Source organism: Cebidichthys violaceus, unplaced genomic scaffold (genome assembly GCF_023349555.1).
Source record: "Cebidichthys violaceus isolate CVI_PGR_0920_01 unplaced genomic scaffold, fCebVio1.0.p SCAF_20, whole genome shotgun sequence".
NCBI classification, from domain to species: domain Eukaryota; kingdom Metazoa; phylum Chordata; class Actinopteri; order Perciformes; family Stichaeidae; genus Cebidichthys; species Cebidichthys violaceus.
The window spans coordinates 3401389-3545567 of record NW_027176373.1 but is presented as its reverse complement, the minus strand read 5'-3'; positions in this window follow the sequence as shown (position 1 = coordinate 3545567).

Sequence of the window (144179 nt, the reverse complement as noted above, 5' to 3'; positions counted from 1 at the left end):
CTCACGGATATTTCCCTGATTAGTAAGGTCAAAAACGTTAAACTGCTGTGCTTGTATCAGTCTCTGTGTACTTTGTCAGTTCATTAAGTCCATTACAAAGTGTGTGTGTGTGTGTGTGTGTGTGTGTGTGTGTGTGTGTGTCATAGTGTTTAGAATCTCTCAAGTAGTACTCTGAACATTCTGCTGTTTATATCGCTTCTTTTTTGCTCTCAAATATACGCAAAACAAAAAGCAACTGAAAAAATTCACTGTCATTGTACTGTACCTCCTTTCTTAGGTCTCTTTGCTTTGACTTTGCTTCATACTTGCTTTACTGTGATGTGACAAAAGGAATATTATACCAAAAACCTTTTGTTTGTATCAAACGCTCTCACCCCCTACTGGCTTAAAAAAAAGCTGCTCTGAAAAGTTGGCAGCTCACGTCTTAATGGTTGTCGACAGCTGGAGTCAACCCAGAATCAAGGTGTAAATGTCCACCGAAACTTTTCAAACCCCTTCTGCAGCACATCCTGCCGCTCCTCCATCCATCTGTACGCTTAATAACTTTTACACGGGTTTAACAAAAAACACAGCGGTTAGCGGTTTGCGTCCTGCGTTCTATATTCCCCTCTTGTCTACAGTCTCAGTTTTTGAACAGCACCTGCTGGTGAGAAGTGGAGTCGGTGGAAATGGACGGCATGCTGTTTGTGAGTGGCCAGTAAAAAAAACCCATCAGTGCCAAACTGATGGGTAACTTCTTGTGGTGGCCATTCAAAACGTTGTCTGTTCGGCTGCTATATATCTTATTCCTGATGTACTTTACCCGACTTTATCCTGCTTTTCTCCGCTGCTACTTCTTTTTCCGTTGAATCTGAGCCTGTGGAGTGAGCTGTGGTCACTCTCTGCCTCATCTTTCTCTCCGCTGCATCAGTGTGCCGTGCCTGTGGAGAGTCTCGTCACTCACCCAGACACTAGGACACCTCCTGACAAGGTCACAGAGGTCTGCCACTCCGAGATTAAAACAGCTCCATCCATCCAGAGAGTTCCCCCCCTCCGGGCAGCCATTATCATAGCAGATCGCCATGCCAAAAAAGCTCAAATGGATATGTAGTGCACAAGCTGTGACCTTCCAACAGACTGCTGTCATTTTCAGGTCTCTCTGTCTTGTGAGACGGCGATGGTCGGTGGTTATGGTGTGTCCCCCCCCCCTTTTCTTTTAGGGGAAATGATGCTGTCACACGCTGTTTTCAGTTTCACACAAGCACAGCTGTCAAAACTGGCACACAAACCTCATTAGTGCCTACTAGTGCGCACATGTTTGCTTGTTTGAGTTTTGCTCGACTCATGGTATGCCGTGGGAGAAAGAGGGCAGTCTGGCTTGGGGACCCCAGAGCTCTCTTATCCATCCATCCATTATTTCTGTCTGGAAGTTAAAAATGCAGTCTGTTTGGCATCAAATATTTTTCTTCTGTGTAGACAAGAACGAGAAAAATATTTCAGACGCTGCAGTGCGACTTCACTGTAATTCATGATCTCCTCATAAACAATGATGGACATTAAACGCTGCTATATGCCCTTTAAGAAACATATTTAGCGGTCCTTGACGATAGCGAGTATGCAGCCGATCAGTAAGGTGGGAAAACACGAAGTTGAGGCTTTCTTGTAAGAATAGTGGAAGTGTAATAAAGTTGCATATTAAAAATGATGTCTTTTTAATGAAACCTTTTCCCTCGCAGCCATAAAGTAATCCAACAGAGAATTCCTGTAAAATCGTACCTGGTGTCATCAACTGTATGCAATGCAGCGTGAAGGCCTTCTGAGGTACACAAACAAACAGAACCCATCCGATTTTTTCTAGAAAGCGCACTAATTACCGCGATTAAACTAATGTCTCTTAATGAGGTTATGATTTATTGATATTTAAATGCGACACAAAGCACCTTTTGAAGGGATACACCATTTATTTGGATAAATTAATTATTTGATTAGCTTATGATTGTGTGGTGAGAAGGCGTTTGCACATTAGACTTTTAACATACCTGACATTTTGCTTGTCATGTAGCGGAAAAATAGATTTCACATAAGACTCGGAAATCTGATCTTTTACGATATTCACGTATCAGTAGTGGACCTGGAAATATGCATTCATTTGCAGATAATTTGGTTAAAATTTGTGTTACATGGGGATGTAAACTTGATTATAGACCAGCTTCTGTTTCTACAGAAGAACCAAGACATTTAACCATGGCGGTGGTCAGTAAAGCACTTTCATTAGTTATTCTTATACAGGCTAGAGACTGTAATATGTTTTCAAATGATGAGTAAATAATTAAAAAGTCCTGTTCTCCACCATTCTTTACTCTACTGGAGAGGGACCTTCATCCAGACCGGTCCGTTTAACTGCCAGTTGTGTTTCATTCTACAACAAAGTGGACTAAAAGTGGACAGGGCATGGGACAAGAGCCTGCAGAGTGCTCTCAGCACTTTACTGACCACACATTTTAAACTCATTTTCTCACCACTCAAAGTTGAGTGATACAAAGTTCTTGCTTTACAATAGCAGGTAAAACACCACTACTGCCTTCTCCTACAATTCTAGGAAACGCTCTTGGACATTCTTGAGTGTTTTGAGCACTGTGGAAAAGGAAGACCAGACACCATTACATGTTGTTCCAACCCTTAACAAGCACCTTTTATGAGCGAAAGCAAAACATCAATTTGAACCCATCAAGTGATGTACAGACATGAAATATCCCACTATATACAACATAAGACAATATTACACTGTAGCTTCTCAGCGTACTTCTCCCTGTCTTTTTCACCACTGCTTGTACCATATTTTGACAGCATTAGATCTGAATTGATGAGAGAGCTTGTGTGTGTTTGTCTACCCTACAGCAACTCCTAGTGGAGGTAGAAACATGGGTGTTGGGAGATTTTTTTGGGGGGGAAGGGGGGGGGGTGTCTAATATGAGTGTGAGGAGAGTGTGTGTTTGTGTATGAACACTGTCAGGAGGGTTGCCAGGACTCAGGCAGCATGAGCCCGGGGGGTAAGGAGGACTGGGATGTATTTGTTTAGTGATGAATGCGCGTACACACACACACACACACACACACACACACACACACACACACACACACACACACACACACACACACGATGCATCTAATTGGCAGAAGACAGCTGCTGCCAACCAGAAAACCCATGTGAAAGTACTCATCGTGCTTTGGCCCACAGGCAGCCACGCCGCACTTAACAATTTTCCCTCATCGTAATGAGAGCAAATGTGCAGCGAATTCATTTCCCATCTAAAGCGTTTTATTTACAAGCCATGTAGCAGCACAAGACCTAACAACCTTTGATTGTCATCATCTTCCCGTCATAGTTACAGTGATCTTTGTTGTAACTTAAAGATTCATTAGATTGGTATCAGGTTGAGAGACTTGATTTAGCAGCAGAGAGATTACTGTTCCTGTGCAACCCAGTATCATGGCAGGGTGTTATTTGAAGCCCAGACATGATGTTTTTGCTTAAACCTAATGTTCATTTTGCTACGTGATGTTGCAACCAATAGATCGCATTGAACTATTTGATGAACTGCCGTGAGACTATGTTGTCCTGCGTACTCTAAGAGGACCTCGATAGCCGGTCAAATTGTCTTGATGTCATCGCTACAATTATGATTGCAAGAACACTTAACAGGGACACAGCATGTGTGTGTGGGGGTGTGTGTGTGGGTGTGTGCACATTGATGGTGTAAGGATTCGTTCCAACAGGAAATATGTTTGAATATTTTATCTTTTTTCAAGATCAAAATTTAGACTGAAAGGACAATAGCGCTCTGTATTACCGGTACAGGAGGGACGAGACTATGTGATTTCTGACATTTTTTTAAATTTTCTCTATTTGATCAAGCGGCCACAAGTTTTATATGCATTTTTGTAGTTTCTTGCCATATTACCATTTGTCTGAAAGTCAAATTCTTCACATTGTTGCAGAAGACTTCCCGTTATGTGACGATAACTACTTACATTTCAAACACAAAAACCAAATGCTCCAACACACTTTGATTCAGTCAGTGACCTTGACTAAGCTTAGTCAGTTTGACTGCCAGTTTTAAATGATTTCATATATATTAGTCTCCAACCAAACCTAACCCGTTATGCAGTAACAGCTTATAAACAGCCACATTTTGTACCCTCCTTTTTTCCCAGGAGAGTATTTAATTCCCAAATGCGTCTGGTCATAATTAACAGCTATGGTATCTGCACTGTGTGCTGGGGTTGTAATATGTGCTCTTAAAAAAGTAGCAACCATAGCAGTGGAAGATAAAAATACAAAACAAGTAAATTACCAAATCCATTTTTGTAATATGTGAATCGATTCAAATTTGAATGAGATGAGAAATCCTGTAATGTCTGTATTGTTGGATTTTAACCATCTCAAATTTCCAACATTTAGTCAACACTATTTAATGCATTCTTTGCACCCTCAGCATGCACAGAAAATGCATGAAATATCTTTGAGACAACTTTCAGTTACCCATTGGGAGGCTGTGTTGGGTTTGTGTGGAAGGATCCCTGAGCAGAGAGAGATGAAGAGTGAAAGACGAGTCAGGGTTGTTTACAGGACTCAGTAATAATTGTCAGAAGTTAGCAGCTCAGTACAAAGATCCTCTGACTGATTCGAAATAGATTCTCTCTGATGCCGAGACACACCGTGTTCCCACCCACACCCTATACGTCTCCCGGCAGTTGCCACGCCGCCCAGTAGATGGAAGCAAAGCCACACTGACATAAGAAAACCAGTTTGGTGTGACTTTCTCCAGATGGTGAGTGGCACACAGGAGCTCCTCTGGTCTTCTTTCCCCAAGCAGGCAGACAGGTCCTTTCAACTCTCTTCAATCAAGTTTCCATAAAGGCAGAACGAGACCTAGTGCTCCTTACAGCCAGAGCTTTGCGAGAGCTTCATTCCAAAGTGACAGATACTGCGGTTTCAGATCTAAGCGACCTGCACCCCGACAGGGAGAGCAGGAGGGGCGAGGAAAAAAATAGCAATGGAGAGCGAAAATTGGGAAGGAGGTGGATGGCTTGAGAAAGAACAGATTTTTATTATCAAATGGGGTTTACAGGAGACCATGAGGTCGGGAAAACAAAAATGAAACAAAAGCTTGTGGTTTCTGTGCATCTCTTTCTTTCAACTGGCCCTTGATCCAACTTTGAACCTGCAGCTTTTAAGCCTTGAGTGTATGTAACACTGACTCTCTCTCCTGCTGCATCTCCCTCTCTAATTAATGCTCAGCTATGTGAACCCAGGATTAGATCAGGCCAGGGAAATCAATGGCTGACAGCAGAGAAAAAAAGAGGAGGAGACCAATAAGCAAGCTGTCACATTTTAATCAGGGTGGTTGAGGAACGTGAGCATTAGCAACGGTTCCCCTTTTAAGGTTGTGTCTTTGTCAGTCGCATGCATGCATGTGCGATACACGCAGTGTGTGTGCATCCACATGTGTAAGCCAGTGTCAAGGGTAGCTCTTGTGATGTCTGTGGGAGAGGTTGGACCCTGAAGTTCCCACAGAAAAGGACCAACTGATCCCTGGAAGTCTTGGCGGCATGCACGGCTATGCAAGACTGCAACCTCAGCGGCAGCAGTCGCGGGAATGGGAGCCACCCTGCAGCGTGTTTTCTCAAACCGGCCTCAAATTGAATACATCACACTTGACTCCCCTTACATGATTTCGCCAGGGTTTTGAATACCGCAAATGAGAATGTGTGAAAAGAATATTCAGGAAGGCAGTTTGATTGAAAGATACTTTAAAAAGAAAAATCTTGCCTTACTCTTGATTGGGAGAAGAACTGAGCTTGAACTTTAATGAGAAAAGCATTGAGGCAACTTGATATTCATACTCGTGTTCATCTTGGGGGCACGAGCCAGCGATCCAGTGATCTCGCATTGATGGCTCTGGTATACAGCCTCAACAATAGCTGTAATAGACTGAACAGTGGGTAAGTGAATCAAGTTAAACTAGATTGTTTAATGATTTTGCAGTTTAATTGTGATGCACTGGTTTTTGATTGGTAATTTTTCAGTCAGCACACCATCTCCCTGGTGTTTATGCATAAATGCTCTTTGTTAAAGCACTAAATGCCCAGGCAACACGTTTTCAGCCCTCTAGACCAGGTGTCGGACCTGTTGCCAAGGAGCGTGACAAGTAGAAAAAACCTTCGGATATACTGAACAACTGTTCCAGCCATGTCTCATCAGCAGTCAGAGCTATTAAAACGTATCTTTTCGTCTTTGACATTCAACAGGCTAAACAGGCTAACGGGTGTGTTTTGCGGTTCCCTTTTCACATTGCCATCAGAAGATTTGTTTAAAGTCTGTAGAAGCAGCAACAAGCTGCGTTGTTTAAATTGTGTCTTCTGATCCCAAGTGCTTTAATCCACAGTTGTGGTTCCACTGATAAACAGAGCAATTCTTTTCCAATAGGTCATGTTCGCTAAGCCCCAGCTCCTTATCAGTATACTGAACCTGTGTATGTCACCACCAGAACGTCTACCAGATGATGCCTGGTAGTACTCTCAGATTCTGACTGCTGGAAACTTAAAAGATATAGCTATTCAGGCTGCACGTCTCACTGAGATCTAATTCCATTCCAAGAAGTTATTCAATTTCAATTTAGTTTGAGCCACAACTTGAATTGTTTTGTATTTCTTAGTGAAACCAAAACCAATTGACTCTATTTTTCTCAGCTCTTTTTAAGTTTTCTCCCGCTATCCTAATTCCCCCAGCTCTTCTGACAGACTGGAGACCTGGCTGTTGTTCTTAATCATTTTAATTGTAGACTGTTGCTTACAGATGACATTGACATAAATGCGGATAGACAAAATAAAACACCTTTACCTCTGTTAGATGTTGTGGCCAGGTGTACCTCGTAAACTGCCAACTCATTGTAATTTACATTTCCCTATTCATGAACCACTGCAGTTGCTACTTGAATTTCAGCCAACAAATGCTCCAAAGTGCAATGCAGAAATAAATAAAAAAAAGTAAAAAGGTTTTTTTTCAGTAGTATTTGTACCTGTGTGTGGCTGAATGTCCTCTGTGTAAAAGCAGAGGCTCCTGAGAGGAGACCCTGCTTTTACAATTAGCTTGCAAAGTGGCGTCCTTCCATTTACCGTGTGGTTTAATGTAAACCAATACACGTAGCAAGGGCCCTCAGGATATAATTCCCCAAGGCAGAACATTCTGCTAGAAAGACAACGGTGCACTTTTACATCCAAGATTTCCATTGATTTTATAAGGGTTTGCAAAGCAAATGATCGTGTTTTTAAATTGAAGTTGCTTAGAGAGATGGAAAGTTGAGGTCAGGGAGCTGGAAGTGAAAGAAAATGCCCTCGGTCATGGTGTTTGCTGGAATAGCACAAGCCCTGGGAACTTTTCCAAAGTGTAGGAGAGTTGAATGTGCAGATTAGAACACAAAAATACCTTACATCTCTCACATCAGCAGCTGGCAGACTGTTGCTTATGCCTTCTGATTTTTGGACAGGCATCAACGTTTGTCTCAGGTCAATATATTTCTACTAAATGGTTAAAGCGGTGTGATGAGTCATTTAGCTTGAGTCATGTCTGAGATTACGACAATGGCGATGTTAATGGCCGCAGTGACTAATTTCAGCAAGCATACCGTTACAGTAAAGTACGATGCAACTGCAAGCTTGCATTTACGGCTTCCTCTGGCTGTGAGCTCCAGCACCACTGCAGATCATTTGTGTGTACTCGTGTGTTTCATACAAACTGCCCCAGTCGTCTTACACTGTTTGCAAGACAGGCAAAGAGAAATAGGATGTAGTGTGTAAATGATGCACATGGAACAATTTTTGAGGAGTTTATGAGTTACGGTGTGAACCGTCAGTCCACTGCAGGTGGTGCAGATAGAGAGTGAAGATCCACAAAATGTGAAAGGAAGATATTGAAAGAAGTAGTATAGGATGATCAGTCCACATGACTATTATTTTTCTGCTGTACAGGTGTAAGACACGCACAACAGAATGCAAATTTGCGATAAAAGGAGTGGACCAGAATACAGTAATCTTCTTCTACTTGGCTGCACATTTTGTGTTTGATCAACATTTGGCCGACAGTGAGATCAACATCTCTCCATGTTCTAGATATAACCCAGGAAAAGAAAATGGAGCACATAAGGTGAATTACTGTAGGAGGAAAAGCAAAATAAATTGAATTAAATAAATCTGATTTGAGTAAATACAGCCACAGGAGGTGTTTAACAGACATGTTCATGCCAAATTTTCATAAACACCAGTGGAATTATATCATTTTTGTATGATCCACTCTTAATATAATGACACTAAAATGGAAAATAAAATTAGAAATACAAGAACAAATTAAATCACTACACGGTTAACGCAGAAGTGTTTGATTATAGAAGTCAGAAAAAGTGTAGGAAGAAGTATTGGGGGAGTTAAAAGGCACGGAGGAAAAGGAGCAGTGAGGAAATGAAAAAGTAAGAGAAGAGATGTACAGCAGGCTATTAAAGAGTGGGAAGCCAAATATTGGAAAGGAGTACCAGAGGAACATGAGATGAAGAGTGAGAAAACTTGATTGAGGGTCTCAAAGTAGAAAATGAAGTTGGGTGAGAGAATAATAGCTTGAAGCAGGACACCTCTTTAAAACTGGCATGCTCAGCAGACTGACAAATTAAAGTAAAACAAACATAAAAAAAAAATGTACTGCTAAGTTATTTTGGAGTGGCAGATATATTCTTTAGGAAGTTGTCTGTATTAAATTAAGCATCGCAGTAGTGCCATGGAGGAGGCTAATAGCGTGTCTCAATATTTTTCCCTGAGACATTTATTCAAGGTGTGTTGTGATGGGTGAAGCTCCTTTTGAGCAAGCGAACAAAGGTGCATTCAAATGAAATCAATGATCCATATAAACACTACGTCTATGTTCCATCCTGTATTGTATCTCTGCCAATTCTGCCTCCTGCTTAAAGCTTAGTTTTCTCTCTCCACACTCCGCCTAGCACCCCTTGGCTCTCTCTTTTCCCTTGGCTTCACACTCTGGAGCCTCAATCTCAGAGTCTGTTCAGCCGCTGCCTGTTCTTACTCCTAACTTACTTCACACTCACTTTAATTGTACACTCATCAGATGGATTGTCAGAGAAGGAATGGGCAGACGAAAAGGCTTAAGCTTCACTGTCTGTGGAAAACAGTCGCTGGCAGCTTTCAATCTCTTTCTCAGGCCGGATCAATAAACTTCACACCCAGGACTCAAGTTTGACCCAGCCAAGCAAGAGAAACAATTTAAGATAGGAGGGCTGAGGGATGTCAACATTTTTACTTTGTGATTTTAACAATACACACGTCCTTTCTTTTGTTAATGAAGGCTTCAGTTGTCAGTATGGACCCCAGCTCCAAGCAGCATCTCAAGCAAATGCATCAATTGCAACATTAATGCAAAAGTCCTATGTGTATTATACTTGTACTCACTTGAATTAACCATTTTAAACCTTGTAGCAAAGTTTGAAGGTTTCCAGTGCTCTGCTTATGTAAATGAGCTGACATGGTAAAAGCTTTATTACATCCAGGGGGTGAGGTTACTAATTTCACAGTAGTATTATGGACCATATACTGTACCCTCCCAAGACAGGTCCCTTTGGGCTGCGCAAAGTTGGTGCAATGATTAGAAATTCAACCAGCCACAGCAGTCCTATATTCTAAAGGGAAAATGGACATTTTAACAGGACAAGTTGCTGTGGCTACATGCATATATGAAGTTGCTGTTTGGGGCTTGCCGTGCTACTGAGCAAAACCGTCCAAAATCCATATACTTTAGTGGAATTCAAGCGTCCATTAATTTTATGGTCTATGAAACTAAACCAATAAAACACTCATTTGCAGTATTAGAAATGAGTCACCTTACCCCTCTGAATTTCTGCTGAATCAGCACTCCTATCATCAACTGAAGACACACCTCTTTTTACATCTTCTGCCAACCTGCAATCAATCTTCTGGTCAACTGGGCCTGGATTCACTGTCCTGTTGTCTTTGTAGTGAGGAAGTATGATGTTCACAATGAAAATTCATCATTTCCCCTTCATGCACAGGCATTTAAAAAAAAACCAACTAAATAAATGTTAGAATAATTGTGTATGAATTCCAATAAAACAAATATATAAAAATGAAAGAAAATTAATAAATAACAATATACCAAGTTGAACAACTAACCAAAATATATAACTAAATTATACATAACCAACAAAAACAGGCGCAGGATAACCAATTATGATAATAACCAAAACAATGAACTAACCAAACTGAAAATCAAATAAAGGAATAGCCAGCCCAGCAACCAAATGAACAAATAACAAGCAACTGACCAGTCAAGTATGAAATACTCAACCGCCAAATCAGTCATCCAACTAACTAACCAACCAACTAATCAATCAACGATGAAACAACCAATGTTTTTACAGTTTTTGTTTTTTTAAGAAAAGGCTTTTTTTTTAGGATTCTTTAAATTATTTACTTTTTTTTATCATGCTTGAGGTTGCGAACGGACCTGATACATGTTGTGATGTATCTGAGGATGTGAGTCTTCATCGATTTCTGTGGAGAAATTCAACTTTTGCCCCCCTTACTGTGAGGTCATGTCAGGACCTACTGAGGGTCGTCAGGGTCTTGCCCATGGGCACCTCAGCAGGGGGATTTTGGCTACCACAGGAGCGATTCTCCCCTCATTGCTCCACTCTGCTAGCTGAAAAAATGTTGAGCCCTTTACATTTGTTCAAGACTGATTTGGAGTTGAGTGAGGTCCAAAGAAAAGCTGGCGGATGAAATGTTTATGGTGTAAATAAGTTGCAAACATGAGGTGATTAGTTACATTTGCCAGAGACTGCTTGGTGCCAAATTGCTTGGAGAAAACGAACGTCCGGGAGATAACGGCCAAGAAAAAGTCACCTCACGCTCCTGCTGAGTCAGCATTGCTGCCACAGCCTGAAATGTCCTCACACCTTTGGCCAACCATCAATCAATACATACTTCCTTCATCATTCATCATTGTTTGAACAGCGCTACAGTTTAATCACCAAGCTCTGATTTCAATAAAGATCCTCCTTTTTAATGGTGCATCGATCAGCTCTTTTGGACTCCGACTTGTTTGATTCAGTTAAAGAGCCAATTTCAACCTCCACCCCCCCGCCCGCACCATGGGCCTGGTGTTATGAGGCTAGGACAAAGATGCAAAAATTAAGAATTTCAGACGTTTACTGTCTCCTGACAAATGCTCTTATAAAATGTGCACTGCGGTGAAAGTGGGACACAATACACACGTCTTTTTTAGCTTGTGTAAAAAGTTCAGTAAATTGTTTTGACGATGCTATTTCCTGTCCTATCAAAATTAATATGATAAAATACTCAATGGGGAATGGTTACAAACTATTTCAGAAAGAGATTTCTTCAAGTGAAATTGGAATGACATTTTTCTACCCACATTCATTAAAATGGCTCCAAATAACAAACCCATTGGGGAACACTACATAAGGTCTCCTCTCCTTCTCATTTACTTCTTCTCTAACATTTCCTCATACAGCACTTCTTAAGTTCTGCCCCAAAGAAACAACATTTCTAACTTTTTTAATGTGTCTTGCTTCTCTTTTAGGTCTTTTAATTTGGTTCATATTTGAATATGCATTCATTCTATTTTAGTTCTCAAATGGGTCTTGAAAAAAGCTAAATCTTAAAAATATATAATTCCTGAAGTGCCATGTGCAAATCGGATACTGTGCTATTCCTCTCCGCTAATGCAGATCGGTATTCTCAAGTTCATCTCTTAATAAAGTAAATGGGACCTACTCCTCATATCTGTAATCCTGATTGCATTTCATTTAAACATATGCTGTGTTGCTTTGTCTTTTGAATGGCTTTTTAAGGTGCTAACAAACAACCTTACCTTAATTAATTTTCCATGCATTAAGCATATGTTGTATGGTGTCAAAGTCCAAAATGTTCTCAGACGGTTTGGTGTCATGATTATCTGTGCACCACGGCTTGCTAATTTTTATTTTTGCATTATCGAAGAGAACAGCAATAGTCTAGTTTGCTGAAAGGGCAACGGGGCATGCAGTAGATAAGAGTAACAATGCATTCCATGACCGCCCCCCACTGGAGCACAAGGCACGGCCTGCTGTGCTTACAGAATTCTCCCAACATATTTAGATTATTTCAAACGGCAGTATAATAGTCGATTAAACAGTGACAGCCCTTGTGTGGATTACATGTTGTTGACCTTTTTAAGCACACACATGTATATGGATGTAAGCCCAGAAATGTTGTGTTAGTTGATGGTAAATAAACACTCTTCTGCCAGAAAATTACAATTTTCTGTGGCGGCATCTTCCTCCGCGCAGTCTAAATGTGCCTCGCACCCAGAGTCACATAGTCGTCTTAATTAATTGGACTCATAAACATTGTACTTGGCGAGATGTCACTGTCATGTGAGGCTGGCAGAGCCTAACAATGTTCCCAGTAGTCACAACGAAATGTCCATTAAGGGTCCATCAGTATTGCTCACTCTACAACCCTCAGTTACTGCTGAGTCTAATAGCCATTAGGCTCCAGTGCAGGACCAACTCGGACAACTGTCGCTGCCGATGACAGTTATAATATAATAACTTCATGGAGGGAAAATAAAACCTCTTACGTCTTAAACCTCTTCAGTCCAAATGTTCAAAAACACCTCTAGAGAGTTACACTCCTCCAGTTAAGGTTAAAGAGTAGCATGATAACCACATGACCGAATTACCTGCAGTCGCATGGAATCCATCCAAGTTTTCCTTTTTGTGTAGGTTAAGGAGGACGTGTGTGTGTGTGTGTGTGTGTGTGTGTGTGTGTGTGTGCATGCGTGCCTCCTATGTGTGTATTTGCGTGCATTGCATTACAAATTATCATTCACCAGGCGCGTCGACATGTTGTGATATGGTTGATTTATCGGCTGTAACTTTGATGAATGCTTAAAGGCACAAAGTCGTTAAGATGGTGCAAGTGTGATAGGAAGAAAAGATGGAAAACAGTGACAATGCTATTAGAAACAGTTTCCAACCTTCCTGCGACTTCCGATGACTCGCATGTTGTTCTCACAACTTGGGTTTTCTGGCGACATGAATCTGAAGCAAAATGAAGCAAAAAGCCTCGCATTAGTGCATACTGCATGGGCCTAAAATGTATTCTCCGATTTCAAAAATATATGGCTCCATATTGAATAAAGTGTCTCTTGTTGAGGATTTTTATACCCAGATGATGTACTTGTGTTTATAACTGCCCATGGTACTGCATTTTATACATACAGCGTATATTCAGCTTAGGAAACAGGAAACATTTATTGGGAAACTGTTGATTGACACTGTGGACACATTGCACCTTTCAGTCATGACACTAACCAAACCAACTTCCTGACTTCAGTCTCTATTGTATTTTCTGTAATAGAAGGGTTCGTAATATACTTGCGCTCTTAGGGTATTTTTCGGAAACTCTGCTTGGCAAAGCATCAAGGCCAGTGATCAGAGCTCAAGCTTTTATCTGCGTCTGTCGCTCTGGTGCATTTGACGTGGACATGTTTGCTGAAGGAGAGAAAATTGAAGAAAACTTTGGAAATAATTGCTTGCCTGAATATCTACTTTCTCAGTGAAATGAAGTGTGGGTTTATGCATTTTGTATTTGTCTGACTGCAGGTGCTTTGACCTAGATCTTGCCAGTCATACTGGTGCTTGCGTGTAATGTTAATGATGCAGACATTTTGCTGTTTGCTCTCCTCTGTGCAAGCTTGTCAGCTTCTGTAATTGCCTAAAACGCAAATGTTGAATAAGTTAATACAAACAAGGCAGGTGTCTCGCCAGTGTGTCCTATTAAAGGGATATATTCTACCATTTATATTTTTTTCTTAAAGCTGAAATATCCCCTTCTTATCTTGCAAGTGTAAAACAAACTTGTTTTTGGTACATGGATAACAAACAACTTCCCTTTCCCCTCATCATGGACTTTTTTTAATTTCCACGCATAGTTGATTTTACTGACAATATTTACAAAACCATCATAATCCACCCATCCATTTCTGTGAAAATGGTAGACTTTTTCTGATATGCAATATATTTATCCAGAACATAGTGATAGAGGCTGTTCAGAGTGTCATAGAATTAGAATCGACCCTTCTCTATGTCCCTCCCATAGAAATAGAATAGGAGTAGAAGGGACAGTCAGGATGTTCAGAGCAGCAGCCCTTTTTTCTGTGTACCGTTGCCATTGCGACCGTTGTACTTCTGTATAAACCAAACCAAATATGTATAAAGCAATTTGAGCCGTATGAGGTTTTTCATTCTATGATCCGGCCCCTACGAAAGCAGACCGGCCAATCATAGCAATGGCTTTTGCCCGCTCTCACCAGGGCTCGACAACTGTCCGGCTCTGTTCCATAGACGCTCATGCAATAGTTTCAGATTTTCTTCATTTTCAGGCTGGTTTTATGGATTTAGTGCTAGTTAAATGTTAAATGTTGTGCCTGGGGCACGCATGCTAGTGATACTCTTTTCACGTAGAAGTTGGAAGGAGATGTACGTTTGAATAATGTTAAGTTACTTAAAAAAAAAACTGTGGAGTTAACATTAGCAGACTACATTAGCACATCATTAACTAGTGTAAGCTTTTCTCTGTTATGCAAAGTATAGTGAATATGTTGCTTTTTTTTTAATGACTGTTGCAGTGAATTAAGAACAACCCGGCTTTATAAGAACCGTGTTATTCCTTAATTACATTTTCTTTTTCATCTCGATCCCCAGATGATGTTGTGGGTCACTTTTACAACGTGATCTGTGGGCTTTAGCTTCTATCTCGATCCTTCAACTTATTTGGATATCTTCAAAGGAATACTAGACCCTTCTGTCTGCCTCTCTTTGAAATCCCTTTTTTGTTTTTTCTAAAATTAGATGACATTGTTTGGAGGCTGTGCAGTTAGTGACATTGTGGGCTCCATGTTAGCTCTGACAGTTTGACGGAGTAGCCGAGGGGGGCGGTGGTAAGCGAAGGGTCAATTGGGGTGATGCTGTCTTTGATCTCACCCTTCCATTTCTGGTCTCAGCCTCCCCGTGCCCCTTCTCTCTCCTGCTCCTACACTCTCACCTCTGCTCCTGCTTACCCTTGCTCTCTCCCCGAGGATAATGAGTTTAATTAAAACTCTTCAACTCCACAGGTCAGAACAGAAGGGAGAATAAGAAGTGGGCGAGATTAAAAAAATTCTATGGCAAATTCCACACCTCTCTTTCACACACCTCCTTATTTTTCTGTTGGGTTAAACTACTCGGCCTCTTTTGTGACTTATAACGACGGGGTTAATCACAGCCGCAGCCAGCATGTCCATGTTCGTCAGTCTGTCGTTGAGTCACTGAAACACCAGGAGCTCTGCAATCGGCTGACTATGGACACATTTGGTCCCCAACTTGTAGTCTAAAGTATTCAAGTTAAAAGTACTGCATAATTGTACCGCAGTCCTTTAAGCACGCTTTGTCATTTTAGAATTCTCTCATAGTTTGTCAAGGGAAAGTTGATTTTTTTAATTTTTTTTATTTCATTTGATTATATTCATTTCAATCGTCCTGCTTTTGCTCGTTCCTATAATTTTCTGCCCATTTTGTGTTTGGATTTAAGTGTTTTGTTCATATTATAGGCAAGCTGAAATGTAAATGTGCCGGTGATTGACGACACAATAATAGAGCGAAGGATGCTAAACTCTATGCAATCATGGTAGCTCTTTGAATCGAAGATTTTATGTTTTTAAGATTAGGAGTCCAAGCTGTAATTTCAGCTCACTGAACGACTACATCCATGCAGTGTTATCTCATATGGGGGTTTAAGAATTGCAAAGATGTTGTTTTGTCCATTGCTTTTATATTGTGAAAATAATTTTGCAGTGTCTAGAGTTCATTTCAAGGTTTTGAGCTAGTTTAATTCGGAATAACAGTGAAACACAGATTTTATCTTTATGGGATAAGTTACGTTCTCTTTTATCAAACTTTTTTTTTAAAGAAAATAGATAAATTATCATGTTTTGGAAAGTTTGGTCAGATCTTCATGTTCACCTAACTAACAAGGGCGAGGATGACCCGTCTTCATCAGGCCATATATTGTACTGTGCACCAAACTATACTCTTGCTAGATGCTCACTATCTGGGTGTCCCAAATAAAGGGAGATTTTGGAGCGAAATAACTTTACCGCACCCATCATTAAAGCACTAAGTAAAGGAATATCTTTTGGAAGAATGTCGTTCATACAAAGTTCCAGAGAGTTGGATAATTTATGTCACGGTGCATCGAAGTTGTTCTGGAGGCTCCGACTCAGCCATCTTTATGTGTGTAGGATGCATTCATTATTGTTACACCTGGACTGTTTTATTCAACTTTGAGAACTTGATAATCTGCTCCAAATAATAAACTAAAGGATAATAGAACATAGCAGTTTGTACTGAAAGTATCTCACTCACTTAACCACTTTAGATCTTATCAGCCCGTCCACAGGGATTCATAGGGGCAACTGCAAACCTCAAACCTCTTGCTTACTGTCACTCAAGATACTTATGTCAAATTGCACATGGTGGAAAGATGTGCCAAACATGCTTCATCTCTGCCTTGAGGCTCTCCGCTAGAATACACCCTTTTGACAAGATCCCTGCTCTGTTTCTCTCTGCTGTAAGCTCCATGTCTTACTGAGCGTCCCTTCTTGACGATACACAATATGTGTCAAAATACAAAAACGCGCACACATGCTCCCTGCATTTTCACAAGAAGTGATGAAAGCCCAAACAGGCACGTGCTAATGTGCGAACATGACTTGCTTGTATGCAGGTACGTATACTGTATCTGCATGCATATTCACACTTGCATACACACTGGCACACAGACAGACGCACTCACTATCACGTGAATCGGCATGTGAGTTCGGAGACACAGGGGAAGAGAAATGCAAATGCTCTTCTCTTCAAGTCAGCGACATGGCATCCGTGGGGAAACGAATGTGTGGTGAGAGAAGGAGGGAGATGGCGAAAGGGAGAGACTTAGAGGGAGAGATGGCGCTGATTCACTCTGCATTCTCTGTGTTTCCCCTGCACTGACGCACATTGCTGTGAAAGAACATGCTCGTCAGGCAGCGAAAATAGATTTTCTCAGGAGGATGATGCTTCGCCAACAAGCCTCTCTCTGTTTACTTATGTTTCTCATTTATTTTTCCCTCCATCTTTCTTTTCCAGTGTTTCTTTCCTGTGCCTCGGTCGTCCTCGAAGACGGCAAGCAATGCCGCACATTTTCCTTTTTTTCTGAATTCCCCCTTTAGCCTCCTCGTCTCTCTGAGTCCCATGCTGCTTTTCTTGCGTTGTCAGGTTGCAAGTCGTGTGAGAGCAGGATTTGTGGGAGCACATGCGCGCTGGCGAGACACCGTGACTGACCTGATTGCTGAGAGGGAGAGACGGGCAGAAAGAGAAAGAGATGGAGATGAAGTCTGACACGATGCAAGAATATTCTTTCAGAAATGTTTGTGTTGCGTTTGGTTTCCTAATATTGTACTGTTCCAAATAACTTACTCTTATATAAAAAGTTAGTGAACACTATTTGTACATCATGGTTTAGTTTATTTGACATTATGAGAAGGAGAACATTAAATCACAAATATGTCCAGGAAGGTTCTCCAGCAGCAAAATGGCAACCGTCATTACATGCGACTGTTACACACACACTGTTCTGCCCATACTAATAATTCATCACATGTAAACCATCATTGTGGGGACATCTCAATCATCATTATTTAATGTCAGTATGATCAACGGAAAAACTGTCTTCTTTCAAGTTACCACTTTATGTGTGGGAAATGGCATATGCATATAGTTTGTGTGCATATATTACCAATTGTTCATTGTTTATACATCTAGGCCCCAGGTGTCAAAAGTGTAAAAGTATCTGAAGCAGTTAAAAGTATAATGTATTGTAGGGAAACCAAGATCTAATCAAAGCAATGAATCACTGAGCAAGACACACAAGACTTACATTATAAAAAAAGGTGACAAATGTCTTTTTGCCCACAACCTTAAACAGTTAAACACCGTGTTTATCTATATGAGGAATGATCTTACTTCTATTGAATGAATAAGTATTTGATTGTTTTTTAGAATACTCTTGACTTGCACACAACAGGTACTGAGGTTGCAGTTGTTTCTTCAAAATACTGGCCAATTCGAACTCTTGGAGTGTTTACCTTGTTGTTGAATATTCATGCATCTGTAAAAGATATTGCAGCCAAAACATTTAGCCATTAAGTTTAAGTTTTAATACCGAAGCTATATCAGCTGTACTTTAATTTTTTTCATTCCTCGCAATAACGCCACAGCTTGTTCTGCCACCACTGCTCATCACTTCTTTCATCTTTTCGATGCTCCTCTATTAGACCAATTTCCAGTCTCTCATGCAGTCCCACATCCATAATTTACTGCTAATAACTCAGCAACTAACATAACTAACCCTGAGCAAGCCTTCATCTTTTCTTATTGCAAAGAAGAGAGACAAGTTCAATCCTTGATATTTCTTTTTCTTTTTTCTTTTTTTTTTGTACTGAGCCTGTGGCAAAAAAATCAGATGAAGATGGTGGGATTCAGGCCAAACTCATCAGGGATATATGTGAGTCCAGAGGCAGGGACATTAAATATTATACTGTCTCAAGGCACTTACCTTCTCTTACCCTGCTATCTTCTCTCCAAATCTGTCACTTTCTCTATCCACAGTGGCTCCTCTCTCTCCTTAAACCTCCATTTTTCTCTCTCTTTGTTTAGTTTTTCTTGCTTTTTCTCTCTCCCCGTTATTGACTTAATACAATATCTGTCAGGCTTTGCTCTCAGTCTGACTCATTGACGCTACATGGGAGACTATCCTTTCAAAGACGCATGCACTATTTGTTTGCGTGTATAAAGCTACAAATGCGATACGTTTGTTGAGTTGTTTCCATTGCTGGAGTGTTTCTTTCTGTTTGCAGTCATCTCCAGTCACTACACACTGTACTGAAATACAGAGCGATAGAATAAGGAACTCTAGTCGTTTCTTTTATTTTCCTTTTAGACTATCTTCTTCCTCCGTTTGTCTCTGTCAGTTGTGGAGTCATACAGCACACAGGAAAATATTACTATTAACTTTCATGCACTGAAAACACACAGTGAAATGGGTAAAGTTATAAAACAAAAACACATACGACACCCAGACTGGACAACGCCGTGGTAGTGACCTGTCAATCACAAGCTAGCCACGCCCTCAAGCACAACCTGCTTTATCATCTATTTTACTCTAAGTGGGACCATAATAAACTGAATGAACATCATGCTGTATTGAAGAAGACTTGAAACTAGCAATTGAGCGCATAAACTCATGTTTACAATGTTTGCTGAGATAATAAATCAAGTGAGAAGTAGGCTCATTTTCTCAGACTGACTGAGGTTTAAACACCGGAGCTAGCTGCCTCGTCGGTTCAATCGACTTAGTTTGCAATTTTGCTGGGGATGAACCAATCCAACCTTTTCTCTCTCGACACTGAGTACAGATCTAAAATCAGTCCCCTCTTTTATACCAAGTTAGAAATGTGTATATTTTGCCGCGTGGCATTGTTCATTGGGATCATTTTTATTCAAGGAAACGGGGGTTGCCATGGAGCCAAAAACTGAGTCAGATGTGCCAGATTTGTGCGCCATAAAATCTTCATGTATTTTTAAATGCACACTCACACATCACAATCTGCTTTCTAGTGCGTGATGAAGTGGTACACAGAGCATTGGATGGTATTTGCAAGTAATGCGTTAATGCATGTTCTCTATGTGTACTAGGGCTGCCACTTAAGAATCATGGAGAGACAAATGAGCTCTAAGGCATAGTTTGTTATGTCAAACACAACCCACTTAGCCTAATTAACACTGTTGTTGTGGCAACAACACTGTAAGGCAGTTTAATGTTTTCAAAGACAGAAAATAGCCTCATTAATCAATCTGTGATTGTCTCAAAATTCAAATTTGGACAGATCATTACAGATCAAATATGTTTCACTCTTTCGAATGGTAGTTTGTGTTTTAAATATAAAGGGGTTTCCCTAATATGTCCAAACACACACATTCATTCGATGTACATTCTTCAGCACATCAGACATTGTTTGTGCTCTATGTGCTGTGTTTGTGTTTGTATGCACACACAGCTGTAGTCATGCTTTTCCACTCTGTGATGCAGGTATGTGAGTGTTTGTGTGTGTTGCTCCCCAGAGCAGGGGTTTGTTAGTTCAGTCAGTATACCCGCTCACCTGTGGTACCATATATCTCAGCTCCTTAATCTGATTTGACTGCGTTCCTCCAACCTCTGTCTCTGCCAAAAGACCTCAGTGTGATTCTGTTGTCTGGCACAAAGTAATGAAAACACATAAAGCTCTCATTACCTGCCAGTGGCTGTGGGGCTGAGCGGTAGTAGACCTGTACGCTCACAGACACACACACACACACACACACACACACACACGCACACGCAGGAGAGTAGACACACAGATGAGGAGCATGCTCTCACATGCTGTGCACTCATACACACGTGTACATACACACAACCACAGATGCACACGCGTGAGCCTGAGGCGTGCTGCAGTTTAAATTACTCAGCTGTCATCAGGATCTGATTGATGGTTCTTTCTCTCATGGCTGCTATATGATAAAGCTGGTATTTTCCGTGTAATTTCTCCATGGCGACGTTCGGATGGGAGGGCAAGCTGATTTGGTCTGAGGTGCAGTTTCACATCTATATAGATTCGAGCCGGAACAATAAGGGATTTTCAGGGCCCGATATCTATCCATCCATCCATCCATCCATCCGTATTATTTATCATACAGGAATGTTTATTTCAATGTATTTACTTGATGTATTTTGTGAATGCACTATACTGTACTGCTCTATTTCGATGTTGCTAATTCTATATTGCCCTTATTTTCCTTCACACCAACATTTTACACAGACACCTGGGACTTGGCCAGCAGAGCTGCACTCATTTACTTCTGGCCATTGTGTAGAACCATTGGAACAGTTTGAGGTTAATTAACCTCAGTAATGGTACTTTCACAGCAGTCATTGTGCGAAGTGGAACTTTTGCAGAGTTCTTTTCTCATGAATTTGAACCATCCACCTTCCTTTTACATGCCTTTTTGGCAAGATGCCTGCCTTTTAATCTTGAATTTTTACTTGGTTTACTGGAAACCTCAATTGTGACAATGTTGGTGCAGGTTATTAGTCTTCACATGGAAATTATAAAACACAGAGGCAGCCATACAACGCACGCACACACACACACACACACACACACACACACACACACACACACACACACACACACACACACACACACACACACACGTTATTTATTCACTCCAAGCCCATTCCACTAACATCATCCCTATGTGGCCTTGCTCAGTAATGTCACTAATATGATTCTGTAAAGGGCCCACAGGGAACAGAGAGGGTGGGTTTGAACTTAAATCACTCAGAAAAGAAGGCAGAGCTCAGGAGTAGAAATTGGATTTATTGGAAAGAGAAAAAAAGTAACCAGAGTGGTAGAGTAGAAAGGAAAGAGAGGGAGACAAAGGGAAAGGGAGAGACAATAATATAAGGACAGTAGAGACTATAGATGTTAGACCAAATGATCTTGAAATGCATTACTCTTAGCCTGGTTGTGAGTAAGGGTGGAATACGGGGATATGTGTAAACAAGTGGAGAACCCTATAAAGTGCTTGTGGTAGTTCATGCAAGCGGCATGGCTGTAGTGAAGATCAGCAATATCAATATCAAGAGCAACATCAGCCTCTATGAAATATACAAGCAACAATCAAAGGAATTGCAATTAAATTGCATTCATGGATAAAATTCCATGAAAATGTTATGACATTTCGTGAATATATTCATGATGCCCAGAGGATACATCTTAAAAAGACAGTCCACCCCAAAATGGAAAATACATATTTTTCGTCTTACCTGTAGAACTATTTATCAATCTAGTGTGTTTTGGTGTTGGCTTGAGATGTAGCCTTTCCTCACATGTTACAATAGAGAAGCAACTCTGTGTTTTGCGACCCTGAATTTGATAGTACATAGCACTATAATGCTCACAGCCAACATTTCTTGCATGAATCATTTTTTGCGAGACAGCTCTGACATTAAATAGGAAGATAGTCTCCTTGTTAATAACCTTGATGTGACACCTGCTGTACATATCTACAACTCCCCACAACGATGTTCATTTCATTTTATTTCTGCCCTTTAGTCTTTTCATCTCAGACTTTCCTGACCATTAGTTCTCATCAGCATTCCCCCTTGGTGCCTACCATCATCAAATGCTCCTTTACCTTACATCTGGCTGTATACCAGCTGCCTTCAATCAGCTACAATCACTCCATCAGTGCCCCATGTGGCGTGTAAAACTAAAGCATAGTAAATGTATTTTTTTCCTCTCCAAAGCACTCTCTTGGTAGGTCTTTACACATCACCTTTTTTCCTCTCCATCCTTCATGCCTTTGAAATGTCGACGGCCAGATGCTCTTTTTCACCTGTGCTGGCCTCGGGATGTGGAGATCTGCCAATGGTTTGCACTTTGAGTTAGCACTTTGTTTCACAGTGCACCCTCTGAACTAGGCTCTACCATCAATGATCACATCGCACAACACCTGCTGCTGGCATGGCTGTGACTCTCTTCTTTTTCTCTGCGCTCCTTTATATCTGTAGCTGGAAATCTGCCCACCATCGCAACCTCAAGCTAGACAAGACTGGAAGATGTTTTTTTCCCCAGCAAAATCCTGCTTCCTACAAGACCTTTCCATCGAAAGTGACAAGGCTCTTGCCCAGTCTGCCAAAACACTCAACACGCCTGTAAAGTGGAGGTCAGACTACAGTTACCTGATCCTGCAAGTTTAAACTTTAAAAGATGTTCTTACCATCAACAAAGTCCAGCCAATACTATTAGGCCCTGAGCTCCCCTAAGTTACCTCCTGAAACAACACTTACTTTTCCGAATTGTGGGCTTGCATGTTAAGTGGAGGGGTTGTTTGGTAAGGAGAAAATGACAATGACAATGGGAAATTGTTGGAGAATGCTTTTATCCAACTTTAAATTGCATCTCAGTTCCCAGGGTCTAAGGTGATATCTTCAAATTGTTTGTTTTACCTCACCATCATTTTAAAGGAAAGATAACACCAATCAATTGGCAAAATCAATTTGTTCCCAATGAAATGCAATGATCAGAACATCTGCTCACGAAGGAAAAACAAATCTGTGCACACGTTCCGTGTAGAGCTCAGCTTTGGTGAACTTTTACATATCAGCACCATTGACCAACAGCAAGCTGTCTTGACAGCGCTGACCTTTTGAGGAGACTGAGAGTCGCAGAGTCCAAAATAGAGGAGGCTATCGTGGCTTATTAGCAGCGTTGCATCATTAACATTCATTTAGCCTCTTCTGGCAGGGTAAAAACAGTTCCACGACGGGGTAATGGTTTGCAAACAGTTACGTATGAGACATGGGTTGATGATACAAAAGGGGCTTTTGAATAACCTGGAACTAGTGAGTGTTTTACATTAGTTTGCTTCATAAATGACTTAAATGATTCATAGATAATTTTCTCTAAATTAACAAATTGATTTGTTAACTAATTTCAACATCAATTTCAACATCAATCTCAGTGGTAGCGAAGGTAATTCACGTGCATCTAAAGGAGGCAGTGGCGTATGAGTTTCTGCATGATGCAGTTTTTAACAGGTTAAGTGCAGCTGAGCGTCTGTCTGTAGTGTCATTATATTTAACAGTATATGTGTGTTTGTGTGTGCATCGTGTGCATGAGTAATCTTAGCCTTCTGAATATGTACTGTATTTATTGTTATACATGAATGAGCAACATCTAACAGCTCCTATATGGAACTGTCATGGCAGAGACACACTCTCCCCTCTCTTTCTGCTCTGTCTCTCTCCCTCCCTTATTCCCATATGGATGACACACATGGTCCAACAGCTGATGTACTGTACAGCATTTTGTAGTTTGCTGCTCACTGTGCGCTTCAAGTCGTAGACTGAGGCAATGGATGTGCAAAAGGGAAATGTACCATTAAAGAAAAGAGAAAAAAAAAAAAACAGCACGGAGAAAATGCATGTTCACTGTTGAGCAGGGACTTGAATATGTGAGAGGAAAACACTACAAGGCTATAACCGTATTGCTGTATTTGTGTGTGTGTGTGTGTGTGTGTGTGTGTATATAGAGAGGTAATTGATTCATCCCTACTGCAACAACATCTTTAGCTAAGCCCTTATTAACTCTTAATTGTCTAAACTCCCACCTCCTACAGAAAGTTCATTTTTCAGTGCACAAATGAAGTACTTATGTTAGAATCACTTTAGAGTGAGATTCGCTAATTTTAAAAAGGCCCTTTCTGCAGACGTGGGATGGATTTTTGATTTATTAAATGATTCCCCTTCTGGCCACACATACATTCCAATACAGCATCATTTTTGTATCCATATAGTTTCTATAAGTGAAAAATGATTGGCTTTTATATCCGCGCAGCATTCTGTTTTCAATGCCGTTCTAAGAAACAATGTGCACTTCCAGTTTGTTATGTTATTTCAGTGGTAAGAAACAGTATTTATCCAGTGACTAACTATGATATATATGCAACTGGTTTAGGAAGATATTTTACCACACATCAAGTATTTTACAAGCTGACATGCAAGTTTGGAGAATGCCCTTTCTTGTTTCAGGACAACAATTCCCATGTGCACAAAGAGAGATCCAGTAAGAAATAGTTTTTGGGGTTTAGTGTGGAAGAACTCGACTGGGCTGCATAGAGTCCTGATCTCAACCCCATCCTGAACCTTGACTGTGTGAGCCAGGTCTTGTCGCTCAATACCTCTCTAATGATCTTGTTGTTAAATGAGATTCCTGCATCCAGGCTTCCAAAATCTTGCAGTATACCTTCCCAGAAGAGTGGAGGCTGTTGTATCGGCATCTTAATGCCCAAGGTTTGCTGAATTGACTGATGCTGTATTCTTTCTTAGGAGGAAAGTCTCTGTAATTCACTTGCTGGTGAGAAACCGGCAAAGATGCAAGCCGGGGCTACAACGCAAATAAAGCCTGTTGTGGCTGCTGGTGGTTCACACATTTTTCTTTAGCGGGCACAAACTTCTAAGTGAACTCATTGTTACTTTAAAAACCCCTGGAAATTCATGTAAAACTTATGAGAATTTAAATCTCCACCACCTGTCAGTGCTTCTCTCTGATCATCTTTACTTCCTTTGGGATGGCCCTCAGGGTTCGTCTTAATCCTCCAGTGAAACTCTCTATCGTTGCTCCTTCCTTCCTTCCTTCCCCCTGTCTGTCTATTTTGTTCTGTCCTTCTCTTGTTTTTCTCTCTTTTTCGTTCAACATGCCTCTGTGTCGCTGGATCCTCAAGCTAAATTATCTAACCTTTGAATACTTTGATATCATTTTTTCTTTTCTCTGCCTCTTCAACGTTCCTTCCTCTTGCTCAGTCCCTAAGGGTGTCATTTAAATCAATTATTTGTCCTTTCTTTACCTCCACCTCTTTCTCTTCCTTTCAGTACTTAATCTCACTCCTATTTCTATTCTTTCTTTGGTCAATTTGCTTCTCTTTCACACTGTCTTTCACTCTTTCAACTTTCATTTCATTTCCCTTTGGGTCTCTTTTTATCCTCCAGCTAAAAATGCATTCCTCAGTCCAATTCATTTTTTTTTTTTTATCTCTGGCTGGTATCCCTCTCTCTTAATTTTTTCTTCAAAATAATTTCTATCCTTTTCCTCTGTCAACATTTTAGTTGTCCTGCTCTGTACATAAATCCTGTGCACTACACTATAGTGTGTGTGTGTGTGTGTGTGTGTGTGTGTGTGTGTGTGTGTGTGTGTGTATGCACAGCTGGCATCTCACACCACCAAGCCCCTGTTCCCCTGACAAGAAATCCATTATCTTCATGATGCTCTTGGACTCTGAGGAAATTGAGTTACGCAACCCTATCGACTTTCCAGGACTTGGAGTGCTTTTACCCTGAACTAACTTAAGTTTCTTTTTGTCTCTGTCTCCGTTTCGATCTCTCTCTTTCATTTGGCGGGAATATCTGACTAAGTCAGCGAAGGTCATGGAAAAAAAAATAAGTCTCAATTGAGATTAAAAATCCTCTTGGCCAAGGGAGCCACATAAGTGATAACAGCAAAAAATCCAATTGGACTCAACTCAAAGCAAAGTGTAAAGTCAAAACTCTAATGTGCATTTGAGGCTTGAGAAGAACGCTTATTCACGACACGTTCTACATGCACACCATTCTGGATATTGCCCACATTCTTTTCTGTTTAGATACTTTGTTTAGGTGATTATTTCTTTATCCAATTATTTTAGCAGGACTCTAAACATTTTTGTTAAAAAAGTGTTCAATTAAACAAAGCTGGTAAAACAACTCTTTGTTCCCCTTCATCCAAAACACATTAACACAGGAATACGCCCTTGTCCTTTTACTGACACAATGAAAAATAGTCAAAATACTTGACAAGTTATTAAATTACATGAGGGAGTTATGCATGTCAACTTGAGCAATCATATCATGTAATCCCTTTCAAAAATAAAGTGCGTTTGACTTTCTCAAAATGACAAAAAAAACATCAACACCTCTAACCATATGTGGATATAAAGGAGTTGAAAGTTGTAGGTGGAAAGCTGGGAAACATGTCTCTCTGTCGTTCAGTAAAATCCTCAGACACACCAAGATATGCAAGGAAGCGGCCGGGCTTCTTGTGACATATGGACGTATGACTCTGAGATTCATTAAGACCCGGGAAGCAAACATCACTGACTCTTCCCCTCTGTGTCGCCTAACCAGAGAGATTCATGATGTTAACAACCAGAAGGTTAATGTTGTAAAATGATTAAAATCAGCCAATGTTTTCGTCACATAGTCAGGGCTAATTTACTGACAAATTAATCAGAAAAACAGTAATTATAGTCACAATCAAACCTCACAGGGTGAATCTCAGCACCGGTGCTGTCAACTCACAGGAACAATATTTGCATGATGCAGATCCTGACAAATCATTCACATAGCATGACTTGTGAGTGAACCATGATGACATGAACAGTGATGATTCAAATTATGGACTATTGTTCAGCTTGGTTAGATGTGGTAATTAATTTCTCCTGCCACAAGTTGCACCCGGCCCCCTGCTGATGTCGTCTAATTGGTGATGTGCTGAGTCTGCTCTCACATCTGTTAACAAAGACGGATTTGACATCTTGCAAACCTGAAACTAACAAATTGTTTGCAACAAGCTAACAAGCTTCTTGTCCGTGTTTCTCGCCTTCTCCATGAGTAATGAGTGTTCAGACAGAAGTTGGTTTTAAATGGGGGTGGTAGAAAAGATGAGAGGATAGACATCCACAAATGTAGTTTAAAAAGATGGAAATTCCGCCAGTCTGTTTCATCCCTGGATTTTTATCTCTATGATTCAGTGGCTCAGTGAAAATAGAATATCCTCAAAGTCTCAGGTGATTTCGCCTACGCTGCTCCATCACAGATAATATTTCCAGCTGTCAAACTGATGATGGTTTTTTTTTATCAGTGGATGGTTTCCATCATTATGTCTGTTTCGCTGTGGAAATGGACGAAGGAATTTTTTTTAAATAAGAAAAATGCACATGGGGTCCTTCATTTAGACTGTTCTCCTTCCTGGATTTCATTTTTTTTTCACTGTCACCAGTTTGACACGTCAACATGTTGAGGGACATAAAGCTTAAACTTAAATAAGCACGTTTTGCATGGTAGAAGACATCTTTGGAGATTGTGAATGAGCCTTTTTGTTGTATGTATTTTCATTCTAAACCAGCATGTTACCTCACTGGGCAAATTACTCAAATGCAATCATGATATATATTGTTGTTGTTTTTTTTCTAACAGGAGACATTTAATTTAGTAATAGAGTTGTTCTTTTATCATAAAAACTCAATCTGTACCATCTGGACACAAGCCCTCTGAAAAAAATGAAGCCAAGCCTTCACAAGTTGGCGAGAAGTTCTGTGTACAGATGTTATTGCTTATAGCTGTGAGGAGTTTTCTCCTCATATTAACCCCCATACCATCTCATCAATAGCCCAATCATCACTGCCAAACAGATCTGTCAATATTAGCTGCACATAGCACTTGAACCGTGATGGCTTTGAGACAGGGTTAGAGGTCAGGAGAAAAATAGTCCTCCATTTACACAGAAACTGAACGTCCTGCCATACCCATTACAGTAATTGCGTTTTTTAATGGAGTCCTTTGCTACCCTGTCATGTTTTATCACAGCACTTCAAAATATGGCACGTCTGAGGTTAGTTTGAGGTTAAAGGCCACGGTAGGAAAGGCAGGCCTGCAAGTCGGTGCTCAGGAGAGAGCTTGCTCTAGTTGTCAGTGCTCAATACAAGTCGTCACAACTTGACAGCATCAAAAGTCAGATATGTTATTGCTTGGTGGGTTGATCATGATTCTTATGATATCTACGTCACTCTTACTGTAAATTCCAGAGGCTAAAATTACAAATATAGAAGGAACACAGGCATGTTCCTGTTGTGTGTCTTGAAATTGCAAGGTTAATAAGAAATCTGTCAAGACAATAATTATTTTGTGTGAAGTATTTTCACACACCATTTGCAAAAGCTGAGGTCACTTAGTGGCGTCATCTCGAGGGCTCTCATTTAGCTTTTTTTTTCTCCCATTGGGAAACGTTTGAATCCTCAGTGTTACTCATCTGCTTCCCTTCACTTTTAAACAGTAGCTTACTTTGGCAACTCTGATGAAAGAGTAATAAATGTGCTAATTTATGGGCTCTCCTCTGCTCTCTTTGGATATTATGAAGGCACCCATTTCATGATGAAACCACTTTGAAACTGAAGAAATGTTTTAGCAGGACTGTTCACAATGAGAGTTTGTCAAAACAGATGAGGCAGCTATTTTTTTTCCCCCCACAAAGTTTAGTTTAGATGTTCAGCCCTGTATCCTCGATCAAAGAGCAAGGAAACTTTCCCGAGATGTGGATAGTTTTATGGATGGATGGATAGATATACAGGGAGATAAAGACGGAGCTGTAGAGAGAGGGAGTGAAACTCTGCGTTCCAAAAGTTATGTGACAGCAAGCAGCGTCTGACCTTAACAGTGTGAAAGGAAATCTACCGTTTCAGGTTCAAAGAGCTAATGAATATAAATGAAAGGCATCGACAAAAATGAATCGGCTGTAGATTAAAGATCAGACCCATCTGTAATTGTGATTATGCATGCATTCGCCCCATCGAACAGATGAAAGATATCAATCGATGGCAAGCATCAGCACTTTCTGCGTTTTAAAGGCCAATAACCTGTCCTCTTCTCCTCTCTCTCCTTGCAGGCTTAGAGGTTCTTCTTAGCGTGTGTGTGTGTGTGTGTGTGTGTGTGTGTGTGTGTGTGTGTGGGGGGGGGGGGGGGGTTCACTATTTAGTGTGTAGAAGACAGAGATGTGTATTCATGCATGCGCATACATATGCAAAATATGAATGCAATGAAGTTTGTGACTTATCTTTGCAGTACTTTTTGACTAGCTTGCATAATGCCGTCCATGTTGCGTGTGTGTGTGTGTTTGTGCACATGTGTGTGTGTGTGTGTGTGTGTGTGTGTGCGTGTGTGTCTATGAGCATCCTTGTGGAACAATTCCAGTACATTTATATACATTTAAAGTAAAATAAATGTCTCTCCCATTTATTTGCATCTTCCATCATGTAACATATTTATTATAATGAATGGAAAATCTTGTATGGTTGCCTCCTGTATACCAGGAGGCATTCATAAAAGTTTAAATATTTACCATTACATGTTTTTGTATAATACCATCCCTCTGTTGTTACATTTAAGAAGGAAAACCTTCACTATATTCGATTTCTCTGTTTCGTTTTAAAGTACTTTTTAAGTATGGCTTTAATTGTAATAGGTTCAGCATTTAGCAGTAATGATAGCTACTGCTTTTTAATTGCCGTGAATTTCTCACAAAACAGATGGTGAAACGAGCGAAAGATGGCGCAAGATAGACACAAATATTTATCCTGTTTTTTTAATGTAAGAGGAAAAAATAAATAAATGAGTTATTAATTAACATATATCAAATTATATTCAACAACGATATATGTTATACATGCTACACATCTGTCTCGCTGAGCATGAGTCATGACTGAGTCATGACATGTAAATGTGTGTGTGTGTGTGTGTGTGTGTGTATAGACAGCATCTGTTAGTCTGTCAGCGCGCCTCTTGAAGGTGCTTATCAGCAGGACCAGTGATGGGTTAAATACCCCATGTCTTGGTACTTTGATCTAACTGCTGATGGTGGGATGGGGTGGAGGATGACAGCATGGGAGATGAAGGGAGAAGGGGCAGCGGGGGAGGTAGACATGGATGCTGATGTGCTTGAGGTAGCGGGAGGGAGAAAGTGTTGCAATGCAGATAAAGAGATGAGAGGGCGAGACTGAGTGATCGACACATAGGATAGACATTAATACAGTACCAATGGATTGTATCACAGTCTGTTTAATCTGTTGAAGTTACACAAGGCAAGGTTTTCGTGTAAAATGATTAAATGTCTGTAAAGCTGTAACCCTTATTATACACTAGACAACGCAAGTGTTTGAGGGTTGCTATTCTTAGAGGCATGCCACTTATAAGGCAAAAAATAGCAAAATATTACTTAATGAAAAGGGCTGACAGGCTCAGCTGTGTAGTTTCAAAGCGGCTGTCATTGGCCTAAAATGTTAGCATGTAAAAAATGTTCAACTATTTTGACATTGACATTCCATTCAGCACCAACGTAATTGCCATTTTGAGAGCCAAGCCACTAGCTTACACTAGTCTTATCAGCTTAAATCATGAAGTGGAGCAGCAGTAGGGAAGAGCGCCTGAGAAGCTGTATTAAACGTTTTTTTTCCCCCAAATTAAATTCTGTCGGCAGGTTCGGCCTCTGACAGGAAATCATCTCTGTTCGGAGGAAGTGATCAATCAAAACCTGACAGTGAAATAAAAACTGTGTTCTATAAATGGTAACAAACGAGCACTCTGTCTAGAGAAAGCTGGCTTCACTAACATTGGCTACTCGACCTCTGCCACTATGATATCCTTTGGCCGGGTTGGTAAACAGTTGAGTTTGCAAGTGTATGTTACATAATTCATGGGAACAGCAATTCAGTTATCAATAAGTTACCTCTGGCTGCCATTTTTTAAAAACTCCAACACCCAAATATTCTTATTTCTTTTGACAAACCAGCGTCTTGGGCTTATTAACCCCTTTCATCCCCGCATGGCATCATGTGTGGTTTGCTTTTCTTAGTGCCTGAAAAGTTTTGGAAAAACATTTTTGGTTTTCATTTGACAGCTCAGATAACTTTGTATAATCCCAATTCCTTGTACAGTGTTTTCATGTTTATATTCCCCCCCATGCTTTATTCTATGACGTTTGCTTGTGGAAAAGTTTCCACAGAGGATCATTAAAGATTCATCTTATCTTCATAGCAAGAAAAGTCAGTCAGACAGAGAACAATACGGAAAAAAGACACAGAAGAAAATAGGACAAGACAGAAAGGGGAAAGAAATGTACAGACTGAGGCAGACAGACGGATAAACCAAGCCAAAAAAACAGATGCTTGCCCCTGGTTCTCCATGTCTTACTCTATAGTATCTGGCTCTGTGCACTCCAACCCCAGTCTTCAAAGCCGCAGCAGGAGGTGACACTTTCAGCTCTGCTGCATGGCTTCTATATAAAACCTCCCCAGTCTATTTGCCTTCTGCAGGGATTACACTCAACACTCATTTTTCACATTCAGCTCATTTGGGCTAGTCCCTTCTGTGTCTCCCTGGCTCAATCACTGTGTTTGTGTGTGTATGGGACTGGGGGAGAGTGTGTCGTCAGGAGAACAATTGTGTTTGTCTGTTTATATCCGTCATGTTTCATTTCTACCTGTGAGGCTACTTTCATCCTCAAGAGTGTCTTATTTGGCATGGAACGCATTTTATTCCTCTTAGTGACTGCATGCTTTGTGATTGTCTTGGCAGCCACATCAAAAAAGAGCAGGCAAAGTAGACGGGGTTTGTTTTGGAGATCTGGGTCCAGGGTGCAGCACAGGAAGGACTAGTTTTCTTTCATAAACCACTTGTTTCGTCATGAATTTATTTAGTAGGGCAAATCAAGAGTGAGATTAGACAAAACATTTTACGTTGTCTTAATAGTCGGTCTGCATTTCAGGTCAGAGAGGAAGAACCGATTCCTCTTAGGTATAAATATTAATTAAGCAGAGCTGGTGAATAAATTAAGTTAACAACAATGTAGCCATCCCAGAACTCTGACTTTCTACACCGCATGCTTTCTGTAAAGTAACTTGACAGATGCTGGGAGATTTCTCTAATGTACACCCTTGTGTAATGTACATTGCTACTTAACAACTTCTGTTAGATTCCCTTATCTACTTTAACATGACAGATACATCGACCTATTTGTAGTTTCCCCATACTAATCAATGTTTCTGTTGAGTAAACAGTTCTAGCAGAGAAAGTGAACCTTTTTGTGGGAGCCAAAATGCCTGGCTTTGAAATACTGCTGTAAAAGCATCTTTGCCTCCGGCAACTTACAACATTCACGTCAAGCATTTTGATTGAAAATACTTGATGCACCTCATTTGTATCATACTTGCTACAGTGTGGAAAGTTTTGCAATGGCAATCTCTGTTTATGCTTAAAAGTCACCATTGCTACCTGATTTGCACCGGCACCACTGGGATCGAAGAACAGCTGTAGTTTTCAAAATGGCGGCGTTGCTTGGAGTGGAGTCGGCTGTTTTCACAGTTAGCTGAAGTATAGGGTTGCCTGCACCCCTGATCCTGCCCTACATGCACCACTGCTACTTGCTTTCATAGACAAAACACATAACTTAATGCGGCTTTGTGCGAAATTGACAACAAAATCTTGGTCCCTCCTTTTGTTAGTAAAGCAAAGCTTCTTCAATATGATGAAAATCCACTGTTGAGACTGTCAGCGTTTGTCCTCATTTTCCTGTCCCTCCTTATACCGACCATCAGCTGGGGGGTACCTAAAGTGTGGTCATGGCAGCAAAGCCAGTTTTCACCACTCCTTTGGTCAACAGAATCTGGGGCTCTTTGGCTGAAGCTTTTCAAAACCGGATTATTTGCCAGAAGGGCTTTTTGGAGCCTTAGTATCCCAGTAGTGATTAGCTAATGCATTCACTTCCTCTGATGTTTCTGTCTTCTTCCTGTCCTCAAGGCGGTTTTCTGTAGACATTTCCTGAGTGCAAGGGAGCGTTCTTGCAGGTTGTACACTTAAGTGTGCGATAGGCATGATGGCCAGTCTGGGATTGCCTTTTAATGATCTTCCGATCCTGAGAGGGACACTCAGAAGTGGTGATATGAAATAAAGGATTGCTTCGTTGAGTTGAATTCTAATTTTATTGCGTGTGTGTCAGCTATAGTGAGAGAGAGAGAGATTGGTTTCCTGCAGAATATAAGCAGGAGACGTACAGTAAGTCCAGTGGTTCCTTTTTTCTTGAGGATCTTTCCAAAGAGCCTTTCAATCTCTACTGGCTGATCCCTCAGATCTCTTTGATATGAACTCCGACTTGACTTTGACTATGACACTGAGTGATCTGCATGCCCACCCAGTTCCTCCCAATGGTATAATGATAAGAGGGTATCTGTGACAAGTGCCACACTCAAAATCCATCCTTCATGCCTGAGAGCATTAGAAGGTCATTGTCTTGGGTGATTGAGTATGAACCATTCTACCCTCATCCCAGTGGGGATGTTGCATTGTATTTGCCCCACTTGTGGGTTGGCGTCTGATGATGAACGCAAGGCCATGTTGAGACACAGCAAGCAGCTCCATCCCATGGGGACAGTGTTGTTGGTTAACCGTCGTTTAAGGAGGTACTTGCCAATTGGCTGTAGCATCCAAGGCCCTTTCACTGCATGTATTAGGGATCAAAAGGCAACTTCTGTATGAAATGGTACAAACGTGTGAAAAAGTATCTAATAAGGAGCTCCCAGTATTTTCAAAGGATTTTGTGATGACGAGGGAGTATTTAAACTTAAATAGAAAAGTCCTTTTCAACTTTGGGGTTGGGAACAAGCAACCACATTTGGAACCCAAAATGTGGTTGCTTGTTTAAAATATTTAGAATAAAAAGTGAGTTTGAAATGCTTGATCTTTTTTTCAGCAATGCAGAGCTTCTTTCTATATAAGTCTCTTGAAAAAAATGATATCAAATTATGCAATTTCACAGTTAATTGCTGTAATTAGGAGAATTATGGGTACTAAAACTGGGGTCATGGTCCAGTAAAGCTTGATAAACCCTGCTTTAGAGCCCTGTTAGAGGGCTCCTTCAGAGAATACAGATGCGTAGCTATCGACCTTAACTTTGCTCTGTTCAGCCCCATTGATTCCACTATTCCAAAGATTTCTGTTTTCACTGCAGCCCTGATCTCTCTTTGCCTTGTCTCACTCTGGTGGCTACCTTAAATAACATTCAAAGTTTTGTTTGACATTGTATATGTGTGGCTGCTTTGGGGCAGTTTTCTCTGTTGCATGTTTTGTTCAATGTCAACCAGTTGATCCAAACCTGACAGTTAGGCTGCTAGTTTCACTCAAGCACACTTTTGTTTTTGTTGCACTCAGTGAGATCTTGTTGTGTGTTTACATCTGCTTATAAAACCTACAATCTACCACTGAGCTCTGCCTTTGTGAAGAGAAACAGCAACCCGAAAGAGCATGAGTGACAGGAACAAAAAAAAGGCTGTTATGTTGTGTTTGTTGTTGCAGCCGAGTTTTCTACAATGAGCCCCCACAACTACCACCCACTCACTTGACTGAAGTATTTGCAGCAGAACCCTTGCATCGAGAAATGTCTAAATCATTTTGATTTTTTTATTTTGTATGTTTTGGAGTGGCAATATATCTTTTATGAGTTTGATTTGTTAGGTCAGGCACACTGCCACCCGCTACACCTTGTACTACAGAGTGGCGACAAATAAAAAGAGAGCGTTAACAGAATGGTGGTAAGAGATGACGTTGCAAGTCGATCGCTGTTCTTTTTTTTGTCAGTGTAGCTGACACCGCCAGCAGTTTGTGTGCCCTTTGTATGTGCATGTATTTGTGTGTATGTCTATTTGTGGGCAAAGTGGAAGGTGGCCAAGGATAAAGTGTTTCACTGTGGCCAAATGCACATGTTCCTCTCACATTATTGTCTCTTAGTCAGGTGTGACAGGGGGAGAAACGGATAGAGAAGGAGACAAAGCAAGAAGGCCTGAGTGCACAAAAAGACATGTCCAACCTCATAATCTAATTTGATATCCAATTTGTTGAGTTACCCCCAGCCCTGTCCTCTCGCCCCTCTTTCTCCTTCGCCCTCCTTGATCCTTGTCCATGCATCTCTCTCTCTGTTCTCTCCTTTTCCTTTCTTGAACACCATGCTCTTGCCAACTTTTTGGAAGTGTATAGCTGAGGCAATTTTAGCTTAAAGTACACTGCTTACCTTGCAGCTTGCATAAGCAGCTGTGTGTGTGTGTGTGTGTGTGTGTGTGTGTGTGTGTGTGCGTGCGTGTGCGTGTGTGTGTGTGTGTATACCCTGGCTTGCTGTCTTCTTAGCTTTGCCTGACAGTGTATGTGCAAACAGGATTACAAACACACTGTTGACTGTGAGAGGGAAAGAAAACTGGATCCAGGGCTTCAGGATAATGTCTGCTCCACTCTTTTAAAAGGGTGCATCATTAATTATTATAAATGTTGTGTAAATAGGTGTTGATATTTAAATGCAGAAGTAACTTTGTGGATTTTGAACAATACATTCCACTGACTTTATAAGGTTTCTGCATATATACTGTATATAAGCCTGTTACAGTGCTGTTAAGGACATTTTCCTGCTTGAACATACATTTGCACTTGACTTGCTTCAATAATGCCATTCATAAAATATTCACTTTTCAACTCTTTCATGACTGTCATTGTAAGGAACCTAATTACCAAGACTATGCTTTCGGTTGCAATTGCTCAATTTATTTCATCAGTTAAGACCTGGTCACACCAGAAAGTGGTGACGTAGACTTTGGTTTCGAAGCCTCATGTTCGGCATTTTAGATGGATATACTGTACCTTATTAACTTGGACTCTACAAAGCTAGACCCGTCAAGACATATAGACTCATACAACAAACACACGGCTGACGGCAGCAGCTCAGACTGAGAGAACAGAAAATGGGACGGATCACATAGGATTTCTTTACCTGTTTAAGTACACACTGGTCAAAGAAACTGAAGATAATGATGATCTGTTTTACCGATGATTTTCATCGCTTTCACTAGTCAGTCACAATAGCCCTTTGAGCTTCTTTCTTAAAGATACAGTAAACGGTATCATCAAGCTGAAACTGCCACACTAGGTTTTACAATCCTTATTCAGCCAAGTGACAAAGCTCTGTTAGGTTTATTGAAATAAACTGGGTTATACCTGCAGGGAATGGGAGGGTCACGTACACATTCATTTATTCAGGCCTTTACTAGTAGTCCCAGAGCAAGTGCACTGCATCAGCTGAGGGTGTAATCGGTCTTGACATTTAAACAGCTTGTCACTGGCCGCCTTATTTAATTGAAGGTGGAATCCTACCCTTTTAAGACTCCTATGTTCTTTGCTTCCAGAAGGGTACACAGTTTTTTTTCACCAGATGTAGCCTTAGTTACCCTTCCGTCGGAGCTTTACAAGTGTAGAGTGAAAATCCTGCATCAAAGTGTTTCTCACCAGCTTTGTTGGCAAACCCTGAGTTTTGAAATTTGGCTGAATCAGCTTTGCTTGATACTTAATTTGTTTAAGATAGTTGTACTCCCAGCTTAGGCTCAGCAGCCTTCAGTTTGGTTTGGCTGTGTACGTCCTAGATTTCTTGTCTGGCCTGCCTAGACAGCTCTGACTTCTGCAGAGGAAGATGAGGAGTGCCATACGGCCAAACATCCACGTGGTGACCTGGCATACAACACAGATTTGTAGGGGTATTTTAAGGGCAGTGCCATTATTTTTAGTAACTAGATTCTGTGTCATGCTTATACCTTGTCATGAGTTTATAATTCATATCTCAGCTCACATCTCTTTTGTCATTACTGAGGAAATGTGTAAGCATTTACTATGTAATCCATCACTGCCACAGCAGGATTTGATCTGCTGCTGCCTGGGGAATAACTGTGTGAGAGATATGAACTTGGGGTGATAATGTGCAGGGGAATACAGATGGGGAAACTTTACCAGCAACAGTGCAGAGGTTACTTTTTGTACTCATTAACGTTGCCCTCATCTCTCAATGCCTTAGGTGACTTGCCTGGTTGTAATATCACGTATATGCTAATGCATTGGAAGACTGTGGCGCAGGACATGATTCACTATTCACAGGGGGTAAAGTCAAATCTATAAAGCAAAGTTCATAGCCATACATTAGAAGGGTGCCGGTATTTACTGTCTTGCACAAATATGCCTGTGTGTGGGTCAGACCTTTTTAATATGACCGTACACATAATGAAGTCACCTACTACGCGCACATACTTAAGCATAACCTTTACCACCATGAAATTCAGCAGTTTCTCTTTTATGGCACTTGCTTTGAGGTTAGAAGAAAGATGGTAAAAACATTCATTTGAAAGCTGATTTCAATATTAAACGTGTTTTTGCGATGCTGGCTCGCAAGATTTGCATTCATTAGTTCAGAATCAAATGTCTTTGATGTAGTTTCCACTATCAAAGGATAGCACCAGTAGTTATTAAGTGTATTGCACCTCTTCACTGCAAGGCTGGTGCTGACCCACTGACCTGTCATAAACTGTGAGTTGAAATTGACGGACCTCCTGTGTAGCTGCATCTATGTGCAGTTAAAATGAACTGTCAAAAACTTCTAGAGGCCTGAGTACAGAGTTACAGAAGTCGGTTAAAGTCACTCTCGCAGTCATGCTGTTTAACGAAATCTAGATTTAATATTCAGCTCCAAAGCTGTAAAGGGAAAATAAATAATTTCTTGCCTGCTCCTTTATCTAGAGTGCCATGGCAATGATGTAACATGTCACTATAGCTCCTTCTCATTACATCTGGCTATCACGTATGGCCCAGTCAAAAATAAATTAGCTCAGCCTGGCTGCTATTTTCAGAAAAGACAGAGAACTGAAAAAGTAGGATGATCAGTGCCAACGCCAGGCTTACTGTTGAGGTAAATCAGAATTATTAAGCGAGTCATGTAGGCATCCCTTACCATGGCAGTCATCGCTAACTAAATAATTTGCACCGTTCATGCTATGCCTCAAGATTAACAAATTAAAAAGCCTTTTCCTGTTTCTGTGATTCAATTAAAGTTGGCCTACTTTCTCGAGAGCATATCATGAATTTTTTTTCTTTTAACCAGCAACCAAGGATGAAATTACTCGAGAGACAGCTTTCAATAGAAGTTTAGGCCACTTTTATTCTAAAAAATTTAAACTTTTTAAAAGCTGTGATTGGCCTCCAGGCCAAGAGTATCTGTAGCCTAGTTAATAACGGCCAAGTGTCGCCGCCTCCCTCTGAAGTACAGTCGATAACGCTGGTGAAGCAACAAGAGAACCACAATGTTGGTCACTGAGCAGATTGAACTTCAACAATGCACATTCATTCTCATCTAGCTGATGCTGCTAAGAGACAATATCAGTGATAGATTTTGGCATTGAATGTGACCAGACTGATGCATAATAAGTCAGAGCTCCTCTTCACTGTGATTCGTTGACACAGTGTGTCTCCATTTCCCCTAATGCATGTTCCATTTAGGCTTTTGTTTAATAATGAACAGCTCCATTACAGAGACTCTGGATTGCTTTGTTTGAAACAACGGAGCGTCCCTGCAGCTCACACTTAAGAATAATTTATAACATGACAAAACCATGAAAGAGGTGTCTATTAGGTAGTCATTGTCTTTAACAGGACGTATTTTGGGATTTTGAGGACAACAGAATAAGAAAATATATTAGTCTTGGCATGTTTGATAATAAAAATGACATTGATATGGGGAAAATGTACGTTAGAAAAGGTCTGCTGCAGTAAATACAGTGAATAGACACACACTGCAGAGGAAATGCAGTGAATTTACACAGTCAAAGTTTACCAGTGTGTCTCATTGGGATATGTCACTGTCCAATTTTGACGTGCGTCAACTCTCCCTCGCTGTTATTACATTTGCCTCCTAGATCGGCACACCCCTGCTCCTGTGCCTAGACTACCTATTCTGTCTGTGCATCTATACTTGCATCAAATGATGTGTGTCAAATGGTAACTCCTTTAAATGACTTGCATTTTCCGACAAAATTAGATCCTAACATGTAAGTAGGAACCAGAGAATGTGTGGCTATTATGCTTGATATAATTTTAAGTAATTTATGATAACTAACAAGCAAATTATTTTCCTTACGATTGACTAATTGATTAATCAACTAATCGTTGCAGCTCTAATTAAATTTTTCGCTTTCTACGATATTTGCATGTAGAAAGCAAATATCGATGACATGATCATCAATGTGATTGTGGTTATGGAAAATAATCAAGGTATGGGTAAGATTAGGGCAACTAAAACCCTTGGTTAAGGTTACGTTAGGGAAAGATTGTGGTTATGATAAACAAAAAATGAACGTTAATAGCAGGTTTGTAACCCCAACTCGGCTGCTACATCCTTACTTTCTGACTTACTACATAAAGGAACACTGTGGCTAAAAATACGGCTAACGTGGAAGACATGGAAGCAGATATAGTTATATATAGATATATATTGTGCAATAGCACATGCCAACTGATACATTACATAGAGATGGCCAATAAAACAGGCTTAAAATGACCAACGGTTGGCTAGTTTTTCTTATTCTGAAACAGTTCAAATGTTAACCAGATATTTTGCATATGCTTAATTGTTTTTTTTCCGCATAGCTGCTTACACCTTGCTGTTAAAAAGGACCTCTGCATCTACATTCTAAAGCTGTTTTGTTGGAGAAAGAAATGTTACTTTTACCAATGGGAATAGCAGATCTATCCCATCATCGCAAGGTCACCTCTCCTCTCTGTGATGGACTGATGCCCTTTGTTGATTTCTTTTCTCGCAGCTACCAGAATACAGAAAGGCTGATGAAAAGCGGAAAGGTGAATTTGTAAAATAAAACAACACAAAACATTTAAAGAGTTTCCTGAATGACCTGTCAGAGGTTATTTTTTGAAACATGTATTACTTGTTTGTTTTGGCTTTTCTCTGAAAAGGCATCATCTTTTAGCCACTTCATTTTCAAATGCTCTCGCTGATCTAAAACTGATGGCTGGCAGGTAAATACGGTTAAGCATAGTTTTACTAAACACCTTTCTCGCAGGTTTTATGGAGTGATAAAAAAATGACCTGTTTTCAACAAAAGCCTGACATTTTATTGAAATTGCATCTGGGAAGAAAATGAAAATCTGTCTCACAATGCTGCAGGTCTGGTTGGTTAAATATTCTCACCTCGTCTTGACTGCAGACGGGCTGTAGCAATGGGCTGCTACCTCTGCCTCTTCATTTTTCAACTATGACATATGCTTGGCATATTACTGACTTCATCTTGAAATGATAATCAACGGAATGATGATGGCAGTCCAATTGAAAGACAGGAAGTTTTCAGTAAGCCACGGGTGCAGAGAGATTGTCATTTTTACTTTTTAAAGTGCCTCAACATAGAAACACTGGGGTGTCCTCAATGATTCAACAATTTAATAATCATTCGGAATCTTAAGATTTTCAAAAAAGTTTGGTATATGGCATATAGTTGTAAATACCACGGTAAACATGAGCCATGAAGAAGTCAACTTGCTAAAGATGACCAAATGAAAGGAAACTGAACTGATTTAAACTGATTTCTTCAAAGCGTAATCTTAAACTTTACTTTGCCCTTAATGGTATGGTCCAAACAATTTTAAGATTGGTGAATTAATGCTTTACCCCACTGCTCTTTGAGAGTTGTATGAAAGTTATTTTTCTCATGCAGCTGCTCTTTTCTTGTTTCTACTGATGTTTCAACTAGGAAACTTTCATACCCATCCAAGCCTCAGAAGTGCTCCAACTGCTTGTCACCAAGCTGTTTCATTGTCTATGTGGAAATGAATAAGAATATTTCTCTGGAATCTGTCCACTGAATTAAGTCCTTCCACTTGGTTGTAGTTTCTTCCTCTTTCTAACTCCCTCCTTCATTACCACTCACTCCACTACTATATGACTTCTTCTCCCCTGATATCTGCTATTGCTCTGCTTCTTTTCATCCACCTCTCTCACTGCATGACTACTATAAAGGCAATTCATTATCAGCTCATTTCATTGTTCCATCAAAGTGCTAGCTCTTTCTGGCTGTCTCTCTTTATCTGTGCTCTATGGAGTGAGGAGTTATTAGCCTGCAAAGCTTCTTCTTGCCTTCATCATTTCTATCTAAACTTATGGTATGTAGCATATTGAAACATTAAGTTTTATAGTGCCAACTAACACTTGAGTGGATGCTTCATATGAAGGATTTGTCCTATTGAGTTCTGACCAAATATTTGGGAAATGATCAGTTCCTGTCGAAACACAGTAACAGAATTACGTAAGTTTTTGTTAATTAATGTTTTTTTCACATTACAGATGACTGAAAAGTACAGAAACCTATACGCATTCCATTTTGTTTTTAATACTTGGGATAGAAATCAAACGGATAAAGACCCACTGCTTTATAGCAGAAATCCCTCAACGGATGGTTACTTTTGCCCTGGTTATGATGAAAACCATCCATTACAAATTTATGTAGCCCATTTACTGGTCAGTCTTTCACTATTTTGGGAATACATGAGCAGCTCATAGTGTCTGCATTTCTAAAGTGTCAAGAACCCAGGCAAACTTTGCCAGTGGCACTTTTCATAGTCCCCAACTCCATCAAGCTGAAAGCTTTAAAGTTATTTTAGCCTTTTGCAGATTTGATTTATTCCAAACAAGTAATGCATCAGAGATGCCCTTCTAGCAGATTGTCATTGGATTGAAAGGGAAAACATGAATATGAAAACAAGGACACACTCCAAAGGAGTCCAAAATAAATGGAGGAAAATCTGTTTAAGTTTAAAGAGTGAAAATAGAAGAGAGTGGACTTCTTGTGACTTCTGCATGTCCTTTAGAACAAATGTCTCTCTTGGCTGTAACAGCAGTTCTTGGACATGATGGGCTCTGGTTCAACAGAGCGTAGTATATTTATTAAGGCTCGTAACTTTACTTTAGGATCATTGACCAAAATCATAAATCTCATAGATAATGCCATTGTGGTGGGTTTTGTTGGAACTATTGGACTGCAATCCTGTGAAGGGTGTACATCAGTTTTGAATGAGCGTCATTAAAAAAAAACAACAACACTAACACAAGTTGTTTGATGGCTTCAGAGACATACAGATGCAGATTTGGGGTCCGTGTTGCTACGTCCTTCATTTTTGAATTGTCAAGACATCTGAAACAGATACATTTTGCAAAAGGCAGCCTCACTGTGAAGTGAAAGTATCCCTTAGTTCTTCAGCGGTACTGCACAATGCGGTGATAATGCCGAGCAGCTCCCAGGTGTGAGTGTGTGAATTAGTGTGACTATTCCTTCACATGCAGCTACTCCCTCAGGTTTCCTCTGCAAATAGGAACGTGACCTGAGCAGCCCTTCCCTGTTAAAAGGGTAAAAAGAATTCCCAGTGCTCGGATCCCTGAGAAGGAAATGAACAGATTTTAAGAGACAGAGTGAAAATAAGGACATGTTTGCTGCATTCTTAAATTTGATGTGAGTAGTTTACAAGCATTTGCACAAGCACCTTTTTCTGCTTTCACTGACTGCTGAACGTACTCTTACTAATCTTTCTCTTTTCTATTCTCTGTTTCGTTTGTTTCTAGCTTTCAAAGGGGAGTTTGGTTTGGGTTAAACATGTGTGCTATTACGTAACAGAAAATCTATATTGAAGCTCAGGTTCATGCTACATTAAGTCTATTGTATCACATAAAGTTGTGAGTTAACTTATGATCTCAGGGTGTAAGTCTATACACATATGTTCATACTTTCATTTCATGTCTCTGGCTTTAAAGAGGGTCTTCCCTTGTTGACAGAGACGTTGAACTGAAGTGAACTGAATTATGTGATTAACCAGCAGTACACACTTTGGTTTCCACTCCTAACCAATTAATTGGGTTTTAACGAGGCTGTAATTATTCAGTTTGTTATGCTATCTTTCTAATGCTGTGATTACTGGTCTTAATTTGAAATTTTCTATTTCTGTTCTTATCCTTATTCCAGTATGTTCTGCTTCCCCAAAACGCATCTACAGCCCAAATCCCAAATCTTTGCCATGCACCTCTTCCTTCTGCCTATCATCTCTGGCACAAACCCTCACCATCAAACAAAACAGAAATGCCTTTTTGGTGATATAAAAGAGTTTAATTTATGTTCAGCAGACCGCCTCTTCACCTCTCCCCTCGTCCTTGAGATGATTGTTTCATCGGTTCTGTCGTGTTTGGCACCAAATCAAGGACTGAAAATCTGGCTTTGTGCCACGCTGTACATGCTTAGTTACTTTTTAGCTGCCAGAGGTCATGGCAGCCTGGCTCACTTCAGATTGAGGTCTTAGCATGCAATTCATATGGATGCAGAGCTGTTATTGTAAGCCATTCACTGCTACTACTTACATACTTATTACATAAAATGTTACATAAATGTCCCTCACTTTCTGACCGTAACAAATTAAATATATAACACGGTGCTGTTTCTGACATTTAAACATTCAACATTTTGTTTTCCTGATACAAACCGAGCATAGTTTGCAGTAGGGATGTTTATGATCAACCGTTTAATCGTGCTATCGGTTAAACAGTAAAATAAAGCAAGCGAGACACGGGAATTTAGCTTGGGGTCTCCTCACGGGTCTTGAGGAGTTCTAGCATTTATTGTACACACACTGCAATGCTGCGTTCACAGCTATAAAGTTACTGCAGACTTCATACTTACCATCACACACACACACACGCTCTCTTTCTCGAATGGACTCTCACTAACGTTACGCCGGGCTTGCAGTACGCTGGCAGAAACCATGACGGATCAAGCCAGGCAGACACAACAGCTGATAACCTCGCAGCCGATCTAATTGATGCTGTGAAGGCTTACTGATGACTGCCTGTCTTAAGCATACGCTGGGTTATTGCACAACTGCTTTGCATGGAGGCTCCATACACATTATGAGGGCCTTTTTTTGCTGAAAATATCTGTGCATGTGATTAACTCCTGATAATAATCTAAACAACTGTTTAAGACCCCATGAAATGGCACTCGTTCTACAGTGCGCAACAGACTTTAAATTATGTTTTGGATATTTATCAGATTGTTTGAGTTTTTTTTTTTTTTTTTTTACAAAGTTATGCTCCACTCCAAAACTTTCAACATTTTGCCGATGGGGTTAGAATATGTGGGCTTAAACTTAAACTTTCCCAGGAACAGTTGACGAATGGTATTCATGTCATATCTGCTTTCAGTTTATTTTTTTCCACAAAAGTTATTTCTCGAGTATGAAACGTAACAGTACCGGCCTTGATAAGTATTCCCTGATTAATTGGCTACTCCTGCTGCATAGTTATTATATCGGCCTTTGAAAAAATATTTATGCCGTCACCTCTCGTTAAAAAAATTGATTTACATATTATATTGCAAAATGAATTACCCATAATGACTGTAATAGGGCAATACCACTTTAGATGAGTAGTCCAAAACAACAAATTGTGGAAATAAGCATTAATTAATTGCTTTTATTGTTACTACCTAGTCTTGTTTAACTAATGTCTAAAGCCGCTGAGAGATTTCTCATCCCTTACCAGAGCTGCATTGTTTACAACATGCAGCTTTACCACACTGACAGTAATTGGATAGTTGAGTCTACAGAGCTGCTACTTCCCACTTCTTTTTTTCTGTGTGAGAGCACAGTGCATGTGTGTGTGTCTCATTAGGCACGGTTGAGGCAGGGATCACTTCCTAATCCTCTAGGGGTCATGCAGATGTACAAAGGGAACAGATGACACAGCACACAGGTCCATGTTGTCTAGAGAGAGAAGGTAATTAAGGTTACTATCAGTGTTTAACAGCCAAACACTGTAACACTATTGGAAGTGTCCAATGTCTCACAGGGAAAGAAAGGAAAGTAAGGTCGGTGTCCTCAGCTCTGACAGGAAAGATGATCGTGAATTCGGATTAACTGAAAACATTTCGAGCAGCCTTTCAGAAACAAAGCTGACCTTTGCATTGATGGCTTCAGCTCTCAGGCTACTTATTCAGGTTGTGAAAAGACACGCAGGCGACACTGTAAACAAACAGTGTACATTTTCACTCAAAATAAGAAATAACACAGTTTTCCTCTAACAATGAATTCATGTGCAGTAAAAAATAAGGATGGGTATTTATTAATACTACTTCTAACAATACTCTTATTGGTTCTTTTTCATTGCTAAGTAACCACATTAAAAAATATATACCGTTTTTAAGAAAAGAATAACTTCAGAAAAGGATTAGAATATATCTATTATCTCCGTTTGATGTAAGCCTGAGGAGAGGTTATATGTTCGGTCTTGTGTGTGACTGTCTAACGTAAGAGTGCACCTCTCTGTCTCTCCACGGCCAAAATTGCATTGTGCTGCAGAAAACTACATCATATTTTGGGTGCCCATTTATGGTTGCAGTATCTTGTGTGGTTGCCGTGACTCACACTGTCTCACTTTGCTCACTTTTAGTGTTTTGGACGCTGTGTTTGGCTAACTTCTAACAGCTAACGGAGTGCCTATGCAGACGCTGCTGTACCTCGTCGCCCCTCAGCAGCTGCTACGCGGGCAGACAGCTTGGTGAGTTTACCTTTGTGTTTTGGCACGATTGTATGAAGTGTATTATACGATTACTTTATACAAACCCATTGCTTGTATAATGTTACATCGTTGCATGTTTTGTAGTTTGAATAATGTCTTTTAAAAGATGCCTAATGACACTGGTTGCATTCTTTCAATCACACAATACAGCAGTGGTCAATGCACACACACCTGACGGAGATCTGCACTCTACTGAGTGCACCTTCCTAGTATCTAAAATACAACTAAATGTTTGTTTCTACAGCAGCAACAGTAATGTTTTCAACAGCAAAGAGACTATATAAACTCAATATCTTCCTGGAAACAAATCTGAAATGTCTTTAAAATAAATTATATTCCTGAGTGCAGTTTATAAAGGAAGATGAAAACAGACATCATTCAGTATCAGCCATGCCTCCTGTCCTCTGTCCTCCTCCCTCTGCTGATGTGATTCACTGCCTGCAGCTATCGCTGGTAGAGGGAGGTGGAGCTGCTTTGTCTCAGCCAGAAGTTTACATGAATTTTTAAGATATATGGCAAAGTAATAGTAAGATCTGCGATTTGATCTCCCTTTAGTCCACATGTTTACTGGCTGTGTCATTGCTGTGTCAGTGTGTGTGAATGAGTATTAAGATTAGATCCTGATTGGCAGGTTGGCTTTGCATGGCAGCCCCTGACATCATTATATGAATGTGTGTGTGTGTGTGAGTAGGTGAATGATGAAATGTGGTGTGCAGCGTTGTGAGTGGTCAGAAGACTAGAAAGGTGCTATCTTCTAAATGCAGGTACATTTATTTGGTCTGTATGACCAGTAGCATATCGCGGCTAGTGTTAGCTAAGATGAGCGTCTTCTTGATGTAGATATGCTGTGTAGCTAACAAAAATGTACGACCCGTAGCCATTAAAAAAACAAGGACAAGTACTGAGTGAAACATTGAACAGTTTATATGCAAACTTGTCAGTGCTCTTTGGTGGACAAACTTAGTCATAGCAACACTGTCTCTAAATTACCTCGAATGTACAGTTAATTATCGGTCACCGTTTGCATGCATGTGATAGGCTCAAAGCTGCGGATCTATCAGGCAGTACTTACGGAACTATGTAACAAGTAGTGAAAGCTAACTGGAGCTGGTTGATTGTTGTGGTGAAGCGTCGTGGTGATAAAGGCATGAGGCGACATAGCCTCGCTCATCTAGGTCTCTCACTGTTCATGGATATGTATGAGTGTCTGCTCACTGGTGTCCTTTGATGGTGTTTTTGATGGACTGATGATCTGTCAAACATGTATTATGTATCCAACGACCACATGTCTATTTTATAGTTTTTCATTTGTTCACATTTGTTTTACACATAACAGAGACTAATGTCTTCCAGCCGTTACATTTTACAAGTCCAATCATGAATCTGAGCGCTTGCTTGCTTGAACTGTCTCCCCAGAAAACAAAATGCTGCCAAACCCATTGAATTGTAAAATTCAAATGTTCTTGTGATTTACAAGCAACACAGTAGAAATGTAAATTAGTAATTCATGGCACTTGATCTGGGATACTCAATACTCACTGCCAGTAGCAAGATTCATTTGGATTGACTAATTGGTCGTCTTACTCACTGTTTCATGATGCACAAAGCATTGCATCTTTATGGTCATGAGTCATTTGGCATGCTCATCTATCCTCACACCATCAGTCACAGCTATTAGGATTACAGCAGACAAATAAACATTCTGTGAAAACTTATGTCAGTAAAGTGAAGTACAACAATAATCAGGAGACTGTATATAACAGCATCTGCCTTTTTAAACAAAACCAAACTTTCACTGCACCCTTTGAAAGCCTCTTGTTGCTGTAAACATTGATTTTTCTTAACTTAAACTAAAGCATTATGTCGCAATGGTCTTCATGGTTACAACGGAATTGTCAGTAAAAATTGCTGAGGAAATATATTTTGAAGGAAGCAGCTGTTACTGAGGCAAACATAGACACAAGGCCACTGCTATAACTCCAGGAGTGCTGAAATTGTGTAAAAAATATCAACAGCTCTAACACAGAGACATGTCCTGTCTCACTCGGGGACCTCTTATTTAATCAGGGTCTCCCTCCAAATGGCTCCCCTCCATTATTGCAAATGTTTTTGTGAGTATTTCATCTTGCTGTTTGATATGTTAGTATTGATTGTAATTTCTATTTTAGTTTTTTATTTGACAAAATGCAAGGAATCAAATGATCAGGGGCATCTTTGCCTCTTGATAACTGTACACTGCTGCAGTAAATCATAACAGACTCCAGTAAAATCACATGGCCGAGAGTGTGTGGCGATGCTGATGGCTACTGTAGGGAGTAAAGGGAGTGTGCTAACTCTGTATGCAGCTCAGAAACCACCCTGAATACTGAATATCAATGACTTGTAGGTGACCGAGGTTCCGTGTAAAGTATACAGCAATGCCTTGCGCAGGGGGGCAAATGGTAATTTTTATGCAGTAGTAATGGAAATGCTGATGTTCGTGATTGCACTGCAGCATGGCAAAACACTGCTTTGCAAAAAAACAAAATCTAACCACCTCAGAGCTTCCATGAAACATCTGTCTGGCACTTCCAAAACATGTTTTTATTCATATCCAACTACATACATAACTAAAGATTTCAGTTCTGAAAATAGTGCCCATCATAAGGTAGGACACCACTTTGCAGATTATGATATTCAAAGTTATTGCATTGCCTTATTGTCTCTGACACCATTGTTTCTTCTCTTGTCAACACCCATCCTGTTCTAGTGTGTATGATGTGAACAGTGTGGCTCCCCGCTAGGATGTAGCCAACATTTAGTAAAAAGTGACGCACGCTTTTACAAAGTGATTGGTACGCAGCAAAATCATCACTGTTGATTAAACGCTGAAAAAAACTGAAAAAAAGCAAACGCTGTGCCAGTTGTTATGAAAGTCCACATCCATCAGACTTGATTTAACTCTTTTGAGGTAGATAAGAAAAGCCGCCACGCAGCAGTATCTGCTGGCTGACTAAATAAACAACAAAACAAATGACTGTCACTGCAAAATCAACACTTACAGTATTAATGCCAGAAAATTGGATGCACTTTGTAGTGCAAATTTTATGAGAAAATAGAGAGAATAAACTGAATTTAAAGAATGATAGAAAGACTAGAGTCCTTTTTAAACGGCTTTTTCCTAAAAATACGTCAGTTGTTTATTGCACAAGTATTAATGCATTCAAGAGACCAATCCTTTTCAAATCACAGCGTTTCCACAGCAATTTTGCTCTACCAATGATAATGTTAACGTACACCTGCAATTGTATTCAGACCTTGGACTGGTCTTTTGAAGGCTACAAAAAAATTGTTAAAAATTAAGCATCATCTAACAGGTATTGCCTTCACTTTACATTGATTCATGTTAATTAATTATACACTTGGTTTGTAAAATAAATCTTGTACCTTATGTATCCTCGCTGAATTACAAATCCACATTCTGTTATTAGTGAAGACAGAGCGAGAATTATAGCAAGAGTGTGCGTGAGAAATATAACGGATCAGCCACTGCAGCTGATACGAGACAGAGGCAGAAATAACAAGGCCAAGGCATTACAAAAAGATTCATGAAGTCAGGATACAACGCTTTGTCTAGATTATGTTGTGATTAGTTGAACCATTTTGGGCCGACTCCATTTTATATGTTTTAAAATAAATACAAATGTGATAAATGAGATTTCGGTGGAACTTCTTCTCCAGCTTCCTGAACGTCTTCACCAGTTTTCTCAAATTCCTTCAGCCTTTGGGGGGCAGTGTTGGTTCATACCTCATGTTGGAGACTTTTTTTGAAAGTGCTTACAACTACTTTATGGAGGAGGCAATGACTGAGCTGAAGAGAAGAGGCAGAGAACTGTAGGAGTTTGAAGACATGTTGGGAAGAAGAAAGAAAGTGAGAGAAGCAGGAACGAGTGCAGACGCAAACAAAACGGTGGGCTGGGAACAGAGGAGGAGTGCTAAGTTTGAAAGGCTGCACGATTATCACCATTAGTGTAAGGTGGTGATGCACATAAGTGTGATGCAGCAATGAGAAAGTTACCAATATTTGGTTCGCATGTCTTCCCTCAAGCATAAATTAAGCATCATTAAAACAAGCTTAAATTTCATCCTTGTTTTATGTGTGGAAAGCAGAAATGAGCAGTGACCATGAAGTGGAAAACGTCAATTTTGAGCAAAGGATCGCTTTTGGTTTGGAACATAAAAATAGCTCTCTCTGTTTATGGAGGCTATATATACAGTAAAGTGTGGCAGTCACACTTAACCGAGCTGAATGCATTTCCTTCGCACCCTTTAACACCTCTTCCCCAATCCCTCTCTTCCTCGTCCCTCATTTAGTTCCTCCCCCCTCCTCCTCCTAGTCTCTCTGCTGTTGAAAGTGTCTTTCTCTTTTTCTCTCCGCTGTCTCACCAGGTGGATGAGGCCCTTGATCAAGAGGAGGCATTTATGTCAGTGTCATGCTGTGGAGTTGATGTGGAATCAAGATACTCAGAAAAGTAATTCACTCCAAACAAACTAAATGTCACAGGCATCCAATGCTTTGTCTTCAGAAGTAGGTCAAGGGGGATACATTGAAAATAATTCAGAGGCCTGCACTCATTTCACTTTATTTATTCAGTACTTTAAGTTAACAGAACTTAAAAGGTATTATGGAACACAACAAGTATATGAGTCTATTAAGAAGCAAGTCACTATGCAGTGAGTGAGTACAGTAAGTAAGTACGTCTTGATTTCAAAACAGCCCACCGAGCTGCAGCTAATCTTCAGTTTTGTTGCCTGGGGCAGATTGATGTTCAAATACTTCCTCTGGACAAGATGTTAGACTGTCTCAGGGCCTCACACCCAAACCCCTCTTTTTTGATGTTGAGCCCCAAGGAGGGAGGGGCTGGCTCAGATTTTCACTTTGTCATAATGTGACCTACTTTTCAGGGTAGTCACATGATAATCATGACAGAGAATCGTGGGAGAAAAATTGCAGTAGTGTCATGCATCAGTATCACAACGTTAGCAATCATATTCTCCTGTATTGACATGTATACTATGTTATCGCAGATATAGGCTCAATCTAATTGAATAACTAGAAAGGTGCATTCAGTAGACTGTAGATGTCCACCACGTTTGCAACAAGCACTGCTATAATGTTTGACTGAATCACACTATTGCCCACCCATCTAGACCACAAGCATATCAGATGTGTTTTTCCACTCGCACTAGCTGCTAACCACTAACGGCTAACTAGCTGTTCTCCAGCTCACATGAGACGACGTGTTCCATCGTGGTCAACTCTCGGTTGAGTACATGCTGTACAGATTGTAAATAATGATATTAAAGGCCTCAAAAACACATTTTCTCACTCAACTTCTTACATGAGTGATGGGGTTCCTATAAGAAGTGGACGCAGTCGTCGTGACATCACCCAGTGGTTTGTGGACTGCGGTTATGAAGCCTCGAGTTTTGGCCATCGCCATCTTGTAATTCTGCGGTCGCCATCTTGTTTTTGTTCAACCAGTGAATGGAAGTGACCATATTTGGACTGCGGGGGAGTGCTGAGAGATGCCATACACAGTACAACTCTGGTAGTGGTAGCATCCTGTCAATCCCAAGGTAGTCCTGCCCAAAAGCATACCTGCCTATTTTATTCTAAGCGGGACAATAATTCACTAAATGAACGTTATGAGGTATTGATGAAGAGTTGCTGGTTCGTGTGCCTATGTTGCCAGACCACTATCAATGAAGTCTGATTATATGGCACCCACACAGTCTTGTGTTTTAAGTGCAGCTAGTATTGTGGCTCTAAGGATGGCAATGTAGGCAATCTGTTTTTATCATTTCGTTAAAAGCACCCAGTGCCTAAGCACAGCTTCACAGAGCTGCTATCATGGCTGTCGACTCTAGTCTCGTCGAGTGTTGAACTCATAATAAATAATATCGTCCTCACCTGAACTTTAACTTTAATTGTTATTCTTTTCAGTCATGAATATTAATAGTTAGTAGCTTTAATGTTCAGTAAAATGAGCTGGGTTATATCAGACAAAAATCTTATCACAGTTTTAGACTGTGCCAGCATCTATTACAGTCACTTTTGCAGATTTTCAGTGTTACAAATGTATGAATGGGTCATACATATTGTATGAGCCAACATGGTTTTACATGAATCAAAGGAGGGCGTGCCCAACTGAGTCTTAATGTAGAATGGATCACAGGTTACATATAAATTACGTGTGGCGATGGAGAACTTTATGCAGATCATGAACTTTCTGGTTTGAAAGCTCCCAGGTTGTTCTAATGCAGGAGAATGACGACCTTTTGGCTTTGTCATGCTGCGGTAATGACTTTTCTTGACAAACAACTATACAAACAAGCAAAGCAACATGACTGGAAGCAAATGAGGCATGTGGATCACACGGTGGTTTTAAACATCAGTCTGTATGCAACCATATGGAAATGAATATAAATCTAATTAGCGCTAGATATATGCAACACCTATGCTGCAACAATTTTGAAAAAATCCAATATGATGACAACCCACAGAGTGTTTCTCACCACAGAAGTAACTTTAAATAGGCCTCCTGAAAGCACCCTGTGCAGCTTTCAGGCGACTGTAATGAAGCCAATCACTTTTAATTTAGCTTCCCTGCATCAGCTCTGTGATGGTATAATTGGGTTACATAATTAACACTTGCAGGAAAACAAACCACAGAACTTCTATCAGTGTCTTGCAGGAGGACGAGGAGCTAAGAGCTGTTGCTGGGGGTCTGATTAGGTTGGTTCTGCGACCACAGGGGGAGAGAGTGTATCAGCTCGCTGACAGCTCTCAGGCGACGCTGTGCCAGAACTAACAGGTGAAATGGTGAAAGATGGAGTGGAAAAAAGAGAGGAGCGGAAATGCAGAGAGCAAAAAAGGAGACTGAGGGAAAGGAAAAAAGAAGCAGATGAGATGAATGGAGAGATGGAGAGCAATTAAGGAAACAAAGATCCAATAGAATTAGAAGAAAGGAGATTAGAGGAGAGGGCAAAGGAGAGGAGAGGAAATGACTCCGTCCTAGGTGTAATTGGTATGAAATGTTATTTGCAAAAATAAATGTTTGAGCTTGAAAGGTTACCATCAGGTTCTGCACTGCAAGTGAAATTAATAAGGCCATTCGTTGGAATCACTCGCTCTTTCATGATTGTCCTTTTCCTTCTTTCATTCCTTCTTACTATTATTAGTTGAATCTGAACAAAGGACGGCATAAAGTTTAGTTTTAAAGTTAAATTTTGTTATTTTTGTCACAAGAGAGTGACACTCCAAACGAAACAGCGCTGAAATCAGTGTACTCATTAGTAACGAGATGAACACTTATTAATAATGAATTTGCTTTATGCAATGCATAGCAGAGAAGCGGTTGAGGAAGAAGAAAGGGTTGATGAAATAGAATGCAAGGTCTTCATTAAGCGCTGTGACAGCAAACCTGCTTTCGATCTGCAGGGAGCGGGTGCTCAGGGACGGCCTGTGCTCCGAGGCTACGACATGTAGGAGAAGACTGTGGAATTTACTTTGAAGCTCGTCGAGTCGCGGACTTGCAGCAGCGTTGGACAAACTTTCAACAGATTATCTAGGGGAAGAGAAAGAGAGCAGTCGTCACTCTGACACTGCAGCAGGAAGCAGCCAATCAGAGCGCAATCAAAACCTCCGCTCTCGGGATAACAAAAATATCTTACAGTAATTCACAAGTACAGACTGTAGAGATTCATTTCATCATCACTTCATCAGCAGTAGCTTTGCAGGGAAGGCAAAAAAAAAGTTTGTTCAAGATCAGGACTCCCCAGGTGTTTGAACTTTTCAGTTATAGCAGTCCTATCACTTCCAAACCAAAAGATCTGTCCCTCAGGTAAATATCCTAAAGGAACTTATAAAGAAACCATTTCTGCTGTTATTCATCCATTGAAGTACTGTTCCAGATCTGTAGCTGATATTTAGGACCTATAGTTAAGGTTTGGGCGGACATCAAAACTTTCAAACCGGTTTGGTATTAGGCCACCGGATCGGACACCACATTTTACCATTATGTGTCGCACTTGACTCGGCAGCCGAACCAAATCTCAGAGGAGCTGCTTGTCTCCAAATAGATGGAGATAGAATAGATGGTCCAACTTAAAGGTCAACCCTGTGCCGAAGTTGTTGTTAACTTCGGGGATAACTCTCAAAAAACTTTAAGACATGGAAACTTAGCCTGGGTCTAGAGGACTGGAGGAAACAGTTGAAACTCTCTCTCTCTCATTCTCAATCGCACACACTGGAGGCGCTGGAGGCTTGTGATAAACTGTCTGGCACAAACCCGTCTTGTTTCGTCACCCCAAAAAACACATTCTGGCAATCTAATGTGGCCTACATTTTGTTTGTTTAAAAGAAAAATAATGTGTTATGATAAATGCTGGTTTAGCCAGTGTTACGCTGGACTGGACTGGCAAAACTGGAAATCGACCCAACTATACGTACCGCATTAAGATGACAAACACCAAACTATATGTGCTTAGCCTCAAAAGTCCTAAAAACCTGACAGGAATGGTCTCTGAATCAAACCCTTTCAGTACATCAAAATACCTTCTCCAGGCAGACATAATGTAGTAATGTATTGCTGCATGTGTTCCCACACTGTGTACATTTTTGGCTTTCGTTTGTTGTTTCTTTAATATTACTAACACCCTAATAGTACAGCTAAAGTGACCAAAATACCATGGCTCTCCATGGCATTACAGTAAAATAATAGTTAATGAAGGGCATAATGATGAATATTTTTTTATATGGATACAGCTTCTCCATAGCACATGCATTAGTGGGACTTGCACTGTAGCTAGATATATTATCCAATCATAGTAAAAGTAAATAAATGATAAAAAGCTATTAGCTTAGCTCAGCCAGGGTAGCTCAGCTCAAGGTAGCTACCACCATGAGATGAGAACACACAGATAGTGTTTCTATAAATTTGTGATTTGTAAATGCGAGAGAGAATCTTCATGTTCTTGACTGGTAACTCTTCGCCTGCGATTACCAGCTATTCCATTTTGTTTACGTTAATAAGAGTTTTGTTATTCCTGAAAAGCCAGCGAAACGGGACTAGTCGGCGTACCAAACAGTTCTGTCATTAGTGACGCACATGCTGCCAGTGCTCGTTCATTCATTGTGTAAAATAATGAAGACGACGCCGACGGCAAAATAATTTAAAACGTGACAATAACCATAGCAGCATCAGTGATGAAGATGTCAAGTAATCTTAATTTAGGCCACACCGATGGAGTGAATATTACAACAAAATAATACTTGCTTAAAATTGTCTCTGTTACTACTTTTAAAACGGGTATCTATAAATAAAAAGATACCCCACATTAAAAGATGATGAGACACTAACATTGTAGTTACTGCCCTTTGCCTCTGTATTACCTATGTAGCTGTTACAGGTAATACTTCTCATTCAGTGTCAGGGTAGTTACTGCGGTAGTTGACAAAACATATTCACATTATATTTCACTGTTCAGCTTGTTTGAAGCCTGTTTGGGAGTTAGCAATAACAGGTAGGCAGAAGGTGTGTGTCTCTATACCTATTTTTGGAGAGTGTGTGTGTGTGCCTTTGTAATAATATTATGTATAAGGTTTGTGTTTAAATATACGTTTCTAAGTTCCTGTGTGTTGCTCATGAATGAAAAGGCCGCGACTGTTCTGCGTGCCGTGGCAAATGGAGTCCGTTGAAACCAGCGTCAGGTTTACATCCGCCGAGGACGACTTCAGACTGATAATCTGCTTACAGACACCGGTGTGAAAAGAGAGGGTGGGTGCTCGGAGACAGGGAGGAAGAACAATATTTCAGACTGATCAGAGAGCAGAGAGGATAGATTTAGCTACCGCAAGAGAGATGGGAGGGTTTTATTTGGTGGCATTGTACTGGCAGGACAGAAATGATATGAACCCGGTGTAAATCCACTGCATGCCTTAAAACACACAATGAAACGGTGCATGTGTAAGGTTGTGTTACTGTTTGCTTACGCTATTGATCTACCAAATGAAAATGTATGCAATGCATGCGTATGCATTGCTTTGTCAGCACGCTTCCCTCTCAGCGGTTGTCAGGCCTCATTATTGACGGACAAGGAAAGAGAGACTGACATCTTGCCCACTGTTGTCTCGGCCTTTATGTTAAAGATTGGAGCAGCATGCTATTAAGCTCGCCCTGGAGGGAGAGAGAGGTTCACAGCTTGTGCTTCAGCTCAACTCGCTTTAACATCGTGACTGATTTAGACAAACTTTTATTTACCCATTAGTGCTGCGGTGAAGCTTGTGTTAGATCAAGTGTGTGACTGGTTGTGTGTGTGTGTGTGTGTGTGTGTGTGTGTGTGTGTGTGCGCTGCTCTATCCAGCAAACTCAAACTGTTAACTAAGCATCGTTCACTTATTCGTCACGTAGTCTATCCATTTTCTTGTGACAGCTGACAGGTATGTATCTTTCCTTCATTTATAAACTGGCCTTCCACCAGGGTATATATTACAGTATTGCTGCTGCTGCTGCTAACCCTTGTGGCAGGCGCAGATGAAATGATTGGCAGGCCATTTAAAGTACTAATAGCAAAGGCCTAATTTTTAGTTTGTTTATATTATGGACAATCAATTCAACAATGAAATCTAAAATTGAAATTCAGATGTCTCCTTGACAGCGGGACTTTTACATACACCAAACTTTTCACACACACACACACACACACACACACACACACACACACACACACACACACACACACACACTTGTTTAGTTAGCTCAAATTGATTGTCTCATTGGAATCACAGTTACTGGGCTGTATATCTTTTGAGTTGAGACTTTTGGGGTTTTTCAGAATTTCCTGTTTAATGGTGCAATGTGTTCCATCTGGCTAAAACATTCAAAAAATCATCAACAGAATGTGGAGAGGTCACTGTGCTGACCTAAAGTAAAAGACATCTATGTATTGTTTTGCAGAGATATTTAGTGAAATGAGCATGCTAACTGACTAGCCAAGGCCCGTACTTCCTTTAAATACCACTTGTTCTTCGAGAGGCAATAGTGAACCACTGTAGTGCCAGTCTGCCCTCAGTCCAGAGGACAAAGAAGTACAGCTGCCCTGAGGGCTTTTCAATAATACATCCATGGTCCGTGTGCGTTTTGATATTCTTTTTTTTATTGGATTAAATCCAAAGTGGCAGAAAAGAGAAAACAACGAGAGTACGGCGTGCGGCGGCTCCCATTTAACCTCTCCTCTGGGTGTTTATCCACAGTAGTAACCAATTATAGGATCGCCTGATCCTTCACGTCTTGCCACCATTCTTCACTGTAGCAGCTTCTGAAGCGTCTTTGATATTGTCAGTAGTGAATTTCACATTGAACATTTCTAATCTTTCAAACGACCACTTTCTAGACCATTGGCTGGGAACATTGTGAACAGACTCCGCACAGATCAAAACAGAACATGTTTATAGTTATCTTTAGTTTTATGATTACAACACATGCTTAAATGCTCATATATCTATCCACACAAAGAATTCCGTTAGGTTTAGGGAACGATCATGGTTTGGGTTAAAATTGCATCTTTGTTAAGGTTAACGGACCGCCAATGCCATGGTTACAGTAATAACCACTTGATCAAGGTTAGGAAACAGCTGTGGAAGAAACCAACGTTGATGATTGGTGGAAAGCGGGAAACGGACCGCAATCTCCTGTTGTAAAGTCTGATACTTTGTTGAACCATTCAACCACCCTGACTCTGTTGTAATGTCACACATTGACTACACGTTGATTGATTTTTGTCTCTAAACGTACTTGCTTCTCACATACACAGAAGCATATAAAGAGTCATGCTAGAGGAGGGGGAAGTGTCCCAGAATATCCACAGTCACCCGCCGTTCTCCTTCTCTGTGAGACCCATCTCCTCTTTTACTCCCCCAACCATTCCACACCCGCTAGGGAATAGAAGTATGAATACAATCGCTGCAGCAGCCTCGAAATCCTGTTTGAGGGGGTGATTTTCTCCACGGTTCAGTACAAAGATGTCTTGAGAGTCGCTACAAAAAGGGAAGTGTGAAGTCTTCCAAGTCAGTGTTAATGTGGGCACTTGGGTCTGAGAGCCAATGGCTCTATGTAGAGTGGGCTCCCCGGAGAGTGTGGCATTGACAGAAGTATCCAGAGCACTGAGAACAAGCACATCAGAGCCGTATCTAAGACAAGATTGAGGGTCTTTTTCTGCGGGGGATGAAATAAGGATGGTTTACAGCAGTGTACTGCAATCTAATATGTCTTTATGGGGACTCCAAGAAAAATACAGATTTGAAGGATATGATGACCGTGTTGTTGAAGCCGTAATAAGCAGCTTTAGGGAAGACGAACACTAAAGCCATTACAGATTTTTTGTCAGGAGCTTGTATTTATAGGATCAATATCTAGTACAAACATGATGCATTGGCACATAGAAAACTTAAATTCACTCCACTTTCTGAGAAGTGTGTTTTTTTTCTTTTTCAAGTTCGACATAAGAAAGTTTTTCCGCATTGGTGAAAGCTCAGCATACTGGAAAAAATTGACCCAAGTTACCGTTAAGACTGTAATACCAAAAAAAGCTGAAAGGTGGAAATGTTATAACCTGAAGCCAAAGTGTGTTCGTGCATGTGTGTGTATCCCAGCTCCCTTGGTACAATGCTTCAAGGCTAAAACGTCAATTACTTGTGATGAAAAGAAGGCAAGAGAGGTGGAAATCCAAGACAAAATGCAGAGCTAAGGTGAAACGCGGTCAGGTGGAATCTGTCGTGGTGCCGCCCCGAGGCCTGGATCTCTACAAGATGTTTCTCCCTTATAACTCTACCCATCAGCCTGGAGTGCTGTCCCCCCTTCAAGTGGCATGGGAATACTTTGTGTGTGTGTGTGTGTGTGTGTGTGTGTGTGTGTTTCTCTCGGTGCTTGTAATTCTGCAGTCGCACAGAGGCAGAACGAGTTTATGCTTGAGCTTTGTCAGAGACACACAGGTTCTGTGTTTGTAGGTGCACATGTCTATGTGTGTGTCTGTAGTTTCAGGACAGTGCAACTGCAGATGTGCGTTTTGTACGTGGGTTTGTACAGGGACTCTGTGCATAATTGTGTGTTGTAATCTGTCCCAGTGTCTGCAGTACTGGTTGGGTTCAGATTGTTGGTTGAATTTTGGATTTGGTTCCAAATTGAAAAATAGCTAAGTGAAGCTCTGAGAATCTTAAATCTCACATATTTTAATTAAATAATTAGATTAATTACTTAGATACATTACAAATTCATACTTTCATACAATCCTTCGTTTTAGTTCTTTGTTTATTTTAAATAGTGACTTGTTTCTGACTTTTAGTTGTGACCCCTTGTCATAGCTGTGAACAGTTTTCGTTTTTGTGAACAAAAAAAATGATCTGTGGCTCCTCAGATCTCTCTCGCGTCCTTCCCCCCTGGATTAGCAAAACTCATTAAGTAAATTTCGATCCTACATTTGGTTGGATAAAATGCTGTTGCTCCAGTCTGCAGTATTAAGAGAAGCATATGCATGTGTGTCTGTGCGTGCGTTAGTAATCTGTCAATAGTGATGCAGGGCTGAAAACTTTCTTTCAGCTGCATTATCAGCAAACTTCTTCCTCACATCCTGTCCGGTCTGCCGAGTGTGATCATTTCTCCACACAAATAACGCTGGATATAATTATAGATAGCTATTGGCATATATTGCCAACAGAATTCTCCCGTGAGAGTGCAGAGGAGGGTATTGGAATAAAGCGACTGTATTTCATTTGTTGAAACAAAAAAAAGCACGCAGTCTTTCGTCCCTGCTAGAAGTCACCTTGATTCTTGGTTATCTGGACAAAACACCCAGAGGATTGTTTGGTCGAGGCCGGTTTGGTTTGCCCTTTCGTTCAGATGGACAGGAATTAGAAAGACGGTGGGATTTACCATGCAAGCTTAACACTGCACTGTCCAAAATGTTGTTTTGCAAAAGTTAGTGGCATAAAACTGCAAAGGGCTTACTTGTATTGTGCTCAGGTTTTGCACACTCAACACCATACGTTTTTATTGGATTTGGAGTTTTTACTGAAGAAGTGATAACAATATTTTATTGTATATTATTTTTTTAATGATTACTTTTTTCCCAAAGATGATATGTAATGCTTTGAGCAGCACAGATTCACCTTTCTTTTAATGGGGTGGCAAAAGTTTCAAAGGCAAATATCTCCAAACCTCATAAAACCAAAAATGGCTAGACAGCACTATAGCAATATGTGAGAAAATATGTTTGTTTTTTTGTGTTATTTGTGTGAACTGACCCCCAGCACGCCAACATATAGACGCAATTAAAAACAAAGTAAGAAGTGCTTAGTTGTGCAGAAAAAAATATGATGAGCCTTATTAAACTGTTGCATCTTCAAAGGGGTAAATAAACAAGCACATGTTTCAGTAATTAATTGCAATAAGTACAGTAGTCACCACATAAAATAAATTAATTAGTAGAAAAATAATCACAAAAACAGAATGTTAACAGCAACTTAGGAAACATAGTGTGACAAATAAACAAACAGATACAAAATAAAGTGAAAAATCCCCTGAATACTGTGTGTGATGATATACAGATGAGAGTTGTAATGTGACAAAAGACACGTGTGTGTGTGTGTGTGTGTGTGTGTGTGTGTGTGTGTATATTAGTGAGATGAGACATGACAAGTATGGTGAGAGATTTCTTTTTACTTGATCAACTGAGGAAAAACATCAAAGAGTCTGTTTCATCAGATAGTTGATGAGTTCCTGTTCAAAAAATGTGAGAGTTATAGATTCACTTATGGCTCGCTCCCCTGTTCACCCCTTCATGCCTTGAAAACTCTGGGAAGATATACCAGAGCTCCTGCTTATCGTGACCATGAATTTTCACTTCAGTGAATATATCCATTATGATAGCTATTTTCAGTGCCGTGAGATTGAATATATGCACTGGTAGACACGCTTCTCAACCCGTACTGCGCATGGATAGTCTGTTCTGCCGTGCACGATGGCGCGCATGGGTGATGACCTAAATAAGAATACAGATACATGTTTCAGTTCACACAGAGATGAACATGTTGTGAATTTACAATGAGACTGTGCAGACTTTGGCGTGCACGATTCTTAGCTGCCGTTCTCTTTGATTTACAGAATGCAGTCCTGTTTCTTTCACTAAAGTTTCGAGCATTTTGTGCCATTTAAAGCATTTACTAACATCGTGTTATCATTAGCAAATCATGAGGCAAAACTACCAGAAGCAATTGAGAACTTGATCCTGAAAAACTATTACCTCTTTTTTTGCACTACAGTTTTCAAAATGTAGACCGCATTGCATAAAACCTTATTCCTTCTTAAGGGCGATTGCTCATTTGGTTTTATGTTTTGCTCTACTTACAAAGTTAAAAAGCAAGTTGAAAGTATTTTTTTTTTCATTGATCTTTACTCTTTCCATCATCAGCCCATGATGGGAAATTCTTAGCTTCAGCCACTGGAGGGGTACTAGAGAATCGAGACCTGAAACGATTAGTGGATTAAACACTTAGTTGATCAACAGAAAAATGATTTTTTGTTAATTATAATTTATTAAAGGTGCAAATGAGATTGGAAGCATTTTGTTTTCCTCTCAACGTGGCAGTGCCTGAGTCAGCGACTCGTAGCTAATGGTTCTTACAGTTCAAAGAACGGAAACATGCTGACAGAACTAACTGTGTTTACCTGAAAGGGAACTGGAGGGTGGCTGCTACGCTTCTGTGACGACGCCGTCGGTCAAGATGGTGTTTTCAGCTGTAACCGCCATATGAGAGCAGTGCTGAGCAGCGGCCTTAAGCTAACCAGTGGGACATGCTCACGTGCACCAACATGCACCAAAAGCACGGGCTGGCTGCTTGTGCTTCTCACAGGGGAAGCTCAGATAACAGCACACACAGAGGGAGACCTGTTCAGGTAGACATTACTCCACTATATCTTTTCATAGCAAACATTTGTGTGCTATTATATTGATGTTGTATATTGCTCCTTTTAACTATATTTGATAATCACTCAATAGTTTGGGTCATTTTGTCCGGGCAAAAACGGCTAAGATTCACTGGTCACAACTTCTTAAATGTGAACATTTTCTCACACTTTTAGGAAATAAACGATAGATTAATCAATATTCAAATTCCTGCGTATCATCCTGGAGGTATCAAGTACAGGGACTCTGGTGTCAGCCCTTTGGCCAGTTACCTCATTAGGTTAGTGTCATTTGAAACTGTGTAAATGTCGTGTTAGTCATTATTCACACTGACTTCATGTTAGCACGGCAGCACCAAGTCACTCTGGCATTGCCATAGAAAATGTATGAATGGTTCACATCATTCAGACACCAGGGTGGAGTGTGATTCATTGACTTTTGAGCAACAAAGACACATATTGAACATGTTTTATGGTCTTTTATTACCTTCCCAAAACAGATACAAAGTAAGGTGACAGGAGAGCACAGATGTTCTGACATTAAACACGTTTGATTTTACTAAAAAGAAATTCCTTTGAAAAAGCCTGAGCCATGGAGAAACACGTTTTGCACAAGATGAATCACTATGATCTCACCAAGTCAGTTTGTTAAATAGGCAATTATTCATGCAGCACATTTCACATATTCTAACTTTCTATTCAAGTCAATACAAAGATTGCTTTTTAAATCGGCCAATATCCATATCTCCCTGAGCTCTGCAGGCCATTTGCTGCAATTGCAATGCCTTAAATAGTTAATGGTATTCCAGTTTTTATGGCAAAGTGGCTGGGGTTAAATCAAAATTCATTTGTTTTTCAGAGCTCCACTCAACCTCATCAACTTTTTCCCACTCCCAAGACATTCAGATCGGCTTGTTGGAATGATGCAGTTAAATCATGCCTGAAAAGTGGGTGATGCTGTGCGTAGAAGCTTCGTGTTCATCACTGAGGAAGTCCTTCAGTTTTATACTAGTATTTATCAGTCTGTGTAAACAGTTAATGCTCCATTTGGCTTTGGAGGACGGAGTCGGTTCCATTTTGGCAAGTTTCAAATTTTCCGCCGGCGCTCATGGTGGCTTTTGGCAGTTTAAAGTGACAATCACCTGCAGCTAATTGTATCTGTAGTGGATTATAATAAGCTTATCATTTCAAATGTTCTTAACCAGGACCTCCAGTACTTAGGGGAAGTAGCTTGTGAAAACCAACATTTCATATTTTCTGCTGCTTGTCTCATTTTTATTTTGGAGAATCGGGTGGAATATGAATTAATGGACTAACTCTTTAATGAACTTACTTATTACATTTTTTCTTTGTATAGACATGGTGGATATTAGTTAATAATAATTAAAAGCACTTTGTATGACATATGGAACCACATTGTTAATTGCAGTATGTAGAACATACTCATACAGACAGTGACAATGAATAGATTTTTAAAAACACAATTAAAGCCAAAACACCTGCTACTAAATACAAATTAACTATGGTCACTGGGATCAAACATGAAGGCTCCAGTTCAAACTGAAATCCTAATCTTTTCCCTCAGCTAATTATTGAAGGAACAAGGCTCAGTGTTCTGCTGTAATCCTCGGCCGTAATGACCGGATCTATTTAACGATTTAGGTGTCCTCAAACAGCCACAGCTCAGAGCACAAAGAGAGTCCACTTTATCGATGGAGCCGGTGCAGCGTTATCTGTTCCCTTAGAGGACGGGAGAGTGTGTGAGAGAAGGAGACAGAAAGAGGTTGAAGGAGTCAAAGAGTCATGATGACTAGTTATACCATACAATTTAGCTTTTGATGTGATGCCAAAACTGAGCATTGACACGATCAAAACTTGTAATTTTATCAAAAGTAATGCACTCATTTGGATACAGTCGTGCTATTGCTGCTGTGATTGTGATCATACATCGCTGCCACTGTGCCTTTTCTGGTGAGAGGAAATGCAAAGTATATTGTATTTGCAATGTAACCATTAGTTCATTAATATGATTTTTCTTTCTACATATTACATTAATATAATCCAATTGAAGAAAAATTATACTGAAAGTTGATTATATTGAAGTATCACCAAGCCTTGTACTGCATACGGTTGTGTTGTTTTGTGTGTTTATATCTGGATGTACAAAGTTGCTAATATATGAGTTATATAGTAGATAGTTAGTAGATACCTTTGCTGGTTAAATTTATGTTTTAGATCAGAGGATTGATTTATCATGTTAGCACTTGATTCTGATTGGTTTAAACTGCTTGGTGAACATACACATGTAAATATTTAAGTAAACTAAAGTTTTAGCTGCATTTGATATAACGGCATGCTAGTTTGCAATACTTGATGACTGTACAGTTGAGATGATCTTCCAGGCCCTCAAATGCTGGGGATTTTAACAAACCATCCAGAACTAATCTTCCTCAAAACTTTTGCCACTGACTCCATACATGTCTAGCGAAATTTAGGGCATTTGACTCACAAAACGCAGCTGCTCATCTGAAATAGCAATCCCCATGATGCTCCATTTATTATTCATCTGTGTGGGGGGAGAAAATAAGAGGATGAGAGGACAGAAAACGAGGTCTGAAACTTTTAAAAGATGAGGCAAAGTGCTGACTTGTGAACATTGAAACCAAGATGAGTGCAGATTTGAATACAAACAGGTGGGAGGTGGGAGGGAGAGTTGTATAGTACAGTGTGCCAAAGCCCTTTGTAAGCATTAAGCTCGAACTGTGGTGCATGGTTTAATTAGCTCGAGAGCCAAGCAAGTGGTTCAAATTAGGGTGAGACTATTGGAGAATAATAATCAAAAATAGGGAAGTCAGAGTGGAATGGGTAATGAATGGTGGCAGTCATCATGCCACATACAGCTGGAGCTTCACAGAGAATGGCTGGATAAGGTCCTGATTCAGTGGAGTGGAGTTTCATTCTATGTAGTCCTCCCTTCAGGAACAAATAAAAAAGAGAAGGAAATGATTCACTACTACATCGAAAATCATGTCTGATCAATTTCGGTAATCTAAGCATCTTTTTACCTAAACCCTAACCATTTCTTATCATTTTGCAATGTCCAGACTTGCTTCTTTCCTTGAATCAAGAACATTTCTAGATTTGTCCTGCAGAATGACTTGGGCTGCCTCTTGGAGAAAATTACTCTCATCCTGGTCTCATTTCATTTTGGTCCCAGAGAAATCAATTTGGCTCCCCTCTTATATCTGACAGCACCAATTCCTTTTTCTCATCTATCTCTAAATCATTTATTGTAAGGGAAGACCAACATCTAACTGAGAGATGTCATCCAACTTGGTCATGGGTCGCGCTGAATAGGGAGCACCTGGTACATTTTTTGTTTGTTAAAATTAAGATCACATTATCCAAAACTCCCACTGCCTCCTGTTGATTGATTGCACAAACCACATAAGAGCCTGCAGCTCTTCATCTAACATCTCACTGTGGCTGTTTCTTCTTCCTCAATGTTCACTGTTCCATTCTTCACTGCAATATTTAAAACATATCTGCTGACTAAAACACAGATATCTTGTTGTGAAGACCCATTTTTAGTTAACCATGAACAAAATAATGCTAACCTCCCGTGAGAAGTACATTGCATGCAAAAATCAACCTTGTTGCATGTTTTTAATGTGAAGCAGCAGCATTACAAAATGTTGGGTCTGCATCAGCAAGAGTCAGATGAAATCGTTCCATTCTCATGTCTGTGTGTTAAGTATGGAAGTAAGAGTTGAGTAGTGTAGCTTAGCACAAAGACTGGACAACAGCTAGCCTGACTCTGTCCAGTAAAAACCCCCCACCGCTAAGCAACTTTAAGCTCACTCATTAACATGTTGCATCTCATTTCTTTAATCCGTACACACATCAAAATGTAGAAACAACAAGTTGCGGTTTTACAACGAGTTACATAATGTAGCTTCTTGCAGTTGCTCTACTAGCAAAGAATCCAGGAAGTCACTGCACCTGGCTGCTGTTTGCCAAAAAGCAGTTACAGCGCATAGCTTTTACACTTCTGTTTGTGTACGGATTTAAAAAGACAAGGTACTATGTTTTAATTACTCTCTAAAGTAAAATAACCCTACCAACTCTTTGACTGACATACTAGATGTTTCTCCATCTTCCAGTCTCCATTGTCTATGTTTCTCTCATTAAAGGCCGGGTCCATGTCGCCCATTGTGAAGGTGGGTAGACTGATTGGAATCAGTCCGCTGGTAGCGGATTCAGCTTGTGATAGTGAAAAGAGGAATGTAGAGGTGCATGAGGATGGCACTCCTGAGAGGAAGAGAGACCGGGACCTCTGGCTCCAGATGGAAGGAGGACGGACGGACGCTGGGTGGCTGGGTAGGATAAGACACGTTGTTGCTGAGAGAGGATAGGAGAAAGAGAGTGAAAGCAGGACAGAGTGAAAATTAATGAATCTTCTTTCATGACATCTGTGTTTTTTTCCGAGAGAGAAGAGAAGGTCAAGAGTCATGTTGCTGGAGATAGAGCTCATTACGGAGCTCTTAAAGTCTCAGAATCACACATCACAATTTTCTCACCTATTTTAAAGGACATTATTGTAGGTCAACAAGTCCTCATACCTGAATGGCAAAATAGGTTATATGTCGCTGCCTTAAATTACATAGGAGCGTTTAATGCCATGCCACCGGTATGGTATGGCTAAGATGAAACAATAATGAGAGATTGCAGCCATCTTTAAGAGAAAACATTTACTGTTAATAGGTGTCAGGACATCAACAAAGTTACACTTGTCCACCAGCCTGTCCTCAATGCCTGCTTTTCACTTTCTTTACCATTCATATAAAAATGTCACAGCATTGACCAGAAGGTCACATTTGTAATTCAAGAGGGAAAGGAAAATTATGAAATAACACCAGGAAGGACTGTTTGACTGTTAATTCGGTTCAAAAGTCATGTAGCAAAGAAATGTATGTAATGAAGGATGTAATGTAGCAAATATTGGCAAGCTGACCGCCACTGTTGTCATTTTTAACCCAAAAAAGCAAAAATCACCGAGTTACAGCTTCTTAACTAGACTTCCTGATATGTTTTTGTCATGTGAATTATTAAACTGATTATATTTGGCTTTATTGGTGGAATTAAACAAGACATTTGGAAATGATGATGGCCGTTTTTCAATTGGTTAATAAATTAATTATTCATTAAAAAAAAATCTGCAGATGAATTGATAATGAAAAGAATGGTTAGTTTCAGCTTTATTGTAGGAAACCCAGCTGTTTTCTTTGATCCACCACTTTGACACCTCAGTGACTCGTTGACACCAACCCTCCTTCAACTTTAGAAAATCCTCAAAGAAAGCATTTCCAGTGGGCTTCTCTTATACGTTTTCCTGGAGCTGCCTTACCTTGAACATTTGGCCAACACCCTTGTAGAGAATTCTAATTAGAGCAATCTGATCTGAAGTCTTCAGTGCAGAAGTCTTTAGTGTAGAAATGCTTTTCCTGTCACAGCTGCTTCCTCTGTACTTGCGTCTGTCAGACTATCTACTCGTCTACTTTCCTGCTGGCCACAGTTTGACAGCATGTATACCAGTGAGTGTGTTCTTTCCTGCTTTTTGAATGGCAAATAAGTTATTTTGTTGTAATGGAGACAATTTGGTGTGCCTACTCTAAAATGCATGTATTCACTGTAAGCAGTGGGCATTGATTCACTTAAACTATACTGGAATACGTCTAATGCTGCAATATTATTATACAAAAAAGCTTTTAGAGGGAACAATTACTACAACTTACAAAACAAATCATGTCAAACTTTTAAACCCTGTTTGTGACACGAGGACTTGAGTGAAGCAACAATATATTCCTCGTACCCTCTTCTTTTCTCTCTGGATATTTCCCATCTCACTCTTTTTTTTATGTCTGCACACTCAAATCCCTTCTTTCATTTGCATCAGGTCGAGAGGGCTCAGTGGGGTTTCGGCTGGCACACATTTGATGAGAGATACAGTAGGAACGTTGCTCCCACACTTTTAGTAGTGATGACAGGCCATGTTATCTTCATGCCGCCTTGCCCCTGCGATGCTCACCACTGGGCTCCCAGAGAAAGCGATTAGGATTATTTAAATGTCAATTTATTTTCCTTGCCCACTATCGCGAACGTGCTTCCTCTTCTGTCAGTTGGGAAAAGTCTCTTGTAAGAAGCCAATGTAATTTAGGTTGACAAATCAAGTTTTATTTCAGGGCTCTGTGGGAATGCAGGGCTGAGATTTGTAAGTCCTCTCCATTTAATGTTTCCACATCTCTCCCTGTATTCACATCTGTGTGATCTTAACCTCTAACACTGCACCAGCTAAGCTTAATTAAAAGTGCGTATGGAAAAAAAAGAAAAGAAAAAAAAGGCCTTGTTCTGTCTCCTACAGTAAAACGAACCTAATGTTATTTTGTTCACATTCATTTTTAATAAAAAAAGAGTTGTGATAATTCTGCTGGCTAGTTTTTTAAATGTTCAGCAGGTCTCAAAAAAAGAAGGTTTGAGGGAACCGAAACATTTCCAGACATTCGCCTGATTTCCTAATAACAACCAAGTCCTATATCTGGTTGAGCCACACACAAGCAGCTGTCCAAAAGCAACATTATACCCACAATATGGTGCTTTGTGTGTTAGTCTCTCAGGAACTATTGTACACTGTTCACTGTTTGAATAAGCCACTGGAAAAAAACAAAAAAATCATCATCAGTTCCCTTCACTTTACCCTAGGTGACAACTCACAGTCTTTATATTATCTTTTACATTTTTCCTTTAAAGATCTTCTCCAGACATGTTTTTAGACACACAAATGTGTATGCTTGTAATCAGAATTATAGAAAATATGAATATTTAATCTTCTCCCACTAACTCTAAATATTTACCATTTCACATGTTTAACTATTAGATAGACTATGTGTCCTACTTCACTGAAGAGTCCATTCTCCGTGTCTACTGGAGACTTAAGGTTTCCACATCACACTTGTGCATATTGGACCGTGATTGGCTTCCAATCTGGTTGCGATACCACAAAATGATTCATGATCAGAGAGTTTAGAATTGGAAGAGTAAGGGAGACCGGAGGAGAGAGAAATAGAGAAAGATGCCTTCTATTCTCTGAGCATTTAGGGAAGTTTTTTAGTATGAAATGTTTGCAGGTGCCTCTGGGTTTCTGGACAAAGACAGTGATTTTTCTATCTGTGTTTGTAGCTGAGTTCTCTGCCTCTGTGACTACAGAGGACATTATCAGGAGAGAGATTGAAAGAAGGACAAGAAAGAAAAATGAACCCAGAACATTACCTAGAACACTTCAAAGTTTTAAATAGAACCAGATTCTCGATGATGCAAAAATGTCACTGCGGTTCCATTAATCTCGACAGAAAATACAATTACGTGTAAACGCTGTATAGAGTCATTGGATTAAGTCTTTCTGGTATTGCATTTTGGTGCCTGATGATTCATTTTTATAGCCTGTGAGGGAGAAATTCTGCCATTGGAATTGCATACATTTTTCACATTATACCAGATGAATAGCTCTACATGGTGCACATCGATTTTATTAGTATTTTCTCTAATGTTTAGAACATTTCTGTGTCTATACCAGTTGCTGTAGGTGTGTGTTTTATCGATGCAGCTATACAGAAATTGAAAACAACACCAATAACTATTTACATTCAGTTTTCATTGCCGATTGCTTGTGTTCACCACCTGCTTCTTCAACAACTCACCTTACTTACCTCAGCTGCAGGCTAGATGCCTTTCCATGATAGACAGAGCATCAAGCTGATGGACAGGTCTCGGGGCTCGATGAACTATATGAACTTGAGGCTATGAATGTAGAGCTGCCAATAAATTCCACAGTAAAACGTGGTAGAAGCTGCATAGGGATTGGATTTTAGGGATTAGCAGGCTGTCTGCATTCCAAGTTTCAGATCCTTTACCTGCTGTATTCCAAATATAGACTAATTCAGGTCGCAGGTGGAAATAAACAAGTTGTCATCACTGTGATGGAATTTCACTTGTAAACCCCGGTAAGGCTTTAGTGTTGTTTTGAACTGCATTTACACAGCTTAAATACCTATGAAACAGTTAATCTAAAAACATTTCACTTAAAATTGAAAGTGTGAAAATGTGCCCATTTTAACCAGCTTCCTGAACTGTGCTGTGATCAACTGCTACAACTGGAAAGAAACAAAGAAACCTGAATTCAAAATCCATAAAACTTTGCTCCAAGTCACTATGATTTTAATTCACCTTAAATAGCATCACCTTATGCTATTGCTCCATCAAAAACTATGCACTCTGCATGTTTCCTAGCCAAATGCTCATGTGTTAATTAGGAAACACATTTTGTGTTCAAGTGATCTTGTTTTCTCCTAATCAAAAATATCAGCCTCTCAAATGTGAATTGCTGATTGTCTATGTCTTCTATGATGGCATGCTTAATACTCTGGGGGTTTGAACTGCTAAAACTGTGATGAGTATTTTCTTTTTACTATATCCTAATATTTTATAGGTCAAAGAATTCATTTTTAAAAGATTAGTTGACAAAGAAAACATAATTTTCATCTGATTGCAATGGAAAAAAAAATCATAGATTGCAAATGTGTTGATTAATATTTACAGCAAAGCTAATTCTGAAAAGTAATGTCTCAACTTCACATCCATCTTGTGGAGGTCGGAGAACATTTTCTTTATTTCTTCAAAAGACGTTTAACCAATCTCAGACTAGTGTATTGTGTCTGAATAACATTCATATACATTCATCTGTCAGAAGGTAATGATTGCTGACTGTGATCAATCAGACCCTATATGTGCTTTCACACACATTTAGTGAAACTGCTTTCAGTTGAGTATGCCACAGCAGTTAAGGTGGCATTGCAAGAGAGTGCAACTCATAAATCAGCTGTTGGATCTGTCTATAGCAAAGCACAAAGACCGCACAAAAACGACTACATAATGAGACAGCGGCACCCCGTCAAATCCCCACATCACTAGACTGCCCTTATCTAATAAACTTCAAATCTCTCTTTTTCTGCTGCCTAATTGTTCATGAATGATTGATGGGCTTCGCAGAAAAGACCACCATCTCTTTGTCACGTGGAACCAAAGATATCACATAGTCTTTGTCTGTGGTGACGAGTCATATCTGTTGGAGCGATATTAAACCAGAGGTCCAAAAGCTAATAATATACACACCCTTAGGCCTGGGTTCGTTAAAAGAGATAAGGAGATTAATCTTTGTCCCAGATCAGTGCAATTTCTTGTGATATTGTTGGCGTGAGACAGCAGGCAAAGCTTGCTTTCTGGAAGGAAAAATAGCCGAATAAGAACTCTACAATGAGGTCACCCTCGAATGTCAGTCATTTCAGAGGTCTTTTGGAGAGAAACAAAACAGTAGTGGAGAGGGAGAGTTAGAGAATGAACAGATAAAAAGCGCAGCATCTGCAAGTTTTGCCGTCTTTGATGGTGCTGAAAGGGAAATGTTCTGGATAGACAATCCATGCCTCTGGTGAAATTCTTTCATTGTGTTTCATTTTTAACCCAGACGCTCCTCCAATCTTCCTCCTCTCATTCTTTCTTCCTTTTCCGCTGCCTTATTCACATTTGTCTCCTTCCCTTCTATGCCTCGTCCCACTTTCTTTCTTTGAGGCCCTCTCCCTCTTTTGCCCCTCTCCCCTATCTCTCTTCTTCATTTCAAACCATTCCAGCCTCTCCTTTTTTTTCTTATTTCTCTCCAGTCATTTGCAAATTCCTTTTTTTTTTTTTTATACTTCCTTCTTCACCAAACCCTCAAACCCTTTCTTCTTTTATGCCCTATCCTCCATGCCAGCCAAATTCATCCTCTGGGTTGCTGTTCTCATGCATGCAAACCACATTGAAATCTAATATTTAATATCTGATATATGACCAAGCACCTCGCTCACGCTAAGCTGCAGAGACCAATCCGTTACTTTAGCTGGCCCTTAAAGCTGAATTCCCATTCAGCGGCTCAGTATATGACCACAGCTCCAAGCATTCCCACTGACAGCCAACTTCCCAAAGGTGTGTAAATGGAGGGGAAAGGGGGGGGGGGGGAGTTGGGAAGTGTTTGTGCAGAGAGAGGGAAAGAGAGAATGCATGTACGGCATTAGCAAACAAATGAGATGTATAATCAATGTCCTCAAGTAGAGGTCAAGCTGTATAAGGCCCGCTGTTGTCTTTTATTGAGTGCCGGCTGAGCATGCTTGCCCTTGAAAAAGTAAGACAATGACCTGATTGAGATGCAGTGACAGAAACGGGTTCTTTCACTGTGAAATTTCAGAGCTGGAATTAAGAATAAGCAGATCTTGGATGGATTATGTCCAGATAATGGAATCTTTCAGATCGAAAATGGAAGACGACAGCTTACTCTTGATCACGTCTTCTGTCTCGGTTTCTCTCTCTGTCTGCCTCCCTCCATCCCGGCCTCTCATTTTCTATCACCAGCTCTGTATTATGCACACAAACACACACGCCCCTCTCCCTGTACTGTTCAGTGCTATTATTATTTTCTGTGAATTTCCGATGTGGCAATGTGCAACGGAACCTACATGGAAAGCAGTCTCCAATTAGGGTAGCTCTTTTCATGTTGAGGCGCCGTGCTGCATATAAAAAGGGAGGGAACGCATGAATAAGGAGGAGGTGAGCTGAGTCGGTGCTCATTGACAACGCGCACTTTCTTGCATTCGCACGCAAGCTGGGATGCACACAAATACACAGAGACACGCATGCATGCGCAACCCTAAAAAAGTAAATCCCATCCTAAATGCCCGCAGACTCCCTCACTCCTGTTCCCCTCCAAGGCAATTGGAATAGGAAATATCTGTATCATTTGCAACGGAGATGGAATAAAACATTAAAGGGGCTTTTCCAGCTACCCATAGTGCCTGCGCAAGAGTGCAAATTAAAAGTTTATCTTTCAAAGTGCCTCCTGTAAAACAGATACTTAGAGCCTGAGGTGAGATGAAATAATTTCTCTCTCAGGTACAGTAAAATCAATGCACTTTTTGTAAAGATTTTCATTGTAAGAGTCCATACAGGTCTGTTTGCTCTGATGGAAACTGATGGAAGCGATGCTGAAGCTTCAAAATGTTGCTGAAAATTACAGATCATGCTGATTGGAGATGCAGTACTCAATCCACCTTGTCTTTTTCTCTGCTGGTTCGTCTGTAAACGTTAATTCAGAGCACAGTATCCTGCCATATGATACAGTGGGACATAAACCAGCAGGTACTAAAATTGATGTTTATCTGCCGGCATCTTTTCTTTATCCTGTTATTACTATCACATCTTCTTTGCCTGGCACCAGCCTTATGCTTAGTTTCTCTGAGTCGGACAAAGCCATCCGTTAAACCTCTACAGGGCTTTTCTACATGGTCGAAATATACCAGCCAGCCAGGCAAAGCAAGGGGGATTTGGATATATTCACAGCCACAGGGGAAGGAGAGAGGAAAGCAAAGGGAGCCAGCTGGGAAAAGACAATAATTCAGAATCTGCCAGAATTCTTCTTCAAGGACTCTTCCCTCCCTAATTCCCCTGGGTGGAGTTGCACTTAGTCACTTAAGCTTTCTGGCCGTGTATCATGGAGGATTTGGATAGCATGGACTTCTACTGTAACAGAGGCGGATTTAGACGTCTGCACTGGGGCCACTTTGATACTTTAAATGCACCCATTCTAGCTCCCTGTTTCGTATGCCTCAAAACACAGGTTACAGGTAGAGTGCTGACCTGTCTCTACTATAAGCCTGTTTAAAAGTGGCAATGGCCACTGTTTTGCTATTTTATTTTATATTACGGTGTGATATAAAAACAGGGAGCTCCTTGCATGCTTTTTGGTCGTTTCTCCAGCTGCCAGTCTGTGGAAGCTCCTTTTAGCACTACATTTTACATGTTATTCACCCTCACATTGTTTTGAAAAATCTATGTCTCCCAATGAGAGGTCAACACCAAAACCAGGATGTGACTTCAACCTTCTCAAAATAAGTCCCAATCAAACACCCAATCAGGAATGTGGTCATTTTAAAGAGGGGAGCGTCTGTTGAAGATTTCAGGAGAATGAGTTATTGATTGTATTGAACCCGTGTCATGCATGAACAATTGGAAAAAATTGAGCTCATTCACATTATTCAATCATTTATTGTAGACAATGAGCCCTGAATGAGTTATCGATATTGAATGGAATTGATATTGAATAAGACTCATGCATGAGAAATTCATTTGAGGGTCCCAATACGGGGTCACTTTACTGGCTCTTGGTGGTCTAATTGTAATTGAGTGAGATAAAGAATAAACCATCCAGTCATGGCATGTGAATGAATCCTGACTATATATCAACAGCACTATATCTTCACTGTGGCAGATATCGTGGTTGAAATGTTTTGAGAGCGGCCAGCGACAGGGAGAGGATCTTCTCACCCAGGCGACCTCTAACTGGGTCACAGCAAGGCAAAAGAAATAAAAAAAAGAGAAGAAAATAGAACTGAGATAAATCTGGGTGGGGTATGAGGTTCTTTTGGAAAGAGTCTGCATGTGAGGATAAGAGGTGCGATGGGCTGGTGCGTCTCACTACATTTGACACGTCTCTCAGCCTCTGGCATCAGATAAGTCACTCTGCTCAGAAGAAGTATTTTGAAATCTCTGGGCTTATGATAACTCCTGTTGGATCCGCTTAGGTAGACTTGAAAGATTAATGTGGACCATTAAAAAGTGATGATAGAAGTAGTCGTTGACTAAGCCCATTTCAACACAACAGATCTTTCAAACAGCTTTTGTTTGTTCAGTAAAACTTCAAGTTCATACTTTATAAGAGATGGAATGATTATTTTTTTAGTCTGATGGTTGGCCTGCATTTCAATTTATCAATTATTGTTCAAATTTATAGTCTGAGTTTATGTTTACGGTGTTATTTTCCAAAAAAAGTCAACAGTCTAAAGCCCAAATATGTTCAATTTAAAAATGATAAGACGCTGGAAAACAATCTGCAATACCTTGCATTTGAGCAGCTGGAACCAGTTGTGTTTGATCTTTTTGCTTGATCAATGACTTATAGCAATTAATGGATTATTAAAATAGTTGCCAATCAACGTCCTTTCAACAAATAGTTTCTGCTCTAAAACAAAGCAAATTATGATTATTTAAAGTAGCCAAATAAACATTTGTTTATTAAAATGCAAATGTGACCTGCTTGCAGAACGAACTCCATGAGTATACAATGTTTACCAAATATTTTTATTTAAATAAGTATCTCCATATTGTGTGCCCATATTGTTATTTACTGTTACATAAATGTTCAGGTTGAATACTCAAGTCAAGCCAACAATCAGCTCTTGCGGTCGACAGGATGGCACCAATATTTCTGTCTACTGCTAAAAGTTACACACTGGACATTGTTTTGACCCACTCACCCACACCCACACATTCAGACAATGAAAGTCCTCAACATACATAATGAAGCACACACACACACACACACACACACACACACACACACACACACACACACACACACACACACACACACACATTCTCTGTGCAGGACAGAAGGGAGTTGGTTTTCTACCTGTCAAGATAATAGTAACAACTCTCTTTAAACTTTGCCAGCCTCGCTGATGTGAAATAATGGCTAATCGCTGCGAAGCCTTGCAAGAAACACACCCAGGGAGGGCTGTCAGGAAGGTTCAGTCTGTGTGTGTGTGTGTGTGTGTGTGTGTGTGTGTGTGTGTGTGTGTGTGTGTGTGTGTGTTCTCATTGGTCCGTGTCTGTGTATCCTTGAGAGAAAGAGGCTGTGGCTCTGTGTGTGTGTGTGTGTGTGTCTGTGTGTGTGTGCGCGCGCCCCTGAATACGTGTAAATCACCGGTGGTATTAGAGAGCATCCTGCAGTGTTTCTGTCTGGCTAATAAAATAACTGGAGGCTGCTTCCGAGACACCCACAGCGAGACGCCACCTCATTCCTTAATCTGTGGCCCCCTTCCAGTTCACCATGTCCCGGCTCTCCATCAAAACTCACTGACCCATCAGGTGGATACTTGTGTCGTGTGCCGGCCTCAACGTTTTTTTGTGAGAAAATGTGCGTCAGCTGAATATCATCCCAAGTAGGAGATCAACATAGCCCTTTGCAGCCACATTCAAAGTGATAACATACAGTACAGAGTGGAACCACTTCATATAATGGAGTAAAGGAATATGAAATCATGAGGGAAAGAACACCAAGTTTTGGATCGTGATAGTGAGACAGATTTACAATACCAGGATCCTGACAGTATCATGACATTGTGTCATGATACTGTCAGGATCCAGGTATTGTGCTGGTTCAGCATGCACAACACCTGGACCTGAAGCAGCTTCGTGCCAGCGGTAGGTGAGGTCAGAGGCATTACGTTTTTTAGGTTGTCTTTACATCTACGTTTGTCCCATTCTTGTCAACATGATATCTCAGTAACGCCTGATGGGAAATTCATACGCTAACTATGATAAATACACAAAAATGTCAAATAGGATAAATTGGTGAAGTGCCGAATATACAGCTTTAAAGCTTTTTTGTTTTTTTTCATTCCACTGTGTTTATTGATCAGGTTAATCTCTCCTAAAATGTGCCATTGATTTGAATCTTTCAGAATCTGATTTACTTCTCACCTGTTTGTGTTATATTAAGAGGATGTGAGATCGGGGTCATGGTTGCTGTTTTGTGTGAAAATACATGATTTTTTCATGTTAAATTAAGAAACATCAGAAAAAATGTGAGAACATAGCGGTGCTACTTCTTGATTCAGCGAAATTCAATCTGTGCTATGAATAAATTCTGCAGACACGATTTGGTGGAGATACAAATATAGCACATGGGGGGGAAAAAAAAGCAGGTGCAGTAGATATATAGAGAAGACAAGAGAAGAGGAGATTGTATCAGAGTTCCCTTGTCTCTCTGCCGTGCAAAACAGCTCGCTCCACGCCTCTGTTATCTCTCGCCATCCTTCATATCAGCTTTGGTCATTCTTTAAACTGTAAATCATGTTACGTGCTTGATGAACCTGCAGATGCAGAGATATCACTTAAATGTGCTGGTGTTGGAACTGAACAGAATCCTTTTGTCTCAGCTAGGCATTTCTTACGGTGCTGTTTCTGTATTGTCTATTCTAGATATTTAAATGAGTGGATATGTCCACCATCGATACTTCACTTGTTGCACAGTAACCTGACAAAATACATTCACTGGGGATTCGCTGGTTTGCATAGATAGCTAATTAGCTAGTCAGCTGAACAACATTAAACAGCTGAAAATCTTACTTGCAAATGCCATTTTGTTTAGATGCTGGATCCTAACCCTAGACCACACCAATCAATTCTGTCTGCCCATGGCTTGTAGGCTAGCCTTCAGTTTAGAGCACTGTTTGTTCTGTTTCTCTACTGGACTAAACCTATTTTATGTACAAATCACTTTGACATTTTTCTTTACTGCAAAAAAGGCAGGACTTTTTGACTATGAAGAACTCTTAAGTGCAAGTTGTATAAGGCTTGCATGTGTAAACGTAGCACTATCTGTCAACAAGACTCCCAACAGTATTTCATCCGCTTTGTATAGCGTGACATAGTAAAAAATCCCTGAGTTCGGGCAGGCGAAGGGCGGCCTTACTGCCCAACAGAGGCTAGTAACTGTCAACTTAAATAAATATTGTATATGAGAACAACGTTTGCATGAGGAACTTAAATTATGAGACAGGAGGAAAATACAAAATGTTTCATTAGTTTTGTCGTCTATCACCCCATTACCCAAAACACACGCACACACATACACACACAAGTGATGTGATTTTGGAAATGCTTTACTTTATCTTTTTGAGAAATGTGTTGTAGGAATTAGGATGAGTGCAAAATTCAAGCAAAATGCTTTAAGGAGACGTTTGGTTCTTTAGCTTTACATTTAAAATGTATTAATGACAATATCTTAATTTAAAGTGAAATAAACAATAAGCATGTGCTTAAAACTTTCATAATTAATTGTTATAATTATAAAGCAGAGGTGTGTATTGACCAGTCAACATCTCGAAATGCAAATCATTGCTGGACACACTATCAAATCCTGAAATATGTTCTGTGTTTAGTGTAGTATTTCAGCACAGAATACCCAAATGCATCAGTCTCATACTTATTTCATGCTGTGGGCAAACCAAGGTTCGTGAATATTTCAGTGTCCTATTACGCTCCAAAGTTGTATTTGTCAGGTTCTCTGAGTCAGTTTCAGGTTCAAACTTTCTGAGTCAGAGTTTCATGCTGCAATTTCCTGTTAATCTTCTATGTCCCTGGAGCCCTCGATTCCCTGTTCTTCTTCCTGATTCACACCATTTATGTCTGGGCCTTGAAGGCAACAAGAACCAAAGTTTGACAAAGTAGTGAAGTGTGACTGGCAGCTACAGCTTTTTTTCCTCTCCTCTCCCTCTTCCTCACTCTCATCTCTCCCACTCTTTTATAACACCTCTAGTCAGTCAATCTCTACCTGCTTCTCTGTGTTTTCCTTTTCTTTCTGTTCTCTCCACTTCTGTCCCTCGGTTTCTTTTTCTCAGTGTCCCGTTGTACCTTTTTTTTTGTCCTCACCCTTTTCTTCTGTCCTCTGTTTAGTGCTTTCTCCCACTGAATCTCTCATGTTTTCTCTTTTACTCCCTCCCACTCTTGCTCTCGGACTGTCCTTCACGGTCAATTTACCAAGAGTGGCATCCATTCACCTTTCAGCCCTCAAGCTTTCAACACCATTTTTAACACAAAACCCCCAAAGGCAGAAAAGCTAAAGAAGGAGAGCAGAGAGGGAGAGAGGTAGAAAGGGAGGATGAAAGACTTGGTCGAATGAAAGCTTGATCTCAAAAGCGTTAAATCCGTTTTTTGCAGCAGGGACTGAAGAGATGGAGGTGTAAGGTAACACACCGAGTTATGTGTGTGCACCTCTGACACAGTTAGAGTTGTACAAAATCTGCTCTTGTCCATTGTTGCACATTCTGTGACTCAAGCACCAAGGTCCATGGTCCTAACGGCCCTGTCATTCAAACCCTGTTTAACAGACAGACTGGACTTAAAGCAAGGTCTTTTACATTCATTTTGTTAACAGACAAGGAACCACAGGGATATTTCTACTGGAAAACCTTGTGGAAGCTTTCTGTGTGGAAAAAAGGAGTGTTAGATGTGAGCTCTGGAAAAAGGTAATCCTCTCAGAGTCAGGAACAATTTTGTTTTTTTCAAAACAGAAATCCAGTATTTTTTGCAGGAGTTATAAGAGTAAAGTAAGTCACTTGGGACTATATAAAAGGTGATCACACGTTTGTGTCATTCAGTATACAATCTACTTGAGATGCACCGATTGCAATTTTCTTGGTGAAGAAGAAAATAAGTATAATTGACAGCATACACAACTATTTTCAAATTGAAATTCAATTGTGTATGTTCATGATAAAACATTACTATTAAAAACCTTACATTTCCTCCAAAACTGCACCAAGTTATAGGATCTTAAAATATACATGCTCCAGGATACTGAACAAATATAATCCAACTGAAAATGAATTGCACTTAAGCGCACTTAATCTAACATGTAATTATGAGAGCCAATCTGCACCACCCAACACGTAAAAATATGCATCAATAAACCATCTGAAACCGATTCGCAAACCGTCAACTTTATGCATTATGGTAGATCAACTGTCAGGACTGAACGCCGCTTTCTGTGTGTAGGCGTTTGAGAAAGAGAATGTGACAGTGAGGGGAAGAGAAGGTGGAAAGTGACGCTTGCACACGATGCGTTGCGCGAAATGCTCCTGTAAGTTATTAATGACTTAGAATGCTGCTTTGTCATTTTTTGACCTGTCCACCTGAACCCGCACATCACCACTCCACATCGCCACAATGTTGCGCGTGTGTGGCTGTGACATTGGTGTCTGTGACGCTGTCTGCGCAATGTAAAACCACCTGGTGGCAATATCTGGCAAATTGGATATATGCACCTGATCGGCCGGTCACCGGTAATGGACGATCAGCTGACAACTGGCTGGTTTCAACCGCTTGTCGAGCATTGCATCTCTACAATGTACCCATCTGAATTTGAACTTCATACGAGTTATTGTTGGTTTCCAAAGGTCATAATGTGCTTGGCAGAAACGAACGAAGAGTTAATTTTTCTGTGGTTAAAGAAAATACATACATTATAGAAGACGGCAATCGAGGAATGTTCTGTTTGCAGCCAAGAACTGCATGACTGCATGTCAGGTTCAATTATATGTTAACCAGTATGCAAATGTTTCCTGATCTATTTAATGCATCAGCGTGTTTGTTCTGACAACCGCTTGGCAGAATAACCAATCGCTGCTCATGCCAACCTGACACTTCCAGCAAATGTTTATGAAGGTACTGTAGCCCAAGGAGACCCACATTATACAGACGGATCAGCCTTTGTCCCTACTTTGTGTCCTTCAGCCAACAATCTTATCACAAAACTTTTGTCACATTAGCATCTCAGCATTTCCCCATGACAGAATGGAACAATGCCACCTGTAACATAGTTCCAAGAAATTGGTGTTGCTAACAGTCCTCTCTGTTAATCAGTTGCTTTTAGCCATGGTATTTTCCAGATATAGTAAATTTAAACTGATGTTCGGAAGCTGCGGGGTAGGAGCTGTACAATCAAATCAAAGCAAAAGAAGGAAGAGACATAACTAGGTGAGACACGATAAGTCGAGACAAGACAGTGTGAGGCCGAAGAGGCAGGGTAAAGACAGGACAGAGAGGGACGGAACACGCAAGACAAGACAAGGAAAGACACAAGTTAGGATGAGGCAAGGTAACGTTGAGGTGAGACAAAAAATCTTTCATTATAAATTGCTATCAGTTGATAATTACTAACCAGTTTATACGATTTAAAAGGATCAATACAGAGATTACAACTTGAATGAACAGATGGCCTGAAGACAGGCCTTAATGTGACTACGTGTAAACAGTCTATATTGTCTAATACCAAAAGAATCTGTTATTCACCACAAATCTCTTCTCCCCTCTCAACCTTGTTAATTACATTGATTTCCTATCATTTCCAGCTATAAGGTCTTCAGGACAGATTAGTTTGGATGTGTAAAATATCTCTCCGTACATGGTCCAGTAGAGCCATAAGAGTTCAGTAATCTTATTGTATTATCGCAGCTTTACAGAGTTATCAATGATGTCCCCAACTGCTACTTTTTGCTTATCTCTTCTCTTCTCTTCTCCTGTGTTCTCTGCACTGCTGCTGAGATTTGATACTAAATGAAGTGGACTCTATTTTGTCAGACAGCATCCTCGCTCTCTCTGTCTATCTACCTCACACCTGCACACGACAACATGCAACATTGGCCAATGAGTTTTGACAAAGTGTTTGGGTCATGGCGATTCTCTCTGTATCTAACAAAAAGCAGACTTGGCATCTTCTGTCAACAAATAACTTCCTTGTTCCCTGTACCTGGTCCTGTTGTTATCTCTACCAATATATGCATAATCAGAAATAGGGACAATGCAGTGTGGCCTCTCCTACTCTCAAGATGGAAAGGTATTATTTATAATGAATGTATTCATTTTTCTTGATGTAATTTATTGCGATAAAGGGGTGTTGTAGTGTAAATATCTCTTGGTACTGTAGGTATCCCGTGGCTGGTTGCAGATGAGGAGCCAGCAAAGATTTCTATGTAGATGGCAAAAAAGTGAAAAGGGAAACCTGGTCCTCTCCTGGAGCCAGGCCCAGCAGGTGGGCTTGTTGCGGCAAATCTTGAACCCATGAGCTCTATTGAGGTAAACTCAAATTAAGCAACGAAAGCCTCTACCGTAAAGGATTACAAATCTTAAAAGAGGACTAGGCATTCATTGTGTTGGGAGTCTGGCAGCTAATGAGGATGGAGGCCTCGGTGGACTGAACCCAAGCCAAAGAAACTGGCTCATCAGCATGTGGGATGGTATCTTTTTGGTGAGGAAAAAAGCCAGAAATTGTGGGTGAGATTGAGTGGTACCAATTAAATATGACAGGCATTGGCTCTGGAACCATTCTTCCAAATGACTTACATTTTCTCCTTTTTCAGAGTAGTCTAGGCGGGTGCTAAAAATTGCTGGATGTGTGTTGGGATACTCATAAAGCCACAGCTGAGTGGAGCTGTGCCGACGTTTGTCCAATAGTGTGTCTTACAGAGATAGAGGCTCTGCCGCGCACAGCAAATTTGTAAATTGACAGGTCATGAAATTTGAATTGTATTCTTGTCATTCACCTGTCTCCTACATAATTATGTCCCCATACAACTGCATTCTTAACAACATTTAATGATATATAATATTATATTAGAATAATAATATGTAATATTTTTTTTTCCCCCAGATTACAGATTGTAATAAAAATGCTTCATAATGGGATTCAGGTTCAGTTTACATTATTTATACACGTAGGTAGATTTGGTTTGCAGTAAACACACATACATCTTGACATACATTGTCCAAACACCACAGATGTGATAAAAGCACTCAAGGCTCCAAAAATCACTAAACCACTAAAATGAAATGAAATAAGTAAATATATGGGATGAACGTGATCATCCAGATTGTCAATATGTTCTAGTTCTTTGGACTCTTGAGAAGTTCAGTGTATTCGTGAGTGACAACCAGAAAAGGTCTGTAACAATTCTGAGTGAAAAGTTCAAAATGCATCCAAAAAGTTTCTATGACAAAGGAAACTTAACTCTCTGTTTAGTCTTAAAGCAACATTGAAAAGTTTGAACAACCCCAGTCAATGAAACTGATTAAGCCACTTTGATGAGAGACCACATGTCTTCAAAACCAAACATTGACAATGCAAGGAAGATGCAGGCATCATTGTGGAAGGAATCAGAGCAGCTAGCCTCTCAAATAAAAGCTAAATGTCTTTAAATGAACATCCACCGAGAATCAATTGAAGCCTGCAGGAGTTTGACCAAACAGACAACTCTGCAGAGGCGTTTTAGATGTTGTTGTGACTTGCAAACTCTCAAAATTCAAAAACTTTTAAAACTTTTCCTTGCATGTTATACCAATGCAACATGATAGCTAAACAATAAGGTTTCTTCATTAGTTACTGCCCCTTTTTTATATCAAATTGCATGTTGAGCAAATCTTTGTCTTCAATGCTTCTTTAAAATGTGTCCTGTGGCTCTCGGGGTCACAGGTATTTCACTCAAACCACGGGAGTGATGTGCCTCATCAGCATTTTTAACAGTAATAATGGATGTCAGTTACTTCATCACCTAATACAGTCATTAAAACAAAATTCTTTCAATAAGCCTATTTCTGTTGTCCACGATTTACTTTAGTGTATCTTTTTGACAATTGTCTGTATTTATCATCTACATTTCACATGTATTGATATTCCTTAATAACAAGTTAACCTTTTGGAGCTAGAATACTAAGTCACTTTGTCACCGTACGATGGAGGTAGTGGGGTGCCAGCAGGAGATGCCATATTGTGTTATAGATTTTACCTTTAGGAAAGGACGTGATAGAAATGCGACTTTATACAAGTGTCCTTTTGTGTCATGGGTTTGAGGTTATGGCAGGTGGAGCGGCTCATTTGTCCAGCTGAGCCGTCATCATCTGTACTGGATGCACACTGACTGACTGACATACTCTTCCTCCCTCCTCTGCCTCTCTTTTCGGTCGGTACCTAATGAAGTGTCAACACTAATGATGTTCTTTTCAGCGGTGCTAATTCTCCTGACTTGGTGTGTCACTCCTCACTGCTCCTCTCTGAGAGGTCACCTCAGGTTTACCACTGCAGTAAATTTATGTCAACAGTGTGTGCGTGCATGTGGGAGCGTGTTCTTTTTTGCTAATCGAGCAGGAAAGTTTTGCAGCGTTTGCTTGTCCGATGGCCCATGCATCGCAGCTGTCCTGCCCTGGTAAGTCATCCCTGTGGACGGATGACTTATTTTAAAATATAGGTCAAAATAAATATTCAAATATGATAAATGTCACAGGAGATTCCAGTTTTAGGACGGGATGAGTTAGTATATTATTTAATAGACAGCAGATGTTTCTATAACAGCTTGAAACGTGTCAGAATTGTACCTTAAACACACTTTTACAGGTCCAATGATGCTCACATCTTAGTGCCAATCCTTACTGGTACCACTTTAAATTGGGAAAAACAGCATGATGTGTCTCAGTTAAGTGTGAGTACGGCTTCTTTACTGGAAGAAAAAGTAGAATGAACAGTTGTGGTCTTACAAAAAAAAAAAAAAAAGCCTGGTCACCAAAGCCAGGCACTGTCCAACCTAGGGTCACAAAACCAGGTAGAATGATTGAACTTGACCCATTTGGATTGCCCGCAGGTTTAACCTGTGTCACTGCTTGGATCTGAAAGGATTATGGAAGTCAAAGGCAAAGCTTTAACAACGTGGGCCAAAAACTGCAGTTGCGCTATGATTTCTGCAGAGACACTTACTGCCCGCCACTCAAAGGATTCCCAATAGCTGATGCCAATGGCACCAGCTACTCATCCAGGGGTCAGAAATCCAGTACTTCATATTCATCAGATTTATTCAACATATACACACCTTATACAACATCACACTTGTGTTATGCAATATGTTCAACTCATGTTCATCTCTCATTGTGTTTCATTACGAAAGCAATTTCAATTTTCTCAACATTAATTTCTTGGACATTCACTTAGTTAGTCTCAGAATTAGTCTCAAGGGTCATCCTCCTGGAACAAGAACAAAACATTATACGTGACCAACACTGCACTGTCGATCAGCTGCCTACGCAATGCAATCTTACATTTAATTTAAAGTTGCAAAAGGATTGACATGTGCAAAGGTGGCAGCTATGCCAATAGATGTCACGATAAGATGATTTGGCCATCACCTGCTGTTCCACTGAAATGACTGTGAAAGTTACTACATTCGGTAATTTAACTGCAAAAACTCGGGTTTAAACTCGGGCCTTTTTTCCATTTGTAATCACGAGAACTTACGGTGCGTGCTGTGTGTGTGTTCCTTCTTATGAGGCTACATAAGACTAGCCTTGCAGTTCTATTCTGGGCAATTTGTAATTTCCTCAGTCCACTTTCACAGTATGTTTTTCATTAAATGGGACAACGGTGTAGCCTGTGCACCACAATATGAGTAGTCCTGATATAAATATACTAAAGTGAATACAACCATAAGATTTTCTTACATAATTTTACAAACTGTAATTGTTAGAAAATAACACAGCGGCATAACGTTGTGCAGGTTTAATGATGGACTAAGTGGACTTCCTCAGCCTGAGTTATATCCAGACTATGTAATGCCAAACATCTACTGGTTCAAAAGGCAATGCAAGCACAAACGAACCTGTGATTTTCTATCCGAGAGTTTTCTTCTTTGCTTTCCTTCTCTCCTTTTCAGATGCTTGTTCCGGCCTCCCTCTAATGAAGGTGCTAACAACCTAAATGTTACTAATGTCTCTCTGCACCCCAGACAAGTGATCTGGGCCATTATTGACGTGGCATACACACAGCAATCCCAGTGATGTAAGGGAGATGTAATTGAATATGAAATAGTCTGCAGGGAGATGGAGAGCGCCTCACTTCTCAAACAGACATCCACACTTGTAAGGGCATGCACTCCCACATGAGCGCACGCACACACGCAAGCTCTCTGTGGTAATGGAGACAATGTATTTCTAATGGCACCACCCAGACTGAGTAGGTAATTGTGATGTATTAGCATGCCGTGGTTGGGATTGGATTACCGACAACAGTGTATTGCAGTGTGTGTGTGTGTGTGTGTGTGTGTGTGTGTGTGTGTGTGTGTGTGTGTGTGTGTGCCCCCGTGTCACTTTCCTGCTTTCTGCACTTCTGATTGGCCCCCAGTGAAAGAAAAGGTATTGACTTGTTTTGCTTTTATTGTAAACCATGATTAATCTCACAGTCTCATGGTTAGTCACTCCTCAATTAGGGAGTCTCAGGGGGCATCAGGCCTCAGTACGAAGAGGGCTACACCGTAAACTGCCGTGCACAGATTGGTCTGTTTAACACCTCTGCCTGAAGGTAGCGCTAAAAGTGAGAAGGAAGGATTCAGGTGACTCTGAGAAGCTTCTTGTGATATGTGTCTTTTGTGGATTTGCACAGATATTGCAACAAAGTAAGGTCATTAATCTGAAGTAATTTGTTCCCTTCCTCCATCAATCCTGACAGAGGTGAATGTTACAATTTAATATTGTTAAATACATCTATCAATCAATCGAGAATCCTAAATATTTAAAAATGTCCATGATTGATTCAAGTCATCTAGACCATGACAGAGCATCAATAAATCAATAAATAATCTCAGGAACATTCTCAGTATCCCACACAGAATTTGGTTGTTTCTTGGCTCCTTTGGGACGTGAGGCAGGTGCTGTGGTTGATCTTATGATATCAATACTGTCTGTCTTCAGCAACATGTTATTACTTCTAGTTTTTCCCACTGCACAATACAAGAGCTTGTCTTATTCTGCCTAAAGCCAGCGAGGAGGGATGGAAAAGAAGTTGACATTAGATTCTGAAAATAATTGCGGTTCTGATCTCGGAGGTGAAAGCATTTTTCAACGCTATCTAATATTTGTCAGTGGATCGGCATTAAGTAGACAGGAGATGTGATCTTGTGCTCTTGTTTTTTATTCTTTCCCTTTGCTCAGTTTTCTTTCCCTTCTGGGCTTGGTGAGAGGTAGTTTCTACTGTTAGAGACCCATCTACCGTTCATAATTGGGCTGCCATTAGAGCTGAGGGAAACAGGTTGTGCTGGCAGTGGGTGAACAGCTTGCTAAAGTGGGTTATTATTGAATAAATGAATATCATTTTCAGTGACATAAACTGAAGGCAAGCAGACAGCAACGATGTATAGGGTCTGTACATGCTCTGTCTACAGTACAAAATATGATGGATGAAGCATTATACAGTGGGTGAACAACATAATAACATATTACAATAACACGTTTTGTTTGATTTTATTCCTCACATTACAAGGTTTGCAATTTTTACAAGCGCAAAGCAATCTGTGTGTTGAATAACAGTAGACACAAAAGTCCATTTATCTAGATGCTCACACACTCATAAGCACACACACACACACACACACACACACACACACACACACACACACACACACACACACACACACACACACACACTAACACACACTAACCAAATACAATGTCAGTAATCGATAGGCATAGTCCAAAAATTGGTTTATGACGATAATGTATATTTTTTTATGAAACTACAATCGGTGTGAAAACCTAGATATCTGCACATAATTCACAAACTGGGAACTGAATTATTCCACCCTGTACTGAAAATGCCAGAACAGCATTTCCTTCTTGTTTATCCCCGGAGGAATGGATAGCCTTTTCACTTTTAAAAGATAAGTCTTCTGTGCTCATAAGCTGGCACACTGGCTACTATTTATTATTTGACCATACAACCACCACTGACTGAATGCTAACACAGTCTTGCTTATAGCTATAGGCCAGTATCCTTAGAGCTGAAGCTAAATAATCAGCAATTATTTTGATAATCAATAAATCATTTCAGTCCAGTTTCAAGCAAAAATTCCAAACACTTTGACTATTCGAGTATCTCAAATATGACAATTTTCTGATTTTCCTTTTCTCACATCACAGTTAACTATACATCTTCAGGTTTTGACAAAACATGTGGGACGTCCCCCGAGGAAAAGATAATGGACATTTTTCTTTATTTTTGTGATGTTTTGTGGACCAGTTAATTAATTGATTTGAAAACATATAGTCATTATTTACAGCCAGTTGCCAACTGCTCCAAAGTTCTTCAATGAAATATGAGTGTAACCATACAGTAATTCATCATCATTAAACCAATCACTATGTAGTTGCTGTTTTTGACAAGCAAAGTTCATATATTCCAAATTTCTCTCATACACACCTGATATTTGTCCTCTGATAATGTATCAGATTGAGACGATCCCGCACATTACTTATTCAGAAAGAGCCTAAAATTCAGGATAATGAAGGCACAGCAGGGAGGCTTTGCTGTTTAGTGATGGTTAATTAATTATTTGTCTTCTTGTTATGCCTCAAAAACCTTTGTGATTATTAAGCATTAGCTTCCTGCGTACATCTTGCTGTGCAAATGAAACCCATGAATCACCTTGGGTGGTAAATTCTTCTTGCCATATTTTCAGTGCCACGTTCAGCATGATAAACAGATCTTGCACCACACCTACTGTAAAAAGATAATCAGAGTATATCAGTCACTTAACACATCGTATTGCATAACATTACTGGGAAAGACATCTATCTGAAGCTTGTAGGTCAGTCTAAATGTATTGTCATGCTGAAAAAGAAAGAAGGGAAGGCATCTGTTTCAAAAGTGAGTAACGTGATCATCGGTATCTAAGTGACAAAATAATGTAAATAATCAAGGCAAGACAGGGAGTAATTGCCAGTGAAATCATTGCCGTCTACTATGCTCATTAATTTGCGATTGGCTGCTACATTTCTACTTTTTTTCTGCTTTATGGGTGTTCATTTAATTATAATGGGTAAACATCCATAATCCTGCTGAAAACAAAAGAGATGAGCTAATTAGACAGTGTTTCTTCTCATGTGTGTTGTTGATTTTGTCGCTGTCAACCCATAAAGTAAGCTGTTCAAATATGAATGTATTCTCTTTTGCAAGGTTCATAGGTCCTTTCACTGTGAAGGTTACTTATGCATGCCAAGCAATCAATGACACAAAACAAGAGCATAATTGTTTTATAGTTTCTGTAATCTAGTATCCAATATTTCTTGTAAAAGGGAGTTAAATGCCTTAACTGTATGGAGATTTAAACTCGAGGGAAAAACAGAACATCTAGTGGACTCCTTGCACGTCTCCACCATGCATCTCTGCTCTTTGTGACTCTTACTTCATCCATGCACTTATAGATGATTCAGTCTAGTAAATCTGAAAATTATACATCAAAGATAATGTGCTGCATTCTGCCATTAAGCATTGTCAGATGTCTGTAATTCATTCTACCATAAGGAGACGCCCAGCAGGGCTTTCTCAGCTTGAAGGCTCTCTCCTTCTTTTCCTGCCCATCTGTTTTCACGGATAAATCCTCCCCTGCCAGGCTCCATCACCATGAGGAATCCATAAAGAGCTGACCCACACATATGGCCACTTCATTCGATGGCCATCATAACTGAGCAGAGCAAGAAGCAGTTCTGGATCTTTGCTCACTGCATCATCATCATCATCATGCTGAGGGGATTGGGTCTAATGAGATGACTGTACTTGCTCTTGGTGTGGACATAAGCTATGACTTGGTAGATATAAACTCTCACAGAGGTAGACTGTCGCCAACATTGTTTTCCTTATCGCAGTGTCCTAAATGGCAACACATGGAACATCTGGATCTGGTATGTCCATTCGTCAAATACGGTCATGTAGCCTGACTGGTACCATTTAAAGAAAAATTAATTATAAAAAGTTGATGGAATGATGGATTGCAATGTATTTAAGTGTTAACGAAAACATAAACCAAGTGATATATTAGAGAGACACTTTAAGAGTCAACATTTTAAAACTTAAACACAGTAGAATCTTAGATTCAATCTGTCTGTTTTTGACAAAACTGGACGGTTACACATTTCAAGTGTTGCGTTGTTGAGAGGACGCTATAAGTTAAGCTCAACATTTCTCTATCTTTATTTATTTTGTAAAATAAGGTTGCTGGGTTGAAACTGTGCAAGCTGTAACTTCCCATGACCAGAGATGTTGGTTGAACTGAAATTCTGTATCTTCCTTGTGTCTCTGAGGCTGGTTTATATATGATCTTGAATCCTTGTGGCCTGGAGGTGCTCTTTTGACCCTGATATCTCTGCGTGCTTTTCTCAAAGTGGGTTTGTGTTCAGAAAAGTCTAAAAGTATTTATTTGAAATGAAGTATCTTTAACGTCTAGAAATGTACAAGGACATCAGAGGACCAAGCAGGAGCAGCAGGTCCTGCAGCACAGGAAACTGGTCAACTTAAGTCTCTCAGCATGGCTGATTGTAGTGCATACTTTATTCTGAATTTCCAGTTTGTATTTGGTATAAACATTTGGTTGCTTATCCACCACTAATACCCAAAATATGGTATTTTCAATTCCTACATTCATACTTCCATTGGATTTTTGACTGCCCTTTTAATGAAGACTTCTGGGAAAAGGTTGGCAAAAATAAATAAATGTCACATTTGGAAAAAGCTGGCATGACTGATATATGCTCACTCTTGCACCTTTTTCAATCTGCATGCTGAAACTGCTCAATCTTGATAAGAAGGGATATCTTTTACTCCCTTTGGTTTTCTGATAAGCCCCTAACCTTTCAAAGTGGACACAGAGCATTATGGGACTTATTCCTATTGCAGCTATACGTTTTTGGCTCAAGGACAACCCTTTGAAGTTCTTTAAAAAAATGAAAACCCTTCTTAGATAATATCGGAGACTGGGAATGGGGGGGGGGGGGTCCCTGTAAAGGTTTTGTATCAGCTCTCTGAGGAAACATTCATATGTGAATGAAGTCATTAATTTAGTATGCAGTGTTCTTTTTGCTGTTGCGTCTGTGCAAAGACTGTGACACACTGTACTTCGTTTTTTTCTTTGCATGGCCTTCACTCTCGCACTCTGTGAGTAAACGTGACGCAAAACTTGCCACATACATCCAACAAAAGGATTGTCACTGCTTTAAGAAGCATTGGCCTGATGCTGGTGGTGTAATTCAAAGTTACAAATGTTTAACGGCTGCTCAACAACGTCAGTAACACTGAGCTGTGTTTACTGGAAGGTGAGGATGGATAGGATGGATCTTGTTTTTTGGGGGGAGGACAGTTACCTTTTCCATGTATTTTTCTTTCTTTTTTTTACCCTTGGGTTTTTGTAGAAATCTATTTTCTTCTTACTACCACCATATTTCTCAATCTTGACTTACTTGCAGTAGCTGTCATCATCTACCAGTTGATAGTCCCTTCCATATAGACACTGATTACATGGTGAACTTGGGCTCCTCTTCCATGCGCCAACCCTAGCTGGGCCCTGTGTATGCACCAGATAGTTAGACATCAATTGATATGTGAAGAATTCCCCTCACTCTGAGAATGCTGCCGCAGCAGGAAGGAGTCAGAATTGACCTTGCCGGTGTCACAGCAGCTCAATCACACTTTCCTCTGCTTCCTCCTGCTGCCTGACAAGGAAAAGGAACAGAAGCTCCCCCTCCACACAGCCAAAATCCTTCAGTCGTGTCAGTTGCTCGTTCTGTCATCACTTCCAAACGTGTATGTGTGTGTGTGTGTGTGTGTGTGTGTGTGTTGAGGAAATTCTTTAATTGATTAAGAGAACGTCTAAGACTCAGATGTCACTGTGCAAATACAAGCATCTCTGCACATCTGTTTTTCACTACCATATGATCTGTCAGGTCTGTTTGGCACAAATCAACTATACTTAAGTTTTGGATGCAACAGAGGGTGATAGGCTGTGATTGATTGATCCGTCCGTAATATGACAGCCATTATGTTCAATCTGACAGCTCAGTCTGAAAAGGTTACAATGGATGTAGCAACCACTGAAGCAGCATGGCTCGGTTACTTATTTCTTTTTGACTCTCCCCTCCTCTTCTCTCCCCTCCCCTCCCCTCACCTCCTCTCCTCTCCTCGCTTCCAACACTAAACTATATGTTGTAAACAAGGTTGCATTTGGAACATGTTACAGCCTTTTCCTGGATCAATGTAGACCCCTATTGCCAGGGGCATTTCATGTCACATTGTGACGAAAATAATTATTTGTATCACTGACGCTAATGGTAGAATGGAAAGGAGGCGATGCAGGTCTTACAGTGACAGTCAGCATGTTATAGGGAGTACTGGGAGTCATTTTCTCCCCTTTCCTTCCATTTGACGGTACCTCAGACAGAAGGAGGCAGTCATACAGTGACTAAGCTTAATTTACTCAGGAGTCACCCGGTGCTTATTGCTGTGTTTAATCTTTCAGCGATGAGAGAAATGTCTCGTGCTAACTCAGCTTCATCAGTCTCTCTAAGGGGAGGACGCATCATGCATGGAGCCTGCTGTGAAGTGCATGTTTATGTGTGCATGTGTGCATGTCGGTGTACTTGTGTGGGTGTGTGAGAAATATATACAGCAAGTGCTTAACGAAGGAGAAACCATTACTGCCAAAGTATTTTAGATAAGTGAAAGCTCTCTCTGTAACTTTATGCTTTTATGTCAAGAAACTGGCACTTTAAAAAAGCAAACATCTGGATGCGTGGAGCCAAAGTCTGACTGAGAGTATTTAACTAAGTGCCTGCTGAACAATTTGTACTTTTTGGGTTCAGTATATGTTCATGTGTTGATGTTATGTAGAAAACCTACCAGAGGAGTTTTTACTCATGCACAGGATGTGTGACTGTGCATATTAGTATGCACTGATGTGAGCCACCATGCCTAAAATTTTAGATCGCTTTTTATGAGACAAAAATCAATTACGACAAATGCCCCATTTGTCAACAGGCCAAAACTTAAGTATTAACAGTTAAACACTTTTGGAAATAAATCACTGAGTCACTCTCTGTCTTCCTGGGCTGCCGCATCCCATTATCCCCTTCACTGTGCTCAGGAGACATAACAACAACACACCATCGTAGCCCTAACTATCGCCAAGAAAACTATCCTCATGAACTGGAAATCAAGGAATAACACACTGAATCTAACCTCCTCCACCATGTACACTACATCAGAACATCACTCCATCTGGCCTTCATTATGTTTTTACAAACGTGACACCACCCATCCTGTTGATATAGAAATTATAGTCATTATTATTTAATAATTTATTATTATCTTTATGTATTCATTCTTTTCTTTTTGCCTGTCCACCAATTGAAATGTATGGAGCCAAATCCAGTCCAATAGTTTTGATAATTTGAAGGAAAAAAAATGAAACTGAAACTTCTGGTCTTGAAAAAAAATTTTTTTTTGGGGGGTTAAGTATAACTTTTGATTCAGTTCTGGAATTGTTTTGAATAAAATATTTATTACAATTTTTCACTTTCATATATATTTTGATATTGAGGTCTTTTCATTTTCTGATTCAGATGTCATTTTTTTTTTGGTTTCAAATCTTTTTATCACTTTCAGATCGTCTTTTTTCAGTTTCAGACTTTTTGCCTTGATCTGGCGTGGGGGGTGTGGCATCAACTGAGGGCATGTAATCATAAGTGACAGCATAAGATAGAAAGCTAAGGACCTTCCTTAACCACCTTGCCTTCAGGAAACGTAGATACCGCAATCATTACTTTCTATACACTATATATTCACATCTATACAAAACTTCACATCCCATCCAGCTTCAGGTTCAGGTTACTTTTATTTGTACCCGTAGGTAGACTTGGTTTGCAATAAAGAGCGAGGCATCCATCTCAACACACATTACAATCGACACAGACAACAAGACAAACATGATAAAAATACACAAGGTTACAAATCAGTCAATCAATAAATAAATAAATAAGTACACAAACGTTGCTTCTATAGCATCTGTCCACTGTTGCTATGATTTGTTCACCTGAGTGATGGCTGCTGGAACAAAGCTGTTTTTACACCGCTTTGTTCTACACCGTGGGACCATATACCTCCGTCTAGAAGGAAGAAGCTGAAATTCCCCGTGCAAAGGATGGGAGTCGTCCTTTAAAATGGAGCCGGCTATCCGTTGTAACTGTCTGGTGTACAGGGACTCTAAGTTAAGCTGCGACTCACCAATCAGCCTGCTAGACCATTTCACAGTTTGCTTCAAAGTTCAGTTTTGAGTCGATAATTGTCCCAAGATATTTGTACGATTGTACACATTCCACTGTCTGACCCTTAATGGGTATGACTTCATGTGTGTGGGCTCGTCTTCTAAAATCAATTATCATGTCTTTGGTTTAATTGAAGATAGGACTCCTCACACCACTTCACAAAGTGGTCGATGACCGGGCCGTGGCTGGTCTCATTGTCCTGGAGCCGACTAACAATAACAGATTCATCTGCATTCTTTAAGATGGTCCTATTTGCATGGCTGCTCTGACACATATTTGTGTAGAGGATGAATAATAGGGGCGAAAGCACACATCCTTGTGGGGAGCCAGTGGAGGAGCAAACTTGGTCAGACAGAATTCCATTTACCCTCACTCTTTGTGTCCTATCCCACACTGACAACCTCCCATTCACCCGTCAACCAATGTATTTGTTAATCTTTGACTATTTATATATCTTATCTTTTTTTGTCATGAATATCTCATCTGTTTTTCTTTGTATATTGTATTTTTCTCTTTTGATCAAAAACTCCCTCGCAACCACAACCTCCCCTGCACTGCTCTGTCCCGTCCGGGGCGGTTCAAGCTCAATTCAGGGAACTCTGATGGTTTCCTGTGGAGCAGGCGGCATGGGGATGGAAGGCTGGGTCACTGTTAACCCCCCCCCAAAGAAAAACAGGCCCCTTTCCTGGGGTCTGGGAGCTGTTTTTCTTTTTAAAAGTAATCAAACCCACAATGGACCAGCCCCCTCCTTAAAGGGTCTGGGGCGACCCAAAGCTGGACCAATCAGTCAACAACAACAAGAACAATACACAAATTACATTTAAAACAATAAATATATGAATAAATACTATTTTTTTGTCAATAACTACAAAACGAAACGATTACCCTGTTGACCCTCCCTGAGTGATCCTGCTGACCCGCTCTGGAGCTCGCTGATAGTGTTCTGGTCGTGTTTCGCTGCCAGTGGATGGGGCAGCACTGCCCCAGGCTTTATTAATATCCCTTATTATTGTTACAGTGTTAAACACATGTTTATTGATGTTTTTATTTTGTAGTTTGTTATTTTCCCTTTCATTTATTTACTTTTTCATTGTCTTTCCTATCAGTCACATAGCCAGCCCCCCCCCCCCACACACACACACACACACACACACACACACACACACACACACTATGAATTAAAATAAAAAATAAAAACTGGTATGTACAGTATTCAAGGACCTTACAAATTACATTAAAAGTTGAGATATTTTTCCAGTTAAGAAAATTGGGACTGATAATGGAGAGACCTTTTCCCGATTGGTGTTAACTGCAGTTGTTTTATCTGTTACTCTTCATTACACACTCAGCTACTCTCTATGCTGAAAAATGTCACTGAGGCAGAGCGTAAACTCAGTCTGTTGAAAAACCAATTAAGAGCGTTCTCAGTGGTCTCTAATTGTCAGCGGTGTTTCTGGGGATAGCCACCAGATTTTCTCTGTGATGAATTTGTGTTTTAGGGTAATGGTCTGTATTTTGTGATTCTGATGCAGCCTTGGGAGGGTGCCACCTTGGCAATGCCACGTACATGGTTGATTAATCTACCTCTTGTGCCTTGTGTTCCAGCTGTCATGGTGGTTAATGTGTTTTGGTTATCGTACCTACAGTAAGTCAATAAATTTAAAATTGATGAAGCTGTCCAGAAGAAGGAGACTGAGGAGAGACAGAGAAATGCTGGTTGGAGACTAGTGTACAGTGCAGACAAACAAACCTGGCTTATACAATTACAAAGCTGCATTTATCAAGCATGATATTGCAGTTTTTATCTTTATTCACCGCATTGAGTAACATCGCAGCGAGAGCGAATCATTTACATTGTTGTGCATGTGTGCAATTTAATGTGCCTCAAAGCAGATGCAGCAGCAGCTGTTTGGAGGACCTCTGAAGTCTTCAGATGAAATGGAAAACGTTGGAGAGAAGGAGGGAGTTTTGACAGAACAGGTGGCGGTAAGGGAGAGCACAAAGCCAGGTGACTCCGGGGGAGAGGAGATGGAGATGGAGATGAAAAGGAGACAGGCGTCGTCAGTTACATACCAACACGGAAACGATGCAAAATAGATTGTAGTGAGTCATCTTTAAATAATCAAAGCACAGGCAGAAATCCAGTGGTCAAAACGTCTTGGCTCCTTTAATGATTCAGCGACTACAATAAAAGCCTTTTCATATTTCCTTTCTCGTTGTTTTAAGACTTTGGAATGCTTGGAACAGGAGGGCATCCTGTTTACCCTGATTTTTTTCCCTCCATCATTTTCCAAGAGCGCCTGATGCGTTTTGATCTACGATTGAGTACACAGAGCAACCAGTTATCTCTCCCTCACAGGCACAAATCACTGCAGCATTCCAGTTGTTTTTATATCCACTAAAGTACAAATTTCGGTGTAAAAAATAAGCGCTACATTTGATTAAACAATTTTGATGATCCGATGATTCACATCTAACCTGCTATACTTTGGTATTAACTTCCCGGATGCTTCACTGATTTAGTCATTATTAAGGCTGTTGCTAAACCAACTATGTGAAGTGTTTTCCTGTCTGAAGCAGACATGGAGTGTTTATGCCTTTGAGTGCAGTGCTCACTTAAAGAGCACTTAGCTACGTTCTTCACAAGGTCAGCTGGTGAGTAAATTGTCAAATTCAGAGAAGTGACTTGACATAATGCCGTGTCGTGTAATGCTGCTGTGACGCATGAAAACCCCTGATGCACTCAGAGTTTAAATAGTCACAGTTGTACCTTGAGTCATAATCGACGTCAAGTATTCCCTAAATAACAGCACATTATTGAGCTCAAATTTGTCAAATGTCTTGGATCACCAAGAACATAGAGTATTTATTTTTAGAATAAAGGGTTATTCTGGGCAGTGTGAGTTCTGCCAGTTTAGTTGCATCAGATTAAAAAATGAGGGTTTTCTGTCTTCCACTGAGCTCAGGCTCTCATTTTACTACAAAACCGTCCCCTGGTCCAGATAAAAGACACATCTCTCCACAGAGGATCTTTTTAACAGTGTCATTAAGTGCTATACAGTTCCCTCGCCTCTCTAAATGGGTGCTAGCTGGCTGCTTCTGGCTGGCACTGGCAACAACAGGGACCCTCAAAATAATTGGGATGCCATTAAATTGCCCTCACCAGTTGCTGTTAATAAAGCTCTGTTCAACAAAATACCCCAAAGACATCGTCTATTGGATAATTTATACCTCTGCTCTCACATAAACAAGTTACCTTTAAATAAGTAATGGAGCCCCAATTAGCTTCATAACGTCACTCTTCTTTTTTTTTTTTATCAAAGATGCTTGCTTTGAGGCTGATGACACACAATAGGGATAAACAGAGAACGAGGGAATGAGACTGACAGAGCTGGACTGACAGAGAAGTCTTCACAGTTAATGAGCGTCACATTATATGATTCATTTGATTCATCAGAGGACCGTTAAGGGTCTGAGCTCATTTCAAATCATTTGTTGACGAGATAATTCCGATACAGCTGAAGAGAATTTCTCTGAGGTGCGTCCCTGAAATTACTGCAATCCTCAATATCCTAATTTTAGCACTAGTTGTAAGGAATATTATGTGTGTCTGTACAAATTGCTAGGGCACTGTTGCAGAGTAATTACATAACCCTATGAACACATTGGGGAAAATAATGAGATGAAATAATCAGGCGGATCAAGCTTCAATTATTAGAGTTCATCTAATCTAACATCTGCACCTCTTAATTTTAGAGACAAAGAAAGCGTCAGTCTTTCTATCAGTGATGAATTTACTGTTCATCTACATCATTGGAGGTTTTCTTTGTTGCTCCGTGCTCCATTTCATTAGACCTTCTGACACACTGCGCTCTTCAATCACATTTGAGTGGAAAATGGACAAATGCCAAATTGAGGATGAATTGTTGCCAGGAAGTGTTATTCCACCAGGATTCTTTAAACTGGAGCATTTTTCACTCTACTGCAGAGTAATTAAAAACTCATTGTCTTTGAACTCGCACTTGCTTGTTTTAAATGATTTTCTTGATGGTTTCCACATTTTTCTTTAATACATTACTATAGCAATTAAGGAATTTTAAGACAGAATGGCGATGGATTGTTTCAGCACGAGAAGTAACCCTTTGTTCTCCAACTCCCTCCTGTTTCCTGCTAAAACAAACATTCATATACAATGTGCCAAACGCCACATTAAGTAGGTCATTACACGCTGAGCATTGATGTCACTGCACCTGTTAATGCATTAATTCTACTTTTTATAGCCTTCATAATTATGCTGAATTTGCTTTTTTTTCGCACATGAATTATATGTGGTGTCCTAATGTTGATACAACCACTGGCATCCAACACAGAATAACACAAGCCAGGCCCCTGTGCATTTTTCTTCACACACACCCAAACACATGAACACAGACACATTTACATTAGCGCTTCCCTCATGCTCAGTGACCCGTTCTACACACAAAAACAATGCTCACACAGTGGGGACTCATAAATTCACTGGCTGGCAAGGGAACCCCCCTTTGGGACAACGCAACACATGGACGTGTCACATAATCCTGCTGACATCGATAGCCAGGGGTTTCAGCCTACAAACAAGGTAACGAGCCGCTGCGAGAACAAGAGAGAGGGAAGAGGGGATAAGAGCAAGAGATACAATAATACATTGAGGATGAGAGAACAAAGGAGTTTGACCTAGGGGAGACAGTAAAAAAGAAACAGTGATATAAATGAATGAATGAGGGAAGAGAGTAAGATGACGAGAAAAATAAAGAGAGGCTGCAAATGTATCAGAAACCTTGAATATGGAAAACTGTGTTCTCTTTGGGACACAATAAAATAAACAGTGCAACGTGTGAGGATCCATTTGTGAGATGGAGAATAACATAGAGGCCCAAAGGGCTTTATATTTATATATTTTGTAATCCTGTCACGTTATAATATCACAGTGTTGGTCTGTAGTACGTGGTGTTTTTTCTCCTGTTAGGAACACCACGGCAGTGCATATCAACACTTGTTGTCTTGGATTTTAGGAGAGAGGAAAGGACACAGGCCTGGATTTGCAGTGACATTTACAAGAGGGAGGTGGAGTTAGTTTCCACTCGTTGCATGCGTAGTGTCTTTTCAAAATAGACTCTTGTCTTTACAGGAGGTTAGGTGTAGGTAACAAAACCACTTAAATAGGTTGAGGAAAAGAGCGTGGTTGACGTTATTGTGACAGAGTGAGTGACAAAAGAGTCAAGTGACTAGTGACTCACGTGACTACTCACATGACATCATGTCAACGTTCACTTTTAGTGTCCTATGAAAGACGAACAGCAGTCTCCTGGGCGTGAATCCTGTGTTTGATCTCACTCTTTATACTACGTCAGCTCTGACCGTCTATTAAAGGTGCAGGTGGGTATGACAGAGTTGTTTGAAAGCCCGGTTCAATGGTATCGAATGCCAAGGTTTCCTGACCAACCATCGGCATCGGACTATTCTTCATATTGGCATATAATTCATAGAGATGATTTTGGTACCAATCAAAGAGTATTCAGATTTTAGGATTTTGTGTCAGTCATGTTCATTGTCTAGACTGGTCTCTGTGCTACAACGACCATAGTTTACACGGAAATTGTGGAGAAAATAATTTTGTGTAAAACGGACTCACTGGGCTTGAATGAAAGCCAAGACTGTACCCCTTAAAATAATACCAAATTGTATATATTCATACAAAGTAATATTCATTTAATATATCATATTTTAATTTTATAAAACACTAATACATGTCCTTAAAGCCCAAAGTACACTATATTGTGGTGTGTGGGTGACTTCATAAATTTATTACAGTGACAAAGCTGCCTGTCATCAATGGCTACCGTGCCTAAATATCAACTACAGACATGTACTTTCCAAAAATGTAATTTTGCCACTTTGAGTGATCTCGTCAAGGGAAATTTTAGGAGCTGCTTAAATGCTACATATATGTGTTGCGTACAGTGAGTTATCTGCACATATGTGTATATATATATATATATATATAAATATACAGCTTTTTGTTTGGTTGCCAAATAGAGCAGACATGTACTTGTATTCCATGTGCCTATATCAGATTTTGATATGGGATGAATTGGCATTTATACGGTGAGGGGATCTGGGCAGATTGACCCATTAACCCACCCTTAATGAAGCGTTTCATCTGGCTGACATTACATTAAATGGTGGTGAATATCAACGGGAGGACAATACATCCATTAGAAATGTTTGCAGCTGCACACAAAAGCAACTGGAAAGGGTAAGTGAGATGAAAGTGCTTCTCAAGTACATGCTAAAGGACAGGTGCACTTGCTTGAATGTCTCTGAGCAATTAACATTTTTTTGACTCCTCCACTAGTTCTAGTTAAAAGTCATAGTACAAGTTTAGTTCTTTCAATTGTACCTCCATGACAAGTTAGATAAAACCACTACACCCCTAGATTATAAATATCATCATGTTGAACTACGCAGGTGGCTCCTCTGAATCCTGACCTTTTATGTTGAGATGATAGCCGGTGTGTCATCAGTCATTGGGATTGGACCAAAAGAAAACATTTTTCACCCAACAATATGGACTTGACAAATGGCTTTAGTTAGATGCTGTGCTTGGATTGGCACAGCAAATGTGTTCAGACTCAGAGAGGTGAATAGTTTCATTCAACTCTTTCATTCAAAACCATTTCACCTGGTGCATCGAATCATGAATAGGAATATTTTCTTGATGACTCCAATGGGAAAAATCCTTCCTTTTCAACCTCATGAAACCCTTCAGCAGCGCCAGGCAGAAGCAGAAATATTCTCCAAAACTTCACCTTCACTGATCTGTTTGATCTGTTTAGTCTGGAATTTTCCCATTTGACTCCTCCAAAACTATTTTTCTCTCTTTTGAGCACAAAGGAAGTGAGTTCTGTCCTACTCAAAAGCAAAATCACAACAGAGGTGGATTGCAGACCGTTATGCGTTCAGTTTGAAAGGCCAGGAAAGCAGCTGCAGAAGCATTGGGGCAGGTGTGACAGGAACAGCAAAGCAGGATGACGGGGAACATCTGCTTAAGTGCTCTCCAACTCACGGAAAAGAGATGAGAGGCGATGCTAGGGAGGGAACCAGTGGCTTGTGAAATATCGATTCAACAGAGCATGATAAAACAAACCATTGACACAGGTTTTACACATGATGCAAGCCTCTTAACACACTTTTATTTTCCAATGTTCAATACACTTTTAAAAACATTGCTTTCTGTGCTCCTTAATGATGGCGCACAGATGTCTTCCATACATGAATAAAGCCTTATCCGCTTCCTGTTTCTCTAGGAAATAAAAGGAAACATGAAAGTGAAATAAAAGCACACAAAACAGATTTGAGTTTGAGGTGAGCAAGCTGTAAATAATTAAACCGCACTGTTCTGTATCATCACGACACTCTTACAATCCTGTACATGTTGCTTCCTGCTCCAGAGTGGATCTAGTGCTTTGGTCAAAGGTTTTCTGTTCTTTTGTTTTGCTAAACTGAAGAGGACAAACAACTTGTTCCACTATCTGCAGTAATAACAGCGGCTGAAAGCTTTAAGTCCATTGTGCTTTGTCCTGTTTGGTAACGTAAATTCCTTACAGTATTTGCTAAAAGAAAATGGCCGCACTTTTTTTATTTTGCACTTGTTCATTGTTTAATTCAACTTTCTGTTCTTCTCTTCCTTTCAGAAAGACAAAGAAGGCCCAAGAGTAATGCAAAGAATGAAGTTGAAGGTGAGAGGTGAGTTAAGAGGTCAGTCATTATTTGTGACATCTTTCTCCCTCACCACAGGCTCTTTCATTTAATTACAGGAGCCTCTACACAGTGGAATAATGTGATTGTTTACGTCAGGTGATAGCATGAGGCTTAGGAGAAAATGAAATACGACCTCCTTTCAATCAGATGTAATGGGTCATAACTGTGGAGCTCAAACACTGCGCTGGGGTGATTTACCACCAACATGGATTAAAGGAATGAGGGAGATTTATTCAGACTTTATTGGACATAAATAAAGAGGCCCATGTTCTAAACTGTGACACTTAGTCATTATGGCTTCCATCAGTGTTGACTTTGTGGTTGAAGAGGAATATTTGTAGGTGGCACGTGTACATACTTGTTCCCGCGTTGACCCCAAAGTATGTCTGTGAACAGCCTCATGGGTTGTATGTGTACCATCAAGGTGGATCAGCATGAGCAGCATTTTCACATTCGCTGTCACCCAGAGGGATTCATTCAAGTCAAAAGCGATGCCAGCAAGCAGCAATGAAATCAGAGATTTACTCTGTCCCATTCTGTAGGTGATATCATTACATCCTATGACTGCCTTCTTCTCCATCTGCCTGGTGGAATGAAAAACTTTCACTTGATTTAAAGCCAAATTGAAATCCTTTTATTGGATACGTAATTCCACTAGGAACAACAAAGGTACTGTTGTGCGTTTGTATCGAGCTTCACAAGATGACATAAAGACTGCCGATCCAACATGCTGTAAGAACATTACACAGCCCACATTCTGCTGAGCTATTAATAAACTCTTAAATGTTTATGGTTCCAGCTCTCTGACTAGATTTATTTATTTGAATATATGCTTCATGGAAATATCGCAAATAAAAAATACTGTAAGCTTCACTAAAGAGGGAAAGTTGGAGTATTAAACTCTTCTTTTACATCCGGCAGCTTTGATCTACCTCAGTATTTTGCTGCCACTCACAGCCACATGCCTCTGATTCAGCACAAGCCTGAAAAACAATGAGAAGACACTCATCAAACTCAAATAAATGCTATATCTGATGGTGAACAGCGAAGCAATCCCATGCTGCACCTAGAGTTACGGAAGAGGTACTGGCACGTCTTTGATTATATAGTCTTCAGAATGTTGACATCACCTGGCAGAAATGTGCACTGATTCACTGTTTTTGGAATTTAGCTAAAAGTTGTGCTTCATTTGAATGGAAATAAGTTGATGTTTAGGTTTACAGCAGTAAATCCTGTAGTGCGGACGTTGCACCGTCCCCTCTGTCACTTTAAAGATTGTTTTTGATTGACTTAACGCAATTAAGATGTTGAGTATGGTCACCCAGAAAGTTGACATACAGGTTGATGTGCAGTCCAAGGACGCAATGAAACCCTAAGAAAGCAGAGCAGCAAGCAGCAGAAAGAGTCAGGTTTTGTGGCTTCCTTTTTATTTTGAGCAAAAGTTGCTTTTTACAGCAATGCACCTGCAGGTCGCTGACTGCGACTTAGACAATGTATCCATGCGGGATTGCCCCTGTAAAGATGAGTCAGGACGGGTCAGTTGTGTGCAGGAAATGCTGCAAAAATGATTAGCCACTACGGCATGTGGTCCAATAGTGTCCACGTAAGAGTGCACTATGATTCCAGAGTCCCTGTTTTATCCGCTGCACTAATTATTGCAGAACAAGTATCAGCTGGTGGAGAGTGAAGTGGAATAGGAAAGGAAAGGAGTTAGGGCTTCGTGAGGGATCCATACCCGGATAATTAATCTTTTGGAAGCGCTGGCAGATTGATTAGCCAAAATAGATTGCAGGTGATACGGAACCTAGTTGTTGCAATGAACCATAATGTCTGCATTATTTCATTTAGTTCCGCTTAATGTACCAGGGCGATGGCACCTTCACGTTACTGGCATTGGAAATTAATTGAAGGCTCTCCCAGACTCATACATCATAGTTTGGATATGTTATTCTGAGGTGGAAGTCACATTTTTTTACTTCAGAGGCAGAAGGAAGCACTTAAGAGGCTCCAGCCTGACCCTCACCTCGTGGTAAAGCAGTACTCAGTAGGTTAGGCTTCATGTCTGTGCATGCAGGATACAGTATGTTATTGATATTTTGTTTTGATGTCTTTGCAAGTTTAAGATCTGACACTTCAAATTGTGTGTACTTCACATTTTTGAATGCTTTACAGTTTTTGTTTCATTTCTCTTTCCTACTTGTTCCAAGCCGTGGCTGGTTTCCATTCATTTCTGTGTGATATGAAAATCAATTAGCAGACTCACGAAATGTTTAACTGTTTAGTTACATTGAACAGACGGTGTCAAGTGTCAAGTCATTACAGGATGCATCTGTTTAATAGCAGATTGATTTGAATAGCATGCACTCAATGACCTTTTGTAAGCATGTTTTAGTAAATGCACCAAAACTTAAAAAAGCTATGGTGTTCAAAAACCAGACGAGTTCAGACTACACAATATGAGCCGATTGCTCGATGTATTTTGTTTAGTGTGTCATAGTGAAAAACTGGCATGTCAGAATTTCTTTGCTTTTTCCCACCTTTAATGTTTGACAACTTGTTTTCTGAAGACATTATAAACACTCTTCTGTGCACGGCTTTAAACACAGCGAAGTCAAAGACGAATGATGTTTTATTTCACGTCCGTGAACCTGTAACGGTCGGAATCAAATTAATCACACTTGTGGGTGCAACCTCACCCTCTGCAAACATACGCTGCACACCAAAATACTTATCCTGTTTCTATCAATTTGAGAAGGATGAAGAAGCCAAACTTCACTGCTTCACAGTGATTAAATAAGTAAACATTTGTTGTTGCTCCTGTCAGGGGGAACAGTGAAGTCTGTTCCAGGCACCTTACTGATTAGCTAAGTAAACCAAGTCATGAAATATGGCGAGCTATGATTGACAAGCTGTGATTGGTCGGGGTCCAACGTGTTGTCTGCCATGTCTCCCAGCCAAGTCAAGGCAAGAATTTATGACTCTATGATCAGTTAAAACTGAACTCTCATCCCAGCATTAGATCATCTCTTGTCACTGTAAAATGTATACACGGTTTGTTTGTTTTCTAAAAAGAGAGAAAACTGGAAGGAAGGTCTTTTTTTTATTAAAATAAATGATTATTTATTGCATTTATTTATCTTGATTTATGAGCTCATTTATACGAACTGATTGACGTAAATTATGACAGAAATCAGCCCTTAACTGTGTTAATTAGATGAGATGAATGCAGTGAAGTGAAATTTGATGAAAACCAACTGTAACCAATTAAAATAATCACATGCACATACACAAGCATATGCATATGTGGTCTAATTTTCTATGCAACTGATTCCTCGGAGACCTCATGAAGTGTCCTGGGACATCTGTAGTCTTCTGAAGCATTTTTACAGACCTTCTCTCCCCCTCTCCATTCCCCTATATCTGCACATACACACTCGCACATACATGCACACGCCATCCTTTCCGCCTTTTTTCCCCTGAGTTTATCCCAGCTTGATGATCCCATGTCTTCCAGCCTCTAGACTAAGCCAAAGCCATTATGATGTTGTATTTAGTATTCTCTACTCAGATCAATACTCGGTTTGCATGGCCATGGTTATGAGGCTATGATCTGGAGAGATACAGAACCCATGTAGAACAGTGCATTTCCCTGCGGCACATGCTGCTCGTCACAACGTCACTGCAATATTAAGAGCAGTGGTTGTGAGAAACGGCTCTGACCTTGTAACAAACAAAAACAACCCCCCCCCCCATATATATATAGTATCTCTCGTTGACATTTGGTGGGTTCAGTGTATAATAAGCTGCGAGTGTTTTCATGGTCTTTCCTGAACCTCGATTATTATTCAGAAGACTGATGAGGGCTGATTAAAGCCACCATGACAGAGAGATTAGGCTATTCACATTTGATCCATTAAATCATAATTTAATGGTGGGAAAAGGTGTGCCTGACTTTACAGTTTGGTCCTAATTGGATCTGGTCATTTTAAGGTTTAGCCTCATTTCCAAGCCTCATTTTTTTTCCGGTTAGCCCTGTTGTACCTCTAAAACGGTCAATGTAGCTGGGATTTTATTTATTTATTCATTTTTGGTGCATTGCAGTTCTCTGTTTCATTCGTTCCATCAAAATGTCATTTCATTTTGAGCTTCCAGACTTTTAGATCAGGTTTGATTGCACCTTGCTCAGGTTTATCTGCACCGAAATTGACTAAAGCTCTCACAATGTATTCAACCTGCATCTCAAGTGAATCTCTTGGTTGGGTACCCAGTGGTCAAACCTTTCTGAGGACATATCGAGCGATTTATTGATTTTTAACACTTCACTTCATCTTCATCAAACAGCAGTGGGACCTGAATGCTCCAAAACAGACAGCTTTGTCCATCGTTCTCTCTCTCTACCTGATTCTCCCCCATCCCTCCCATTGTCTGAATGCTGTGGCCAATACTCAGGGGTGGGTATTGATGTGAACAATAACATTTTGACTTCATCCTGCTGTTGACACACACACACACACACACACACACACACACACACACACACACACACACATACTCCTCTTTGTCCCACATACTGCAGCATGTAGAGGTCAACAAACAAACCAAAACAAGAGTGCAGGCTGCACTTACAAAATCCAAAGTGCCTCTTAGATTATAATCAGAATAAACATGATTTGTCCTTTATTCTGGACTCTCACTTCTTTTAAATACAAGTTCATACACGTCGCTCTAAATAGTGAATACAGCGTGGTCTGAGGGACACAGATTTCCATTGGAAAACATTTTTTGTCACATATTTTTGCATTGGCTACAACTAAGACATAGGTGATTTACAGGCAAAATGACTTTGAATAGCACTGGAAGTCCTCCAAAACATGAATTGTTCAGGGAAAACACAAAAAAAAAAAAAAAAAAAAAAAAAAAAAAAAAAAACTTCTAAAGCTGAAGGAGCTCTAAACAGTGTACCGGCATCAGCTGCTTCTTCAAGTCTTTACAAAAAAATGTGTTTGTTTAGTTCCCCAGTAGAGTCACAACAAAGGAACTGCCTGATGTGTTATTTTTATCTTTCACAAACAAGGACATACAATATGTGAAATGTGAGATGGTACAAGAGATACAGAGTACTGGATTTATGCTCCCTTTTGTGGTTTAATCAGCAGCATTTTGATAACAACTGACCAACGTGTTTGACAAAGTAGGTTGTGGTTGAACCGCTGCTAAATGAATCTCAAAGGAAACATCACTCCAGTGCTTCAATCCAAGACTCTTTTCCCCTCGCTGGTAATTGAAGATTAAATTAGGAAGGCAGCGTTTCCAAGCAGTTTTATTGCCCAAAAAAGTTTTGATGCCATTAGAATCCATTCAGCTGGTATCATTTCAGAGCCCTGTTGCTATGAGTTTGATTGATTTGACTGCAACCATCTCACACCAAACGCGAATCTATAAAGCACATCAGAATCGAGTAGATTGGAAGGTGTTTTTTTTTTTTTTTAAATACCTCCCTAAATGTGCAGGCATATTTTTATCTTTGACTTTTCTCCAATCCTCCTTTTTAATGTTGATGTGTTGTGTTTGATTGTTTCCCCTTTTATGCTTGTATGTACTTTATTATATTCTTGTATCGCCTCATTATGCCTTGTTTGACCTTTTCCCTTCTCTTGATTTGTGAGTCATGAGTGTTGCTGCTGTTTAAAGTTTTTTTTTTTTTCTGGATGGGGGGGGGGGGGCTTGTGTTGAATTGTCTTTTGTTGTCCAATTTTTCCAGTTTTAGAGTGCTTAATACGTTTTTTAATTAATGAGCTAGGTACCCCACCCTGTGATTCTGAGCTGGTTTTCAGGGCTCTGGTAAAGGTCTCATTTGAGCCCCTGGAGTTTAGTCTGATGGGCTCGCTTCAATCAATGTGAACCAATCAGAAAACGAATCACCTGCATACCACTGTCAAACTATTTGCTGAACCAGTACCAGAGTTCAGAAACCAACATATTTATCAGTGTGCTGGCCTGGAATTATTGTCTGTATCTTAAAAAAGAAATCTCTATTTAAGAAATTAAGAAGTGGGTGTTGGCTAAGGTATTCATATATATATATATATATATATATATATATATATATATATTATATAATTGGATCTGACAGGTTTGATATGGCTGAGGGTCATTACACTCTTTGCACTTATGAATATGTAAAAAGAACTTATTGAAATGAGAAAAAACACCAAAAGTGAAGTTACGAGGTCAGTGATTCTCTATTGTTGAGGGGGGGGGGGGGGGGGGGGGGGATTTATCATATCCTGAGCATTACAACTGCCTGTCATGGTGTGCTGTGACTGTGGTAAATTCTTTGTGAGTCTACTACACCAAAGGGCATTATCAACAGCAGAATAAGTGCACGCTCTGGTCCATAGCATCTTAATGTGGCATGCTTCACTGGCACATTCATTTCATACTCTGAGGCAGCTTTGCCCGCAAGGCCACAATCATTTCCCTCAGCACTGGAGGACACAACGTGACTCTTATTTTGCAATCTGTGCTTAAAGAAGCATGAAACATCTCATCAACAGAAAATGGCTGGCAGTGGCTCGTATAGTGGTGTCATTTCCCGCCGCCCTTCCATAACATAGGCTGCTACAAAACCTTTAAAAGCTGTTTTTACTCTGTGTGACACTTTTTTTGCGGACGACAAACGGCTAAGAGGCGTGACGAATCCTAATGCCTGAGTGTCACAGAAGGATTTTGTTCATGTCCCTTCTTTGTGATAGTTATAAATAAAGGTCTGTGTTACTTCACCATCTCCCCCCAAATCTAATGAAGATGAGTGAATGGTCGCCTTTTCCCGTAAATCCCATATTGCATGTCAATGAAATCCATTTATAATGTTCTTCTATCTCTCTCTCTCTCTCTCTCTCTCTTTCTCACTCTGTCTCTCACACACACAACATCGAGCAAAGTTGATGGGATGATCATGGGGCGTGTAGCGCATCAAATGCATTTCTGAGCTGCTTTACCCTTTGCAGTTCTAGGGCACATCCTCACTGGCAGCCTTCCTAATATAGTTTTATTGTATAATATGCAGTGCGTTTCCGATGCATAGTTTATATATAGTCAGACACCATAGTCTCTTCAAGCATTTTATTTTAATGATGATAAACAGTGCAGTAAAGAGAGAGAGGAGCAGGGCTGGAAAGCATGAGATACAGGAAACGGATCACAATTAGGACGAAATAGCCATTTTATTCTCAAAACACAACATACCATGAGTTGTTGATGGAACAACATTCAAATTCAAACTAAAAGAAATAGTGCCAGTAAGAAATACAAGTACAGATGGGAGTCAAATAGATGATGATACAATGATTACAAAAGGAAATAAAGATAGAGCACCTCTGTTGAAATTCTATCAGTTCCAACATGGTGACTTGAGATGGCTATCCATATTGAGAGGTTTCAAGCCCAACCCGTTTATTTCAACCATCCAAACACTCAGGTGTTTCTCCCCCATCTTGTTCAGCAGAGTGTGGCGGTCAATGAATACTTTAACAAGCAACCTTTAAAGAGTAAATGACTCGGAGTAAACACACCTCTGGAAATAAATAATGCAGGGCAATGTTTTGCTCTGTTTGCTGTGAATGATCGACCAAACTTCAGCACAAACCTCAGGAGAGGTTTTTACGATATCATGTTGCGCTACTTGCAGCGTGCACTGAGGGGATTCTGTTCTTAGCTAAAGGGAGGCAGATGAGTTTTTAGTTTTTTTGTTCTGATTTAGTTTTCTTCACACTATATCCTCAGGCAGGCATGTAGAAGTGGAAGGACGACGAGAGGGATGAGGTTGTTCTAGGTGACAAAGACATGTTGTCAGGCTCCTGGGGTATTGGATCACAACCCAAGTTAGAGGGAGCGTGTTAGAATGAAGAAGTGCTCGAAGCCGTTGTGAGGCTTGTCTTTGGGTGCTATCCAGTGGTTCTCTGGGCTGTCCAAGGATGATAAGGGATGGAGTGCCTGACTGACTGATTGTCAGTCTGACTGACTCACTGAATGGCAAACATATTTGTCAGTTTATTTGAACAGTTTGCTTGGTCAACAAGAGAAATACCAACTCCAAACCAACTCCAAAATGTAAACATAAAAAAAGACTTATTTTGTAGTTGGTGACAATACATTTCCCACTTAATCCAATGTATTTTAAAAATATTTTCTTAAACATAAAAATGACCAAATTTGGATATACGTACAATATATGCATACCATATAATTGAATTGAGACACCTAAAATTGTGGGTCTGTCTTTGTCCAAGCAGACTGCACATTTGAGGTGCAAACACAATTTGTGCTAACAAGAAAATGGCCCCAAAATACACATTCTTATAAGGTTAAATGCCATTGATGCACAACTGTCTAGCAATAATAAATAGAGAGAAAAGTTGCATTCAAAATTAAGTAAAATGTACTTGAGGTTAAACCACAGTCTGATATAAACATCCAAACTTTACTTTGTGTTTCGTCCATTATTGCATTCATAGCATATTTTAATTACATGAACTTGGATTAGATTTGGCTTCCTTCCTTTAACAATCATCTCTCACTATTCTCACCTATTGAAAAAAAGTTTGGATATAAGGTGTCCCAAAAGGAAAAGCAGCAGCGACAAGTGCGACAATCCCACTTTGCTTGTACTTGAGCAGCGATAACTCTTTAACACTTGGTTTCAAACCAGACAAGGAACTGTCAGTGTGACAGCATCATGAGTCTTTGGCTGAGTGACTCACTGAATCAGTATTCTGTGGATAACAAGGACCTCATGCCATCGCCTGTGATCCTGAGCCTTGTCTTTATCCAGAGGGTGTCATTCAGGATGCTTTGGGAAAGAAAGAAAGAAAGAGACAGAGTGACAAAGCCAGAAAGATTAATAGAGGGGAGGGATGGAGGGAATAAAGGCCAGCCAGAGCAGCAATATTACTCTCCCTGTCTTTTGGATCCTTGCTGCTGTAGTCAAGGGTGCCTTCTGCACTTTTCAACCGTGCCTCCTTATTTATTATTAAAACAGTCAGATGAATCTTTCATGCACAGGAAATTAAAGAACACAGTGGAGGAGTACATGGATGAAAGCAGCGACTAAAGAAAGCAACAGGAACAGATCGAGGTAGAGAGGGCAGTATAAGAGAACGGTAATGTGAGAATGAAAGAGGAGAGAGATGGAAAGAGAGAGAAACAGCGAGATTATTGAGGGAAAACTAAGAGAGACAGGGATTATCTGTGGAAACGCAGAGTGAAGGGTGACAAAGACCTTGTTTGTGTGTATGTGTGAAGAAGAGGGATACGGTGTAGATGAAAGGAAGCGCCCCGCTGCTATGGCCTGGTTCACACATCCCCAGCAAACAATGGGAAAAGCTTTCACTTGTTTACAGCCTGTTTCACGCAGTCACGATCAATAGCTGTGACTCATACAGTACACTGTGACATATTTGAATTGATACTGGGTTGCATGCGAGGTATTTTGGAATAATGTAGATATTTAGTATTTGTGTATTTTCAAGGGCTTTTTTTTCAATGGACTACTACCCCTGCTGTCGCTCTCCATGGTGCTGAAAACATGAACAGCGTCCCAGTGAGCAGCAATCTGGGAAACACTCAGTACCACCATAGCAACATCAGGCAGCCACTTCACAGCATCTTGCGAAACACATACAGTGGAACACCAGGTGAGTCTCTACTAACGTACAACAATACAGGTAGTATTTAGACACAACCCAGCAACCTTGCAACCACTTAGTTGCCAATCCAGCAACACGCTGCCATCTTAGTGCCAAGGATGAGTGCGTCAGCCGCCAGCCTGCTCCGAGCGTGTCGACAGCTCAGCACAGTTGTGTTTCCTAATATATCACTTCAGTTAGTGAAGGCACACCTACTCAATGTTTTATGTCTTCTTTCCACTTTTATTCTATGTTTTTCAAGCTGCTGACTTGATCACACAGACATAAAAAGAAGTTTTATACTCATGTCAGATTAAATGATCCTCTTCCAGCTTTGCAATGCTAGTAGCTAGCAGCCTATACACAAAGGCCTTTCCTTTACTCTGGTGACAGCAGGTATCTGTTCATCTGCAGTCTCTAACTGGAGTGATGTTGCTCACTGCCAAGCCACAATTATGCACAGCAGATTCAGTTGAATGTTGTGCAACAACCACCAGCTGTTGCAAAATAACCACTGAAACAAACAATATGAAGATGAAGCAGCCAGCTGCTTCGTTTTCAGATTGTCGACAATCATGTTTGCATGTGAAACAGTCAAATCTAACTTGACCGCAGTGTAGAATAGAATTCCCTTTAAAAAAACAAAACGTCCATCTGTCACAATTTCATTTAGCTTACCAATAACGAATGAAATTGCTCTCGTTGCTAATATTAGTGAAACTAAGCTTTAACTACTGTACACATATACTTCACCTGCAGGGGAAACCTTTAATCACCATAACCTTTTTCTCAGAAGTTGTCTTGGACTACCATAAAAAAATGTAACACATTATAACTAACTTTTACTTTCCTTTTGTTACTTTTCTTATTCACATTTACTAGACACATTTAGGAATGAGGGGTTACAGTACCAAAACTCCACCCATTAAATGTGTTAATCTGTGAGTCCATGTGGCTTTGTTTACTAGTCTTATTTACCATTCAATTGAACACTGTGACCCTAAATAAACCAACTATGAAAATGCAGCACAGTGTCTGTAAAATATGAGTTTTGCATAGTTTTTCTTTTTTCTTCTCGCACAAAGCATCAGATAATCATCGTCTTTAGTTTTTTGAAGAAAGACTGGCTCTGCATTCTACAGCTGGCCAGATCAAGATAAATGTCAGTGGTCTCATGATCATCTATGGGGAAAAGAACAGCCATAAATATATATATTGTATTTCAAGAGAGAGAGACTGGAAAAAGCGAGAAAGTAAAGGAGGGATCTTTTAAGATGTATGAAGAATGGGGGACCGAGATGATACCTATGGTTATCTCCCTGAGGCATCAGAAAGGAACCCAAAATATCACATCCTTTGATGAAACTCTATAAAGTGAGAGAGAAACTTCCATTCCACCCAGCCATAAGCTAATGGATCAATACGTATTATATTTTTTTCATCATGAAATATGATCATAGACTGTCACAGTATGTGGCATCCACACACACCGTATCTGAGAGCACAGGGACCTCCGTGGAGAGAAACCAGCTCCCACAGCTATTAGCTCATACATCATAGATCCCATAAAGTAACATTGTCCCCGAGTATTACTCCCTCAGGCTTGGGGTGGGGGGCAACAACGAGCAACAAGCCAGTTCATCTATAACCCTTTCAACTTTAGGTCCATAAAACAACTCTGTCTACAAATATTTTTGAGAGGATGGTCTCAGTGGACCAAAGCCAAGTGCCTCCCGTTAGATATATACCACTGCCAAGAAAGTCTTTGCGTGTACTTAGTCAGGACTGTTAAAAAATAGCCATCTGTTTTTGTCTATCTAGACAAATAAAAGTCTGATTTGAAGTTAAGGGGACTTAAAGTTCTTTTTTTACATTTTTTTTTAAAATTTGTGTTCACTCTAATGAAATATGCTGATCAGCCAACCTCGGACATGTTTTTTCTTTTCATTCTTTTTTTTTTTGTATGACACAGATGTTATATGGCACAGAAGCATACTATATATCAGCCTTTGACAGCAGAGACGCTCCTAAGATAAATCAAAGGTTACAGTATTGTAACCCTAGTTCTATAAACACAGAAGGATTCCTCTAATGCAGTGGTTCTTAACCTTATTGGAGGTACTGAACCCTGCGAGCTTCATCAGTGCATTCACCGAACCCTTCGTAATTGGAAAAATAAAATATGATTTCTTCAAAACATACAGGTGAAACTCGAAAAATTAGAATATCGTGCAAAAGTTCATTTATTTCAATAACAACTTTAAAGGTGAAACTAATATATTACATAGACAAATTACATGGAAAGCAAGATATTTCAAGCCTTTATTTGTTATAATTTTGATGATTATGGCTTACAGCTTATGAAAACCTCAAATTCAAAATCTCAGAAAATTAGAATATTACATGAAATCAATCAAAAAAGGATTTAAAATACAGAAATGTCGGCCCTCTGAAAAGTATAATCATGCATATGTACTCAGTACTTGGTTTGGGCCCCTTTTGCACAAATTACTGCCTCAATGCGGCATGGCATGGATGCGATCAGCCTGTGGCACTGCTGAGGTGTTATGGAAGACCAGGATGCTTCAATAGCAGCCTTCAGCTCTTCTGCATTGTTCGGTCTCATGTCTCTCATCTTTCTCTTGGCGATGCCCCATAGATTCTCTATGGGGTTCAGGTCAGGTGAGTTTGCTGGCCAATCAAGCACAGTAATCCCATGGTCATTGAACCAGGTTTTGGTACTTTTGGCAGTGTGGGCAGGTGCTAAGTCCTGCTGGAAAATAAAGTCGGCGTCTCCATAAAGCTTGTCTGCTGAAGGAACCATGAAGTGCTCTAAAATTTCCTGGTAGACGGTTGCGTTGACCCTGGACTTAATAAAGCACAGTGGACCAACACCAGCAGATGACATGGCTCCCCAAATCAACACTGACTGTGGAAACTTCACCCTGGACTTTAAGCATCTTGGATTGTGTGCCTCTCCATTCTTCCTCCAGACTCTGGGACCTTGGTTTCCAAATGAGATGCAAAATTTGCTCTCATCAGAGAAGAGGACTTTGGACCACTGAGCAACAGACCAGTTCTTTTTTTCTTTAGCCCAGGTAAGACGCTTCTGGCATTGTTTGTTATTCAGGAGCGGCTTCACAAGAGGAATACGACATGTGAAGCCCATGTCCAGGATCCGTCTGTGTGTGATGGCTCTTGATGCAGCAACTCCAGCCCCAGTCCACTCCTTGTGAAGATCTCCCACACTTTTGAATGGCCTTTTCCTGACAATCCTCTCCAGGATGCGGTCATCCCTGCTGCTTGTGCACCTTTTTCTTCCACACTTTTTCCTTCCACTTAACTTTCTATTAATGTGCTTTGATATAGCACTTTGAGAACATCCAACTTCTCTTGCAATTACCTTTTGAGGCTTTCCCTCCTTGTGGAGGGTGTCGATGATGGTTTTCTGCACCACAGTCAGGTCAGCAGTCTTCCCCATGATTGTGAATTCTACTGAACCATACTGAGAGACAATTTAAAGGCTCAGGAACCCTTTGCAGGTGTTTTGGATTAATTAGCTGATTAGAGTGTGACACTTTGAGCCTACAATATTGAACCTTTCCACAATATTCTAATTTTTTGAGATTTTTAATTTGGGGTTTTCATAAGCTTTAAGCCATAATCATCAAAAATATAAGAAATAAAGGCTTGGAATATCTCACTTTGCATGTAATGAGTCTATATGATATATTAGTTTCACCTTTTTAGTTGAATTACTGAAATAAATGAACTTTTGCATGATATTCTAATTTTTCGAGTTTCACCTGTAGGTATATATTTTATTAGTGCACAAAATTAACCATGCATCAGTTGCACACAAAATCACTGTGTGCAAAGAACAAAACCAACAAAACATGAATTTCACACAAAAACATAACTCGCGATCAGGTACGCAACTTCGTACGATGCTGTGAGGATCGGTTTGTCGACAAACAAAACATGAATTTCACACAAAAACATAACTCAGTGAATATTTACTGCAAATCAATGTGACTTTTGCTGTTGCCTTTCAGATACAAGTTCAGAAATGCGCGGCTTCACCTTGGCAAGTGCCACTCTCATATCATTTTTGCAGGAAAGTCGGTTCCTTTTCTTAGTTTTCATGTCCACCATCCTCGAAAAGGATTGCTCACAAAGATACGTTGTAACAAACGGTGTGAGTATCTCAAGGGCTTTCTTGGCAATACGAGGGTATGGTACGATTTGGTGACACCAAAACGTTGAGAGCGTTGTTGTTCCGAAGAGTTGCTGTTGAAGCTGGCTCTGCTGAAGTTCAATGATTTCGTCGAGGCATTCATCGTTGACATCTGCTGTCGCAACACTAAATGTGAACGGCTGTCTCACCCATGCTGGATATGACTGTGTGGTGGGGAAGTATCCGTCGAGGGACTTTGCGAGCACATCTAAGTGCATGGCAATCGCTTGCTTCAGCTCCCCAGGTACAGAAATGTCTCCAATTTCAGACACGTCTTTGATCTTACTTACGCAGTCGTCCAGCAGGGGAAAGTTTGCAAAGTTGTCATTGTCTGTTTGTCGTTTCCATAAAGGTAGTAAGAACGCTGTTTTCAATATTTGTATTGTTGATATGGCTTATTTGTATTTGGCAGAAATACATATAAAATATCAAGGAATATTGTAAAATATTTAATTATATATTCTTTTATTATTTTTCTCACATAATGTACAAGTGATCCCATATGGTATATGACACTAAGTTATGGTAGATCAGTGTAACTTATGCTGGTTGCATACATCCCCAGCATAATGGATGGAGAACCTCGTTCTGTATCTATGACCTCTCACAGGCGACTCTGTTGGTAGAGTGACAAAGTATGCACTTGCAGCACAGCCACCACCACCCCTGTGGCCCATAAAGTCACGCTGTCCTAGCAGCACTGTGCAAACTCATGGATCTTTTTCTACTGAGCAGTGGGGTTACAGCAGATGTTTGGGGAGCTGGCTGGAGTCATGGCCTGAGGGACTGCCCGCAAAATTGTTGTTTAAGAGCGTCATTTGTCTACAGACATGAGTTAGTTTCTGCTAGTTTTTGCTGTGTTGCTTTTTTTTTTGTTTTGTGGTCCCAACGTTTCAGATTTGTTAAGATCTTAATAGGAAAAAGTCAAATAATTAGCACTCAATACTGTGTATTACTATTTGAAACGGTGTCCTTGATGTTCCACTTATTGCCTGGGGCTAATTGGAGTCAGTTTCTCTAAATACAGTTGAGAGTGCAGGGAAAAAGTGGGTGGAGCAGTGAGGCTGTTCCGCTCCTGTGCACACAGAGTGGAATAGATGCTGCTTATTTGAAGCTTTGCTGGAGTGAGTTGAGCAGCAGAGAAGAGAGAAAAAGAGAAAGAACCATCCTGCCTCACTGATAATTTTATTAATTAATTATAAATCCCTCTGGAGATTGTAGTTTATTACTGGATACTCACCAACTCTGTATCAGTCCAGGGCCTCTAGTTTAACAGTGGTAGTGCAAAATATCAGTGCACACCAACAGCTGTTGACGGACAGCAGCGCTATCTGTAAAGCTAGCAGTGAACAGATGAGAAGGCGGGGCTAATTAAACGTTGTGTGGTTCACATAAGCTACTGCTTTCATAATCATAACCATAATCATGATCATAACCATAACCATTAGTTTATTCCAATTAACTTTCAGTTTACCATTGAGATCGACCAGCCTTCAGACAATACATTTTCCTAAGCTGTTCCAGGACACTAATTTGATGGGAAATTTTTCTCCTCATTCAAACCTGTTACAGCAGAGGTGGTTATTTTATGGCGATCAAAACCAGCCATGTATAATATTGAAAACATGCCATCATTATGAACAGAGCTTTATTTTGTATTGCACATCTACACACATATATACTAAAACTGGACTCTACCTGATGGACAAATTCAGGGTTCCATTTTTACATCTGTCTGACTTTCAAGATCTCTTACATGGTTTTCCAAACATGATAACAATCTTTTTACATGACGTTTAATATTCAGAGATTAATTTACTCAGAGGAAATCCAATAGGGATTGTCTAAAATCATTGTCTCTTGATTTGAATCTTTGGTATCATTAAGCCAAGTGTCATTACGCATTCCACCTGTATGTGACATTTGGCGTTATCATAATTGATTAGGGCATGTTTTGTATTTGTGAGACAGGGTAAACAGATGAAAATCAAAGGAGCCAGACGCTGAGATGGAGCATCTGCCAATCTGACATATAGTTGGCTCACTGTCTAACCACCTGTAAAGGTCTGTTTGTTTGCATGTCTGTTTGTCTGCATTGGCACGTTTGTCTCTACAGAACTGCGCGTGTGTGTGTGTGTGTGTGTGTGTGTGTGTGTGTGTGTGTGTGTGTGTGTGTGTGGACCTCAGGGGCAAAGAGCCTTGAGCTCACATACGCAAATCTTGGTCTACCAAAACGTAGTTAAATGGAGTGATGTATTAGAATGCAAATATATGCTCTGTGGATGAAAAGTGAGAGAAATGTCCTCCAGCCACAAAAGTCTTACATGAAGGAGACACAACTATCAGCACTGTGGCTAGCATAAATTTAGAGTCTGCAAAAGAGCTCATTGCTGGCTGTGCCAATAAGGAATGCTCCTATAGCAAGTTTGCAGTTTGCAGTACAGTATGCCCCAAACATCTCTATTCATGCACATACAGTTCATGCATATAGAAAATATAGATATATGGCCCTGAGTCCATTTTTTAGATTGTTGTTTATTTCTTTATTTACATTAATTAACATTGACATTTGAAAATGTCAATGTCATTAGCTAAAAATAAGAGAAAACCTGTGGAAATGTACCACAACACTTTGTCCTAATAGTCTATGATCAATACAATAAACAAGTATAAAACAAACAAATACTCAATCCATGGGAATGCCATGTCCTTGTTTTCTTGAGTTTAAAGGTTCCCTGTCTCCTTGTAATGTGGAGCTGTTTTCTATGACTGGATTCCTGTTATGTTTGTCCACATCCTCGGTGCATGGTTTCACACTATTCCACTGATGAACAGAACCCCATCATATGTAGCAATGTGCCAACAAACGCAGGGAAGAAGAAGACTGAAAGCTAGTAAATGTAATGAGTGCAAGCAGTGCTGTATTCAGACGCTTTAAGAAATGGCTTTCCAAATGTTTTGTGTGGAAGGAAATGGATTGTTAACGAGAAAACTCCACACCGCACCTTAACAAAAAACAGTTCAAAGAAACTAAGCTGACACACCGAATGGTTTGTTACACAGCCATCATTTGAAAACTGTTTGGAAAATGCAGGCACTTTCGAAAAATACTTGGCAGGTGATTGGATGAACCATCTGTCAATCAAACCTTATTATTGCCACAGTGAATAAGAGAAGAGTAAAAACATATTTTTCTTTGAGTACAGCATTCAGTGCTGTTCTTTGCTCTTCTTTCATTGAGGACATATTCTCCAGTATCATATAACTGATGCTATTGCAGCACCTTCACTACTTCAGGAGCCGCCATTGTTGGAACAAAGAGTCTCACACACGTCATGCTGCCAGTAGCTCCAGGACACTCATTGGTCCGTGCTCTGGCTTGCCGAACACAAACACAATACTTGAAGCTTGACTAGATTAATTTTCACTTGATATGTGATCCAGCGATTCTTGCTTGATCTCGTGTTCTTGATCGCAATAATCCAGCTGTCGAGCAAGTTTAAGCAGAAACCATCCCATGCAGAATGTATAGAAAAGTGTATACACTTTTTTAAAGTACATAATGTATTGCCAAACATTTACTCATTTCAGCTTCTGAAATATTTTAGATTTCTTATCTCTGTTTAATTTATTGTAAGTTAAATATTTTATGGTTTTGAACTGTTGATTAAACAAATCAAGCAATTTGAAAAAGTCATCTTGAGCTTTGGTAATTTGTGAGGGACATTTTCACTATTGTTATTTGTAATTTTACAGAACAACTAATTAATGAATTGAAAAAACAATCAGTAGTTGAATCCAAAGTGTGCTCACACATACATGTGAAAAAGCACGAACAGCATACAGGACATACTGTATACATGCATACTGTACAATAACTGTTGCTGGTTTGTTACATTATAGTGCATGGGCCCTATTGTTGCATTTGGGTTTGAGCTTACATATTATATGTATCTGTGGGCTAAATGTTCATGCTACACTACATTTAATTTGAATTTGGCGCAGGCCGGTATACATTAAGACTAATGAGATAATAGATGAAGCCACTTGAATACTGAGCACTCCTCATTCAGTCTAGAAAGGCTTCCTTGGTAACACAGTATCCAAGTTACTTCACAGAGAATGTGGAGCTGGGAAAGTTTGTGGTCACTTTATGTAAATTGAACCTCGTTTTCTCTGTAACTCAATTCCCTTACTTCTTCTTTCATCCTATTTTCCCTCATTACAACCGCTACCTCTCTTATTGGTCTCAATTTGGTTAGTTTATTCTCCCTTCCTCTGCATTTCAGTCTGTGTTTCTCTCAATCTCTCATCTTTCTTTGTTCCTCGCCGACTCTCCCATCATTCTGTCACTTTCTTTCCCACCTCACTCATGTCTAATGACATCTCAGCATCCTCCAAACAGAGAGTCCATGCAGTTATGGCCTGGACCATAATGAGCTCATTTGAAGGAGTGGAACAGAGGAAAGCCCTTGCTGCTGTGACAGACAGCCATTTAAGAGCTGTCTACAGAGGGGTCTACACTACGGGCTGCCTGTCAACTCGCCAGCCATCTCTTTTTCTTCGTCTTGCTTTAAAACATCTTGTCCCTTATTTTCCCACTAGTTTCCTCCATTAAAAAAAAGCAACTCTCTTCAACATGGCTGATTTGCTGTCTTTCCGCTCTTCTACCCTCCTTCTCTGTCAGTCACTTCCCTTTTTCTTTCCATCTCCCTTTCCGTGAGTCTCTCTTTCACAATCCCCGCCTATCATCTGCAGCTCCGTCTCAATCTCCATCGTTCTTGGCCTGGTGATGACACATGAACCGAGGTCTCCTAATTGTGGAGCTCAGTCTCACACAGTCATACAAAAAAAACATTTGCTATAACGAATGGACCTCACGTCATGCCAATGAGAAGTAATGGTCCTTTTATTGCGGGATTAATCTCAATGGTCCTGTTGTCCATTGGCTAGCTAAGAAGTCCCTCATCCATCAGTGGAAAAGAAGGGAGTTGGAGAGAGGGAGACCTGAGATGATAACCTCCCTGATGCACTGTAATTACTCTGGGTTTGAGGCTGCCCTTCAAGCCTTCTCATTGATCTTTGATAGTTATGACTGTATGTCTCTCTGTGACTTTCTATTGCCCAGATATTGTCTGATTTTGTCCTGAGTTGCTACTAACTCTCCCACCTTCTGTTTTGCATTCCCATCCTCTACTGTCTTCATCTGTACTCCCTCGCACTCCTCCCCCTGGTTCTGTCTTCATCAGAGCTAATTTGGGTCTGATTGCTCGATTTGTTTTTTTTATTATTTCTTATTGCTGCTCTATTATCGGTTTAATAAAAACCGCTAATTATGGAAGATGGAGTAATGTGGAAGGAAGGAAGGGACTTATTTCACTGATGTCATCAAAAGGAAATTTCAACACTTTGACTTGTCATAGCAGGAAAAGAACAGGTGTAACTAGTGAATTTCATATTCACATTTCATAGCGCTCAGATTTTTTGGGGCAGCTGCTCGAGGTGCTCTTAGTCGAAAATCTCTGAACATTTTTACCGGAAAAAAGGACTATAAGGACACTCGTCATAGTCAGACTTTGTTTTTGGACCACTCTGTAAACGCGATACAGAGTCACACCTTTAAAAAAGATGTGTGCATAAAACACACAGAGCAACCTTAGCTTTCATTTGCAGTTGTGTTTCTGGCCACCTGGCAAATGTAAGTGTATAGAGGTGAGGGGACCTGCAGCGTTTGGTGGTTTGCACCTACCATTGACTCCTTTCACATAACACGGCAATTTATCCATTGTTATATATATATATATCCAAGTATTGATTGGTGCAGCTTTAATTACACCTTTGCTTAACTGCTGTAAAGAAAAAAAACAGCCCAAAAACATTTCGAACAGGATAATGACCATGCGGTCATGAAGCCAAAGAGTTGTTAAAGACCAATGTCAAGTCTTCTTGATCACCCACTTGTTTTAGACTAAACCAACTGATGCCAATTTGGTTGGAATTGGATGAGATGTGTTGGACTGTGATATTATGTCTTATTTATTTATTTATTCATTTATTTCAGTGTTTGTTTCAGTCTGATGAGGGCTTTGTGCAAACCTCTCCTGTCATGCTAATGCACAACAACACATTAAATGTTCTCTTCCCTTTGCTAATGAAGTGTTGAGCTATTTCTGATCTAATTAAGAGCTAGTTTGTTGTCTGAGCTTAGGAAAAGTTACTGGAGCAGATGAGATGCATAGATGAGAGTCACACTGTCCTTGCAAAGGATATTAGATACACATTTTACCTTAGGTTGTTGGATTTCAAATGTATCTGAAATATGTGCAATCATTTAGCCCATATATTCCTAGGTTTCAGAATCTGTACTGGAAGGCAGCTAATGCTCTGTACTTAAACCTTTCCCCTCCACCGATCTCCCCCACCTCTCCAGACCCTCCATCTTCTCTTGCGGGTCCCCTTCTCTTGCCAAGTTTCCCAGCATGCCTCTCAACTCCCCAAAGACTTCTCCTCTTTCATGGAATTACCTGTACACTTCTTATTTCTTCAATTTATCTTGCCTCTCTTTGGAGTTTTGCTGCCCTCACTTCTTCTGGCCATTGCCTAAATCCTCGTACCTTCTTTACCAGCCTTGTCTTGCGCTCCCACTCCCTCTCTTGCCCAGTCGGGGTTGCCTGTGGTTTCATTACTCTGGCAGCTGCAGTATGATATCCACCTCCCTCCACCTCAGAGTGAGCCTCTGCTAATAGAGAGACAGAGCAGTGGAATGACCAGGACCAGGTGGACGGACCTCAGACTCGGTGTAACAGCAGGGGGCACTCTTCAGCCTTCACTGCCATTTGTTGTTGTCAGTGCCAGCTTGTGTGTGAATAAAGTGGGCAGAAGGAGAACAACAATGCTGCAGTTTTGTGACTGTTAGTGTGCTTTATGTGTGTGTGTGTGTGTGTGTGTGTGTGTGTGTGTGTGTGTGCGTGTGCGTGCGCTCGCTCATGCATGACAAGTCTCTGTCCTTTGCTGTACATGAGAAAAGGGCAAAAGCTTAGTGGGCTAAAGCAGAAGATGATGTCGGTCTTTCATTAATATGTATGGTCTGCTGTGTGTGTGTGTGTGTGTGTGTGTGTGTGTGTGTGTGCACATGCATGACTGGGTGTGTATGTCTTCTGTGTGTTCTCCAGCACATGTGTCTGTCTCTGTGATGATAGCTAAGGTCATGTTAGAAACGGCTGTGAAGTCAAGTGTGTGTAAATTTGAACGAGGAAATATTCGCTTCGCTTAAGTCCATATTACACATTGAGGGATGTTAATGCACAGCATCTGTATGGACAGTTTAAGACGTATCTCGCACCTCCAAGAGAGAGAAGGACCTAAGAGCATATGTTTTAAGCGTGTGTGAGGACGGAAAAAAATCAAACCTAAAAAAACACTTACAATCTTAAACCAGCAGCAAATGATGGTATAGAAATCGAGCTTTGTTTTTTGTTTTACCTGGAATTCTCTGAATTGATTAAAAATAGCGGAGCAGTCACCTGTTAAACGGGGGGACAAATTAATAATCTGTTTATAAACTAATGCAGGTGCTTGTATTATCTGACTTGAACAGATCCATCTGCTTAGTCTCCCTTTTCAACTCAAACTAATTAACTTCATATTTGGGATTCCCATGGTGTGATGGACGGATTACACCAAATCATCAGACATTTTGGCAGATCAAATTTGTTGTTAAAGTGATTTTCTAGAGGAAGACCAGATCCCTGGATTGAAATTTGATACACCCAAGGCTTGGACTTATCTCAAGGATTGTTTAATATGCTGCTACTTTTTCCTGGAATGGCACTTTTGAACTCTAGGCTAATGGACAATACGGTAAAAGAACAAAAGTTACTAAGATGAAACAAGAGACAATATGATTTATTAAAGAATATGGCATACTTTCCTTTATAATATACTTACTGACAAGAGAAACAGTTCTGAAGCATAAATTCAATCTTGCCTACATCCCTCTGATCATCGGATGGATGTCTGACCATTACCATTGGAAAAAAGTAAGAGAAACTTTCTCTCGTTGCAAACATTGTGATGACAAGTTCCTGATGATCGGAAATAATAGAGGAAAGAATTCAAAATGTCATGGTGGGATATTGTTCCTTGACATTAAAGACCTGCCTCCCCTCTGCTTTCTCCAGCATGAAACTCAATATGAAATGAAATAAAACTCAGAAGTGCGCCTTGCAGCTATTGCACAAAAAAAAAAAATCACAAAGGCACTCTTCTTTTCCTTTCTCTTCATCAAGATACTGCCTTATCACAGCACTTTCAGACTTTTGTGATTACACTTTGATTTCCACGTCCACATCTTTTGTTGCTTAGGCTGCATGTCTTCACTCCATTAATTTAGGAAACAAATTAGGCTAATCATTATCAGGTTCATCACTTTTTATGACCTCCTCATTATACTGGAATAGGTTCTAATCGTGGATCAAGGTGTTCCTGTCTATTACAGTTTAATAGTTGTTATATGTAGCTTAAAATTCTGATGAGTGCCAAATACATACTATATGAGCAAATGCTGACACAAAACTATGTATGACCCCACCGTGCTTATTATTCATATCTATGGCCATATGTATCTACGGTGATGTCGGTGAGAAAGGGGAAAATAATAGCTCTGGCAGACAACTCTAGTCCTGATTGTTACACATTCACACACAGTGGGATTTGTGTGACAGTGTGCATGCTCAAAAATGTATGGCATGAATATTGACTGTATGTTATGTTTACATAAGCACCTCGATGCTTCAGTGACCTAAGCATCTTTATACGTGAGCGGCAACATGTTTTCTCAGAGTGACTCCATGCCATAGAGGTATAGTTCAAATTTTTTGAAGTGAGGTTGCATTTGGTATTCATCTCTATCCACAGAGAACTGAAGCTGTTATCTATGCACTCTCTGTAAAGCTACCAGATTCCTTTGACAAAAACATAAATTTTACCTTCCATAATCAAGGGAGTTTGGGAGAATGGCTTCAGTTCCACATCGTAAAGGGCTGTCTGATGTCTAGGCAAAGTGGTGAAATTGTTTCAAATATATTTTACACTTAAACAGATATTGATATATTTTCTGTAAGTGAGTCTTCTTTTAGGTGGCTTCTGCCCCCGTCCACAGCAGAACATTGCTTTGGGTGTGTGTTTACGTCATCTACTGTAGGTAAAACACTGACTATGGATTAGTACCTTTTGCAACCCAATCATTAAATGCCCAGTTTTACAGTACGTTAGGGTCAAATTAATCAGGCACATGACTGACAAGTAGAAACTTGGGCAGCCAGTGAAATGCTGGGAAATTTACATATTTATGTAAGAAAAATGGATTCAAATAAGATCACCTAAGGATGCTAAAATATTTCCTGATGGATTTTTGCTATTAAGCTGTCGTGAAAAAAAATTATATATATATATATATATATATATATATATATATATATATATATATATATTAGATGCGTTATCATGCTGCAGCTTTCATCTGCTTTTAGCTGAGAAACTTTTTTCTCATTTTGACCGTCAAAGGTCTTTTTTTTCTCCTGCTTTTTTGCCAGTAAAACAGTCTGGATGACAAAAAACTATTTGTCAGTTTCTATTTGAAATTAAACTTTTCCAACATGCATGTGAAAATGACTGTAAAAATGCAAAACAAGTCACAGAATTCATTGATCAAAGTAAGTCCACTCAATGCTGTTGGCTCAGCGTAGAAGCCAGTAATGAATATCCAGCCGCTGGTGACAGGGAGGCTGAGGATTTAGACACACAATTCTATACTGGAAAGGTCATAAACTCAATAATTAGAACATGCAGTGGGACCATCAACAAGTATGTGCAAACAAAGTAACCTTTTGCAAAACATCCTTAGTCAATCTCTATCTTATATCATATCATAAATGGGTAAATTCACAAGTTCAATAAAAGTTGAACTAGTTAGAAAGTTTCTTCTCTGGTCATTTATTTTTAAATTATTCTTATTTGACCCCTTCAGATCCCCTTTAAAGGTTTATTTAACCAGTGAACAGCCCAATGCAACAACAGTCCCACCAGTCAATGAGCATCTGCTCTGGAATCAGTGGGGTGAAGTGCTTCGTTTCAAGGTCTCCTCAACAATAATGGTTATGTGAAGTAGTTAGTTATTCACTTTCTAGGCTTAAATGTCCCCACCCGGTCCAAGGACGTGAACATAATGGTAGAACTTCTGTCTCTCTAAACTCTATACCACCACCAGTCTTATTTGTGCACTCCTCTACTGATCTACTATCATTCATGATCACAGGGGGAAATGTATCAAAAACTGCAATGAATAATATGAATAGAAATTCACCCATTATTTCTGTGAACCACCATTCTCACCAGAAGAAGTTTACTGTTTGCAGTTTAATTCCCATTTGTGTGTCGAGAGATTTCTAAGTGATGGGCAATTGATTGATCACAGAGAAATGACTGTCTAGTTACTGGACCATGTTCTATTAAAATGCATTTCAACCAGAGTTCTCACCTCCCTTCACCGACCTTCACTAGCCCCGAGGTAGCTGTCAACCTGTACCCATCTTTGCACCTGAACTGCTCAGCAGACAGGGTAGTTAAATGCCAAGCACTGCTGTAGGCCATTGTTTGTGTGCATGTATGCGTGTGTGCACTCGGGGGCCCTCTGCTCGACAGGTAGGGCAGGTAAATGCATTATTGATAGGGTTTGAGGTATGCAAAGCAAAGCAAGGCACCTCTTTGATCTCTGATAGACGCTGTGTCGCCGGCAATCTCCCTCAGTATCAGTCGTGTGCACATAGCACTGCGAGGCGGGAGCCACACATTTTTCCTTGATCACTTCTCCCTTTTATCTTTTTTTGTTCTTTCTCTCCTTTTTCTATTTAGGAGATACTGCTCACGGAGCAATTGTTTTGGTATTTGTCTTGCTCTGTTATTGGGAAAAGAGAGAAGGAGAGGGAGAAGAGTAGAAAAAAAGCTTTTATGATTCCTCCTGTAATTGCGGAACGATTGAAAATTGAACTGGGGAATTTGCTGCCAATTAACTGTATATTCATAAGGTACTCTTATCATCCAAATTGAATTTACATGCAGAACGATGCAGCATGTGTTGGAACAGGGGGCATAATTGCAAAGCACAGCCAAGTGAGTTATGCAAATGGTGCTCATTTCCCCACAAATTTGAAGTGACTTAGCCTCTACCCATATTCATACAATGCCTTAATAACTTAAACATAAGGTAGCGCTACTGTAATTGCTGTGCTAGATTAAAGTTTCTAGTGCTTAGGTGAAAGAAATGAATGCCCCTGAAGGGAAAATGAGAGGAAGAAGTGAAGAGAATGAACAAAAAAAACACTTAAAAACTACCGAGTCGGATACTTCTAAATATATTTTGAAGGACTAACGTTGTTGTTGGTTTTCTGAAGATTAGGTTCAAAATGGCACACGTGCTCTTTGTAAAGTCTTAATACGACATGAACTTTATGTAGCATAACCGCAGTTACAAACACATACTTGTCTGTGAAGTGAGATTAGGAAGGCAGATATCGCGGGCAACACCTGCGGCCCATTGTGGCCACCGTGTGAGTGTGAGTGTGGATGCACATCTGTGCGTTTCACCCACAGGTATGCAGCAGTGAAGAGATCAGGCTTATCCTTTGTGACAGTCACTTTTAAGTCCTTTTCGAAACTGGGTGGTTCAATTTACCACCGTCGCCTCCCGTACCCCACTCCAATCGCGTGCACCCCCACTCTGACACACACACACACACACACACACACACATTCACACGGTCACACACACACCCCTCTGATAGGCTGGTGGACAAACCATTGACCTTCACTTTGCAATCTCTGAGGTCGATCAGTAGGCCATTCTTCCATGTAATGTTTACATCTCTGTGGGCTATTTGGCCACAATGGGGAGATTGCCTTTGGTCAACAAAGTGTGTCCACAATGGTCGTTTTCCCCCGGCTTGGCTCAAGGCGGGAGGCCATCAACAGCGCAGTGCCACTTTTTCTACTTATTGAAAGGAGTGAGACATTAGGGTCGAGGGAACGAATCAAATTCGGATTCTTTCTGATAAACTTTTGTTTTGCTCTGGGTTTTCACACAGCGCGCTCAACAATACCCAGTATCTGTGTATCGCTTTGTGAATCCTTGTGAAGGCTGCGATGAAAGTCCCATATATAACAGAACATTTACATTAGGTTCCCCATAGGGTTTTGGTGCATTGTGCATATGTTTACATATTAATGAGGAAATATCAATGTTATCAATGTTCATATAACTAAATCCCACATGCTATATCAGGTGGGTTAGTTGGGATATACATGATTCGTTTGAGTGTTTTAATTAGCTTAATTCATATTGATTAGCATAACCATTGTGCATGTTAAGCAGTAGCACCGTGTCTCATAGCATGGGCGTACTTTTCTATCTAATTCTCTCGATAACAATTATTATTTGATATTTCACAAGATTTCTGAGAGGAATATCTTACACTGGAGGTTTTCAAATGCTATTAGAAATGTCTGCTCCAGCAGTGTGAGAACCACTGAATTACACAGAGCTAGCATCAGAGATTATTTCATTGTTTTTGTGAATTATTATTACTGAGCTGGGGTTAAAGGGGTCAACTTTAAGCCGTGTTTTATCATCAGCAGAAGGTGAATGTGATAAGACGACTGGCTATTTACTGCCTTTAAATATTCATCTGGGTTTTGTTAAAACATGGTAAGGAAATCAAAGAATGCTTTGAACCAAGTTGTAAGGATCAGAAACAAAAGGGAACACGTCTTATGCTTGAATAAAGGATTCATTAATTATCAGGATTTTAGCTACTTTTGTCACTAATAATTAGATGTTTCATAACCAAAAAGAAAGAAAACAGCCTCAGGTAAAACAGAATCAACACAATGTGTCTGGCCTTAGAGGACTCATGGATGCAAAATCTAAATATATGCGTGACAGCATATCTGTGTGTGTGTGTGTGTGTGTGTGTGTGTGTGTGTGTGTGTGTGTGTGTGTGTACTGTATAAGATTAGTGAACGTGTGTTAGAGAGAGATGACAGTCTGCCTGTAGATCCACAGGGACTGGACCGAGAGCAGGTGTACTGCTCCGTCCTGCAGCCTTGCCAGGACACACAGCCACACCGTGCCAGCGATGTCCGCCTTATACACCCTCGCCTCTCCCTCCGCCTCACCTTATGTCTCGCTCTTTCTCTCCCCACTTCCTTCCAACCTCCATTCCTCTTTACTTCCCAATTTACCTCCTGTCTCTCTCTCGCTCTCTCTCTCTCTCTCTCTCTCTCTCTCTCTTATTTTTTTCCCCCTTGCTTCCAGCTTCCACTCACCTCTCCTACCCCTCCTCCCAAATGAGCTAAATCCCACTATACCCTTCATATCCTTTCTTCGTTTGCATTTCCTGCCTGGCCTCAAACCTCGCCAGATGTCTTGGGGGCATTCTGTGGGCTCTAACCCCCCACCCATAAGCAACCCATAGTCTGATCATTGTTAGTGTTCCTTTGTTTATCATTCATTTCTCAATCTTGATGCTTTATTAATCCCTCGAAGAAAAGTCTTTTTACACTGTTCTTCCACTTGTTGGCAGACACAATTTTGACCCCAAATTGAATCTAATATTTTGTTTTAGGGTTGATCTCACTGCACACTATTCTGCTGAGTGAGTAAGGTATCAGTTAGACTTTTCAAATTGCTATTGACTGTAAACACCATTATCTTATTGTCTAATAAGATAATTACTGCAAGTGTAATGCAGCTGACACAAACATATTTCTGCTTGTTTGATTTCACCTGGCATAAATAATTGGCCCTTGATTTCATCTTATATATATCTATTTTGAGTAATACAAACACATGTCAGCTGATGTAGTGACCTGGATGCATTAAGCAAATTATGGGGAATCAAGGCATAAGCTACTCTAAAAACACTCATTAGAATGGGGCTAAGAAAATATTTGCTTGGTCGTATTTATTCTAATTCCTTTTGCTGTTTACATTTCATTTTGTTTTTCATCTCTAAATTATGCATATTTATGATGTACTTGTATATAAAAGTATAAAAACACCAGCGCCTAATCTGAGTGGCTTGGCAACACACACTTTTCTCGCCCTACCACAGCTGAATTCTTTCTCTTCTTACACACAAAAGTGATTATTCTCAGCAACGATTTCAGTATCAATGCACAAAAACAATAAGTCCTCACTGCGGCAAACCCGACTTTTATGTTTTCTCTCATTCTCTCGAACTTCGTCCTGCCATCCAAGACCCACCCTTTTAATACCTCCTTTCTAAGCTCCCTGTTGTCATCCAAGCTTCCCCACATATATTAAAACACTCTGACAGTCACAGCCACCTGGTTTATACCCTCACTCCATCTTCACCACATGCCATTAACTACACACACACACACACACACACACACACACACACACACACACACACACACACACACACACACATCCATGCACGCTAATTTAGCCACACAAGCTAGGCACCAGAATCTAATCAAACCTTCGCACCGCATTCAACCTCTGCTCTGCTCGTCTGCACCCTGCGTTCACTCTAGCAGCCAATCACACAGACACACACACACACACACACACACACACACACACACACACACACACACACACACACAGTCAGAGTCTCCACAGATGCATAGCCACTTATCATCACTCATCTCTGCTACCTTCCACCACATCAAGCCTTGCAGTTTCTCTACCTGTTTTTACTGCACCTTCATGCTATCCTCAATTTTCTTTACACTTACTCATCCAGTTCCTATGTCCACATAAGTGGGCTGATCCATCTGAATGTTGTGCTGTCGATTTGCAGTGTAGAGTGTTGTTTTAACAACAGAATTAACAGTCTGGCATCTCTCTGTTGTTCCATACAAGTTACACAATTCAATTCTTACTATTGCTCACCCAGGACAATGTGGGACTCACTCAATTATTTGTGGTATTTCACTCACACATACATGCATAATTAGCTTTTCATGCAGCATGCATTGCTAGTAGGTTGGTGTAAACATCTTTGTGGAATCATATATAATTAGAGACTCTCTCATTAGATGGGATTTTGTTTTACTCAGAGACTGTTAGAGGTTAGAGGTTTTTCACTGTACAAAAACAAAAGACGGGTTTGGAGCCCATTTTGAGCTCAGGTTATTTGGGGTTCATTCGCAAGCAACCAATTGCAGTTGTCATAGGCAGCACGATGCAATCAGTGTTCAATAAGTAGCATGATTTTGCAGATTAAGTGTTTTGAGATATTTTTGCTATGCTATGGGAAAACACAATTTACAAATTTCAGATGTTTTGCACATTATTTAAGTTGATGTCATTTGATATTTTAGTGTTCTGTTACTAACTGGATGTTTGTGCTGCACATTTGTTCGGGGGTTGCATTTGGAAAGAACACACACTACACAGCAAAATAGGAGGGAGTCAGCCAACGGGAGGATTAATCAAGCGGCTGACATCTGTGAAGCTCGGCTACAGTAGTAGAGGCCACAAAAGGCGGGAATCAAAGCTTGCCAATTTTTACGCCTGTCCCAATCTCTGCCTCAGTGCTGCCCACACATGGGGGTAATTGGTCAAATGCAGGAGATTATATGGATTTGCAGGAATTGGCCTTTAATGTTGGTTCGGATGACCTGTTTGTCTCCTTTGAACACGGCCTGTAAAGTGTAAAATGTGTAAATGTGGTTTGTGCCTGAGGCATAATACAATGTGTTTGTTCATGTGTGCATGTACTATGTTTACTCTGAACAAGTGAGCATGTGCATGTTTAGTGGTTAAACTGTGCATGTGTCCCTGTATCTGGCATACAGATGCTCTTTCGATCTGTGTTTGTGTGTCCGTCCTTTCATACTTGCTTCTGCTGTTGTGATTTCAGAGATGAATAAATGTATAGACACAGTCCTGTGGGCGCTGCTTTATTACTTTTGGTTCATTGTGTTGCATAAACAGTTTGACAGCTTGATTCCATTTCAGTTTTCTCATCTTCTAGTTATGTGATGTTAAAATGAACATAAAATGATGTATTGTTCACATGCTGGTCAACATTTTTTTTTTTTGAATAGTTTTTACTTATAATAATAATATAACAGCTCCAAGAGGTTGATCTAATGAAGGGAATTTAAATTCATATATACCTACCAGTGTGGTTTTGGCGCACACAGCCATATTAATGGCTTACAAGTGTTCACTTTTTCAGCAAAATGTAAATGTGTTAATGCTATTGACTGAATAAAGTAATTAATGATCAAATAGAAATAATAAGACTTGCATCATCTGCATAATACTACTCTCATGCCAAATGATGGCATTCCTGAGTAGCCTAAAACAATAATATACAGTATGACATGTTTGAAACATGGGGTGAATATGCAATGTGGAACAAATTGCTAAGTAACTGTGATCACTTAACGTAGTATTATTTATAATTTGATGATTTTATGAGTAACATTTTTCAATTCAATTTTTGTTAACTTTTTTTCAAAAGAACAAAACTTTAGAGTGATAGAAACATTATCAGCTGAACTTGTCAAATGAAATATCCTCCCAAGCTGGAGTTTCTACATTTGAACTCCTAATGGGCATTTACAGGGTGTTTGTGTTTCAAAACATTGAGGGATTAATTACAGACGTGGGCCCTCCAGGGTTGGGGTGACTGAATCCCATTTAGAGTGGCTTCATCAGCGCGGGGGTCACCAGGTGTTCGCATGATGATGGGTATGAATGGAGGAGGCAATGCCGAGGGTAATAACATCATCATATCTGATTCAAACATTATAGTGTGTTAGAACTGCAATTGATAGGGGGAAGTGATCTGTGTCTCCCTATGCAAACAGATTTGTGTTGTTCTTTAAAGCATTATAAACCGGTCAGAATGTAAATGAGAGAGACAGCAAGAGCTGTCTTTATCCCCAGGCTCAGGCAGAATATCAATTGACCTGGAAAGATATTACAATGCGAAGCACCGTACCAGAGTTCTTCCTCAGAGCGGCTCCACACAATGAGGCTATGAGATAAGTCACTGTAGAGTGAGAGGTAAATCCCTTGTCTTGCAGTGATATCCCTCCCCATTGGTCTTTGGATATTGATTACATGATGCAGCTTTGGTTTATATTACTCACAGAAATAATTCAAATATGAAATAAAATCCAATAGCATTGTGAGAATACAGTCGAAATGTTTAGAGGAAACACGTACATACATTACTGGAGAAACGTAACAAATGCCGATACCACAATACAGGGCAAAAGGGGTCACTGAATGGTTTCAATTTGAATCATAGGCTGGGGCCTTGATACAGTCACCAGATCTTAACCCAGTTAATCCCAGAAACCCAGATAATTTATTGATATGACAATGCTCTCCATCATATATATATATATATATATATATATATATATACACACACACAGATTGTGTTGCATAACAAGGCCATCTTGATGCATGACATGTCACGGCTCTGTCTAATTATAGCCCTTGTATCATTAATTCATCACATTGTACCTGTTAAACAGCAGAGAAGTAATCAATGATTTAGTTTAAAACGCTCATATGGAAACAGATAAGATGACAAGAACAAAAAAGAAAAGAAAACGATGTCTCCAGTGCGAAGGAAAAAAGAAATAACAGTGATCACACATCAGTAATTTGCTGTGAAGAGTGCAAATGAAAATAATTATTAGATTCAGTCCCTCAATTTATTCACATCACGTCTGATCACGCTAGAAAAAGAAAGTGTACGTCCGGTCTGGAGTGTGCGTGATGTGCACAAAGTCCCCAGATGAGGGAATATCTTTCCGAAGAATGGCGTTCATTCTCCCAGTAGAGTTGAGAAACTTGTAGAGTGTGCCGGAGCATTTATTCTGTTCGTGTTGCTTTTAGGTGGACTAGCACCTTGCAAAGACACTATTTTGGTTTTTGCTTTGATGTGTCGCCCATCTGTCACTGCGAAGACGTAGTCCTCTTGAAATACACAGTCCCGTGTACGACCAGGTGAAGAAAATATTCAAACCCTTTTAGTTGTTGAGTTACATGTTCCCACACCACTTTGGGGTCTTGCTAAACTTTCTGACTTGAGAGAAGAGATTTAAATAATGTTCTACTGCTGATTTTAGGATTCCTCTCTTGTTATTCCTGCAGTTATTTTTGTGCTGGTGCTCTTTTGGTGTTGTTCTCTTTGTGTAATGCTTTTACTCTGTCTTTTCTCCATTTCTCTCTCCCTCTTTGCTCTCAATTAGTTAAAAAAAAAAAAGTGTCTGCAGAGTGAGTGGGTTGCAGGTGTTAATGAGGAGGAAAATACATCCATGCAAACCGCATCAGTGCTTACCTCAAACTGGGTTCATTAAAACGCCATGGCATAATGCAAAGTGAGCCACAGCAGTGAATAAAACAATAAAGTCATACATTTAATTCAGCAGAGGGGAAGATGGCGAGAGATGAACTGCTGTTTAATTTTCCCACAAAAAGAAATAAGTATTTGGCTTAATCACAAAATTTTTTTTTTTTTTTAAAGGATTGGCTTCTGCAGTGGCTAAAATTAAAAATCGACTTTTCTCCCCAAATTTGATACTAATATTTCTTCTTCATGGTCTTCTTTAAACCCTATTTGGAACGGACCACAATTCAAAATGAAAAGTAGCGTTAAGATGCATTTCTTATGAAGATTCTCCACTGATGCGTTGGATATCTCATGAATCAAAGACTAGATTTTAACAGGAAAAACTGGAAGCGTGTGAAATTAAAATGTCAAGATACAAAAATAGGCGTCATTGCACACACATGATGATGAGCTGTAATAAACTGGAGATCAGAGAGTCTGGCCTGCCTCTGGTTGTCCAGGGACTGGGACAGTTTAATTGAGGTTGTATTAGGGACCTCTAGGGAGGAATTTAACTTGTCAGGCTAATCATCATAATGTTGGCCTTGGGTCAAGGCCCATTTTCATCCATTCCATGAGAAAGGCAGGGTCACTTTAGTCAGATGAGAACTCCTCTGCAGTTATAAACCAGGCCACAGAGAGAGGCGGATATGTTGATTCACTTTTAATTAACCATCATCTGCTGGGTTGCCACATTGTCCCAACGATATTGCTTTGGGTCTGGGGAGAAATCATGCAAAGGGTCATTGAAAGTGCTATCAAAGTTTTCACTTTTTTTTTAATGCAGAATTAAATGTCTCTATATAAAAAACATGTTGAGGAAAATTCATTGTTTCATTGCAATTTAACACAAATGTTATCTTTTCTTGTTCAGTTTGGTTCCGTTGGAAATGGCCAAGTAAATCATGCTTTTCTTTTGAAGTCTGTTCTGGTCCCAAGGGTGTGAATAACTTAGTTGTGCTTCTTTGCCTAAAACATGCATATTTTTAGGGAAGAGAAAAAAGTGAATCAGCTTTGCATTTAAATTAGTCTCATACACCAGCATGTATTCAAAAATAATATTGCAAGCCTATCAAGCAATTCCGTGAGGGTGTAAACTGTACCATATGCATACAAGTTATACTCTTAAGAATATTGCAACAGATAGTCTTCTGATAAATAGTAAAGCAGGTACTTGCATGCAGCGACACAGTCACTAAAAAACACCATTACATGAATTTTATTATATTACATCAGAATCTCTTGTGTCGTCGTCACGCCTCCCCGAATAATAATAATAAAAAAAAAAAAAACACCTGCAAGACTTTCCCTGTCTCTCACATTGTACTCTGAAGTCATGACCCTGATTAGCGCGTGAAGGATAAATAAGGATCTTGAATATGTTTATGATGTGAGAATGACAGCGGGGATTCAGTCAGCAAATCCTGTTGACACTGCATTAGAGAGGGATGGTATTTATCACCCACTGACACATTTTGATGGGATCAAAAAAGCATGACATTGAAATTAAACCATTGCATACGTTGATCTATTCCCATCCTGTGGACGTATAAAAAGGTTTGTGTTTAAAACGGAGGCAAGTTTTACATTAACCGTATTCTGAATATTTGCGTATGACCGTGTTGGGCATGGCATCAGCACAAGTTAACAAACTAGTGGAATATTACATAGTTTTGCTTTCCAGAGAGAGATTAATCCCAAATGTGAGGTAAGCGTCGGCTAATCTTTTAATTGTTTCGCCAGCTGTTAACTAATGGAGAGCAGTTGGACTATAATTTCACAAGCACTGGTATTATTATTTGAAGAGTAACTAGAGACCCTCAAATTCTGTGCAAAATGCAACAACTGCAGGAGGCATGGCTACGTAGCTACGTAGTGTGGGATGCGAGGGGTCAGGGGACACGGGGGGGGACTGACTCTGTAGCTTGGACAGCAGCATCGTAGACCTGGTAGTCAGAGCCCACAGCCATGAGCAGCAGCTGTCGGATTCTATGTGTTTGCTGGAAATAGGTGGTGCTATGACACAGTCTCCCGGAACCTGTTTTGTTACCGTGTTGGTACTGGTGTTGTAGTGCAGCATGTTTACCTGTGTCCCAATGTTACTTGTGCCTCTTATAAATGATAGTTGGCACTTATAGTTGGCACAGGGTCAACATATGATATATGCTATAGTTAGGGAGGGGCCAGATGATTTGGCTTAATTAAATTTTCAATTTTGTATCGTTGGGAAAAATTGCTAGGATTAACATCATATGCCAACAATAATGCAAATTCCTAATAAATAATACTAATCATGTCAATATAACTGAAATCTTGTCAGAATAAAACCGACAAGTTACTGTAAGTCTGTGATCAAAACAGTTACCAAAACTTTTTTTTTAATTTATGAATGACGGTCAATTATTGCAGATGCCAGAGGAAGACAATCTGGAAATAAGAAGAGAGATAAAGAGACTATTGTCAACTAACTCAGCCAAGGACATCTTTTTTTTCAATCTAGATGACTGTCCCTTATCCTTGCAATTATGTGTGCATCCCACCATATCACACAGATCTTAAACTGTGGGCAAATTAAACAACCTTTTTATGGCTGTTGTGGCCCTCTGTATCACTGGGCCAGGTTAGTCCATTACCTCCTTTTAGTAGGGTGTGCAGAGGTGAACTGAGAGATGCAGTGTGAAGTCATGACAGATAAGCAGCCGTCTAGTTGTTGCCAAGTGGAAGTTCAGAAAGCAGGTGTGGGTTGGCACAAGTACAGGAAGGTCATCCTTCAATGAGATAAATCTGCTCAAGCATCCTCGAGCAACATATTAAATCATACCTCATTAGGGAAAAAAGCAAAATAAACCGTTGTTTTTGACATTTATCAATTTACAATTGGATCCTAGCGGTCCACATTTAGCCTGTGTTACCACAAGAGTATACTGCTTGGTATACATAAAAAAATAAAATACTTGTTCTGTATATTGTATTAAAAAAAGAGTTCAAAAGAGTGCAATGATGGTGTACAGAGAAGAATGAAAATGTGGATAAAAATACTGTGACCAGAATGTGCAAATTATGCACTTGGTTTAGGTGAAGGTCTTCTGCAGTAGGTTACAAACCTCTACTGCAGAGACTGTTAAGTGCTTTTTGTGCTAATGATATGCAAGATGCAAAATAGCAGGCCTACCAAGGACAGAGACAGGACACAGCAGCAGTGGAGGTAATTGGAATGAGTTCAGCCATTTTTGGTTCATCGTAGAAGAAGCCAGCATGCCTCAAATCGAGCTTTTCATTGCAGCTATTAAAAAGTGGTTTTGAGAGGAATAGTGCAATTTATCTCTTGTATTACGGAGCTTGAAGGACTACCTTTTCTTTTATTGACCTGACTTCATAATTTATAGTGGCTTTAAACAAGGTTTTACAAGAAATAAAACAGATGTTAGTCCTATAATTTAATTCCATTTGAATTAAATTAAGTTTTCACTTTCATCCAAATTACTGGTATAATTAGGTTATTAGTCAGTTAGCAACTGGCAGATAAAAAAAAGATAAAAAATAGAGCAGTGGTATGTTAAGTTGTCTGAATGCTGTAATTTATACTGCATGCATGTGTCAGTAAATGAGTAGAATCTTGAAATACCTGACACATCAGAAAAGTGTCTTGGAAAGTAATTACTTTTTTTGAGAGAAGCAACATTCTGTCTAGTAATCCTGAGGCATATTTTAGCCAACAGAAACCAAACGTGCCAGAGGCGCAGCATAATTGATCCATGCAAGGCTGAACCAATGTGCAGCTTGGCAACGCTTCCTGAAAACCAGGCAGAATGTCCTTTCTTTCGCAAAAAATGTCAGTGAAATGGATATCTGTATTCAAAACGTTACGTGACCGATGGTCTGTTCAATTGTGAAAGGTCATAGGGGCTCTAATGAGGTGCCTGCTGGGAAAATAACAAGCCTCTTATGCCTCGATAGACACCTCCCCCTGTCAGAACAGGTCAGCTGTAGCAGGATGGAGACGCTTCACCCAGCAAAAGATGCCAACATTTTGATGAATGGAACTGTTTTTGTATCAAATCCGTTTTGTCGTATCAAGTAAATATAAGATTCGAAAGCTCCACATCACCCTAAAAAATGTAGGAATATGAAGGAAAATTTGATTTTTTTCATCAAATGAATGTTTGGATAATAAATACCACAACTCTAATTATTTTCATATAGAAAAGTCACGGATGAAGCAGACAACCTCCATCGAGTTAAATGAGGCCAGAGGAGGTTTCACTGATTTAATTAGAAGTGTTGATTGGGAACATTAACCCTTGTCCTTGTCCTTTGTTACTCATTTAACAGTTACTCCTAAGAGAGTTATAAACCTTGATCTTTGTTGTACTGTGCCTTGAGCTGGCCTTTGTCCTTGCAGTTCATTTCCAAGTACCTCTTTAAAACACAGGAGAAACTAATGCCTTTTAAAAATAAAGGAAGTCCTGTAAATACAAGATCTGATTCCCCAATTACGTAACAATGGCCCATGCAACATTTAGACACAAGGTCACATCTAGTGTCTAAAAGGTCTTGAGATTAGATGTGGTTTTATTCCACCCATGGGGTCTTCACTCACTGTTACAGAGCCACAGTCCTTTTGACATTTGAGAGAGTATGAATACAATAGCACACCACGGCTTGCTGTCATGTGTAGGAACAGACACTGCACACATGGGATGATGGGAATATTCTGTGCCTGCGCACGATACTGTAACTGGCAGGGACATGTTGAAACAAAGTGTCATTGTCAGCGTGCCCGCATGTGCATATGCGCGCTTACGTATGCAGGTATACACATGTGATTACGACCGCAGTGACAGACACGCAGAGAAGGAAAACAACTACTCAGGCTGACTAAAGGTGAGAGCACGACAGTTGGTGGAAGGAGAGAGGTGGGCTGAAGCAGTAGTCTCCTTGTGCAGGTTTTTGTGACGAATGTGGCATCCGCTGTGCTATTTGATGTCCCTCCGTCACGGTTGACGGATTGTGGGCGAGTGGAGCTTTCTGTGTTGTTGACACCGCACAACGGCACACAGTGGATTTGATGTTTGCTGACATGTTTGTCACAGTGCTGTTTCTATGAACCTTGGGTGGTGAGAGAGGTAAAAATGAAAGGTCCAGAAAGAGTAGAAATTGGGTCTCGCATTCAGTTGCGTGTACTACTGTCATTTAAGTATAGAAGATATGTAGACCTGTGAACCTATTCTGCCAAAATAATGAGCGCAATAAAAACACAGCAAGTCTGATAAAGCAAATCAGTGGCTCGTTGTAAATGGTTTTTTTTGCTTCCATTTTGCAGCACAGCAATGCGATGCCCTGGTTCCATAGGTCCTCGTTTTAAAAAAAGGCCTGTAAGGGAGCAACAGGTTGGCAGAAAGTTAAGAACAACAGACAAATTGATTAAGGGATACACATTTCCACATAGAGAGGCCAGCTCAAGCCAAGTCCCCACTCCTTAAATGCACACTAAAATGTTATTTGCTCTCACATATTTAATGATTGATGATGTTACTGCGGAACTGTGTTTGAAAAACTCTCCTTTAGTTGAATGACCCACTTCCTGGTGAAAGGCGTTAATTCAGAGCTCAATTTTGGCTGAACTCTAACCTCAAGTTAATACTGAGCTGTAATGTTTTAGGATTATACTGCCTTTCTCTTTAAACTCTCTGTGCAGGGTTTTCCTCAGGGCAGTGCCATTTCCCTTTCACTCTATAGGCATCAACACCAAAACAGATTTTACCCTAGAATATTTTGTATTAGTGAGCTTGATAGCTTGATTTCATACTGTATCATCATCTCGGAAAAGTTAAAGGATAGGTTTGCACTTTTAAAGTCTATTGAATCAGAAAACTCACATGATTTAAAGAGTCCCCAGAGTCCTCGTTCTGTGTAAAAATGGTTGAAGCTAATATAATAACAATGTAATAATATAATAATTATATTGATATAATAATTCAATTTGTATCTTTTTAGGGAAAGATTTCCTTTGCGTGAGAATAACTTGATTAAAGTGACAATTGATTCAATATATCTGATAGACTTGAATAATTCTAAACCAATCTTTTTTTCTAAAAGTTGAGTATATCTTGAATATTACATTTTAAAATGATCCAAATGCACACACAGGGATTCAACATTTAATACTGAGGTGCACAAAACAGATTATAAAAATTTGCAATCAATATCCTCCTACATTAGCTAATATCTCTTAAATTGTGTCATGTGATTCACAACAAACATGTTTTACTCATTGAATATGAATGCTGTGATGGCTGCTGGGATAATAATCTCATGATAAGCCAATATATATGCAAATTCCTCACAGCATAAAGATGATGTCCGAGATGCATTATTAATAGGTTTCCATACCCACCAAAGCAAAAGTCAGAATCCAATGATCACAGTAAACTTAACAAACTTTAACTCCTTAAGACTCATCAAAGTAAAAGCATCCTTTGAAGTTGATCAAGGAAAATGTAAATGAGATTTGGACTTGTATCAAGAACAAAGAAAAGTTCTCACACCTTCATAAAAAGTTTAGAATCATGTCAGAACATATATTGTTGCAGCTCATAAGTAAAAGTGTAGAACTTTTGAAACTCATACAAAAATAATGTTATGACTGTTAAACAATTGGTTTAATGTAAACCCACATGTAGATTTGCACATGCACTTTCATTTACAGACATTGAACCAACTCATTTTTCCACTCCTTTCTTTAAGAGGACTTTGAAACAGAAAAAAAATATTTAAATAGACACCCTAACGTTTTGATCAAATATTCATTGCAGAGTGAAATGACCAAGCATTGCCGCAGTGCCAAGAGAAGGAAAACTAAGCATGGGAACGCTCTCTTAAAACTCCACTTCAACTTTGCACCACTGGGTGTTAGAAGAAGTCAAGGGAAACGATCGAGGTCAAGCCTGTTTAATATGGACTGCACCAGCAGGTCTTGGAGTGCACGCTGAGAGTGGTTTTTTTACGGTTATATCCTTTTGCTCCCCTCACAGTGGAAATTTTGAAATAGTTTGATACCCGTTTCATGCCTGACTGAGGCTTTGATATTTTAAAAAATTGATTACCTCTAGCGGCACACAAACCTTCTCGCCCTATGTGTCTCTCTTTTTCTCACTGCCTCTGTCATGTTGCTCATATTACGTTCCTCCCTCTGTGTCTTTTTCCAAGTGCTGCCAACATTTCATTATTAACCAAAATTTATACAAGTCCTAATATGCAGTAAGATAAGACGGTACCTGACGGTACATCATATCAGGTATAATTCATATCACAAGCTCACTCATACATGGTGGTAATTACACATTCAATCTGTAAAGCAGCAATATGGTGTAGTTAAATCATGTAATATTTTAGGTGAGAATGGTAATTCAGGCATCCTGGCTAGTTAATTTAATTAACCAAGCAGGCCGTCAGTCATTATAGCAGCATGGTAACAATAGGGAGTCATATAGGGGAAATGGACATTAAGACCACCGATTGAAGCCAGTGAGAATAATGGAAGCTCTTCCTGCATAACAAATGTTAACGCAATGATTCTCAACCTTTTGAATTCTGTGCCAAACTAGTACGTGAGGTATGAAAATTCTAAGGATCACCGGTTTATCCAAGGATTGAATTTAAGGATTTGATCTGGTCCACTGGGCTTAGTTTGCTCCCACCTGCATATTTTTGAAATACATTCAGCTTCTAGCTATTGAGGAGACATTTGCTTGACATGAAAGTGCAAGCTATGGTTTAATTAGATAGCAGCATTTCTATTTCTGCAAGTTTCTCAGCAAAAAGCTCAAATGTAGTCATGTCAACCAGCCCTTGCGCAAAGGAGTGACTCTTCTTACTACTAAGTCAATCTGCAGTTTAACTAAAGAAGAGCTTCAGCAAAAAGCATTTGATCACAACCTGAATTGCTTCACTATACACTTGTGTTTTATATAGTGCTTGACCCAAGAAAGTCTGAGCATGTGGTCCTTTATGGCTCAGCACCAAACTCATTGTCAAGCGGAAGAGAGCAGATTTTTTTGACACCCAGAATGGATTTCCTTTATGAACAGCGTTTTGCTTATGCAAGGGAATGCTTTGTTTTAAATAAGAAAGTGTCAGTTTAACAGTTATTCGAGAGGCAATAAATGCGATCAATATGATGTGCGGGATATTGCCAATGCTACTATGAGCGACTTGTTTTAGAGTGATTAGTTTGATGTGCCCCCCCGCCAGACAACAACACTCGATGGATTTCCAAGTCTGTATCATTACCACAAGTACTCGCTTTAATCTTGAATCACGGAGGTTAAATCAAACTCTCCCACGACCCCTTTGCGTCTTATCTGGTCATAAGACTGATCAAGTGAGATCATGGCACAATAAAAAGAATTTCGAAGGAGGAGATGCGGCGCTCACACACAGCATAAGAAGGACAGCGATCAGTTATTTTGTGAGTGCATCCAATAGACCCGTTATCCGTTCTCCACCTCCCATCCCGATCAAACACAGCAGGCACTCCAAAACAAATATCCGTCTATCCTGTGGGACAGCCAGCCCTTCTGGGTCACAGCTCGGATGAAAACGACCTTGACACTCAGTGAGTCCGCTGAAGCAAACAGTCAACATGAATTATACAAGGACGAGGGGGCTCTAATGAGGCCTTCATAGAGTGTTTGAGTAACGTAATGAACCGTGCATGCAGTGGACAAGTAAGGTATGACTAAATCAATAGTATCTGTCATTGGATGGTGTGGCAGTATCCTTCCTTCCCATCAAGGCTCATTTGGCAGACCAAATAGACCACAGGATTGTATTTTAGTGATGTTTGCTATTAACCTGTGCTGCTATTGTGTGTGTGTATGTGTGTGTTCTAGTGTCTGTACCCTTGTCTTATCTCCTGGTGTTGGGAGGCAAGTATGTCCTCCATCCTGGCCACATAATAGACAGGCACCTAATAATAGCACCCTTGCAGTTGCCAAGTGCAGTGGTGAACACACAGACAGTGTATATAGTGTACGTGGTTGCCCATCATATGTCTGGAGGGGGTCTGATAAATCTTACAAGATAAATTAGCAAAGGGAAGCCTCACAAAGCACTTAATAATCACCGCTAATTATCGCCATTCATTATCGTCTGATTGGGGAGCCTCATAAGGGTCTTTGCTACACAGGAGCAGTTGTGAAGGCTCTCACATGAGCCAGATTGGTGTCACTCTACCTCTACTGAAACTTCTTTCTACACAACAATGTGAAGAATAAGAATGGTGTAGGAAGATAAGAAAATGGCAGCCACCAAATTGCATTTTTCATGAACATACCTAACCATGATGAGAGGCTACAAAGCATTCTCAAACACTGGAAAAGAAAAGCTTGAAGTGACTTGCTACCCCACACTTATTTTAAAAGTCAGACACCCTGGAAAGATTGAAAGAATACAATGAATTTTAGATCACTAGTGTCAGTTTGTAGGGTGTTCATCAATAGAATAAACCAAATGCATATGCAAGTCAATGATCTACGAAGATCATTGACTTGCATTTTTAGACTTAGACATTTTTATTCAATGTCTAAAATCTAAGCTAATATTCATTCCCTGCCCTTTTGTCCCGGCTATCTTTTAGTTTATTTCGTCATGCGCTGTCAGAGGAACAAAGATGTCAGCCACTTTGTGTATGTTTAAAAAAAAGAAAAGGTCACAAAGAGGTAAGATCAATCATGATTGTCTGCCTTGATGTCCCTGAGATCAATGGTGCACAGTAAGACTAAAGGACTAACGAAGGCTTTTCAATCAAGCTGGCCAACTTGTGACCCAACAATACATAAAAACAACAGAGAAATGTCTTTTACTATTTCAGAATGGGAGTTTGGAGTCCTAACTTAAAATACGTTGTGTTAATGGACTGGTTTTACAAACCAAAAGTATATTTATTGTTTTCACTTGTGCACATGACATACTGTGCTGCAAATAGATTGCACACGGAAAGATATGAGAACCACAACTATACCTTAAGTGCAGCAAACAACT